The sequence below is a fragment of the Zingiber officinale genome, chromosome 8A (genome assembly GCF_018446385.1).
Source record: "Zingiber officinale cultivar Zhangliang chromosome 8A, Zo_v1.1, whole genome shotgun sequence".
NCBI lineage: Eukaryota > Viridiplantae > Streptophyta > Magnoliopsida > Zingiberales > Zingiberaceae > Zingiber > Zingiber officinale.
The window spans coordinates 16893747-17037925 of NC_056000.1; the positions used below are offsets into that span (position 1 = coordinate 16893747).

General features: G+C 40.4%; 7 protein-coding genes, 1 long non-coding RNA gene and 1 pseudogene across 17 annotated transcripts; 6 read left to right on the plus strand and 3 right to left on the minus strand.

Moving 5' to 3' along the window:
• Positions 1-24001: 24001 nt before the first annotated feature.
• On the plus strand, positions 24002-30180 carry LOC122007980. 4 transcript variants are annotated; one of them, XR_006119159.1, is made up of 5 exons: positions 24023-24364; positions 25692-25774; positions 25892-27673; positions 27840-27899; positions 29986-30180. It is a non-coding gene; the product is annotated as an uncharacterized LOC122007980 (long non-coding RNA). The 4 variants fall into 4 exon arrangements; XR_006119158.1 differs by lacking the exon at positions 29986-30180 and having other exon boundaries at positions 24002-24364; positions 25892-27349; positions 27507-28006; XR_006119156.1 differs by having other exon boundaries at positions 25892-27899.
• Positions 30181-31057: 877 nt separating this feature from the next.
• On the plus strand, positions 31058-34033 carry LOC122012797 (probable transcription factor KAN2). Of its 3 annotated transcripts, none has more exons than XM_042569435.1 (6): positions 31058-31905; positions 32064-32140; positions 32506-32551; positions 32627-32747; positions 33566-33614; positions 33677-34033. In XM_042569435.1, the coding sequence occupies exons 1-6, from the start codon at positions 31380-31382 to the stop codon at positions 33779-33781; spliced, it is 924 nt and encodes a 307-aa protein (XP_042425369.1). In that variant the 5' UTR covers positions 31058-31379; the 3' UTR covers positions 33782-34033. The 3 variants fall into 3 exon arrangements, with proteins under 3 accessions (XP_042425369.1, XP_042425370.1, XP_042425371.1); XM_042569436.1 differs by having other exon boundaries at positions 31062-31905; positions 32636-32747; XM_042569437.1 differs by having other exon boundaries at positions 31065-31905; positions 33702-34033.
• A 2631-nt stretch (positions 34034-36664) lies between these two features.
• On the plus strand, positions 36665-38527 carry LOC122012799 (UDP-glycosyltransferase 74D1-like). The gene has a single exon (XM_042569438.1). It carries the CDS (start codon positions 36768-36770, stop codon positions 38352-38354), a length of 1587 nt encoding a protein of 528 aa, XP_042425372.1. The 5' UTR covers positions 36665-36767; the 3' UTR covers positions 38355-38527.
• A 20459-nt stretch (positions 38528-58986) lies between these two features.
• Positions 58987-64046, minus strand: LOC122012800 (two-component response regulator-like PRR1). Of its 4 annotated transcripts, none has more exons than XM_042569443.1 (7): positions 63780-64046; positions 63429-63685; positions 60897-61058; positions 60691-60824; positions 60430-60594; positions 60168-60249; positions 58987-60056 (listed from the first exon to the last, which is right to left on the minus strand). In XM_042569443.1, the coding sequence occupies exons 2-7, from the start codon at positions 63613-63615 to the stop codon at positions 59167-59169; spliced, it is 1620 nt and encodes a 539-aa protein (XP_042425377.1). In that variant the 5' UTR covers positions 63616-63685; positions 63780-64046; the 3' UTR covers positions 58987-59166. The 4 variants fall into 4 exon arrangements, with proteins under 4 accessions (XP_042425377.1, XP_042425376.1, XP_042425373.1 ...); XM_042569442.1 differs by having other exon boundaries at positions 58987-60065; XM_042569439.1 differs by having other exon boundaries at positions 58987-60083.
• An 807-nt stretch (positions 64047-64853) lies between these two features.
• LOC122012801 lies at positions 64854-67160 on the minus strand. The gene is made up of 3 exons (XM_042569444.1): positions 66642-67160; positions 65376-65464; positions 64854-65139 (listed from the first exon to the last, which is right to left on the minus strand). Exons 1-2 carry the CDS (start codon positions 67096-67098, stop codon positions 65397-65399), a joined length of 525 nt encoding a protein of 174 aa, XP_042425378.1. The 5' UTR covers positions 67099-67160; the 3' UTR covers positions 64854-65139; positions 65376-65396.
• Positions 67161-75744: 8584 nt separating this feature from the next.
• On the plus strand, positions 75745-76507 carry LOC122012802 (NADPH--cytochrome P450 reductase-like). The gene is made up of 2 exons (XM_042569445.1): positions 75745-76177; positions 76270-76507. The coding sequence occupies exons 1-2, from the start codon at positions 75962-75964 to the stop codon at positions 76372-76374; spliced, it is 321 nt and encodes a 106-aa protein (XP_042425379.1). The 5' UTR covers positions 75745-75961; the 3' UTR covers positions 76375-76507.
• Positions 76455-109004, plus strand: LOC122010560 (annotated as a pseudogene).
• Positions 109005-113198: 4194 nt separating this feature from the next.
• Positions 113199-114157, plus strand: LOC122011682 (transcription factor IBH1-like 1). The gene is made up of 2 exons (XM_042568054.1): positions 113199-113886; positions 113990-114157. The coding sequence occupies exons 1-2, from the start codon at positions 113330-113332 to the stop codon at positions 114051-114053; spliced, it is 621 nt and encodes a 206-aa protein (XP_042423988.1). The 5' UTR covers positions 113199-113329; the 3' UTR covers positions 114054-114157.
• A 174-nt stretch (positions 114158-114331) lies between these two features.
• On the minus strand, positions 114332-115737 carry LOC122011594 (myosin-binding protein 2-like). 2 transcript variants are annotated; one of them, XM_042567976.1, is made up of 3 exons: positions 115673-115737; positions 114562-115567; positions 114332-114482 (listed from the first exon to the last, which is right to left on the minus strand). In XM_042567976.1, the coding sequence occupies exons 2-3, from the start codon at positions 115555-115557 to the stop codon at positions 114459-114461; spliced, it is 1020 nt and encodes a 339-aa protein (XP_042423910.1). In that variant the 5' UTR covers positions 115558-115567; positions 115673-115737; the 3' UTR covers positions 114332-114458. The 2 variants fall into 2 exon arrangements, with proteins under 2 accessions (XP_042423910.1, XP_042423909.1); XM_042567975.1 differs by lacking the exon at positions 115673-115737 and having other exon boundaries at positions 114562-115621.
• Positions 115738-144179: the final 28442 nt, after the last annotated feature.

Below are 144179 nucleotides of genomic sequence, written 5' to 3' on the forward strand. Positions count from 1 at the left end.
GACCTTGATAGCTGGCTTACAGGGTGACTATAAAATAGGAGCCTTGAGTCGACAATTCTATAGTTGACCGGTGACTATAAATCCTTGAGTCGACAATTCAACAGTCGAGTGGCGACTATAAACCCCGGATCAACAGTCAAGCAGCGACTATAACCTCTTGAGTTGATGATTCAACAGTCGAGTGACGACTATAAATCCTGGAACTAAAGTCGAGCGATGACTATAAACCCAAGAGTTTACGCCTTCGACAGTCAAGCGACGACTATAAATCCTGGAATAGAAGTTTAGCGGTAACTATAAACCCTTGAGTTAACAAATTCAACAGTCAAGCGGCGACTATAAACCCAGGATCAACAGTCAAGCGGTGACTAAAAACCCTTAAGTCGACAAGATCAATAGCCGAGTGGTGGCTATAAACCTGAGAGTCTATGCCATTAATAGTCGAACGACGACTATAAATCCTGGAACAAAAGTTGAGTGGCGGCTCTAAACTCTGGAGTCGACGAATCTGTTGGATCGAAAAGAGGACTAGAGGGGGGGGTGAATACCGATCGTTGAAAAATCGTAACCGAGTCAAAGTACGCAGCAGAAAATAATAACGAAAACAACGCTAACACACCAAGTTTTACTTGGTTCGGAGCTTTCGTCGACTCCTACTCCAAGGCCCGCACGTGAGAATGCTTTCGTTGAGCAATCCACTAAAAGTTCGCAAAAGAGTTACACAATAAGTACAAGAACTATAAAATAAATTTACTGACAACAAGGAAAATAAAAACTAAGTCACAGGTTGTCGAAGAAGCTTCACACCATCGCAGGAGCATCTTTGGAGCAGCGCGTAAGAAAGAAGTTGCAGAGAGAAGTTGTGTTGTGCTCCTGGTGCTCCTAGTGGCAGTTCGGGGCACCTGGATCCCTTATGGGAGCCTGGACCATGATGTCAGCCATCCAATCAACGCGTTCCAAGCTGGCGACGAGATTGAATTTGGGCATTCCGGGCACCCGGACCACTTTGGGCGCTCGGACCGCTTCTGGCCACCCGGACCACTCCGGGCGCCTGGATCCCTTCCAGGTGTCCGGACCAATTTTTCCAGTAGTCTTTATTTCCTACAAAATGAAGTTAGTCCGAGACAATAAAACTTTTATTACCCTGCAAAACAAGTGTTAGCACAATTATAGTCAAGAGTAGGAATTAGATTATATCTCATCGAAACCAGAATCTAGTCAGGATCTCAACTTAGATTTCTCAAATTGATCTAAGTTGGATTGACGCCTATTGTTCCCTCAAACGGGGAACGCACCCTCACTAAGTCACTCTCATCCAGTGACTTACCTTAACTTACCGCTTTGCTAGACATCCGGTCAACCCGTCGGCCTGTCTGGACTTCATGCCAACTATCCGATCGGCCCGTTGACCAAGATGGACTTCGTGCCAGATATCCGGTCAGCCCGTCAACCTATTTGGACTTCGCATCATCTATCCAGTCAGTCTGTCGACCTAGTTGGATTTTTTACCAGACATTCAGTCAGCCCGTCGATCTATCTGGACTTCTCTTACACACTTAGTTAAATCGTTAAATCACATTAAGCCTAACTTAACTTATTTTTTCATTTATCAAAACTTGAGTTAGACCGTTAATGCAACCTGCACCAACAATCTCCCCCTTTTTGATACAATAATAACCTAGATTAAGTTAGGAAAAAAGAATATGTAAAAATAAATGACATGGTTTTTAAGTTAGTATTGTTTTGATGTTATGCTTGGTATTTTGCTAGCTTAATTCACCTAACCCTCCCCTTTGATATTCATCAAAAAATATGAATAGACAATACATGGAAAAAAAAAGTAAAGTAACCAAAAAAACTTTGACAATAGAAAATTTTCAGGATTACTTGGGGGAGTTAAAAATAGCTTAGAAAATAAATTAATTAACTTGAAGAGAATCTTTAAAGACATCTTTGATAAGTGATTTTTTAAAATTAAAAATTTTATATCAGGATTTCCAAAAATAAAGTGATTTTGAAATTATTTTCCAAATCTACAAAGTTTTCAAAATATAAGATTTCCAAAAGATAAACAAAATTTGATAATTCTAAGTTTTTGTAAAAACAACTTTAAATATTAAAAAATTTGAAATTGTTTTCAAAATCTACTAATTTTTCATAAGGTTTTCAAAAGAAAAGTTTTTTTGCACAAATAACTTTAAGGTTAGAAAATTTAAAATTATTTTTCAAAATAAAAATAAGAAATATTTTGAAAATAGCTAGGTTTTTTAAGATAACTTTTGAAAACATTTGAAAAACTTTTTTTCTAAAAATATCTTTAAAATAATATTTTAAAAACTTAAATAGTGATCAAACTGATTTACAAAACTATCATTTAAAAACACTAAGGGTGATAAAATTGAAGTGTTTACAAACTTTACAGTTTTGAAAATGCTAGTAAAAAAATGAAGCAAGTTTTAAAATTTTTAAGTTATTAATCCTTCCCCTGAACCTGACATTATTTCAAAATAAACAACTAAAAAATATCCTTACCTGTCTAACCATTAGTTACTTACTAACTATCAGAAGATAGCAATTTTCACTTGGTTAATCAGGTTAAGTTAATTTATCCAGTTAGTGTTTGACTAAGCTAAAAAAACTTAACCTGATTACTGTTAGTTTGATATTTAATGCCCGGACTTGTATTGATGCACTGATATAAGCATCTTAAATTCAGACAATCTACCTATGCATCTCACCCCTTTCTAAATTTAGTAATACACAAACAAGGTAGTCCTAGTGTGTTGGTAAGATGCTCAAGTCCTAGATCTATAGGAGTATGCTTTCTAAGGATTTGATCTAGACTAATGCTAAAAGTAATTTTAAAAATTCTAAAAATAAGGGAAGTTTTGAGAAAAATAAATAAAGAATTTTACCTTAGAATTTCAAATAATAATTTTTGAAAGTAATTTTGAAATTAAGTCCTAGTCTATTAAGCACATTCTTAATTGTAACAAATAACCTAGAAAAATTGACTGTAAATAGTAAGTAAAAAATGTACAATGCATAGTAATAATAATAAAGGCAAATACAAGTAGGCAATAGTAACCTAATCTACTGTGATGATGAGGAGAGTGGTTCAGAACCCCAGAGAGCACAACATCTCTATTAGCTCGGTGTGACAAGTCCGGTCATCTTCGTGAGAGCTAGACAGGTCCCATCGAAGATCGGAGACATCCTGCCACATGTCCTGTCCAAGATCAAAAATCTCCTGCTGTATATCCCGTCAAAGATCGGTGACATCCTGCCGAAGGCTAGTCACAGCTGACTCAAGGCTGGTAACTTGGTCGGCTAGAGTGCGAGGGGGGGGGGGTGTGCTGCAGGGGGTTCGCCAAAAAGTGCAACCATGAACTCATCCACCCCTGCCTTCTCCCCCTCAGCATCTGGCTATGGCTTGACGTTCGAGTCAAGCTGGTGTTGGGTCTCCCTCCGCTAGGACAAGACACCCTTATCATCTGTATGAATACCACCTAAAGAAAAGTTCCTAGATCATACCATGTCAAACTCAGTCAGGGCTCTGAAATCACCTCTGGTAACATCAATACCTAGAGAGGCAATGTATGCAGTTAAGATGTGGTAGTAGGGCATGTGAACCCGTCTGTTGGTGATGAGTCCAACTGAGTAAAAAATAACATGAAAAATATGTAAACTAATATCTATATCTAATCTATAACAGAAGGCATATAGTAAACATTAGTGAAAGGGGCGCATCATCGCGATATCGTTAGTGGTCAATGGCAAAATGCAAGAGACCAAGACCCTATAAAGGGCATAGTCCTGAACTCTAAGGGAGACTGACCTAAATGGGATAACTATGGGTACTCGTTCTCCCCCGAAAAAATATGAATAGATCGTATCATGTGTAATGTGCGAGTACGGATCACCAAATGGTGGATCCCAAAGGGGATAGCACTGAAAAGTTCATGCAGATGGACATAATCCTAGAAAGGTCCAGATAACAATAGGGGATAGCGTGATATCAGTACTAGCTACCCTAGTGGTGTATGTAAGATCATCTATTCTAACTAGGTTGTTGTATAGTTCAACACATAAATCTATGTTAACTGAACTGGTATAGTAAACCAGCTACTGCAAACTGTAGTAGTCAATGACCTCTACAGCAGGAATACATGAACACAATAAAAATTGTCTATCTAGACACCTAGCCCATACAGACATACCTAAATTCCTCAGTAGGAAACCTAAGGTCAGTACTAGCAGTAGAGCCCCCAGCACCAAGTTTAGAACGTTTCCTAATTTATCAAAGAAAACTAAACAAAGCATAAAATACTAAAATAAAACAATTTAAAAAAATAGGAAAGGAAAGAAAATTTACCGACGCATCATTAAAAATACCAGAATTGACGATCTCGGTTGTTCTGCAATGACATAGTAACCGAAGGAAGAAAAAAAATGTAAACTTTTATTCTTGTTGAAGTTAAAGTCTGGTGAATGCCTTTACAAAAGAGAAAACTAGAGGTGTAAGGCTTTGGGGGTTCCCCTGCCACCCCTTTTATAGTGTGGTCCAGGCGTCCGGACAGGGTCTTGGCGCCTGGAGAGAGGCAGCGGGGCGGGGCGCCCAGTGCATGTTCCGGGCGCCCGAAGTCGAATACCAAGAGTGCTCGCCCCTGATTTCTGATTTTTTTTTAATTTAAGTTTAAGTTAAATTTTAAGTTAATTTGAATTTTAAATTAATTTGATTTGAATATTTAAGTTAATTTTCAGTTAAGTTTAATTTAAGTTGGAATTTAAGTTAATTTAATTAAGTTAGTTTTATATTTTAATTTAAGTTTTAGATTACATTAAGTTTTAGATTAAGTTAAGTTTAATTTAAGTTGAATTTTAAGTTTAATTTAATTAAGTTAGTTTTTAATTTTAATTTAAGTTTTAGATTAAGTTAAGTTTTAATTTAATTTTTTTTAAGTTTAAGTTTTTAAGTTTAAGTTAAGTTTAATTTTTTTTTAAGTTTAAGTTTTTAATTTAATTTTTAAGTTTAATTTAATTTTTAGGTTTAAGTTTTAATTTAATTTTTAAGTTTAAGTTAAGTTTAATTTAATTTTTAAGTTTAATTTAATTTTAAGTTCTTAGTCATTTCACCCGATCTATGTTTTCAATCAGGGAATTATATAATTTTGTGAGATGAGTTAAGTTCAATTTCAAAGTTTGGTTTAACCTTGTGTTAGATTCAGGTTTAGCTTTGGGTTCAATAAACGAGCATTTTTTAGATAATTTCTGGGCTATGGTGAGTCACCTGGACATCATTAGAGTAATCATGCCTTTGAGGTTTTTCAAATAGTCTCATCCACTGAACTTAGTATAAAATCTTGGTCTAACTAGTTAGGATTCGTAATGGGTAGCTTCAGTTAGTTCCACGAAGTCAAATGCACCAGGTCGAAGTCATATCTTTCTAGTCATGCATAGACAAAGCTTCCCTAACCTACTATCATCCAAAACTTCACCAGTACTGTAGGTCAAGTTAAATTTTTGTCCTTTGTTACTCTAATCCTAATTACCCTGCCAAGTAAGTTATTTTCGGAGGTGTCAACTAGTTTGGAGCCTCCTCCTGAATTATTGATATGGATTTCTTAACTTTTAGTTTTGAGTTTATATCAATTACTTTTGTAATTATAATAGACTTGATGACAATTTGACTTTGAGTTTGAGTTGGTTCTGTAGTTCTTTCTATGGTTTGTCTTTCGTTTAGTTGATTTAGTTTTATGTTATGGACTTTTATTAGGGTTATTTGATTTTACATAATATATTTTGTTTTTGGGTATATAGTATTGGTTAATTCCTACTTGCATGGTTAGGCACACTTTTGGAATCCAAACTTTAGTTTGTGTTTTATTTTGAGTTACGAGTGATATGAATAATTTATTTGTTAAACTGGACCTATATCCAAACCCAGATTTGTTGTATACAACTTTTTGATTTTTAAGGATTAGATCCAAGTTTTTAGATCTAGTTGTAAATTTTTCTAATAGCCCTTTAAGTTTGTTAAATTCAATTTTTAATGTTGAGTTTTCCTCCTCAAGTTTTACAACTTGATTTGGATTAGAATTTTTGATCTGTTCCTTGAGGTGTTGGTTTTCCTCAAGGAGCATTTTATTTTGATTTTAATTTTTGGTTAATTTTTTTATTTAAGCATGCAATGATTTTGAATTTTTTTTCTTAAATTAAGGTATACCTCATCGGAACCTTCGAAAACGAGTACGGACTCGTGGCTTGATTTGGGTTCGAACCCATCTTTTGATTCGCCTTTCGATTCTGATTCCCAGGCCATTAGCGCGAGGTAACTTCGGTCCTTCTGTACTTTGGCGTTTGATTCATCCGAAGATGATTCGTCCCACGTTGACTTGAGTGATTTCTTCTTAGTTTTTGGCTTGTCTTTGGAGGAACCTGCAAAGAGGGCAATTCATTTCTTGACCTGCTTTGAGTTAGTCTGTTCATGGAGTTCAAGTTCACAAAATAGTTTATCTAGCTTTAATTTGGAAAGATTCTTCGAAATCTTGTAAGCATCCACGATGGATGCCCACAGTGCATTTTGAGGAAACACGTTAAGGGCATACCTTATCAAGTCGCGGTTCTCCATCTGGTGGTCGATGTTGTGAAGCCCGTTGAGGATATCCTTTATCCGGCGTGGAGTTGACTTGCAGTTTCTCCTTCCTGCATTTTTACATTAAATAGTTTATTCAGATAGACATCTCTTTTGTTTACCTTCCCATCGCTGGTTCCCTCATATAATTCGATGAGCTTGTCCCACAGTTCCTTCGCATTTTCATGTGGGCCGACGCGGTTGAGTTATTCTTTCGTTAGCCCACATTGGAGGGTGTTGATAGCCTTGAAATCTATTTGGACTTTCTTCTTTATCTCTGGATTCCACTGTTCCAGGTCTATCGAAATTTCGACATTATCGACCGGAGGCTTGTAGCCTCTGGTGATGTTGAACCACTGGTCGAAGTAGGTCTTCAAATAGACCTCCATTCGCTTTTTCCAGTACGGGAAGTCATCGCCATTGAAGAGGGGAGGACGGATAGTGTTGTATCCCTCGTTTTGGGCCATTACTCTTGCACACAATAAAGAAATGCAGAGATGGTCCCAAGACTTTTGATCTTGGATTAGTAGTATGGGATAAAAATAAAAATATTAAGACTAAATTGGTGTTGCACTAATTCAGATTGGTTTGCTATGAGAAAATGTTTCCAAAGAGGTAATTGTACCAATTTAGATTATGTCAATTTAAAACCGAAAATAAGAAAACAAAAAATTTCACCCCCTTTGCTTGATTGGTGGTTGCACCAAATTAGAGTAGTACCTGCTATAATACCACTTGTTGGATCAAAAAGAGCGCTAGAGGGGGGAGAGGTGAATAGCAATCGTTGAAAAATTGTCATCGAGTCAAAGTTCACAGCAGAAAATAATAACGAAAACAACGCTAACACACCAAGTTTTACTTGGTTCGGAGCCTTAGCTTCATCGACTCCTACTCTAAGGCCCACACGTGAGAGTGCTTTTGTTGGGCAATCCACTAATAGTTCGTAAAAAAGTTACACAATAAGTGAAAGAACTATAAAATAAATTTACCGATAACAAGGAAAATAAAAAGTGAGTCGCAGGTTGTCGAAGAAGCTTCACAGCGTTGCTGGAGCATCTTTGGAGCAGCGCGTAAGAAAGTAGTTGTAGAGAGAAGTTGTGTTGTGCTCCTAGTGGAAGGTTGCTTATATAGGCAGCTTCGGGCGCTTGGATCCCTTCTGGGCGCCTAGACCGTGACGTCAACCATCCAATCAACACACTTCAAGCTAGCGACAAGATTGAATTTGGGCATCCCAGGCGCCCCGAAAAAACTTTTCTAGTAGCCTTTATTTCCTGCAAAATGGAGTTAGTCCAAGACAATAAAACTTATATTACCCTGCAAAATAAGTGTTAGCACAATTATAGTCAAGAGTAGAAATTAGATTATGTCTTCTTGAGACCAAAATCTAGTCAGGATCTCAACTTAGATTTTCCAAATAGATCTAAGTTGGATCAACGTCTATTGTTCCCTCAAACCGGAAGTGTGTCCTCATCAAGTCACTCTCCTCCAGTGACTTACCTTAACTTACCGCTTGCCAGACATCCGGTCAGTCCGTAGACCTGTCTGTACTTCATGCCAAATATCCGGTCGACCCGTTGACTAAGCTGGACTTCATACCAGATATTTGGTCAGTCTGTCGACCTATCTGGACTTCGTACCAGCTATCCAGTCAGCCCATTGACTTAACTGGATTTCTTGCCAAATATCTGGTCAGCCCGTCAACCTATCTAGACTTCTCCTACACACTTAGTTAAATCGTTAGATTACATTAAACCTAACTTAACTTATTTTGTCATTCATAAAAACTTGAATTAGATCGTTAATGCAACATACACCAACAAAATCAAAAGTCGAGCGACGACTATAAACCCTAGATCAAAAGTCGAGCAGCGACTATAAACTCTGGATCAAAAGTTGAGTAGTGACTATAAACGGGAGTTGATGATAGCAGCCGAGCGACGACTATAAATCTCGGAGCAATAGTCTAGCGGTGATTATAAACCCATTAGTCAACAAGAACAAAAGTCAAGCAGCGACTATAAACTCCAGAGTCGACGACCACAACCGAGTGACAGCTAAAAACTTGAGAATAAAGTTAGTGGAGAGTCAAGCAGCGACTATAAACACCGGTTCTATGACCGATTGACAGATAAGATTTTCAATTACAAAGGCAAATAAGTCATTCGGCCTATGCTGAAACGGGCGGTCGGACGTCTCATCAACTAGTTACATAGACAAGTGAAAGCGCAAGGATTCATACTTAGAAAATTTTCACAAAGTGCTATAAGATGGTTAAAACGTCGGATAGCCTCATGGGAGCCGAACGTCATTGCAGGGGAAGGACACTAGGAACATTTAACATATGCTGAAAAGCACCAAATGGGCACGCGTTCATTGACAAAATTTTACAAACTACTAAAGGGGTGCAGAAGGCGGCCTGAAAAACTAAAAAAGAAGGTTATTCGAGATAATCAAGTACATCATCTGGCAATGACTCAGTGCGAGAGGGAGATAGCCACCACCCTTCAGTTGTTGGAAGGTCCCATCAATGCCAAAGTTGAAGAGGCAAGCGGCCGATCTGTGAGCCAGTCGTTGAAGGGGTCTGAACAAAGATAATCATGTTTGAGAACCTCAAACTAGCCAAGCTCTTCCTCTTGGTACTTCTTGAAGGTCGCTCAGGACGTCTCCAATTCAGCTTTTAAAGAAGCCAGCTTGGCATCTTTGGCGTCAAGCTAAAGCTTAATAGCTACTAGCTCCTCCGATCGGCTCTCTCAGTCAATCACTAGAATAGCCTCAGCCTCCTTGAGATTTTGGGCCAAGACCCGAGATTCCTTGTTCTTTATATTCAAATCTTCGATGGCTTGGAGCTTTCTGGCATTGGCGGAGCTGATCATCACCTCAAAGGAATTAGCTTGCTTGGTGAGCTGCTCAAGTTGTGAGGCCTGCTCAGTACTCTTGTTTCTCTCCATACTGAGCTACTCGGAACTGTTGGTGCAAGGTGCACCATAATCGAACCTAAGTTTTGATGTTGTTAAAGGTTCAAGTTAAGTCTTGTTGTGATCTAATTGTTGGTTGCTACTCGGAAAACCTAGAGGTTCCACTGTACAAAAATTTTATACAAAGGTCTGAACCTTTTCCTAGCTACCATGTGTTCTTTTAAATTAAATTTTGGATCGCCTGCAGAACTTAACACGTTTGATCCAAAACTTAATCTATTCGTTCTTTTAGGTTTTGACTTGGGTCTCCTGCGGAACTTAACACGTTCGACCCAAATCACCTTAAGTTATTAATTCCATTAAATATTAATTTCCATAATTGGTTCCCAGTACTGACGTGGCGAGGCACATGGCCTTCTTGGATATGGGAGCAACCACCACCGACTAGACAAAACCTTTTATGGAAAGCTAATATTTAATTTCCTAAAATAACTTTAGGTTAACCGAAAAGAACAATCAAATCACAAGGGGAAAAAAACAAAAGAACACAACATCGAAAAACATATTCGAAATACTAGAATCGCATGCCTCTTGTATTTGGTATTATTTCAAAAAATAACTAGTATGATGCGAAAAGAAAAATTACTAGTTATACCTTTTAGAAAGACCTCTTGATCTTCTACCGTATTCCTCTTCTAACCTCGGACGTTGTGTGGGCAACGTTCTTCCGAGATGAGAAACCACCAATCACCTTCTTCTTCCTTGCAAGTTTCGGCCATCAAAACATCTTCTAGGATGAAGAGGTTCGGCCGCCACCACCATGCTCCAAGGGATGCTAGAAACGAGGCTTGCTTTCTCTCCTTCTTCTCCTTCCTTGATCCGGCCACTAACAAAAGCTCCACCAAGAGATAAGTTTCGGCCAACAAGAGGAGAGGAGAGAAATAGGGCCGGCCACACCACCAAGGAAAACAGGGAGAAAAATAGAATAGAGTCGTTAGCCTTGAAGCCTCCTCTACCCCCTCTTTTATAATCATTGATCCTAGCAAATAAGGAAAATTTAATAAAAATTTCCTTAATTCTTTTTCCATTGAAAAGGAAAAATTATTTAATTAAAATAATTTTCTTTCTCAATTTTATTTGGCCGGCCACATAAAAGCTACAAACAAGGAGAGTTTTAATTAATTAAAACTTCCTAATTTGTCTCCAGAAATTTATAAAATTTCTCCAATAATTTAATCCCTTCATGATTGGTTTATAAAAAGGAAATTTAATAAATTAAAATCTTTCTTTTAAACATGTGGATAAAAATAAAGTTATCTCTAAAAATTAAAATCTCTTTTAATCTACAAATAAGGAAAGATATAAAATATTTTCTCAATCTTTTGTAGAAACTAATAAAAGAGAATTATTAATTTTTAAACTTTCTTTTAAAACATGAACATGGTTAAAAAGGAAAGTTTTCTTAAAATTTAAAATCCTCCTTTAATCAACAAATAAGGAAAGATTTCAAATTTTAAACTTTCTTTTAAACATGAAGATGATTTACAAATAAGGAAAGTTTTTACCAAAAATTAAAACCATCCTTTTAAACTACAAATAAGGAAAGAGATTAATCTCTTCTCTTAATCTTTTGTAGAAAACTATAAAAGGAAATTTTTAATTTTTAAACTCTCTTTTAAAATCATGATATCCACATAAGAAATAATTTTAATAAAAATTCTTTTTAATATTCTAGTGGTCGGCCACCTAAGCTTGGGACCCAAGCTTTGGTCAGCCACCTACATGGCTCATCCACTTGATCTTGGTCGGCCCTAGCTTAGGTTCCAAGCTAGCTTGGCCGGCCCTATTGGATGGGTAAGAAGAAGGTGGGTATGCGGTGGGTATAAATCTCTATATACTAGAGGCTATGATAGGGACCGAGAGGAGGAATTGGTTTTGGTCTCCCGATGAAATTAAGCATCCCGTGTTCGCCCCGAACACACAACTTAATTTCATCAATAATAATTCATTCCACTAAAGAACTATTATTGAACTACCGCACCAATCCCAAATTACATTTTGGGCTCCTTTTTATTATGAGTGTGTTAGTCTCCCTGTGTTTAAGATAACAAATGTCCACTAATTAAGTAAGTTACTGACAACTCACTTAATTAATATCTAGCTCCAAGAGTAGTGTAGGATCGAAAAGAATTTAGATATCTCCACAATGACATGATATTGTCCACTTTGGGCCTAAGCCCTCATGGTTTTGCTCTTGGCCTCTACCCAAAAGGCCTCATGCCAATGGAGATATCTTTTCTCTTATAAACCCATGATCTTTCCCATGTGTTTTCAATATGGGACTATGTTTGCAACCTTGCAACTCCAACAATCCCCCCCTCAAACAAAGGACCATAGGCTCCCCACGTCCGATCCTCGACCCACCAGGTCTTCCTGCCCCTCGGTCCACCCGACCTACTAGGACTTCATTGCCTAGTCGCAACTAGGACTTCCTGCCTGGTGTCTGGTCATCTTGATCCGAACATAGGAGCCCCCACGTTCTTTGTTCGAGGTCAATATTGTGCCCACATGGCTCAATCAGACCATAGCTCTTGTGCACAGTCGGCGGTTAAACCTTCTGGCAGTCCGGGCTCTGATACCAATTGTAGGATCGAAAAGAATTTAGATATCTCCACAATAGCATGATATTGTCCACTTTGGGCCTAAGCCCTCATGGTTTTGCTCTTGGGCTCTACCCAAAAGGCCTCATGCCAATGGAGATATCTTTTCTCTTATAAACCCATGATCTTTCCCATGTGTTTTCAATATGGGACTATGTTTGCAACCTTGCAACTCCAACAAGTAGTACCACTTAACTTCATCGTCATGTCGGACTAAGTCCACCTGCAGGGTTTAACATGACAATCCTTATGAGCTCCTCTTGGGGACATTCTCAACCTAGATTACTAGGACACAGTTTCCTTCTATAATCAACAACACACACTATAAGTGATATCATTTCCCAACTTATCGGGCTTATTGATTCATCGAACTAAATATCACCCATTGATAAATTAAAGAAATAAATATCAAATATATGTGCTTGTTATTATATTAGGATTAAGAGCACACACTTCCATAATAACTGAGGTCTTTGTCCCTTTATAAAGTCAGTATAAAAGAAACGACCTCTAATGGTCCTACTCAATACACTCTTAGTGTACTAGTGTAATTATATAGTTAAGATAAACTAACACCTAATTACACTACGACCTTCCAATGGTTTGTTCCTTTCCATCATGGTCGTGAGCTACTGTTTATAATTTATAAGGTACTGATAACATGATCTTCTGTGTGTGACACCACACACCATGTTATCTACAATATAAATTAATTGAACAACTACATTTATCACAAATGTAAACATTTGACCAATGTGATTCTTATTTCTAGATAAATGTTTATACCAAAAGCTAGGCTTTTAGTATACACTCTAACACTAATAAGTTAACTGAGTGTGCAGGCTGTTTACTCAACCGAGAAAGCCCTAGTCGTGACTAGGCAATAAAGACTTAGCAGATCATGGAAGCCAGGTGGAAAGACTAAGTGAGTCGAGAAGATTCGGCACTTGGTAGGAATCCTCGATAGGTTTGAAAGACCAAAGATCGAGAGAAAGTCCTGGGTGGCCGATCCAATGCTAAGCAACAAAGTCCAAACAAGTCTAGAGGACCAAGGTTTGGCAGGTAGGTTGAGGTAAGCAACTGGAGAAGTGACAATGAGATCGTATTTCGGAAGAGAACAAACCCTAGGTCGCTGATCTAATTGAAGAAACGGGGAAGATTTTCAAGTTGAGATCAAGACAGTTCTACTGTCTAATACTACTCATGCATTATATATTATTGTGCTAACCTTTGTATTGCAGGAATATTCTGTTTAACTCTATGCTGCAGGTTCAGCTTGATCGGTCGATTGAACGTAGGAATCGGTCGACCGAACCAACTTGACTCAGACCAAAGATCAATTCAGACTAAAGCAGAGCACATTCCGATCGAAGCTTGGTCGGTCAACCAAAACAAAGGATCGGTCGACTGAACCTTGATGATGTGACACAATACAGATCGATCGGAAGCAAAGATGGAAGCTAGCTAGATCAATCGATCGAAGAAGAGGATCGGTCGATCGAACGATCATCGCATTAAAGGCTCATTAATGAAGAATCTCGATGAACGGGGAAAGCTCACCGTTTAGTCGACCGAATAATGGGATCGGTGGACCGAATCATTAAGTGTCATCAATGCTCGAAGATTGGATCTGATAGGAGCTCAACGAAGAAGGAAAGGAGCGGGTTCGGTCGACCGAGCGTTGACCATTCTTATAAAAAAGAGCTCAAGGTTCAAGGTTGGGCAACGAATTAGTTCTGAGTTCTTCCCTTGCAAAACTGTTGTTCAACTAGTGTACTACTCATCTCTGAGCAAGCGGCTACTCCATCCAAGAAGTATCGACCTAGCTTCATTCTACATCTAGTATCGGTATATTTTATTTAGCTTGATTTGTACTTAATTTCAAGTATGATAGTAGGTTATTACTATCTTACTTATTTCATTGAACGAATTGTTTTTTTCCGGAGGTTTCAGGAAAAAATGTTTTAGTGTATTGCCCAATGGTGCGGTCAAGGATCGCGAGCCTTGGAGTAGGAGTCGATCTAGGCTCTGAACTAAGTAACCAAAATGTGTTTTTACTTTCCGTTGCACTACTCGTATTTTAAACGTTCCAAAAGAAATAGTTTTTTAAAAAATGATATTCCCCCCCCCCCCCCCACCCCTCTATTGCAGTTTCTCGATCCTCCAGGAACTTCCTTCCAGGTTGGCCTTCAGTTGAGCCACTTCTATATTCAATCGTTTAAAATGAGCCCGGGAGGCATCGGAGGGGCCGCTCTGGGTGCGCAGCTATTGGACATCGTGCTCCAAAAAGGTCAACCTCTCGATCCAAAACTGTAGTAAAAATAAGCTAGTAAGTGTCGAGCAAGAAATAAGTAAGTAAATATAAGAGTAATATGTTGGGACCTTGACGTTCGCTAGAGGGGGGGTGAATAGCGTCTCACCCAAATCGTCACTTCCTACGCTTGTTAGTGCACAGCGGAAATAAAAATACTAACAAACAAAAGCAAAGCTAACCCTAGAAAACAATAAACAAGAAGCAAACCCAATGACACGTTGTTTAACGTGGTTCGGAGATGAAGCTCCTATTCCACGTCTGTCCGTAAGGTGGACGATCCCGATCCGTCGGTGGATGACTCCCCGGAAAACCTCCGGCTAGCTGGTGTAGCTCCTTGTGGGTGGAGAAACCTCGCCACAAACTCTCACCAAGGACTCTTGAGAAGTTAGGACACTGGTAGACTACTAATAGGGGTTAACTGCCTCTATTTCGTCAACTCTAACCAAGCTTCCAATGCTTGGTTATATAAGCCACGGGTTGGAAAACCCCGCCTACCAGTCGACTGACAAAACATGCAGTCGACTGCCCTTCGTGGAAATTCGACCGTTGTAGCCCAACGGCTCGATACCAACCCTCTGTTCGCTCTCAATCGACTGCATTAGTCGACTGATGAAACTACCAGTCGACTACTACAGTACTGCTACAGTAACACTACAGTACTACTACAGTAACGCTGCAGTAACCCCTAATTATAGAATTTTACCCCGAGTACATTCACTCAACACTCATTCTCGCCCGACCGACCTAGGTCTAGCCTTCTAGCCTCCTCCATCAGCTTTGCGCCCCTCGGATGCCTCCCCATCCTTCACGTCTTACCTTCTGGAGCTTCCATCGGCTTTGTCATTGTTGTCGGGTCTTCCTTTGCCAAGAGGTCGCGCCTCTGAGACTTCATCCATTGCCAAGTCACACTTAGACTTACGTTGCCAAGACTACATGCTTGGACTTACACCGCCAAGACTCATCCTTGGACTTTCCTCCTTTGCCAAGATCACACTTGAACTTTCCTTGTTGTACCTGTATCCTGCACACTCACAATGCATATCAAATACAATAATAAACCTAACTTAAACCTTTGCCCAAATATCAAAATTTAGGGTACCCAGATTGCTCCAACATAATATACATACTCTAATGGCCTCTTCTGAGTATGGTCGTCCACGAGCTCCCTTAGTGAAATGGTAGACACAAGAGCTCGAGCATCGACCCAGACTTGTACTAGGTCCTTGAATCTTGATCTGGTGTTCGGGAGAGCGGGGCTCGGTGACGTTTGGGTGGCGCTACTCATCAGTTGACAAGTCGATGATGGTCGTTATGTGTCTCTAGCTGCTCGGACCAGAAGGTATGGAGATCGCTTGGTCGGATAGTGGATACCTAGGCGGTCGGCAAGGAGGAGAGTAGAGGTATATACGCGACGAGCAACAAACATATGGTCCCCGATGGCCACCCAAACAATGAAGGTGTCTGGTCAGATGACAGGGAAGTACGAATCGTGATGATCCCCTGCTCGGGAAAGGCGGGTGATGAAGTCTCACTCTGCTCGGAAGAAAGACGCGAGCCGGTATGGGCGGGGGTTTGCAAGGTAGAGGTTGTCAAACGGGATGAAGCTTTTCCTCGGTGCCTCTTGCGGCGTTGTATTAGGGGCTCGCCTAAGGTGGTCGACTCTGAGGGCACCGCGATCGGCAACATTGAAGTTCGATTAGGAGGAAGTTCAGCTGCAGCGACCGCGACATCGCTAGTCGCTATCTGACTTGCTCCAGCCTAGCTGGTCGCCACGTGGCTCCCTAGCTCCCACTTCGCTAAGCAGATCGTCAGATTAGTCAACCGATTGTAGGCCACGACTCTACAGCTCGACAACGCCCATGACATTAATCTCTGTGTCCACGAGCTTGCTCTTGCTGCTCAGACGTGCCCTCAACATGATTTGAGCTGCAAAAAAGTAGAAAAAAATTAGTTAGATTCAAAGATTGAGAAAAGAAAGAGTATACTTAGGGTGAGAGGCAGCTACGTTCGGATTAGGTTCAACCTGAACACGTATAAGACACTCTTCAACAGCAGTCGATGTATATGATACTTCTGGCCGGTTAAGTTGGAAGCTGCTTGGAGATAGTCTGATCGGCTTCGATATTTGTTGAGCGACGAAGGTTTCATCACTTCCATCTGCCAGCTGGTCGGGAAGTCGGGCCGATCAAAAAAATGAACGAAAAATAATGTTCCCTCCAGTGCTTATTGGAGGACGACATTTTATCAAAAAATAAAGAGCTCACTCAGGCTTGGAACAAAAAGGTCTTTAACTCAGACAACTTGGGATAATAAAAATAATGGAATACCCTGTAGGACCCTTGGCGGTCGGCTAGGGGGGTGAATAACCCTGCAAAGAAAAACAACCTTCCTTAAACTTTATAGCTTAATAATTATCAACAGTTGCATAAAATAATTAAAAGACTAAAAAAGACAAAGCACGAAGAAATTACTTGGTTACAACCGGGGAGGTTGTTAATTCAAGAAAGATGTAAAGCTCACGAAAATTCTCCTCTGGACGGAGAAGCCTCTTACAGCAGTTAAATCTCACAATTAGAAAGCTAAATTGAAACTAAAATAATTACAAGTGTTATTTCTCTCTTTTTCTTGTTATATTGAACCATTGGGACCAGACTATATTTATAGCCTTGGTCGGGGTGCCTGGAAGGATTTCAGGCACCTAAGAGGGGATAAACTTTTATTCTCGTCGCAATGGAACGCGCCACATTACGTTCCGGATAATTTTCTACTCCGGGTGTCCCAGACCAGCTTGGGGCGCCCCGGACTGAAAAATAAGCTTTTGTTGATTTTTTGGTCCCGATCTTCCGCTCCGGCTCCGCTCGCATTGGTCCAGGTCTTTCGCTTCGACTTCACTCGCTTGGGTGATCTCGGTCATCCGGAATAGGGCTCACCCGAACCCAACTTCCAGTCTTCTCAAGCAATCTTCCGCTCTAGCTTCTCGTCTCTCAGAAACGCCACACGCATTCTTCTCGTCCGCCCGCATATTCTTCCGCAACACCTCATCCCTCAGACGCACCGAGCCCATCAGCTCTCTTATGTGCAATCCTTCTTGCTAGCTGCATCTTTCGCTCGACTTCCTGTGCTCCTAAGTTCCTGCACACTTAGACACTGGAGTTAAATATCAACATGACCTAACCTAACTTGGTTGATCACATCAAAACTACCTTGGGGTACTAACAATCTCCCATTTTTTGATGTGATTAAAACAAAGTTAAGTTAGGGTAAACCATAAACAAATAGTTATAATTTTTACAAAAAAAGAAATTTCAAGTACAAAAATTAAGTATAAAAATAAAAAAGATTAAAATTGTACTACCTACCCCTATACTTAATCTTTACTGCTTCCCCTTTTGATCACATTAAAAGTGGGGTACGTTAAACATATTATTTGGAAGGTCTAAAAAGTCTAAAGAGGAAAATATAAAAAATATGAAGAGTTAAGTTTCAAAAACTTTGATTAAAAAAAACTCCTTTAATAATAAAAACTTTAGCAAGGGTTGAACAGGACAAATTTCACAGAAAGTTGAATTTTTGGTAAAATTTAAAAAATTTACATTTTGATCACCAGTTCATAAAAATTTCTAACAAAAAAAATTAAAAAGATTGTTTAGATTAACTTGAACAAATTTTAATGATTAGACCTTTTTAAGTAAATTTTTCTAGTAAAAATTTAAAGTATTAGTTGAATGTTTCACAGTAAGTCTATTAAACATTCAATCAGTAATTGACTTCCAGGTTATAACGAGACACTAGGTCTTCTTGGTTATTGGAGCATCAACTACTTTTAGATAAAGACTCTTAAAGAATTTAAACATTTAACTTTCTTTCTGAAAGCCTTAAAAAAATAATTAATCTATATGATTTTGGAACCCAAAATAGGTTTTTTCCTACAGGATTAATCAAAAATTTCTAATTAGGAATGTATTTTTATGATATTCTCCCAATTTAGCCCTTATAATATTTAAAATACCAGTTTAAATTATTATATCTCTTAATATTTTTATTATTTGAGCATGCACGATTTTTAAATATTCTATTTCTATTTTCAATGTATCATTTTCTATTTTTAAATTATCAAACAAACCTAAGAGACATGTAGTGGTTGATTGTCTTTTCAAGTTTATATTTTCTTTTTCTAATTTTACTAAATCCTTGAAAAGAATCTTAATAAATTGAAATGACTTTTCAGGAGATAAGACACGTACCTAACTTACCTTATATTTTGATGCTCCCCCTTCATCATAGCTTTCCTCCGATGATCCTCCCCTTTCATCGATGCTCATCTCTGAATTGTTTTCGTCTTATTTTTGATGGTCTGCCATTAGGGCTAGTCCAGTGTAGGCTTCGATTTCATATTTGGATGACGTGTCGTCCCACATAGCCTTTAGATTATGCTTGGGCATGGTTGGCTTCTTGTTCTTCTCCTTGTCCTTGTTCTTCAATTTTGGGCAGTCATCTGTGAAGTGCCCTTCTTCATTGCAGTTGTAACATCAAGCATTCCTTTTGTTCCAATAATGATTTCTTGTCTGTGATTTAAATTTATTAGATTTAGTAAATTTATTAAATTTTCTTACTAATAGCGCTGCTTCATCTTTATCGATTGATGCTTCTGAGTCTGGATTGTCTGTTCTTGCCTTCAGGGTAATGTTCTAACTAGGCTCCCTTTTCATCTCTACACATCTAGATTCGTGAAGTTCAAAGGTGGAAAAAAGATTTTCTAATGAACTAACTTCTAGATCTTTAGATATATAAAATGAGATGACTATAGAGGTCCACTCAGGTGTCTTAGGGAATACATTTAAAGCATACCTTAATGAATCTCAGTTCGTTATCTTTTCTCCAAGATTCATGACTCCGGTGATGAGTTCTTTGATCCTTGAGTGTAGATGTGCGATTGTTTCACTTTCTTCCTTCCAGAGGTTCGTTAGTTGGTTCCGGAGCAGATCCTGCCTCGCGAGCTTTACTTTGGAAGTTCCTTCATATAGTTTAGGAATTTCTCCTAAAGTTCCTTTGCTGATTCGTAATTTTCGATCCGATTTACTTCCTCCGGTGGAAGTACGCTGAGTAGATGGAACTTGGCTCGTTTGTTTGCTACGAAGTTTGCTTGCTCCTTCTTGGTCCATTGGTATTCTTCATTTTCATTTCCTTGTTGATCTTTGGGAGATACAAAATCATATTTAATTATCAAACGAATTTCAAAATCAATTTTAAAAAAATACCTCCATGAATTTTTTCCATAACGCAAATTCTCCCTCGAACTTCGGTAGGCAGATGCTCGATCCGGCCATCGTCTCGATGCTTCAGTCGGCGGTTAGTCCTTCTGAAATATTCTGGTTCTGATACCACTTGTAGGACCCTTGGCAACCAACTAGAGGAGGAGAGGGGGGGGGGGGTAAATAGCCTTGCAAAGAAAAACAACCTTCCTCGAACTTTATACCTTAATAATTATCAACACTTGCATATAATAATTAAAAGACTAAAAAAGACGAGGCACAAAAATATTACTTGGTTACAATCAGAGAGGTTGTTAATCCAAGGAAGATGTAAAGCTCATTAAAATTCTCCTCTGGGTGGAGAAGTCTCTTACAGCAATTAAATCTCATAACTAGAAAGTTAAACTGAAACTGAAACAATTACAAGTGTTGTTTCTCTCCTTTTCTTGTTATATTGAACCATTGGGACCAGGGATGTATTTATAGCCCTGGTCAGGGCGTCTGGAAGGGTTCCAGACGCCTGAGAGAGGATAAACTTTTATCCCCGTCGCAACAGAACCCACCACGTCGCATTCCGGATAATTTTCTGCTCCGGGTGCCCGAAAGGGTTCCGAGTAGGGATGACAATTGGGTGGGACGGGGACGAGTTTGTCATCCTCATCCCCCGCCCCCATCCCCATTTTTTCGGGTTCAGGAAATTCCTGAACCCGAACCATCGGGGATCAAATCCCCATCCCCGCCTAATCCCCACTTTCATCCCTGAATTAATTTTATATTATTATTATTTTATTATTAATATTAATATTAATATCAGTAATAATAATAATTTTATTATTAATATTTTAAAATTTTTTAATATTAGTATTATTATCAATATTATTATTAATATTTTTAAAAATAATATAATAATAATAATAATAATAATAATAATATTATTATTATTATTATTATTATTATTATTATTATTATTAGGGTGGGTTCGGGAATAGTGACAATATCTCCATACCCGTCTCGAACCCGGAAAAAAAAATCCTCCAACCCGTCCCCATCCTCGAATAAATTGAGGATCCCTGTCTCCATTTTGGGTTTTCCCCGCGGGGCCTCGAACCCACGAGGAAATTTGTCATCCCTAGTTCTGGGCGCCACTGACCAGCTCGGGGTGCCCCGAATCGAAAAATTAGCTTTTGTTGAGTTTTGGGTCCCGGACTTCCGCTCCGGCTCCGGCTCCACTCTCACTGGTCCGGGTCTCCCGCTCCGGCTCCGCTCGTTTGGGTGATCTCGGTCATCCAGAATAGGGCTCGCCCGAACCCAACTTCCGGCATTCTCGAGCAATCTTTTGCTCCGGCCTCTCGTTCCTCGGAAACGTCACGCGCCTCCTTCTCATTCGCCCGCGTACTCTTCTGCAGCACCTCGTCCCTCATACGCACTGAACCTGTCGGCTCTCTTCCGTGTCGTCCTTCTCGCTAGCTACATCTTTCGCTTGACTTCCTGTGCTCCTAAGTTCCTGCACACTTAGATACAGAGGTTAAATACCAACAGGATCTAACCTGACTTGGTTGATCATATCAAAACTACTTTGGGGTACTAACATACCCGAGATACTAAAGGGATGTCGTGTAGACAAAACAACACGACTACCCTATATAATAACCTAAAGGAGTTAGACACTAATTGGTGTAGGGAGATACGAAAGTAGTATTTGCATACAACTGAGAAGAAAGGGTGGATGGGAAAATGAAAATCGGCACAGAATTTGTCCTTAAAGAAGGGCAAAAAGCCAGCAGGAGGCAAATGGGGCTGATTATAGGCTGAAGGGATTGCAATTTGATAATTGAAAGAGAAATGATACATAAGTTTCATTTGATCGATCTCATCCTTGTTGAACTTCGACACGGTAGAAGTATACTAAAGCCCGGGATGGACGCAAGAGGTTGTGGAGAAACAACCATAGAAAATTGAGAAAGAAGCGGATCGCAGACTCAACGAGAGAAAGAAAGAAAGGGCTTACTGAGAAATGTTGCCAGCGAAGATGAAGAGAAGGAGAAGCATCAAAGAACATGTGCGAGGAAGAAAACGCGAGGAAATATGAAGATGATGGCGAGTAAATAAGGGTTTACAAATCCTGCTAGTGATCACTCTGAGTCATTCGATCAAGGGTTGCAGATAACGAAGTCAAAATTTGACCGTGGAATTTGAAAAGGCACCTATCACATCATCCGCAGATATTCACTTATTACATCAAGCGTGCGGCGGCAGAGATCGGGACACGTGGCAGCTGACGACGGGAAAGCATTGATGGGGCTTAATTAAAAGGCATGAACAGCGTGCTCAGCCATAATGGACAAAGATTTGCATAGTCTTTCATAAATTGGAAGGACACTAGCAACCAATAAAGGGTGCTCGCCCGAGAAAGCGATGAGATGTGAAAATTTGCTAAGTGTTGTTGCCAACCATCCCGATCGGCACAAAGCTCTGACTAAGATATAATCGAGCGGCGATTCTAAACCCAGATGCGTCAAATGATAGCCGAGAGGCGGTTCTAAACCCAAGTTAGTAAGAAATAGCCGAACAACGACTCTAAACCCAGTCAGATGATAGCCGAGCGACGACTCTAAACCTAGGTCAGCAAGAAAGCTTCAATATTCATTGTAGCCGAATTGCGATTCTAGGCTCAAGTTAATAAGATGAGGCAGAACGATGACTATGAAGACAATGTAAGCCGATCAGCAGCCCTAGAATAGAGAACGCCCGATCAGGTGAAGGTCATCGAAGATACTACTGGTCCAGTCAGTTGGACTTATAAGTGTGGGTCAAATGTAGAGACAACAGTTAACGTGGAAGTCAAAGTCCAGGTGGTCAACGATGGTCAATGATCCCACCAAAGTTGGCCAAGCGGAAATCAACTCCAACCGCCGATCGGGCTTGAAGTGTCCGATCTGCCAAGTGGCTTGTTTGAGCAGAACTCTCGTCCAACCAGGAGCATTACGGCAAGAACATCATATGCTCATTACAGAACGGAGGAACGTTAAGATGACTTGAGCACTTGTCCAGTCGGACAGAAATAATCTACTGAACCAAGCCACTGCGGGGAAAAGCAGCAGAGGTTGATCAAGCGGAGGAGTACCGGCCGAGCGGCTACCCTGCTCAGTCAAACAGTAGGACCATTCCCGTATATCTTAATATTCCTTTGGAAGATAATGCCGCTGACAGCAGGGCATGGTCAACAAGCGGATCGTACGACGGAAGCTTCTACTATCTCATTAGAAATTTGCATGCCTTGTTAAGGTATGGTATCAGAGACACTTTTCTGACATATCCTTTCATAGGACAGTTGGGGAAGCGTGCTCGTGCCTTGAGGAGCGTGCATATCGACCACTGGAGTACTATATAAAGGGGGTCCATGTACCGGCGGAGGTATGTGTTATTCTCTATTCACACTTGTGCTTTCACTATTACTTCACTTTCTTTTACTGTTCCGATGATTGATTTGAGCATCGGAGGGCTAACGTCGAGGACCCATTTCCTGATCCGACACTGACATTTCTTGTGTTGCAGCGGAGCGGAGTCTATACGCAGTCAACCGAGAAGCCACATCCCCAACTAGCATTTTTCATGATTTTCACACAGGATCATTAATCAATCAGGGATCTAGAGTTTGAGACTCAGCTGCGACATATTATTGAGAATTTTTCTCATTGATCAATTAGAAATCTAGAGTTCTCTTTAGTCCTACATCTTATAATTAGTAATACTATGAGCAGAGAAATTTTTATAAATACCTTGAACCGGCGATGTAAAAAAATATATTTTTCTTGACTTTTTGGATACGATCAAGTATAATATTAAATTAATTTTTTTTAATAAGGGGATATAACGGAAAATGATAAAATACAACACTAAACAATTAAAATCATAACGTAAACATAATTTCCAGTATTACACACACTGATCCAATATTACACACGCAATCAGTAGCTCCCTTTGGGCCTAGTTGTCCCACCTTAGTAAAATCATAAAAAAATAAATAAATATATTTTTATCGAATAATAATAAAAAAATCATTTTAATAAATCATAATAAATTTTTAGAGTGGGTAAAAAAGAGTAGACGGCGACCCTTTCATAATAATTTAGCATACGGATGTTCCTAATTGATTTTAAAAATAGAGGGCCTTATTTTATTTTATTATTAGAGAAAATTTTATTAATTTTTGAAGTGCAAAGTAGTTATTTTCCTTGTTTATTTGATTAATTAATTAATTAATTTTACTACGGTCCAGCCCTTTCTGACACTGCCGCCTCTTCCATCCTCTCCACCGATCGATGCTCGCCGCTGGAAATCGTCGCTCATTCGCTGGAACATTTCCGACGTATTTCGAAGTCTCCGACGGTAGTCGGCTTCCTTGAGTGTCGCGTCTTTGTTCGCTTGATGCCTGATTTCGGATGGCACTTCCCTTTCGACCAAGTTTAGATCTAGGTCATTTCTAGTGGTTTGCGGGGTTCTGTTCGAACCAATGTTCAAGCGGCTGATCTCGATGGGATTCGCAGTAAGAAGCACTTTTCGGGTGGAAAGCCTATCCTAATGAGCTGGTAAGCAGTCATACTCACAGTTGATTCTAATGAAATCTTAGCCTTACTCCGTTATTCTGTGTTAATTTTACTTTCTTGTGGATCAAATTATTGATGCTTTTCCTGGACTCTAGTGGAAAGTTGTATCTTTTTTTCTCTTTGCAAGTTCCCAATTTTTTGGTTGTATTGTTTTCTACCAGTAAGTCGGATCAATATGCTACTCTTTGGCGCTTTTAACATTTAGCTGACAACAACTATTGACTCATGGAGCTATCGGTATAACTCTTTGGGTGACACCCTAAGCTGACATAACTTAGAAAAAGAGCCCAGTGCACAAAACTGTGGGGTCCCGGAGAAGGGTAGAATTACATTAGCTCTATTGTATACCGTCTTACCTACATTTTACAAGATGTTGTTCAAGGTCATGTGGTGACATGGTGACAACTTTACCGGTACATCAATCCTCTCCCTTTGACATAACTTCGAAAGAAAAAGAAAAATTCTTTTTACCTTCTAGTTTACTTACCTCGTTATTTTACTTCTCATAGTTTACATTTTACAAGATTCTAAAATTCGCTAGGTGCGCCTAACGCCTAGACCACCCAGGCAGGGACTAGGCGGATTCCACGGTATCAACATAAATTATATAATAAATTACATAATAATTAAAATAAATTATCTTTCAATCTGCAAGTATCAAAATGAAAACAAATTACCTTTCGACTTTAATGAATATTGTGAGTGTTTGATGAAATGACGTTTTCAAAGGATGAGGTTTTTGACCAACTTTCAATTCAATCCCTTTCAAGTCGTTCAGTAGAGGAAAAGTCAGATAACAAATTTTTCTACAAATCGATTTCTCCCGCCTTTTAACTCTTATTTCTCCAAAATGTGAGCTTCTTCATTCGCTCTGAAGATGAAGTTTGGTGCTAACCGCTAGGGCAAGCCAACAAATCAATTTTCTTATTGGACCAAAGTTTAGGACTTATAAAACTTAAGCCTAACACACAAAAAAGGTTACATTTCAGTTTTTTTAATTGGGCTTTAAATTTAAAAGCCCAAACTAAAAAAAAAATCATGAAAACTTTGCACTATTTCCATGATGCCTACAGAATTCAACTGATTAGTCGGCGCCTAGGGCTGCCTAATTTAGCCTAGGCGCTAAGGTCGTCTAGGCTGGCCGACTAGCATGTTTTCGGTGCAACTGGCTAGCACCTAGCGCCTAGGCGGCCACCTAGGCCGATTTTTAGAACACTGATATTTTTTCATGTAAACTTTGCAAAATAAAAACAGAATATCCCTTTTCTATCAATGCTACACTGTTAATATACGCCATGCATGTGACAAGGTTGGACTGAAGTTTCAAAGGACAAATTGTTCAGTGTACTTCCAAAGCCGTTCTACTCTTCAATCTTTCTTCTAAGTGACAAGGTTGGACATGAGTTCAAAAAGACAAAGTTACTATTTTACCTTATATTTGCCTATTGAATTGTTCAGTGCACTTCCTAAGTCTTTCTACTCTTCAATTTTTTTCTCAATTTTTTTTAGGATTCATCACGATCTCTTCTTGGACGAGCTCAAGTTTAACAAAAAACTGCATCCCTCATGTATCGGTATGTTTGGTGTAGGTGTGTCTGAAAGGTTCTCTTAGCTCCCCCTTTTTCTTTCTATTGGTTGCCTCATTTTTTGTTTATGTTCTATTGACTATAGTTGTAAGCACCTCACCTCCTTGTTATGTGCCTTCCTTGTAATATATGACAATGCAATGCATATGACAGAGAAATCACTATTTGTAGATGACATTAAATTCAGGGTATTTTATTTTTATTTTACAAATTATGAGGGTAAAATATAGTATTCTAAACTATAGAGGAAATGAAATATTCTCAAGAAATATTTATTTTGGGTGTTGCTACTATTTAATTTCGTGGTCTAATTGGATTAGAGTGTCAACGAATCATATGCTTGGGCGTGGCACCGGTCTTATCAACCTGAAACTTTGTTAGAAATGAATTGAAAGAAGCTTTGACTCTGCTAAATTATCAAGAATAAAATTTCACATCACTTATTTCCATCAAGAGATGATAAATCAATCAATAAATAATACTAATAAGAAAAATTAAAGAAAATGAAACGACATGATGGCTGAGGCTCACAAATCTAATGCAAAGATTTGTCCTTTCTGTTTGGGTTGATTCCAATCTTATACTGTAAGGATTCAATCGGTGTTATGCCGATTGTTGGCACGACAGTGTGGAAAGTTTGTTGTAGATTCTTTCAATATTTGACCAACCTAATAAATGTATTATTGAGAATATTAAAGCAGAAGAATTGTGGAAGAAAGATGTTAGAAACACCTCCACTTCAATCTAATACGACTTGCTCTTAGCGTGCTTGGCCCAACAAGTAGGCCAAGCATAGATTGTACTGTTTTTGACACATAAGCTGGGGTCTTGAGGCTTGACACGAACCCACAATTGGATCAACGTGGATCATGGGCCCAGAACACCACATTTTGTGAGTCGTAACGGGCTGTGTAATGTGTCACCCTCTCACCTGACAATTCTAGGTTAGCAGTTGTCATTGAGCTCCATAAAAGAAATTCATTGCCAGGAATTGTTTGGCGTTAAACCAGGCACTCAATTTTAAGGGGCCTGCTGACAACATCCTAAGCAATGTAGTGCTGAAGTGCTTGTGCCAAAAAAAGAAATAATACAAAACCAACATGAGTGAAACTTGAAGCACTTGCAGGATTTCAAGAATAGTGTAATAAAAGAAGAGGTAATGACTTATCCAATGGCCACCATTGGGTGGAGCATCCGTCTTCTTTTGATCAAAATGGGAACTACATTTAACTGTCTGTTTATGTATCTCAGTCAGATTTATATGGAAAGTACATTTCACATTTGAAGGAACTCAAATTTGCTCTTTGAACAACTAAATAGTCTACAGTCTCGACACCAAAATAGTTGGCTTTTCTGCGGATTGCATTATGGATTATTTCATGTAAGTCTTTCTCATTTAAGGAAACATAACGTGTTCTCATATTGGTTCTGATTCTCATGTATCTTATGAGCATGTTCTGTAACTCGTTGCTTCTGATAAGGAAATGAAACCAAATGTTAGGTTTGCTCATGTTGCTATTGGCTACAAATAACTACAGTGTCAGGTGCTTCATTAAGCAATCAAAGAAGCTTTATTACCAAGCAGGAGACCTTCAGATTTCCATCAAATGAATGGTGTTAAATGATTAACTGGAAGCTCAAAAGCTCTTCGATTAGCTTGGAAGATTCAAATGGCAATACCCGGCATGAATGTTCCACAATTAAAGTTCGGTATCACAACTCAGAAGGCAGTTTGTTGCAAGCAAGCAAGCAACCAACATTAATACAATTTGATTTCTTCCATCACAGTCATAACTACACCCATGCCTTTGTTCATTAATTGCTCTTCTATAGTTCTGACGTTTTGTTTTTTCACTCCTCATGTTGACCAGGAAGATCAGAATGATCAGATAGAAGATCTTCCAAAAGGATGACAACTTTTAGAAATTCAGGTAACAGCCTCAGGAAATATCATGATAAAATTTTATTTGAATTTAAGTGAAGCATCACTGGACTATCAAGATTGTGATGCTACCAAATTTTTTAATCAATCAAATTATTTCACTAATCAACTTGATGAACAATCTTTTGATACTAAATTTATCAAGATGATCTCAATATAAGTGTGATATTGAGATTGTTTGATAGATATTGAATTTTAAGTGTGATATTTCTGCACACAGTATTGTTTGGATATCTTCTGATAGGGAGTTTGAACTATGAATTACTAATTGGCAACGATCAACTAAATATTTGTTCTTTCCTATTTCAAATAGGAAGGATTTATGTTGAAAAATAAAACATCAAATTATACTGAACTAGTTGGTTTAACTGGTTGAGTCATAAATTACTATTCACTGTGGTTTCATTTAGGATGAAAACAACGTTTTTTAAACAAAATATAGAGTTGATACAAAGTTGGTGGTACTGGAATCTACCATCCGAAATAAGGACAACAATAACAAGTTTTTTTTCCAGAAAAAAAGAGAGAAACAACATAGAAGTAGGCATCCAGGGATTCAATTGGCTGACAATAGAATACGTACCACCCTAATGGAGATGGGCCATCGACATTGAATGCCCTTTTGTCCACATCGTAAACATATAATAAGTGAAGGCGATAGTAAACAACAATTTGTAGATTTTCATCAAATCAATCCATGTTTCTTACCTCCCTGTATTGATGTGCCAATAGCAATTGAATTAGATCAGGTGGTGGTCAGCTCAATGTCCTGGCAATGTCGTCCCAGCTTTGCACTTGGTGTTTATTTTAAGTCAGATTTAAGTATTCATTTATACAAAATGACATAGATTCGAGTTTATGTTCTATCCAACTTGTTTACATTGGATCAGATTTTCGAAAGCTTCCACTGTTTTCTCTGATTGTTTAGTCCAACGAATCCCAAAAATGATGCAAGTGTAGTCGCTAAAGCTGAAGTGTTTCCACATAATTCTTGCCTTTAGTTCCGATGAAAATTTAATTTCTCTGGACCAAAGTGCTTCCTCTGTGCTCAGACTTTATATCCTTTGAACCAGAGCTCATGTCAACCCCTAGCTTGGCGATCGAAGCTGACCTAGTATGATAGATAAAAGGAAGAACTATTAAGGAGTCCTTTATTTTCTTAATTCATTGTTTGTGTTGATTAAGGAGCCCTAGTTCTTTAGAACTTATCTTTGTTGGATCAACACAAGGGCGGGCATTTTCTCCCCCAGGTGAACCTTTAAATTCTTCTTTCGCTCTTCTTGTTTGTGATCTCTCAGAATCAGGGACTTGCTTGCAATATTAAATCCACAAAAGCTTGAGTAATTATTCCTTGCAATAACATAAGCATAGCGTGTGGGTTCTCTTCTGTCCTTTCATAACTACAGTCAGCCCCATGTTTCCCTCGTTGGTTTATGATTGTAAGTTGTGCAGAGTTGGCAATTTTTCATCCTCACAAAAGGATATTCCATGTGTATTATCAATCAAGAAAAATAGTCCCACTGTCAAGGAACAATTAATATTGTTACTATTCATAAAGTATGATAGCTACATGGAATTATTATTGTCTCAAGAAGAATATTAATGCCTCGAAATAAAAGTAATATATAAATGCTACCAATTTAAAGAGCTAGCTGCCTGGAGAACACGGTAGAATTAGGGGATGATGATTGAAATCGATGAGCAAATTAAAAAGACTGACAGTTTTCTTTTTGTCAATTGGTTCCTTGTTTACTTTTGCACATGTTAATTTGTAAATATAAGCTTGTGATTTACTCCTAAAACACTCGTTCATATTGTTTTCTCCCCATTTATAAGGTTCTCAATTAGACACATCACGATTCTAAAAATGATACTAATAATATTTAATGAATATAAGTGTTGGCGAGAATTAAATGATCCAAGACTTTAATATGATACAGATGATGAAAGGGTATTGCAGCTAACGGTCTTGTTATGCAACCTCTATTATTAATTAGTTCGGTACAATATCTACGATTACTTACATTTGTTTGTGTCTAGCTAGGAAATTAAACAATGTTGTTTTCCTTAACCAGGCACCACCTTTGATAAGTCCTTCGCCTGAATTATCAGGCGCGACCTCTTGCTCGAGCAACAACTACATATTCCTATCGTCCCATGATGATCGTCTACTACGAGGAGAGGTTCTCCATGGAATCCCTTGAACTCGGACTCACAATGACTTCCAAGTTTTTAGGTCACATTTTTTATGAAAGAAAGCAAGTGTAAAAATGAGAAGAAGTCCACTCATTCCTTTAAAATTAATTTTTGTCCCACCTCAAACAAAAATTATATAAATCCCACACACACACACACAAAAATAAAATTAAAAATCTACTTTTCTTATTAACTTTGATGGCCTAGACTTTCCCCTCTTAATTTATAGGAAACACGTACAATTTCTTTTAGAAACACTTGGATGAGAAACTGGATAGATAGAAGATGATCTTTTTCTAGCTACGCTTGAACTCAGTTTGGATGGCTCATGTCTCTGTCAAGATACATGATCACCACGAATATATGAACCCTATACGAAAAGTCCATGTTTGTTTCTCTTTCATAATCAATCAATGTACTGTCAGATACACGGCGACTAATGAGGATTAGCATCTCTCATTTTCATCCATCCAAACAATATGTGGGTAGGGATACCAAGATACGATGCAAGCCATGGCAATCAAATTAATTGCTACCCTAAACCTAGCTACACCTTGGGTTGGTTTGTTGCATGTTCTACAAGCTGTGATTCAACATCCATATATTCCTAAAATTAAGCTGGTAATTGAACCAAGGCCAAATATTAAAACTTTTGGGAATCCAAGGCCAAATTGGTCTACTTCCATTAGTGGAGGGCACCTGGTTGAACCAATGAAGTGTGACAATCAATGAGCCTTCGATTCTCTATCTAGTCTGGTGTTTGTTTTTTAGAAAGAAAAAAATAAATAAAACAAAACAAAACAAAGGACCACTCGAAGAAGAAGAAGAGGAGGAGGAAAAGAAAAGAAAGAAAGAAAATGCATTTATATAAATAAACGAGTGAAATCCTTCAAGCCTATATCACTGCTAATAGCGACACTCCCTGAATTGTCATTTTCTGGGGCATGTTGAGTTGCCGAAAGAAAGCAAAGAAAATAGGACCTTTCTCTCTCGCTCCAACCCTCCCCCCTACTTCCTTCTTTACCCTTCTCCTCTTTTACCCCTTCCATGCTACCACCCCTCATGTGCCTTGTGCATGCACCATAAACTTTGTCACTGTAACATCACTCAGTCTTGGACAAATTCCTAGCTCCACATCTTCGATTCTCGCCCATATCAATATTCCACACACACACACACTTCAATAAGAAGAAGAAGAAGAGGAGGAAGAGGAAGAGGAAGAGGAAGAGGAAGAAGAAAGAAGTTGTTGTTATTGTTGTTGTTGTTGTTGTTGATGGAGTTCTTCTCAGCACAGCCAGATTTGTCACTGAGAATCAGCCCGCCGAGTGCCACTTCCACGGATGAGAGTATTGAGCTAGGGTTTTGGAGGAAGCCGTCGGTCAGTACCGCCTCCAGTAGTCCTTTCGCGGCGGCGGCGGCGGCGGCGAAAGCGGGCGTCGGCGAGGCCACAAGTACTGACTTCACCCTGAAAACAAGCCCGACGTGTCCCTACTTCCTCCATTTCGACCAGCACCACCACCAGGACCCCCTCAGTTTGATGAAGCCCATAAGGGGGATCCCCGTCTACGACCGGCGGCTGCCCTTGCCGTTCACTCTGTGCGACTCCTCTTCCTCCTCGAGCAACTCTCTCTTCGCCCCGGCTCAATTAGGGTTGTCGAGGATGTCGTCGCCGAGGTACTACTTGCCGCCGCAGCGGCTCTTCGCGGGGAAACGGGGGGCGAGGGCACCGAGAATGCGATGGACCGCGACGCTCCACGCCCGGTTCGTCCATGCGGTCGAGCTGCTCGGCGGCCATGAGAGTAAGAATCGACCGACTTAATTCCCGATTGATCTAATTGCCCGCCCCCTACGATCTAAATCCATGAGAAAGAAACTAACAACGAAGAAAGAACCCTTTTTTTTTCCCCCCTTCCCTTCATTTTCGTTGACGGTTTTTGCTTTTGCTTAACATAATCAGGAGCCACTCCCAAGTCAGTTCTTGAGCTCATGGATGTGAAAGATCTCACCTTGGCCCATGTCAAATCTCACTTGCAGGTAAAATCTGATTCGACAATCTCAAAACAAACAAACACAAAAGCTTCTTCTTCTTCTTCTTCTCAGATTTCAAGAAATTAAGCTACAAGAAATCTCATCCTTTTTTTTTCTTCTATGATCTCTACCTCTTTCTGATGCTGTATATTAATTAATCGTATAGAATCTTATGTAAATTAAACAAGATTTGGTTTCAGTATGCACTGTGGAACATCTCAGAAACCATTCCCTTACTTTGATTGTTCATTTCTTATATAATTCCTTTTTCATATTTCTACTCTCTCTCTGCCTTTTCTTCTGCAGCAGCTTTTTGTGCTACCATAAATTATCAATTAATGACGAAATTTTTGCATGAATTGTTATTGCAGATGTATAGGACCGTGAAGAACACAGATCACAGGACATCAGCTTCAGGTATATATAATTAGTAAATATCTTACTTACAATTTCAGCGATAATATATTCCTACTGATAATTATTAAATGGGAGATCTTAAAGATAATTTCGAAGGGTATGATCAGAATGGATTGAGTAGAGAATTAGTCTCTGACGATAACTCATCAGAGGGTCCAAATTTGCTCACATTGGGATCGACCATGCATCAGGGAAGGTGAGATCAATAAGACATGCACCACTATTTATTTTTTCTCAGTAATATTATTATATTAATCGATCATTTTCATTCCATGTACAGAAATATGTTTCCAATATTTACAGACAAAATCACTTGCTAGCCTCAATATCTTTTATGATGGAAGATAATTTATGTTATTTTTAAGTAAAACTGAGGCGTGCATGGAAAAATTAGATAAGTTTTTTTTAAAAAAATATATGTCAATTCACATCATATTATGTCAATATTGTCATTATTATAAATATATAGTAACATAGAGTTCATTAGGATTAACTAAATCTTCTAACAAGTTGTTTAATATTAAAAAAAACCATGTTACCTTTTATCCACTCTTTCATTACTTTTTACCCTTTTTTCCCCCTTTTATTGCCTCTTACTCCAAAGAAATATAGCCTTGAAGATTTACCAAGGTAATTAATACTGCTATTTATATTTCAGGAACAAATATTTTTAAAAAGTGGTGGCATATTTATCAAACTATGGTATTATTTCATTAAACTAGTCATTGAATAGGTTCCTCTTTGTAGCTAGTGCCAATCTTTTGCTCCTTTATATTAACTTTCTACTTATACTTATCTCTACACAAAGGTTTAAAGACACCACTTCTAAAACCCTCATCTTAATGATAATAACGACGATATATGTTGCTTCTCTTATTCCAAGACAAACAGTAAAATAAAAATAAAAGCTGGCCCAAAAGAGACAAACAAACTGTTGTTATTTGTAGCTTTTGTTTTTTTTTGTTTTACTGGTCTTGCGACTCTTACCATGTTGTGTTAATTATGTCTACTCAGGGAAAGCTACCTCAATGGTGAACTGAGGAATACTGCTAAATCACTTAAGGTACCAAATTTTAACAAGTTCAGTTAAATATTGAAGAAAGCATTTGGCTAATTTGTATGTAGTCTTCTTTTCTTTTTTTTGGTGCAGAAGGACATGGAAACAAGAAACATGGAAGTGTTTTCAGAATTGAGCCCGAGCAAACTCAATCTAGACTTCACATTGGGTAGGCCACAATGAGTTAGATTAGACAGAGAAGTAAGGATGTATCCATTGGCAAAATAAAGGATTTCCAAAGACAAAAAGTGTTTTAGAAAAAAGTGAAAGAGACCACAAGAAGATTGAGGCAAAGGAGTGGAGAGGGAGGGGGGAAACAAAATGTGCATGCCTCTGAGAGAGTTTAATTAATTAATTAATGAATCAATCAACAGATGTGTTGTACAAATTAATTAACTAAATTGATGGTTCTAAATGCATGTCAAGATTGTCTTTGCTAGGGCTCTTTAAGTTACTTTCGTAAAGGTGAAAATTTGATATCAAGCGTTGCTCAATTGCTTTTCCATGTGATGTGTGCTTTTCTTTACATTCTCCCCCCAAAAGCCAAAAGGCAGACAATTAATATGCTTTCATATCATCTCTTCTTATGTCCTTTTAGGCCAATTAAAAATGAATTTTGGGATAATAAAAGGATATAATGAAAGGATATATAACAAATATCTAACCTTTCAATTGTATATGTGTGTGTGTCTCACTTTTCAAACCTGAAAAAAAAACTCTCAGATTACCTTCAACCTCCTCAAGTTATTCTGAAACTGGTTCTTCATTTGAAGATTGAAAATAAATAAATAAATAAAAGTGAAAGTATTAGAAGCAAGCAAGAAAGGACATATGAGAGCAGGTAGGGGAAATGAAAGCAGCAGAAGGAAAGCTGCAAAGTTTGCATGGATAGCAAGCAAAATAAAAGCAGTGTAATATGTATTATGATCAGCTGGATGATAAAGGATATCTTTTCAGAGATCATGGTACATCACCATCTGTACCCTTTTCAAACACTTATAAAAAGACCAGTAAGTTTAGAGCTCAAATAATAGCAGAATGATTACCCTATGATGAATAATATATTCAAGTCTTTGTTGAATTTTTATTTGAATTTCTTTCTTTCTTTCTCCCCCTCTGAATTCGCTGGCACAGTACAACAGTTAGGGACAGAAGAGCAGTGAGTAGTCCCCTCTCTCTCTCTTTATCTCTCTCTCTCTGAAGGGGGTAGGGCTTGTTGTGACTTGTGAGGTGATGTCCCTTTTATTTATTTGGTGCCTTGTTTTCATGCAATGCTTGTGCATCTTCCCCATGGCTTCATGGTTTAGGGCACTGTGTTTGATTGCCTCTTTTAACTTGGTAGGAATTTGTTTGTCTTGCTTCCTATGGGCAAATTTTATTTTTATTCATTTTTACTGAATCACACTTCAATTATGAGAATTTATTAAAACATGCCTCTCATACCTTTTTCACCCATTTATTCTAGTTCATGTATTAGGATACAAAAGACTTCGAATTAAAAATTACAAGATGGTAACTTGCTAAAATAAAATAGATAGTTTTCTAATCATTAATAGAGTATGAAGTCTTAGGGTGAAATGCCTTTTTTTTTTAAAAAAAAAAAAGTAAATAAAAATAATATGAGAGGTCAGGTGAAAATTTTATAATTTAATGGGTGTGAAAGTGAAAAAAAATTCTCTAGATTTGCGGTCAATCTTGCAGGTCAAAGTAGGGTAGGGTTGTAGGAACGGTACTAGTGTTTCGGTCAACACTCAACCGAGGTAGGGTTTGCTGTGGGCAGTAGGTTAGGCATGGAGCTTGTCAAAGTGATGACAAGGAACTGTGTAGGTCTTGGGGAATGTAAATTCATGGGAAACAAATATTCCAAATTTCAAATCGATTATTTAAAGATTTTTTTGATACCATAATTTAACAAAAATGAAATACATTTTTATGCTTAGAGAATGCTATTTTTATTATTATTGTTTACTTAAAAAGAGAGGGGAAAAAATTTATTAATTTTTTATTATTTTTTCTATCACTTTTCTCTTTTTTTCATAAGGTTCTTTTGTGTCTCAACCTTTCAATAGAAAAAAAAGTTGCAAATTGCTCCCTCTCTCACTCTTTTTGTCTCTCCTTTATGTCCCTGGATGTAATACAGACGATGATGAACATATAAAATCTCTAATATAATTATCAAGGATCGAGTTCTAGGAACTCACGACTTGGTATTAATTCTACCTTGCATGAGTCTCTTGTCTATATATTTATATTTATTTTTCTCTATATTCATGGAATCTATTCTAGGGGCATGCTTTGTAAGGATGGTAAACTATATAGTGTTATTTTAAAAAAAAAACAAATAAAGAAAATAACATAGATAAGATTTAATCAGTGCAAATGAATTATTTCCGTATGTTTTGGGGATGAAAAGAAAATTAGAATAGTAGCGGACCAAGCCACAATTTGCAACTCCGAGTACATCAGTGTAGAGCAAATATGGCCCGGGACAAAAGAAGGCAAAGGAAGAGAAGATAAAGGAGCTAAAGGGCGAGATCAGTCAGTAAAGGTCGAAGAGGAAAGAGGAGAGAAGAAGGGAAAGAGACGTATGGTAATGCATCAGTACAGAAAGAGTTATAATGAGAGAGAAAATTAATGATAAAGAGCACAGCAATCAAAGAAAGAATTGAAATTGAATGATATGGCACTCGATTGCTTTATGATTGGTAAACTGCATGCATGCATGCACATGCATGGGCTCGACTTTTCATGCATGACGTGGCAACGCATGTTTACATGCGAAGAAAATAAACAATGTGATGCACGTAGGGACGGACCCAGTGCTTTTATGCATACTCACATTCCTGAGTTTTTTTTTTTTATTCTAAAATTTTATATCTTTTATTTGTTCCACACTCGCAATATAAAAATTATTTAAAACATTTATTTCAAACAATTTTGTTTTAAACCAGAAATCAGCCCGTAAAGGAAACCCTCAGGCCCAAGTGGTCGTGAGAGCATTGCCTAATTGGCCCATTGGGCCTTGAATTGATGATAGGGTGCTTCTCCATGTGCCTCTTCTACCAGTCAAAACCACCGCCCTGCTTGACTGCAAAGTATTTCTCCAGCTTCCGATAAGTAAATGGACCTCTCACCAGCAGGTCACTGACTGGAGCAGGGATGGCCAACGGGGAGATCATCATCCTCCCCTTCCACGATTCCGGTCACGTCTTTCCCGCCACCGAGCTCGCCTCCCGCCTCGCCGCCCGGAACTACTGCGTCACCCTTCTCCTCCCTTCGGCTCCCTCCACCAACTCCTTCCGTCTCAGTCCCCTCATCCAAATTGTGGAGCATCCCAGGGTTCATCCTCCATCAGCTCCGCCGGCGTCGTCCTCTCCTCCATCAGCTCCGCCGGCGTCGTCCTCTCCTCCTCCCGCTCCGCCCTTTCAGGAGGATTTGTCGCTCTTTCGAGACCTCCTGCACGAGAGGATGGGCGGGGAGGATCGATCCGCTCGCCCGGTGTGCGCCATCGTGGACGTGATGATGGGCCAGGCGCTCGATGTGTGCCGCGAGTTCGGCCTGCCCGCGGCTATCTTCTTCACTTCCAGCGCTTGCTCGGCCGCGATGGATTACGCTGCGGCGAAGATAAGATCTGGAGAATCCGACGCGCTTCGAGGTTTGCCGGAGGAGATGGCTCTGCCGACCGTAGACCTGATGCGGGCCGGTCCGCCTCCGTTACGTCCGAGCGGCGATCTTGCTCCGCCACCGCCTCCATTCGAGCATCGTCACCACGGTGGAGGGCCGATCCCTCCGCCTTTGGTCCCAGGTGGCGATCTAGCTCCGCCACCGCTTCCATTCGAACATCGGCACCAAGGTGGAGGGCCGATCCCGCCTGGTCCGCCGCCGGCCCTCGCACAAATGGACGGCGCGATCGCCCTTCTCTTCAATACGTGCGACGATCTGGAGCATCCATTCCTCGAATACCTAGCGAGCAAAGCGAAAAAGCCGATTTGGGGCATTGGCCCTCTCCTCCCGTCTCAATTTTGGTCCGCTGCGGGCTCCGTCCTTCGCGACGGTGCAATCAGGTCCACGACCGGAAAAGGTAACCCCGGCGCCATCTCAGAATCCGACGTCATCGAGTTCCTCGATTCAAAGCCCCATGGTTCCGTGCTCTATGTCTCCTTCGGGTCGATCGTCATCCCCAGCGACGAGGAGCTCCAGGAGCTGACGGAAGCTCTCAAGGAGTCGAGCCGCCCGTTCATCTGGGCCTTGCAACGACACACACGGCGACCCGGCGCGCCCAAGGTCTATTTCCCAGAGGGGCTGGCGGAGGAGGCCAAGGGAAGGGGGATGGTGATCCACGGCTGGGCGCCGCAGCTGTTGATACTGAGCCACCCGGCCGTAGGGGGGTTTGTGACGCACTGCGGGTGGAACTCAACGGTGGAGGCGCTCGGCCTCGGCGTGCCCGTCCTCGCGTGGCCGGTGCACGGCGACCAAGTTTGGAACGCGAAGCTGGTGGTGCGGAGGCTGAGGACGGGGTTGGCCGTGAAGGGCGAGAGCGGAGGGATGGTGATGAGGAAGGAGGTGGCGGAGGGGATCGAGCGGCTAATGCGAGACGAGGAGACGAGGAAACGGGCGGCGACAGTGGCATCGGAAGTGTTTACCGGTGGGGCGATCAAGAGCTCGGAGGCTGCTTTGGGCACGTTTCTAGAGTTCATGGACAGCAAGCGTAAGGTCTCCGAGGCAAAGGAAACACGCGGACTGTGATTCGCACTGCCGACGAAGGCTGAGGAGATTACGAGCAACAAGAAAAAAAAAAATAATGATAGACTCAGATTTTGTATTGTATACGGTTATGGGGTAAATGAGCCAAATCGTTTGTAAGTTATTCGAAGTAATGAGGTTCGTTAAGATAAATAAATCAAGTTCAAGTTTTACAATATTTAGTTCATTAATTCGTGAACATGTTTGTTAAGCTCATTGATCCTATCTGAATGCTGAGTCGACGGACGTTGGGTATGTGGCGCTCTCCTCTATCTCCAACCAGCTGCACCAATCTCCGGCGAACCTGCAAGGAAGTTGGGCTGGGAAGGGGTTCCCGGCGACGACCCTCCGACGCTCAAGTCAGGCAAGAGGAAAATGCAGAGGTGGCTTCGAATATCAGAGAATGCGTACCTCCGGCGAAGTGTGAGGACCCTTATATAGAGCTGTGAAGAGGCTTGTGTACACATACCGAGGCGAGTACGTGTCCTCTTATCATACCTCAATATGGGCTTGTCAGAGGAGCTTGCCTGACACCATACTGCTATAGTCCGAGCACCTCTCTGATTGGACGGCAGAATCTTCTGTCGTAAGGTTCAGCGTATGACTTGGTCGTGGGACATGCCTGTTGTCAGAAGATGTTTCCTGATGTTTCCCTTGTCCTTTTGTCTCTTCTGTTCCCGCGCCGAGCGTCCGGCCGCTCGGCGGGCACGTCACGTCCGACCGGACATAAGTGATGGTTTGACCGGGAAGATTCCCGGTCATGTGCTCGGCTAACTGTTCATAGCATTGCCGCTCTAGGCCTCGGTCCGAGCAGGCTGCTCGCTCGGCCTGGCTACCATGTTCCCTATGAGCGTCGGAAACCTGAGTCCCCGTCGGGTTGTCTTTGATCCCGCTTAGACCCCGCTCGACCGGTCGGTCCCCCCTTTTTTGGTCGGTCGTTTGACCTTTGACCTCCACGTGGCGTTGACTCCCCTCAAAGGGGGTCCCGCGTCTATACCGCCGGATCACTTGCCTCCCCTTCAAGTCTAGTCGAAGGAGGCGATTAGTTCGACTGACTGGACCATCAGTCACGCCGAGCGGCGTCTATATGCAACTATCCTCCGCTCGGCCCCCACGGGGGTAGCTATAACGTCTGTCAACGCCAACATTCCTCGGATCTTTTCGAAGTTTTCGCCAATCTCCATCATTAAGGCCGAGCACGCGCTCATTAAATGCGCTCCAGTAGCTGAATGCCACATGGCGATGCTGTCGTCATTGTACGGCGGTGGCGTGGTGTCCGACGGGATCGAGGCGATTTGAAATGGATGACTCGATGCGTGCTTCGGTTCCCGTGACCTGCATCTAACGGTGGAGGCCGCTCAGGCCCAACCCTATAAAGCCTTCGCCTTCTCCCCCAGCCGCATCTTTGCCTTCGCGTGCTCCCCAATTTTTCTATCTAAGCTCTCCGGCGATCCTGCTCTTCTGTTTTCAGACGATCTCCGGCGTTCTTCCCTCGATCTTCTGTTTCATTGTAAGGTTCTCCTACTTTCTCTCTTTGTTAGCCTTGTGTTTCTTGTCGAGTTCTCGTCCTTTGCGCACTGTTTCATCTATCATCTTTTTCCTTCTACCATCTACTTTTCTTCGCCTTTTGTGATTTCGTCCGCTCGGACAATGGCCAGTTCCTCTCAGCCTCAAGACCAAACACTCGGCCCATGGTATACCACCATGGAGTCGCGCTTCGATCGGCGCGATGCCGATATTCTGATGGACTCTTTCGAAATTCCTTCTGATTTTGAGATTATCCTACCCTCCCCCTCCGCTTGGCCACACAAGCCGCCATGCAGAGCTTTCTGCAGTTTCCGCGACCAATTCGTAGCCGGTCTGCGCTTTCCAATCCATCCCTTCATCGTAGAAGTTTGTAACTTTTTCGGCATTCCGCTCGGAAGCCTAGTCCTCAATACTTTCCGCCTTTTATGCGGCGTTGTCGTCTTGTTCAAAATCCACAATATCCCCCTCCGACCGGAGGTTTTCTATTATTTTTATTACCCTAAACAGTCCGAGCTGGGCATATACATGTTCCAGGCTCGGCCCGGTTTAGTTTTCTTTAATAAACTGCCCTCTTCCAATAAGCATTGGAAACAATTCTACTTCTACCTTCGTATGGCCGAGCGGTCCCCCTTTCGAACCCAGTGGCAGGTCGGACCACCAATCTCACCAGAGCTCAAAAGGTTCAAGACCCGACCGGACTATCTTCACGCCGCCAACATGCTAGCCGGTCTGAAGTTTGATATCAATAAGTTCTTACCTGAAGGGGTGATGTATATATTCGGCCTGAGTCCGATCAGGACCCCCCTCCCGAGCGGCTTCGGTAAGAATCTTACTTGTACATTTGCCTTGATTGCTAACTGATTTTCTCGTTTTTTCCTTTGCAGCGAACATTGTCATGGAGTCAGTGATGGCCAGCATTTTAAAAAAGAAAGCAGCGACGCTCGAGGCCGCAGCTGCCAAAAAAATGGAGCAACTGGGCATCACCCCGATCGGCTCCAACGAAGGAGAGAGCGAGACGAATGCAGGGGAGTCGGCCGCTCAGGCTTCTCTCCCGGAGCCAGCAGCTGGTGCAACTGCTAGTCGAGAGCCTTCCGTTCGAGAGGAAGGCTTCGCTCAGGAGGAAGAGCGCCCTCTCCGACAAAAGAGGCGCCGCCTGGAGACACCACTCCGCTCGGCTACTTCCGTGGTCCAGCCGGCCAAACGGACCACCGCCGATTCTCGCGGCAAAGCCCCAGAGGTGGAGGCGATTTCGTCCGATCGGACCCCATCCCAACTGGACGCGTCCGCGGATCCTCTCAAGGCCGTTCCTGTCAGCGTCCTTCCGCCAGCTCCCCGCCAAGTCCAACGTTCAGCCATTCTGTCCCAATTTTCGGCGCCGGCCTCCGATCCTTCCCCGGCTTCCGCCCAGACGACTCCCGGTCGGCGCCGTACCGTCAAGGTCTCACTTCACCTCCCAACCGAAGAATTGATGCCCGAGGCCGATCGACTAACCGCGCCCGAGCACATGATCACAATGAAAGGGCCTCTAGCCGAAATGTGGGCCAACGCTCAGGCACGCGTCGCTATGATTCCTCTCAGCAATTTGGCCAATAGCCACATGCAGCAGGCCACTGGGGTAAGTGTGTTTTCTTCCGAAGTTTTTTATGCATTCTTTCCGATCAGCCATTAACAATTCTTACTTACACCAGAGATGGGTGGAGGAGATCGTCGTCTGCAACCGTCTGGCCATGGTGGACGAAGAATTAAAGAGGCTGAAGGCTCCGGGCGGCCCTTCCGGCTCACAAGGTCCATCATATGCCGAGCTACAGAAAGAGCTCAAAAAGACCCAAGATCTGCTGGCGGCTGAGCAAAGGAAGACGGCCGATCAGGCCCATACTTTGGCCGAGCTCAATCGACAGGTCAAGACATTCGACCAAAAAATAAGCCTAGCCACCACTCAGAAAAACACGGCTATAGCCGATCTGGAGAAGAAGAATGTCGAGGCGCGGGGCCTGGAGTAATGGGTCAAGGAGCTGATAGATCAGCTGGACGGTGAGAAAGTGAGCCGCTCGGCCGAGGCGACTAAACATAAGGACAAGCTGAAGAACTTGCATGAAGCCCTTGAAGCTTTACAAGCTACCTTCAAAGAATACCAGGAAGCAGAGCCCAGCCGAGTCGCAGCCCTGAGGCAGAAGCACATCCGCTAGACCAAGTTTTCAGAAAAAGTGTGCGAGCGGATGTATAATGCCTTCGAGCTTGCCATCACCGCCACAACGGATTACTTGAAGTCCAAGGCTCAACTTCCCGACTCCGCTAGCATCCCGACCCAAGACTATGCGGCTCTCCTCAGCACCATCCCCAAGGATCTTTACGTTTTTCTGGAGTAAAGTTTTTATGTAATTCGGCCGTTCGGCCAAAAACTATCCTTTTTGTAATTCGGCCGCTCGGCCTTAATTTTTCTAATGCTACCCATTTGTTTGTTTTTTCTTTTGCTAATCAATACGAGTGATGTCCGCTTGGCTCGCCAACTACCGTCTTTCATGTTCCTTCACTTCTCCTCGTTATTCGCCTCTCATCACCCCTTTCTTGCGTTGGAAAGGGGTTTTTTACGAAGTATTTTGCATAGCTAGTCTGCTCGGCTGAATATATCCTGTTTCGCAAATGAGATTTTCGCCAGATGTTCACGAAGTATTTTTGGTTACTTGGTCGATCGGCCAAATGACTTAAAAGTCGACCTCTTTATTGTCTTCTTCCGGCGCGACTCTCGATTTTTAACGTCGGAGCTCGACGGTCTTCCGACCGGAGGGTTTATAGTCGCCGGCGCGACTCTCGATTTTTAACGTCGGAGCTCGACGGTCTTCCGGGCAGAGGGTTTATAGTCACCGGCGCGACTCTCGATTTTTAACGTCGGAGCTCGACGGTCTTCCGGGCGGAGGGTTTATAGTCACCGGCGCGACTCTCGATTTTTAACGTCGGAGCTCGACGGTCTTCCGGCCAGAGGGTTTATAGTCGCCGGCGTGACTCTCGATTTTTAACGTCGAAGCTCGACGGTCTTCCGGCCGGAGGGTTTATAGTCGCCGGCGCGACTCTCGATTTTTAACGTCGGAGCTCGACAGTCTTCCGGCCGGAGGGTTTATAGTCGCCGGCACAACTCTCGATTTTTAACGTCGGAGCTCGACGGTCTTGCGGGCCGAGGGTTTATAGTTGCCGGCGCGACTCTCAATTTTTAACGTCGGAGCTCGACAGTCTTCCGGCCGGAGGGTTTATAGTCGTCGGCGCGACTCTCGAGTTTTAACGTCGGAGCTCGACGGTCTTCCGATTCGGTTGATGATGCCCTATACTTGTGCTAATTTTTTGACTTTTTACTCCTGCATGTCAAATATACAGCCGAACAGAAAATATACAACATATATTACATTGGCGCACCTTTCACCTTGTCCGGTAAGGCTGGAGGTGGTTCGCGCTCCATGGTCGATCAAGTTATCGTCCGTCTTCATCCTCCAGATCATAGGCACCCGAGCGGAGCTTTTCGATGTCTTTGAAGAAATCCGTCCAAGGAGCCTCCAGCTTGCCAACGTCCCCGACCGGCTTTACTTTCTTCCTCACCAGGTCGCCGACCTGGAACGCTCTAGGGATCACGCGCCGGTTGTAGTTCTGCTTCATTCTCTGCCGGTACGCCATCAGCCGGACGGATGCCTTGGCTCGCTCTTCGTCGATCAAGTCCAACTCTATGTTCCTCCGCTCGGCATTATCATCATCATAGTTCTGTATCCGGGCGGACTCTACACCGACTTCAACTGGGATAACTGCTTCGCCGCCGTACACCAAATGGAAGGGTGTGACTCCCGTTCCCTCCTTTGGGGTCGTGTGGATAGCCCATAGGACGCCCGGCAGCTCGTCCACCCAGCTTCCTCCTATGTGGTCAAGTCGAGCCCGAAGAATTCTGAGTATTTCTCTGTTGGTTACTTCCGCTTGGCCGTTACTCTGGGGATACGCCACGGAAGTGAAGTGTTGTTCAATGCCATAACTTTTGCATCATTCTTCGAGCTGCTTCCCGACAAACTGTCGTCCGTTATCAGATATGAGCCGGCGAGGAATGCCGAACCGATAGATTATATGCTGCCAGATAAACTTTTTGACCATTTGCTCAGTGATCTTCGCCAGCGGCTCGGCCTCCACCCATTTGGAAAAGTAGTCGACCGCCACCAGTAGAAACTTCCGCTGACCGGTCGCCATAGGGAACGAACCCACGATATTCATCCCCCACTGATCGAACGGACAGGATACCGTAGACGCTTTCATCTCCTCTGCCGGTCGGTGGGAGGAGTTGTGGTACTTCTAGCAGGAGAGGCACGTCGCGACGGTCCGAGCGGCGTCTTCTTGTAGTGTCGGCCAGAAGTATCCAGCCAGCAGGATCTTCCTGGCCAGCGATCGTCCGCCCAGATGTCCTCCGCACGATCCTTGGTGCACTTCCTGGAGGATGTATGCCGCGTCTTCCGAGCTAACACATTTCAAAAGTTGGCGGGAGAAAGCCTTCTTGTAGAGTTGGTCTCCAACAAGTGTGAACCGACCGGCTCTCCTTCTTAATAGATGGGCTTCCTCCCGGTCGGACGGTGTCGCACCCTATCGTAGAAACTCCATGATGGTTGTCCTCCAATCGCTTGGAAATGCGAGGCTCTCCATCCGGTCGATGTGCACCACCAAAGATACTTGCTCAATTGGCTGCTGAATGACGACCGATGATATTGAACTTGCAAGCTTGGCTAACTCGTCTGTTGCCTGGTTCTCCGCTCGGGGTATCTTCTGGATAATGACTTCTCTGAAGTGGGTCTTGAGCTTTTCAAAGGCCTCAGCGTAAAGTTTGAGCCGAGCATTGTTAATATCAAAAGTGCCCGAGAGTTGCTGGGCGGCCAGCTGAGAGTCTGAATGGAGTGTCACCCGACCGGCTCCAACATGCCGGGCGGCCTGCAAGCCGGCTAAAAGGGCCTCATACTCCGCTTCGTTATTTGTGGCTCTGTAATCCAGCCGGACGGATAGGTGCATCCTTTCTTCTTGGGGAGAGAGTAACAGCACGCCAATTCCGCTCCCAAGCCGAGTGGACGATCCATCCACAAATATTTTCCACATAGCTTCGGGCTCTGGCTTTTACACTTCGGTGACAAAATCTGTCAAGGACTGCGCCTTTATCGCTGAACGGGGTTGATACTGAATGTCAAATTCGCTCAACTCCGTTGTCCATTTGATGAGCCGTCCAGACGCTTCTGGGTTCAACAGCACTCTTCCCAATGGGATATTTGTCCGGACGATGATTGTATGTGCCAAGAAATAAGGACGAAGTCTCCGAGCGGCGAGGACCAAAGAAAAAGCCAGCTTCTCGAGCCCAGTGTAGCGAGATTCAGCGTCTTTTAAAATATGGCTTAAGAAGTACACGGGTTGTTCTTCTTCGTTCGTCTTCACTAATGCCGAGTCTACTGCCTGCTCGGTTGAAGATAAATAAATACAGAGCGGCTCACCCACAACTGGCTTGGCTAGCACGGGCAAAGAGTTCAGATATGTCTTCAGTTTTTCAAACGTCCGATCGCATTCCTCATCCCAATGAAACTTAGTAGTTTTGCGCAGGATTTTGAAAAACAAGAGGCTCCGGTCGGCAGTGTTGGACATGAATCTTGACAACGCGGTTATCCGACCGGTCAGGCGCTGCACTTCCCTCAGATTTCTTAGGGACGACATATCTTGCAAAGCTTTTACCTTGATGGGATTTGCCTCTATGCCCCGCTCGGTCACTATATAGCCCAAAAAATGCCACCCTTTTGCTCCGAACAGACATTTCTGAGGGTTGAGCTTCACTCCATATTTCCTCAGCGTTCGGAAGGTCTCCTCCATGTCCGCAAAAAGATTAGCCGCTCGGACGAACTTGATGAGTATATCATCCACGTACACTTCTAAATTGAGTCCGATCTGCTCCTTGAATACTTTGTTCATCAATCGCTGGTAAGTCGCTCCCGCGTTCTTCAGTCCGAACGGCATCACATTGTAACAGTAAGTGTCGTCGGCTGTGACGAAGCTAACCTTCTTTTGATCTTCTCGGGCGAGCGGCACCTGATGATAGCCCTGATAGGCATCTAGCAGGCATATCAACTCGCACCCGGCCGTGGAGTCCACCAGTTGATTAATCCGGGGTAGAGGGTAGAAATCCTTTGGGCATGCTTTGTTGAGATCCCGGAAATCGATGCAAACCCTCCACTTGTTGCCCGGCTTGGAGACTAGCACCACGTTCACCAGCCAGCTCGGAAACTGTACTTCACGTATGTGGCCGGCCTCCAGGAGCTTTTCGACCTCCGCTCGGATGATGGCGTTTTGTTCAGCGCTAAAGTCCCTCTTCCTTTGCTTTACATGCCGAGCGTCCGGTCGGACGTGAAGCTCATGCTGCGCTATACTTGGCAAAATTCCCGGCAGCTCATGCGTCGACCAAACGAAGACGTCGCAATTCCTCTGGAGACATTTGATCACCTCCTTTTTTTGGCTTGCCTCCAGATCGGCCGCAATGAATGTGGTGGCCTCCGATCGGGTCGGGTGGATCTGTACTTCCTCTTTTTCTTCATAAACCAAAGAGGGTGATTTTTCGGTTATGGCGTTCACCTCAATCCGTGGCGTCTTCCGAGCGGAATTAGCTTCGGCTCGGACCATCTCGACGTAGCATCGCCGAGCCGCCAGTTGGTCTCCTCGTACTTCTCCCACTTTATCTTCAACCGGGAACTTTATTTTCTGGTAGAAGGTGGAGACGGCCGCTCGGAACTCACTGAGCGCTGCTCGTCCCAAGATAACGTTGTATGCTGAGGGAGAGTCGACCACGACGAAGTTTGCCATCCGCGTCCTTCTGAGCGGCTCTTCTCCCAGCGAAATAGCTAGTCGGACTTGTCCGACCGGCAGAACTTCATTGCCCGTAAACCCGTAGAGGGGGGTTGTCATGGGCAGCAGCTCACCTCAATCAATTTGCAGTTGGTCGAAGGCCTTTTTGAATATGATGTTGACCGAGCTGCCTGTATCAATGAAAATACGGTGAATAGTAAAATTGGCTATTACCGCTTTGATGAGGAGGGCGTTGTCATGCGGCACTTCGACTCCCTCCAAGTCCCTGGGTCCGAAGCTGATTTCGGGCCCGCTCGCCCGTTCTTGACTGCAGCCGACCGCATGGATCTGGAGCTGCCTGACACTTGCCTTCCTTGCTCGGTTGGAGTCACCTCCGGTCGGCCCGCCAGCGATGATGTTGATTTCTCCGCGGGACGTGTTGCTTCTATTTTCTTCCTCCCGTGCGGACGGCCTAGGCCGTGTTGGTGCAGTTTGCACTAACGGTCTAACTCAGGTTTTGATGAATGACAAATCATGTTAAGTTAGGTTCGTTGTTATCTAACACTCTGATCGAGTGTGCATGATAAGTCCAGCTAGGTTGACGGGCTGACCGGATAGCTGGCGAGAAGTCCAAGCGGGTCGCGAGAAGTCCAGCTAGGTCGACGGGCTGACCGGATAGCTGGCGAAAAGTCCAGACAGGTTGACGGGCTGACCGAACGTCTGGCAGGTAAGTAAGGTAAGTCACTGGAGGGGAGTGACTGTGAGGACGCGTTCCCGGGAAGGGGACATTAGGCGTCGATCCGGCTTAGATCCATTTCGGATGTCTAAGTCGAGATCGTGACTAGATTCCGGTCTCGGAAAGACGGAATCTAAGTCATACTCTTTTTATCCATCTGTTGAACTTTAACTATACTAACAATCTGTTTTACAGGATGTATATTTACCTCGGACTAACTTTGTTTTGCAGGAAAAGGGAGTTTTCTGGAACAAGGTGGTCCAGGCGCCCGGAGGGGATCCGGGCGCCCGGAAGGCGAATTCTATCCAGCCGAGTCGTCGCCACGTGGAGCATCTCGGTTTGAGCAGTTACGTCACATTCCAGGCGCCCGAAAGGAATCCAGGCGCCCGGAACAGCATATAAAAGAAGCCCCAGGCAGGAGCTTCAGTATCAATCAATCAAGCTGAGAACTCGTCTACTGCTGGTCTTGCTGCTCGACGTTCAGTGCGACGCCAACAAAGCTCCGACACTACGCTCTGTTCCTTTTCCTTTTTTGTCGGTATTTGTTTTCAGTCTTCATTAGCATTCCCTGTACGGTTCTTTTGTAATCATTATTTCGAATTGCTAGTGATTGCCCAACGAAAGTGGTCAAGGACCACGGGCCTTCGAGTAGGAGTCGTCACAGGCTCCGAACGAAGTAAAACCATTGTGTCTATTTTACTTTTCCACTGCGTTTATACTCGATATTTTCGAATCGATATTCACCCCCCCTCTATCGAATCTAACGGTCTTACAAGTGGTATCAGAGCAGGTACCGCTCTGATTTGGTGCAACCACCAATCAGACAGGGGGTGAATTTTTTTCAATTAATTCTAAAACTGGTGTATCGTTAAATTAGTGCAACACGAATCTAGATTTTTTTTCTATTTTTCTCTTCCCGCACTACTAATCCAAGACCAAGTCTTGGGATATTTTTTGGTTACTTACCTGTGCACAGAATGTCCCAACAAGAAGGATTCAGCACAGTAAGACCTCCACTCTTCAACGGGGACGACTTTCCATACTGGAAGAAGCGCATGGAGGTTTACCTCAAAACAGACTTCGACCAATGGATGAGCATTACGAGACCCTACAAGATTCCGGCAGATACCTCCGGGAATATACTGGATCCTGAAGACTGGACAGCTGACTTGAAGAAGAAGGCGTCAACCGAAAATAAAGCAATCAACACTCTACAGTGCGGATTGACAAGAGAAGAACTGAACAGAGTCGGTCCACACAAGAACGCTAAAGAGCTGTGGGACAAGTTGATCGAGCTGCACGAGGGAACGAGCGACGCCAAGGTAACCAAACGAGACTTGCTTTTAAATAAAATTTTTAATATAAAAATGCAGGAAGGTGAAACGGCGAATCAGCTTCACGCGAGGATCAAGGACATCCTCAACGGGCTTCATGCGATAGGCCATCAGATGGAAAACAGAGACTTAATAAGGTACGCATTAAACGCTTTTCCACGTAATAGTTTGTGGGCATCAATAGTGGATGCCTACAAAATTTCTAAAAATCTCTCTAAGTTAAAGTTAGATGAACTTTTCTGTGAATTGGAATTACACGAACAAACTAATGCTGGAGCCGAGAAAGGTATAGCCTTATTTGCAGGTTCCTCCAAAGAAAAGAAAAGCAAGCCTGAACTTGAAGAAGACTCCGATCAAGATTCTGAAGACGAAGAACACCTGGTGAACTTGGTAAGAAAAATGTTCACCAGGAGAAAAAGGAGCTTCAGCAAAAAGGACCTTCAAAAGATCAGTTCTCCCTCAGAACAAAAGAACGTGACTTGCTACGGATGCAATAAAAAGGGACACTACAAGAACGAATGCCCAAAACTGAAGTTCGACAAACCGAAGCCAACCAAAAAGAAGGCACTCAAAGCAACGTGGGACGACTCCTCGGACGAATCGGAAGAAGAAGAGCAGAAACATCAGAGCCACCTCGCACTGATGGCCCACGAAGCTGAAACAGAAGACGAGTCAGAAGATGAAGACGGGTCTGAACCCGAAACAAGCCACGAGTCCGTACTCGTTTCCGAAGACTCGAATGAGGTATATTTTAATTTAAACAAAAAATTTTTTAGAATTATTTCCTGTTTAAATAGTAAATTAACTAAAGTAGAAAATGAAAACAAATCACTTCTTGAGGAAAATCAAAACCTCAAGGAACAAATCAAAAATTCAAATCCAACTCAAGATCTAACACTTGAGGAGGAGAATTTATCATTAAAAAATGAGATTAACAATTTAAAAGAAATGTTAGAAAAATTCACAACAAGATCAAAAAATCTAGACTTAATCCTAAATAATCAAAAAGCATGTTATAATAAAACCGGACTAGGATATAAGTCGAATTCAAATAAAACCTTCAAATCATTAATAACCCAATATAAATCAACCAATCTAGCTTGGGTTCCGAAAGCGTGTCTGACCACGCAAGTAGGACTTAATCAATATTATATACCTAAAGAAAAAATACATTATATAAAATCGAATAAACCAAACCAAAATCCAAAATACAAACCTAAATCAAATTCAAAATCTAAACATTTTAAAAATCAACAAAACTATCACCAAGTTAATCATAACTATAAAAAGAATCGACACAAACCTAAAACCAAAATCTAAATTAATGGCCAATAATTCAGGGGGAGGCTCCAGAATAGCTAGCACCTCCAAAACTAACCTACCCGACAGGGTAACCCAAAACAAACTAACTCGGCAGGGTAATCAGGATTAGTTAAAAAGAGACCAAGTTTAACTTGACTCATGGTACTGGTGAAGTTTTTGGATGATAGTACGTTAGGGAAGCTTGGGCATCGCATGTCTAGAAAGATATGGCTTCGATCTGGTGCATTTGGCCAAGTGGAACTGACCGAAGCTACCCTTAAACGAATCCTAACCAGTTAGACCAAGATTTAGTACTAAGTTCCGTGGATAGGACAATTCGGAAAACCTCGAAAGGTTGGTTACTTCTAATGATGTCCATGTGACTCACCAAGCTTAGAAGTTTATCCGAAGAATGCCTATTTGTGGAAACCAAAGCTAAGTCTGAATCTAACACAAGTTAAACCAAAACTCTGTAATCAAACCAATTTCATCTCACAAAATCATAGGATTCCCTGATTGATAATATAGATCGGGTGAGATGAATAAGGCTTAAATTTTAAAGTTAAAAATTTCAAATTTTAATTTTAAACTTAAATTTTAATTTTAAACTTAAAAATTAATTTCAAAATTTTAATTTTAAACTTAAAAATTAATTTCAAAATTTTAATTTCAAACTTAAAAATTAATTTCAAAATTTTAATTTCAAACTTAAAAATTAATTTCAAAAATTTAATTTTAAACTTAAAAATTAATTTCAAAATTTTAATTTCAAACTTAAAAATTAATTTCAAAATTTTAATTTTAAACTTAAAAAGTAATTTCAAAATTTTAATTTTAAACTTAAAAATTAATTTCAAAATTTTAATCTTAAACTTAAATTAATTTCAAAATTTTAAACTTAAATTAATTTCAAAATTTTAACTTTAATTTAATTTCAAAATTTTAAATTTTAATTTCAAAACTCTTTTTTTTAAAAAAATTCAGTTTCAAAATATTTAATTCAAAATTCCAAAACCTAAAAACTCTAACAAAAAAAAAAATGCAGTCAAAAACCAGGGGCGGGCGCCCCTGGTATTCCCCTCCGGGGCGCCCGGAAGGGATCCGGGCGCCCCGCCCTAAATCAACCCCGGGCGCCCGGAAGGGATCCGGGCGCCCGGAGTCCCCTATAAATAAGGGGCAGCAGGCGCCCCCAATCTTTGCACCACTAATTCTCACTTTTGCCAAGGTTCACTCCGAACCTCAGTGCGAAAGTACTCTAAATCAAAATTTTCCTGCGGTGAAGACGCTGTTGCGATTCAACCGAGGTCGTCAGATCTTTATTTGTCGATGGCTCCTCGGTAAAAAATTCTTCCCCTCCCTAAAATTTTTATTAGAATTTGGTCTCTTATTTTGTTTCTTAGAATGTTTTATTATATATATATACAGTAGGAAACGAACAAATACTGGTGCTGGACCCTCCAATGCTAGTACAGACCCTAGGTTCCCCACAGACGAACTTAGGATTAAGTTTGAGTCAACTATCTATATGGCCATTAGGACTGCCTGCATAGATAGATCTTTCTTTCTAGTGTCATGTCCCTCCGTTTTAGAGGTTATAGACCACTATAACTTAAAGAACCTTGTTGAATGCACGAGTCCAATAAACATAAGTCTGTGTGCCGAATTTTGCAATAACCTAGTGAAAGTAGACGATCTCACCTATACCACTAGGGCAGCAAGCACTGATATCATACTTTCCCCTACTACTATCCGAGAGTTCTTAGAGTTACGTCCATCTACTTGTTCCTTTTTGTGCTATCCTCCCAGGGATCTACCATTCGGAGATCCCTACTCACATATTACTCTCGATACGATTTATTCGTATTTTTTTGGAGGAGAGCGAGATCCCACTGTGACACAGTTTAGGTCGGTAGAACTTTGAGTCCAGGACTACGCTCTTTATAGGGTGTTAGTCCTTTGCATTTTACCACTGACTACTCGAGACATCGCTGTGATGCGCCCATTTCATTCGTTCTTACTCTATGCCCTGAGTCATAGGTTAGATATTGACATCAGCCTACATATCTTCTCCACCATTATCTACTCAGCTGGATTAGTGACTGATAGATGAGTCCACATGCCATTTTGTCACATTCTGACAGCCTATATGTCCTCGTTGCACATTGATGTCACTAGAGGAGACATTGCCCATATGACCGAGTTCGATGTTATAGCGGCTCGGAACTTCTCCCTAGCTGGTGTCCAGATAGATAGGGATGACGGGACTATGTTTTGGTGGAGGAGGGCACAGCACCAGCCAGATCCAGACGCATAGGTGGACGAGTTCATGCTCGCACTATTTCCAGAGGAAGCCGCACCGGCTCCACCACCGCCCCCAGCTCGAGCACCACGACACGCTCCCCGCACTCTAGCCGACCGTATGACTGGACTAGAGAGAGCTATGGCGACTCTCCAGCAGGAGAACTCTGATTTTCATCGGGACATACGGCGAGAGGTTGCCGAGTTACGAGCTGCCGGGGACACCCGACACACTGAGCTGATGGCACTTCTTCGATCCTTGGGATCTGGACCACCCCCTTCATCATCTCAGTAGCTTTAGTTATGACCTACTTCTGTAGATACACTACTTGTAAAATATTTTTGGATTTATCTAGTGATATTTCAGACCTACATTGATTATGTTCTATCTCGGTAGCCTAGGAATTTTAAATTTCAAAATTGTTTTCAAAAATCACTCTTTCAAATTATAAGTCAAATTTGTTTGTTTTCAAAACCTTCCATTTTTAGACTTTCAAAAATAGTTTTGGCCTTAGACTAGCTTGGAATCCATAGAAAGAATGCACCCATAGGGCTAGTTTTTGAGCATCTCACCAACACTTTAGGTTTACCTTGCGTGTGTTTGACAAACATAAAAAGGGGTGAGATGCATAGGCCAACTGTCTGGACTTAAGATGCTTATCTCAGTGCATCAGCATAAGTCTGGACGTTAAATACAAATCAGACAGTAATCAGATTAAGTTCATCAGTCAAGTCAAACACTGACTGCTTATAATCAACTTAATCTGACTAACCAAGTGAAAACTACTATTTTCTGATAGTTAGTTAGTAACTAATTGGTTAGACAGCTGTTTAAATTTTAGTATCAAGTTCAGGGGGAGAAATTAACTAAAATGTTATGTGTTTGAAAAATGCTTTTTAAACTAACTTGTGGTTGAACATCAGTTTACAAAGAGTTAAAATTTAACTAAGTATTTGAAAAACTTGGAAGTTTAATCTCACCTAATTTTCACACCTGATTTTAAAAGTTAACTATTGAAAATTAAACTTTCCAAATTTCGCTTTTATCAAATTAGCCTTAATTTTTTTTTCAAATTTAGCTTGATTAACTTTGAAAATTGTTTTCTTGAACCAAACTCAGATTTTTACAGTAACTCTACACTATGATTGGTCACCCTTGTGTTTTTTGATGAATGCCAAAGGGGGAGGGTTAGGTGGTTAAGTTAGAACGACTAAATGCCAACTTGAAAAACTTGGAAAACTAACTTAAAACCTTAAAAACCTCGAAAATCATGCTTGATTTTTGCATATATTTATCACTAACTTAACCAGGTTGTCATTCCATCAAAAAGGGGGAGATTGTTGGTGCAGTTTGCACTAACGGTCTAACTCAGGTTTTGATGAATGACAAATCAGGTTAAGTTAGGTTCGTTGTTATCTAACACTCTGATCGAGTGTGCAGGATAAGTCCAACTAGGTCGACGGGCTGACCGGATAGCTGGCGAGAAGTCCAAGCGGGTCGACGGGCTGACCGGACGCTTGGCGAGAAGTCCAGCTAGGTCGACGGGCTGACCGGATAGCTGGCGAGAAGTCCAGATGGGTCGACGGGCTGACCGGACGTCTGGCAGGTAAGTAAGGTAAGTCACTGGAGGGGAGTGACTGTGAGGACGCGTTCCCGGGAAGGGGACATTAGGCGTCGATCCGGCTTAGATCCATTTCGGATGTCTAAGTCGAGATCGTGACTAGATTCCGATCTCGAAAAGACGGAATCTAAGTCATACTCTTTTTATCCATCTGTTGAACTTTAACTGTGCTAACAATCTGTTTTACAGGATGTATATTTGCCTCGGACTAACTTTGTTTTGCAGGAAAAGGGAGTTTTCTGGAACAAGGTGATCCGGGCGCCCGGAAGGCGAATTCTATCCAGCCGAGTCGTCGCCACGTGGAGCATCTCGGTTTGAGCAGTTACGTCACATTCCAGGCGCCCGGAAGGAATCCAGGCGCCCGGAACAACATATAAAAGAAGCCCCAGGCAGGAGCTTCAGTATCAATCAATCAAGCTGAGAACTCGTCTACTGCTGGTCTTGCTGCTCGACATTCAGTGCGACGCCAACAAAGCTCCGACACTACGCTCCGTTCCTTTTCCTTTTTTGTCGGTATTTGTTTTCAGTCTTCATTAGCATTCCCTGTACGGTTCTTTTGTAATCATTATTTCGAATTGCTAGTGATTGCCCAACGAAAGTGGTCAAGGACCACGGGCCTTCGAGTAGGAGTCGTCACAGGCTCCGAACGAAGTAAAACCATTGTGTCTATTTTACTTTTCCGTTGCGTTTATACTCGATATTTTCGAATCGATATTCACCCCCCCCCTCTATCGAATCTAACGGTCTTACAGGCCGCTCCTTGGATACCCGGGGATTGTCCTCGTGCCTTTGAGGATGATACCGCTCGGGAGACGGTTGTCGATCGGCTTCACGGTATCGCTGTCGCCTGTCGGATGATGACGATCGACGGCGGTCACTCCAAGGAACGGGGTGGACGATCAGAGGAAGGCTTCGACAATCTCTTGTATTATGCGTGTCGGTCCGGTGGAACGAGCAAAACATAGGGGTCCATACCTTCTTCTTTGGTTTGGGCCGCTCGGCGGTAACCTCTTGAATGGCGTGGGACCTTGCATGGTGAGGGCGGACTGCTTCGCTCGCGGCCCTCTGGGCGGCTGGTGGCCAGTGAGCGGCTTCCGCTCGGCAGGGGCTGACTGTTCAGTTAGAGCTTCTTTTCTTCGGGCTGCCTGTGCTTCTTCCACATTAATGTACTCATTGGCCCGGTGTAACATATGATCATAGTCTCGATGCGGCTTTCGAATGAGTGCACGGAAGAAGTCACCGTCCACAAGGCCTTGCGTGAACGCATTCATCATTGTTTCTGAGGTGGCCGTTGGAATATCCATAGCCACTCGGTTGAATCATTGGATGTAAGCTCGGAGCGACTCCCCGGGCTCTTGCTTAATGGCGAATAGACTGACACTTGTTTTCTGGTAACGCCGACTGCTTGCAAAATGGTGGAGAAAGGCCGTGCAGAACTCCTTGAAGCTAGTAATGGATCCGTCTGGCAGCCTCCGAAACCACCGTTGCGTCGATCCCGAGAGGGTGGTAAGGAACACTCGGCATTTCACTCCATCTGTGTATTGATGTAGTGTAGCGGTGTTATCGAACTTACCCAGATGGTCGTCCGGGTCGGTGGTTCCGTTGTATTTCCCGATCGCCGGAGGCACATAATGCTTTGGCAGAGGGTCCCGCAGGATGTCATCTGAAAACTGCCGGTTGATCCGCTCGGGGGAGGCGTCCGTTCGGGGGGCCTTGCCTTTTCTGTTGTCTTGCATGGGTGCCTCGTCGGATGAAGATCTTCGATCACGGTTAACTGCTGCGACTTCAGGAGGCGTACGGAATAGAGCCTGATGAAATGGAACGGAGGCAGACGGTGCTTCCGCTCGGCCTCCTGATGCTGATGTCGCTTGCTGCTCCAGTCGCTCGGATTAAGCCTTTTGTTTCGGTTGCTCCATGAGCTTAGCCGCTCTTGCCTCGATTAGAGCGTCGAGCTCCTCCTGGGAGAGCATCACAGTGTAAGGTCGTCCAGCTTCGTCCATCTCTTCCGCTCGGATGCAGGTGCGTTCCCACAGACGGTGCCAATTTGATCCTGTCCGAACGCTGAGTCGACGGACGCTGGGTACGTGGCGCTCTCCTCTATCTCCAACCAGCTGCACCAATCTCCGGCGAACCTGCAAGGAAGTCGGGCCGGGAAGAGGTTCCCGGCGACGACCCTCCGACGCTCAAGTCAGGCAAGAGGAAAATGCAGAGGTGGCTTCGAATATCAGAGAATGCGTACCTCCGGCGAAGTGTGAGGACCCTTATATAGAGCTGTGAAGAGGCTTGTGCACACATACCGAGGCGAATACGTGTCCTCTTACCATACCTCAATATGGGCTTGTCAGAGGAGCTTGTCTGACACCATACTGCTACAGTCCGAGCACCTCTCTGATGGGACAGCAGAACCTTCTGTTGTAAGGTTCAGCGTATGACTTGGTCATGGGACATGCCTGTTGTCAGAAGTTGTTTCCCGATGTTTCCCTTGTCCTTTTGTCTCTTCTGTTCCCGCGCCGAGCTTCCGGCCGCTCGGCGAGCACGTCGTGCCCGACCGGACGTAGGTGATGGTTTGACCGGGAAGATTCCCGGTCATGTGCTCGGCTAACTGTTCATAGCATTGCCGCTCTAGGCCTCGGTCCGAGCAGGCTGCCCGCTCGGCCTGGCTACCCTGTTCCCTATGAGCGTCGGAAACCCGAGTCCCCGTCGGGTTGTCTTTGATCCCGCTTAGACCCCGCTCGGCTGGTCAGTCCCCCCTTTTCCGGTCGGCCGTTTGACCTTTGACCTCCACCTGGCGTTGACTCCCCTCAAAGGGGGTCCCGCGTCCGTACCGCCGAATCACTCATGAATCAAATTTTAAATAAAAAATAATAATAATTTTGATATTAAATTTATAGATTTTACACTCTACTTATAAAAAATATTTTTATAGATAAATATATTAAATTTATTTATTAGAATAAAATTATAAATTTTAACAATAATATTATAATTTTTTAAAAAATATATAATTTAGTTTTTAATGAATATTTAAATTTATAATTTATATTTATTAAGCTCGTTCAGGTTCAATAAAAGTTCATAAGCCATGAATATATTCGTTAAATAAAGCTCGAGTTCGGCTCGATTATAAACAAGTCAAACTCAAACATCCAAGAGTTCGGCTCAGCTCGACTCGATTACACCTTTATATACGGTGCGCCTATAAAAAATCTATATATTTTTTTAAAAAAAATAAAAACACAAAATGGATAAAATTTCAGTTGAAAAAGTTTGTTAAAATAGTTTTTTTTATTACTTTAAATGTCGTAAACTTATTAATCCTGTCCGAGTGATGAGTCGATGGATGCTGGGGACGTGGTGCTTCTGTTGATGGGTCGAAGACTCCAAAGATGTAGATCCCTTACCGCCGTGGACCTGCAAGCACAGTGCCGAGCCGAGGAGGGGTTCCCCAGCAATGGCCCTCCGACGCTCAAGTCAAATCTCCGGCGGAAAGAAAGAAAGAAATAAAGCAGAAGCGAGAACTGTAGCTACAGTAGAGATGTCAACATACCTCCGTCGAAGCCTGGGGGTCCTTATATAAGGCTCCCGAGAGACGCGTGTATGCTCCCCCAGACATGCACGCCTCTCGAAGCATAGCTGGAATGTGTGTGTCAGAAAAGCGTGTCTGACACCATACCTCAATAGTACGTGCATATCCCTGACGCGATAGTGGAAGCTTCCACCGTACGATTCTCTGTCTGACTCTGCTGTCGACCCTGTCGCCTGTTGGCGACGCTGCTCCCTAAGAAGATATCGCCAACTGCTCTCCTTGGCCCTTTCCGGGCTGAGCGGGGGAGCCGCTTGCTATCCTAGCTGGCAGCCTGGCCAGGCCGAGCACGATGTCCGCTCGGGCCCGATGCACATCGGGTCACCCGTATGCCCCAGCTGCATAGTCGGAGATACGCCCGCTCGGCAAATATCCTCCCTACATGCCTGAGCCTATGAGCATCGGAAGCTCGGGATTAATCCGAGCTGTAGTAGTGTCGTGTCAGGTACTCCCTCTATTCGATCGGGGAAGTAAATGACCCGTTCGACTGAGCTCCTCTGGCATTGACCGCATTGACCTTTTGACTTTCTACATGTCACTTCTCCTCCTCGGACGGAGAGTCCCTTCTTATAGCTGGATCACTTATTAATGACAAATGCCTTAGAATATTTATGTTTCACTGTGGAATAAAAGTATTTATTTTATCATTTTAAATTAGCATCAAATTAATTTAGTTAGACCATTTCTAGTCAATTAAATTATGATAAGTTAGAAGGAAGTCTTTTTAATATTTAAATAAAATTTAAGAACATTTCATCAATAACATTTTAAGTGTATTTTAAAATATTGCTAAAAATTAGGTAAAATGAAATTAAATGAGCACGTATTTTTTAAATCATGGTAAGCATATGTTTCTTCTTAACATAAAAAAAAAAAAAAAAAAAAAGCAGTTGACATTATTTTTTTTATCATGAAAAAATAAAAGGCCACCACAACTATTCTAATCAAACTTTTATAAATTTTAAAAATTATCATATAAAATATATATTTAAAATTATAAATTATTTTAAAATACTATAAAATATAATTTTTAAACCCCATTTCTACTCGGTCCGCTGTTATATGTGAACACAAAAGTCACATAAATATAAGTTTCAATAGTACCATATACAGAATTTTTTTTTAACGAATCTAAGAATGCTAATCGGTTCAATGTTATCTGACCTGAGAATGCTAAAGAAATTTTTTTAACAAATCTAAGAATGCTAATTGGCTCAGTCATCCTAAATTCAATGTTACTTGAACATTAATTTTTATTTTTATTTTTACTAAACAGCGTTATACAATTTAAAGAAAAGTTGATATTTGCACCTGAAATTATTGCTAAGGCCTAAGCATCAGGTTTCTTAATAGTAATATACATTAACAGGAATGGGCAAGTCAAAAAGATCAGAGCAACCGAGCATAACCAGCAAATGTTCGTAAGGAATTTATTGTAAATAATGTAAAATATGCATGACAACAACAGGGCCTCAACCTTCCACGTCCAACTCCTCTCCTAATCACACTTTTGCTATAAGCAACATGCTTATTGCAAAAAGTTTACAATGCTAGGGTCTATGATACAATTGCCATGTTGACACTATCAATCAGAAGCATTCTGTTCAGGAGAAGAGACAAGATCGAGATCCCTGGATGTTGGCTCACCATCTTCGTCGTCATCCTCAGAATCAACATCACCTCCACTGAACATATTTTGATTAAGATCCGCATTATTAACTTGCTTCGCGAACTGCCCTCGTACCCGTGGTCTTCTTTCAGCAAGGGACTTCCGTTTTTCATATCTAATTTTCTTATCAAAGCATCTATCCTTTCTCTTCTGCCTAAACTTCACTAATGCAGCTGCTCTTCTTTCTGTCCGACTAGATTTCACTTCCGGTGCAGAAGAGCTGGGCATGGATGACCATTGCGTTGCCGAATGACTTGATTGTGAGTTTGTACCCATTGGCAGGCACGGGAACGATTGTATCAGAGGCATATAAGGAACAACATTGTACTGATTGTACTGAGGTAGCAATGGGGGTGCAGTGTGTGCTTGCACATCATTGAAGCCACCCTGAAACATCTGACCAGGGGAAGGTATCATTGTCTGATTCACCATCCCTCGATAACAAAATGGAAAGGGGTACAAAGTTGGAATGCAGGAAGTGTCACTACCCTCATTTCTTAGCTGTGGCTCCTCAGTGGAAGAAGATTGGTTTAATAATGGTGTCTGAAAGTCAATATTGCATATCCTCCTGCTTGTTTCGACACCATTTCCAACAGTATAACCTTCTGGCACCAATTTGCTGTTGCCGTGAGTACCACCTACTTCAATAGAATGCTCTTCAGAAATCCAAGGTAGTGATGGAGCAGAGTTCATGTCAACGCCAACATTTGGGGTTCTGTTTGGTGCATTTGACTTAACATAAGACAAAAATGCAGAAGATTCACCAACTTTTAACTGGGTCTTCTTAGGTAAAGATAACAATCTCCCTGCCAACACTAGCAATGACATAGTTCCTTGAGGAAAATTGCAGAAGACATTTGAGAATGTTTAAAAAAAAAAAAAAGGCACAAAAACTGTAAGAGGACAACCATGCCTACCTGCCCGATCAGAATCAACTAAAGTACTTTGTACATCGTCCAAAGAATTTTTGCAGGTAGCCTCGATGGGAGAGAGATTGGACTAGAGTATAAGATATAAATAAATCAAACTACATTTGAAAATGCAAAGTATTCCAAATATAGAACTAAAAATGGAATATAATACAAAAAAAAAGAGTACAAGTCAAAGAACCTGCAGGCTTAGTTTCTTAATTAAATTTAAATCCAACTAAACAAGCAAGAAACTCCAAAGTAATCTTACCTCACATTCAGGATTATTTAACACCTTCGATTCTGGATTCATGACCATATATTGGTCATCTGTGTCATCTGATATAAGAATTGTACTATTTGTGTTGGCGTCACTAGGATCTGATAACAGCATCTCAAAATCATGGCTGAAGACATCCTTCTCTCTCATATTAAGCTAAGAAATGATAACCGTCCCAATTGGTGAGACAATTGTTTATCATATGTATGAAGTACGATACAAACATCAATATATGTTCAAATTGATTGGTACCATGCGCCGCCTTCTCCACATATGGGTCCAGAGGTTCAACAATTCATTCATGCGCAATGGCTTTACTAAATAATCAGCTGCTCCAAGTCGCAAACACTTTACAACCACTGAAATCTCATCTTGAGCCGACATCACTGTAGAAGTGGCCAGTATATATTAGTGGATATGTGGTGCCAAGAAAACAGCCACAATATTAATAAGCTCACTTATAATAGGAATGTGTCTCAGCTCCTTATTCCTTGCTATATATTTCATCATCTTGAATCCTTTGACCATTGGTAGGTCAACTTCTGCAAGAATGATATCAATTTCTGATCCTTGGACATTAAGGACGTCAATCACCCGTCTAGCAGATTTCACAGAAATTACTGCAATATGACAAATTTAACCAGCTGAATATTATTCACAATGCTGGCGAAACAGGTAGCCTCATCTATTGCATTAGAGTTTTAGTAAATCAAAAGGAAAACAAGACCTATTATCATACGATAGGAATGAATTGGGCATTGAGTCAAAGTAAAAAACAGGCAATATGTAAATGCACCTAAATAATCACAAACATTACAAATATACCTCTCATTTGTATTGTTTCTGTTTATTTGAGTCATGTGATAGATATTGAATTGTCATATGATCAGGTAACAAAATCCTGAGAATTGTTTCAATTCCCTAACTAAAATTTATGATTTTAGGTAGGGGTGTAAACGAGTCAAACCGCTTGCGAGCTATTTGGGTCTCGGCTTGAAAAAAAGTTCAGTCGAGTTCATTGATTAAGTTAATGAGCCGAGCTCGAGCTTGATTTCGACCTCGAAAACATTATCGATGAGCTCGAGCTTAACAATATTTGGTTTGTGAGCTCGTGAACATGTTCGTTTAGAGACTCGCAAACGTATTCGTTAAGTGATTCGTTTATCTTATTATTATTATTATTATTATTATTACACACACACACACACTAAGCTCGATAAATTTTTAAACAAGCTTTTTTTGAGCCGAGCTCGAGCTATTTAATTTTATACGAGCCGAGCTTGAGCTTAAGAACTAAAGCTCGAATCGAACTCGAGCCGAGCTTGAGATAAGGGGTAACGAACCAAGCCCAAGCTCGAGCCTCTTATTGTTCGACTCAGCTCGGCTCGTTTACAGCTCTAATTTTAGGTAAATCTGAAATTCACTGAAATTAGATCACTCCATTATTTACAACAATCTGCCAACATGTGACATGACAGCTGAGTAAGCAATGACTGGTATCACCTCCTAATCAACCCTAATCAACCCTAATCATCCAAATTAACATGAAAATGACTTTTCTAGAAATTTCATTTATGAGACAAAAATGACTACATGAGTGCATAGGTTATATATTATTTGCAATCCCATATATCAACTATGACATATAGAATAGTTGACTGCTTGACTATACTAACCATTTGAAATATGTACATATAGCTCTAAATTTAAGAACCAAAATAAAGTTCAAAACTTATTCAAAATACTTGTGTCAGTATAAGGAATAATTGAAATCATTGCTAGTGACGCAAAATAAAATAATCAATCCAAATAACAAATGGTTCAAAGGTTAAGATGATATTATTTTATTTTTGATTAAATCCAATCCACATCAGTTGAATATTAATTAGATTGGGTCTTCTGTAAAGCTTTACATAAGAGATTCCAATCTATTGCACGATAATTGGTATCATTGATAAAAGAATTCCCCCATGCTCTCCTCTCTTTTCAGGCAATGAGGTATATAATCTAGCGTTGCTCAAATGATGCCAATTGTGTGTGAACCTGCCATCCACATCATTACTGAGACTATGAGAACATTGCCTAAGGCACACAGTTTCCACTACCCAAACACAATGGCCTTCAGATTCATTGTCTAAGGTAAGAGGATAGCTAGTGGCAGAAAGGAATTTGTAGTCCCATGTTCCAAGTGCAATAACTGTAAATATGCAAATGAGTGGTTTAGGACATTCTCCCAAATAACTACCTATTGATTTTGAATTGGTGTTCCATCTGATTTACCTCAATTAAATACCAGAGTAAGTTTGAACTGTTGTTTGTGGTTGGGGAGGAGAAGGAAGTGTACCAGAGTAATTTGTCTCGTTGAACTGATTGCATTGCCTCAACATAAAATAAATGATACAGTTTAGCTGACCAATTAATGCTGTGAAATTAGTTAGATTTTGCAAAGATTCAAATTTATCAATTATAAACTTAGTTACAATATAGAAAATATTTATGTACTCAATCAAGGTGCCCAGTTGTGTCAATTTCATGTCCACATAATCACGCTGTGTCATTTGTTATGCCATCGCCTCTATATTTCATTATTCCCCACATGGCAAATTCAGGTTGTTTGATCATGTGACTGATCCTAGCTAACATTGTCATTTGTGGTCTCTATCCAAAATATGGTCCCAACAAAGATCTATGCACTATTACTTTGGTGATTTATTGAACAGAAGAATGAAAACCAACGAGTGAAAAGATAAGATAATCGGAATAACTTTCAAAAAGAAACCTTTAAAAAATAATTTCAAAGATAGTATCTTTATGATTCTTAATTGCGACCCAATAGAGGAATTGATAACAAACATGAGGCCAGGAATGTTTCCTACATGAAACAGAATTTTTTTTTATGATTCGTAATTGCTACCAAATATAGGTATTGAAAGCATAACATGAGACTAGGAATATCACCTAAATGTTCAACATGTGATGGAGAGTAATACCTTGGTAGGAGCACTTGCAGAGGAGCTGTAGAACATCTTGGGAACTCTTGGGATCATTATCACAAAGAAGAATCCTGACCTTACTTCGGTCCAAGACATGGTGGCGACCAGCATCAGCAACACCAACACCTTCTTCGAGGCCTCTCCTCCTTCCCTCTTCCTCCTCTTCGCCCCTCTCTCGTCCCATCCCCAGCACAGCCAAATTCTCTACGACCTTCGGCTACAGATTCATCCTATCGCCAAACCAAACCAAATATCTACCAAACGGATACCATATCACAGAACAATTAGATCTCTCAGAGATCTCTCAGAGACAACCTATGATCTCCAAATTCATAGCCCAAAATCTACCTATTATCGAGGTGGGAACAAGTTGGAGCTGAGAAACAGAACGACGTTGACCTCCATGGGGAGGAAGGATAAGCGGTCGAGTCTTCGAAGAGGAGGAGCAGACGCCGCTCGTATATGGTAGGGCTTCGACGAGCCGTCGAAGGTGAAGTTGTAGGAAGAGGAGGAGATGAAGGCGTCAGGGGGGCGGTGAGTAGGCCATCGGCGGTAGTGTGGAGGGAAAGGGGAAGAACGAGATCGGCGGCGTTGGCAAAAGCGGAAATGGTAGATCGAGGGTTTTTTCTGAGGCTGGGAATGTTCGGCTCGGGTCAGTGGGACCCATTGGCCATCAATGGCTTATCCATCAGCTGTGTGAACCAGGGTTTTGCTGGTCCGACCCAACTCCAGCTCCGAACGAGGGTAGTGTTTTTTTACTTTGAATATAAATTATATTAGCAGAAAATTTAAAAAGATCTCTTTTTTTAATTATATTGTAAAAGGCATTTTTTATAAATGTAATAAAATAATATTTCATCTATAATTTTCCCACTAAATACCCTTTTGTGTTCCATTTTAAAATCAAGTTAGAGCTGCTAATACAAAACAACTCTTCCTGTTTTCCTCACCGTACACAGATAACCAAATAGCTCAGCAGAGTTGCTCTCCGAACTTGCCCCTGCTGCCCAAATCACATTTAAGCAAGCAAACTTCTATTCTCGTAAGCTCAACCTTGATAAATTAATAAATAATTTTTTTTAATAGACGATTAATATAAAAAAATTAGACTAATAAGTTGCTCAATGTGAACATTTACCAATTTATCCTATGGAAAATTTTCATGCAATCGAATGGGTCACATCATAATTAAATAGCTTATGCCAACTAAACAAAAGAGGGACCAAACTTTTCCCCTCTTGGGATGGTTAACCAGACAAGCAAAAATGTTCCTTACATGGCATGTTTGCCATGTGATTGGTGAATCATTCTTTGACTAGACTTTATTGTAAGTCAACAAGGGGCCTGATGCAGCAGCCATATTGACAACAATTCAAAGTTGACTCAAACCATCTGATCAAAAAAAAAACCAACAGATCAAGATTTATGCATGAAGGCGTTGCATAACAAAGTTGAATATGGTGCACATTTTATATACATGGGATAATGGGAGATGAACAAAATAGATAATGGAAGCAATAGTTTCGACAAACACATCATTCTCAAGTTACAAAGACATTATTTTTGTCATTGTTTTGGAGGCTAAAGAGATAAGGTTTGAACAATGTTTGCTTTGATGTATCAACTGCCAATTGCCAAAAGCTTCCACCTCCTTCAAATGTGCAACCAAGTTGGGAGTATTGTTGGCATGTGTACATTGGAGCAGGGTCTGCAAGGGAGAAGAAGTTAGCTTTCCAGCCGAGAAACGAAGATAGGAATATAAGCCACGAGGCACTATGGCTTTAATATGGCCTACTAGCAAACAGATTGAATCAACACGATAATATTTATCTTGGTTGATAGCTTGACGGAGAGAGGATAATAAAACATCAATCTACAAGGCCGTGTCACTGTCACATAGTTCTTGGATCAGACTAAGCAAAAAGAGGAGGGAAAGAATCTCACCCCTTGAGTATCAGATGAGGCTCAGTTGTCTTCGTCGTCAGTTTGTGCCTTGGCCGATTTTTGTGGGCTCTTCACTTGTGGAGACGGATCTGTTATAGGTGAAAGATATTGTGACCCATCACAGACAAAAATGCATACCACTACCTCAGCAACTTGTCTTTATGTTTGGTTAATTCACTACCCAGATATTTCAAACAACATTCGATAACTAAATAGTAAATGAATCGAAGAGAGATAGCAATAGGACAGCTTCAAAGTGTTATTCATGATTCCTAGCAACAGCAGCAAAGCCACCCAACTAGCGAACTCTTTGGCACAACTGTAAACAAAATCTGAACTAGGCTCAATCACATCAGCTAGTTTATCTAAACTACTCCTGATGTTTTACATATTCTACTTTCTACTAGGAGATGATGAGACATGTAGTGAAGAAAAACTAACAAGATGGAAAGATAATTGTGATCACAAATCATATTAAAATTTACAAACATGAAAAAGAGAATACAGGAATAATCAACATTGAACCGAACATTAAGGGCAATAGCCATTAGCAAAGGAGCATAATTCACAAATCTAGTTGTATAAAGCTCAAATAATTTAATTTGCCAGTTACCAAGTAGAAACAATCTTAGATGTCAACAAAAATCAGCAAATAAATTCAATACCCAATTGTCAATACTTCAATATATCCCAAAATCATGAAGATTAAAAGAGAATTTCATATACATATTACCATGTCTCCCCCATTCCTGGTAGATCCAGACACATCAAACTCAGAGAGTAAAAAAGACTCGACCTCAGGCATCATATTCACAATAATACAGCAAGCAGGCCTCGTCCAAATGGCTCTTTTTGCAAGAAGTATATTCAAAATTTAAGAAATGATTTTGCTCTTCACTACACTGAAATGATCCACCTTTTCTCCCTTCTAACCAAGCATTGGAAGGCGATATTCTAATTGTTCATGGATGCAAATTTTGAAAAATAGAGAAGAAGTAGAATAGGCATTCCAATGTTAGGAAATCAAATAAGAAAAAAAGCAATCGTGTGAAATGTAGCAGAGCAAGGAAGAATAAATTCGCAATTTTTATGCAAATGCTTATTAAATCCGAATTTCCTAGATCTATAAAACTGGATCAATTGAGCTATGGAGAATTGGTAGGGATGCACCAATCGAGACTCCTAAGAGAATATGCAACATCGAGAGAGAGAGAAAAAAAAGTTTCTTTGCAAAGATAATTAATATTCAAGGGCCTGGTTGCTTACTCCCAAAGAAATAGGCCGAAGACGGCCAACCCCTCTCGGTGGTAAGCGACATCTTCTCCTCCTTCGAGAGCAAGTTTCTGGGCTTCGGATCCTTAAGCTTGGCGTCCGCAAGACTAGCGATGAGTTCGGTGACGCGGTAGGGTCGCTTCTGGAGGGGGACCCAATAGGATCTGCCGGGGACGAACGGGAGCCAATCGGGAGCGAAATGTCGGACTATCATGCCGTGGATAGCGTCATCAACGATGCGGCGCCTTCGTAGGGTTTCAATCTCGCTCGATCCGGGCGCGCCGTCGGCGTCGAGATCGATCTCCACGATGTTCACATCGGCAGGGATGTTGGATCGACAGCGAACTGCGAGGAGGTGGGAGGCGTCGAGGGAGGGGAGGAAGGCGGGGCAGAACGACGTGAAGGCTGCCGGCGACCGGATTAAGGATCGGGAGGAGAGATATCGAGCCATCGATGCAGATGCAGGAGGCAATATTGACGCCGTCAGAAGCGTACCGAAGCGAACAGGATCTTGTTATTAAACGAAGGGTAGACAATTGTTGAATTCAGAACCGGCCGGCCTAGTTCGTTCGGTTTGGTTCAAATAAACAAGATCAAATTATGCATTATGATAATTTTTAAAATGCCCAACATAATATTTAATAATATTTTAAAATTTTATTAATATTAAAAATTTGTTTAAGATTTTAACCATATTATTAATTTAATATTTTATTATATATATAATCTAAAAATATTAGCAATTTATATGAATAAATTAAAATCATATTAATTCAAACTCTATTTATCCTAATAAAATTTTTACTTATCCAATAAAAATTCATATATATATATTAAAGAGAATAATAAATTTCACCTACAAAACTACAGATTAGAATAATTAACGCACACAAACAACAAATAATTCTAAAAATATTATCAATTTATATGAATAAATTAAAATCATATTTGATCCTGTCTGAAAGACGATTAGATGAAAAGTTACAGATGTGATGCTCTCGTTGACCGTCTATAGACATCGCTCCGACCTGCAAAACAAATTATGTCAGTGCCAAGTCAGGGAAAGGGTCCTCGCGTTGGCCCTCCGATGCTCAAGTTAGTCACCGACGATGAAGTAGAAGTCGGATCAACAAGAATGAACAGTAGTGAAAATAGTGTCTATCACGTATTGTGTACCTCCGTCGATGCTTGGATCCCCCTTTATATAGAGCTTCTGTAGCGCACGTGCACACTTCCCAAAATTTACCACGAAGAGACTTGTCAGTAAAGTGTTTCTAACACAGTACCTTAACAGGCCAAGCAAATTTCTGAAGTGACAGTGAAAGCTTTCGACGTACGATCTTCTAATTGTTCATGCTCGGTGTTAGCGGTACTAACTCCCAAAAGGATGTCGATGGATACAAAAGAGAGTATGTTGTTAGGCCGAGCGGGTTGGTCGCTCGGCCTGAACTTCGTTATTCTTGTGTCTCGTCCGCTCGGCCGGAACTCCACTGTGTTTGTGTCGGCCGAAATTCCACTATGCTTGTGTCACGTCCACTCGGTCGAAGTTCCACTCTACCAGTCGAGTCCTACTGCCTGGTAGTCGCTCGGCCTAGCTTTTGCACATCGTCTCCTTCTCTGTCCGACGTCCAATACTCCATTGACCGTTGATCATTTGACACCTCCTCGTGTCGAAGACGGGATCGGACCGGGACCTTCTCCCCCCGATCGGGCATGCTCGGGCGACCAGCTGATGCTATCTGCGCGTTGACGCCTTGACTTTGACCTCCACCGTGGTCGCTATCCTTCGCGGGGGTGGGGCCCCTCCTTATCACTGCATCACATGTCTCCCCCTCAAGTCTAGTCAAAGGAGGCTGCAAAACCGATTGACTGGACAAAATTATCTGTGAAGTTTTCCACCCGATCGACTTCGACACTCCTTAGTTTCTAATCAGACTAACATGGCCCAACGGTCGGCTATGTGACCGCTCTCCACCGGTCGACCTATTGAAGATTGTCGTTCGACCATAGGTATGTTCCCTTAAGCCGACCGGCACAATGAACATCCATACTTGGAAATCTTTTCTTGTGCTTTCTTTGGGTGAGCGCGATCCGGGCTTACGCCAACCATATTTCTGGGAGACCATGCAAATCCCGGCTCATAATGGCTGAGTGTGATCCCACACCTCCTTAATTGCCTCCATTAAATGTCGGTCCATGGCGAGGCGCCACATGTCCCGCCCGCTTCCGCCGCACGCTTGACGTGACAGGCGGATATCCACAGGCAATGTGATGTTTGATGCTTCAAATTCAACGGCCCGATCTCTGTCTGGGTTTCTGTAACCTAAATTGGACGGCTCCAGTCGATCGGCCTCGAGGCTTATAAGCCCGTGCACGTTGCCGGCTCCTCCTTCACATCTTCATCTTCGAGCTCTTTGGCGGTAACTCAATCTGTGCTCCGGCGACATTCCTCCTTTCTTGCTCCTCCGACGACCTTTTTCCAGTAAGCTTCCTTCCAATCGCACCCGTCTTCGAGTTTTTCTGCGTTTCTTTCTGTGTTCCGACGATATTCCAGTAGTCTTCCTTCCCCTTGCATCCTTTCCCTGCCTTTGTGTTTTTTTGCGATGGCGAGTTTCTCACAGTCGTCTGTCAACGTCCCTGGGCTTTAGTACACCTCTACTGAGTCCAAGTTTGACGTCCACGACGTTGAGAGTCTGACTGCCGCGTTTGAGTTTCCTTCTGGATACAAAATTATTCTTCCTTCTCCTTCCGATTGGCCAAACTCTTCGCTGCCTGACTGTCTTACCTTCTTTAAGGATCAGTTTACCGCTGGTCTGCGGTTTCCTATTTATCCCTTCTTTCCCGCCATTTGTAAATATTTTCGCATCTCCCTTCATCAATTAGTGTCAAACTCCTTTCGGCTGTTGTGCAGGGTTGTTATTTTGTTTTGGCTGCACGACATTCCTCTCACTCATCGGATTTTTCACTATTTTTATTATCCAAAATTGTCCGAGCTGGACACTTTTTTTTCCAAGTCTGAGTGAGCTTAGTTTTCTTTGACAAAATGTCGACCTCCAACAAGCATTGGAGGGAATACTTCTTTTTTTTACGTCTTCCCGAGCAGCCAGACTTCTCGACCCACTAGTAACTCGAAGTGGTGAGTCAACCTTCCTTGAAACAGTACAAGAGTCGATCGGACTACCACAACGCAGCTTCAATGTTGGCCGGTTAGAAGTATGACATTCACAAGTTATTGTTGGAGGGTGTCCTCTACATTTTCGGCCTGAGTCCGATCCGCACCCGGCTTTCGTCCAGCCTAGGTATGCAACTTCTTCACTCTTTCCTTTGATTCTAACGAATTTTTCTTCTTCTTTTGCAACCAAAAGTCATGCTACGTGTGTGTCTGGGCGGCAACGCTAAACTTGCAGATGTCGCGATCAATGCGGCGGCTGTGGAGGAGTTGGAGAGCCGCCATCTGCAGCCGGTCGGCTCTCAAGAAGACCCACAAGATGAGAGCGAAGCGTCTCCAGTCTTGGTGAGTGGTGGAGCAACTGGCGGATCACCACTCCCCTCCGAACGACATCCGATCGATCAAGTTGAGGGGGTGTCAGGCTCAACCTCCTTAGGGGAGCCGCTGATCAGGCGTATGAGGCGCTAGGCAGAGCCTTCATCACGCTTCGCATCCTTGGTGGTGCAGTCCGCCGAACGGGTTGAAACGTTGACCCCCGCACAAGTTCAAGAGACTGCGGCTCCTTCGTCGTTTGATCGGGTGCCATCATTATCCGGTCTACCGCAAGGGACTGTCTGCGCGCCGCCAGTGGCCTTCATGCCACCACCATTGAAGGTCAAGAAATCGAGCATCCGTCTGGCGTCCTCATCTAGGTCGTTCAGACGAGCGACATCGGTCCAATAAGCCTCGAGCAACCAACGCCATATAACGGCGGTTCTCCATTTGCTGACTGAAGAATGGCGCGAGTCGGCTAGCGCTGAATCTCGAGCCCCCGAGCACCAAATAATTATCCAGGGGTTGTTCGCACAGATCTGGGTTGACGCCCGAGCCCGTACAGCGATGATGCCTCCATTGGCGCTCGCGGACAACCATACCTAGATGTTGATTGAGGTAAGTGTTGTATTTTTGTTTTTCATAATTTATCTCTGCTCGACGCTTACGTTTTCCCGATTATTCACAGTATTGGGTAGAGAGTCTAATCATGTGCCAGAGACTCACATTTTTAGAAGAGGAAGCCAAGAAGCTGAAGGCGTCAAGCGGTCAATCCTTCGCCTCTCAAGAGCACAAAATGCTGAGGTTGCGAAGCTGAAAGCCGATCTGGCAAAGAGCACCGCGTTGCTCGAGGGCGAGCGGGGAAAGAGCGCAGAGCAGGCCACTCTGCTGGCTCGGCTTAATAAGCAGGTCACCATCTTTAACGCCAAGATCGAATCAGTCAATGCGAGGAAACTCTGGGCCATTGAAGACCTGGACTTGAAGAATAAAGAGGCTCGAGCCCTCGCTAAGAAACTCAAAAAAGCCGAAGACTTCCTGGTTACCGAACAGAAGAGTCGGTCGGCTGAAGAAACTGACCTTCGAGGCCAACTCTCTGTAAAAACTAATGAGCTGGTCACCGCGAAGGATGAGTTGGAGGCCTCCCGAGCAGTCTTGAAAACTTATCAAGACATCGAGCCTAGCCGATTTGAGGCTATGAAGAGGAATTACATCTGCTCAGACGCTTTCAATGACAAGGTCAGCGATCGAGCTCTTCGCCTGTTTGATCTTGCAATTGACGGGACGCTCAACCAGCTTAGGGAAGACGGTTACCTCCCCATCGCTCTGATAAGTAAGGTCATCAGTCGGGATAAAACTGATCGAATTACTGCCCGATGATGCCTTAGATTACCTTGAGTGAGGTTGAGAGTTTCTCCTTTGTAAAATTTTAAAGGTTCAATCAATGTTGGCCCATTCGACTAAGCTTTATCTCCTTCTAGTATGTTTTTTTCAACTCATCTTTCAATCATTGCCCAAACTCGTGGTCTCGTGATTCCTCTGATCGGCAACGACTAGTCTATGTCGATCGATCTGTTTTGTTTTTAGAGTTGTTCCTTATAATTCTGCGATATTTGGTAATAGGAGTATTTTGAAGAATAGTCTCGAGTGGTCACTATATTTTGAAGACATGTAGCTTTTGAGTAGCTCGTGTTCGTGGTCGACCGTTCATCATTCTTGAGTTATAAGATCATCGCTTGACCAATCATCGAGCCAAGGGTTTAAGGTCACCCCTCCACCTTCGGCGAAGACTAGGTTTTAAGGTTACCATTCGACCGTTGGCGAAGACTAGGTTTTAAGGTTGTCGCTTGACCGTTGATGTAAACTAGGGTTTAAGGTTGTCGCTCGACCGTTGATGAAGACTAGGGTTTAAGGTCGCCGCTCGACCATTGATGAAGACTAGGGTTTAAGGTCGCCCGCTCGACCCTTGATGTAGACCAGGGTTTAAGGTCGCCGCTCGACCGTTGATGTAAACTAGGGTTTAAGGTCGTTGTTCGACCGTTGACGTACACAAGGGTTTAAGGTCGTCACTCGACCGTTGATGAAGACAAGAGTTTAAGGTTGTCGTTTAACCGTTGATGAAGACTTGGTGAAGACTAGGGTTTAAGGTCGTCGCTCGACCGTTTGCAAAGACTAGAGTTTAAGGTCGCCGCTTGACCGTTGATGCAGACAAGGGTTTAAGGTTGCCGCTCGACCGTTGATGTAGACTAGACGAAGACTTGGGTTTAAGGTCGTCGCTCAACCGTTGACGAAGACTAGGTGAAGACTTGGATTTAAAGCTGTCGCTCGACCGTTGATGAAGACGAGAGTTTAAGATCATCACTCGACAAACTCTATTTATCCTAATAAAGTTTTAGTTTCCCAATAAAAATTATAATGATTTTTTTTCTAAATAAAGGCTTCTCTTTGTTTTTATTCTTAAATATTCTTGTCAATTTACTTTTTCTGAATTCGGCCCTCCGTGAATTATTGGGTTTTCTTTTATTTTCCAAACATATAATTGCTTCAGTAATATTATAAAAGTGAATATATATATATATATATATATATATATATATATATATATATATATATATACTTTTTGATCGAGGCGTCTAAAATTTAATCCCGGCATCACAATTTTTAAAAAATAAAATTTCTTAAATGGTAAATCATAAACATCCAAAATGCATATATTATATCATGTAAACATTTACAATTTTTTTTAGTTTGAATACTATAACTCAATCCTTAAATTCTTAGGGTACATTTAGTTAGAAGTCATCCTTGATAATCTAGTTATCTGTCCAAGATTATCAACAAAAACTCTATTTAGTTTAGGTGATCAGCGATTCCCAAATAATTGTTGGTGCAATTTATCCTGAGTCAAGCTTGAGTTGGCTTAAGATTGAGTCATGATATTTGAGTTTTGATGTTTGACAATATATGGAGATTATAGGTACAATTGTCCGTTTGGGGAGATTGTTGGTGTAATTCCCCTCTGGTCGAGGTTTGACTAGTTTAATGTGAAGAAGAGTTAAGTAGGTCAAGGTTGACGGAATACTTGACCGAGAAGTCCTAATTAGAGGTTATACAAGGGTAAGTCCAACAGGAAGGTTGACAGAAGTTAAAAATCTAAGTGGATCAGTGTTGACCGAATAGTTGGTGATGAAAAGTCTTGGTGAATAAAGTAGGTGAAAAACCTTAGTGAGTTAAGCTAGGCAAATAAAAATCCTAGTAGGTGAAACTAGGTGATGAAAAGTTCTGGTGAGTGAAATCAGGTAAAAAACTCTAGTGAGTGAAGTTAGGCAGATGGAAATCCTAGTGAGTGAAGTTAGGTGATGAGAAATCCTGATGAGTGAAGTCAAGTGAAAAGCCCTAGTGAGTGAAGCTAGGCAGTGAAAAAATCTTGGTGAGTGAAGCTGGGCCGAGGGAAATCCTGGTGAATGAAGCCAAGTGGTGAAAGTCTTGGTGAGTGAAGCTAAGCATGAGGAAATCAGGTGGATCAAGGTTGGCCGAACACCTCGTACTTGGAAGTCCAAGTGAGTCATGGAGGACCGAATATTTGGCACGAGACGGTAAGTTCAAGTGGGTCAAGATTGATTGGACATTTGTGATGGGGAGAAAAGTCTAAATAGGTTAAAGGCTAACTAGACACTTAACACGAGGAGAAAAGTTCATATGGTCAAATAATTGACCGGACACTTGGTGACAAAGTCCCAACAAGTCAAGGTTGACCGGATGCTAAGTACAAAGAAATCCTAATAGGTCATGGTTGACCGGATGTTGAGTAAGGAATCTTAGGACTCGAGTTCAGGAGCTAGGGTTGTTGAATTGCTTAGGGTAAGCGATTCAGTAGGCCTTAATTAATTAGGGTGATCGTTTAAGAGCCTCTCTGTGAGGAAACACAAAGGGTTGTAATCGATTATGACATGCTTAATTAATTATGGTAATCGATTAAGCTAGTTTTCGTGAGTGCACAGAAATGTGTCTAATCAATCATGCTAATCAATTAGACATATCTTAAGTGATTGGGGCAATCGCTTAAGAAGCTTTCTGAAATAGAAGTTGCGATAAGCGATTAAGTAGAAAAACTTAATCGCTTATGACTCTCTCGTGATCGAATAGAAAAGGCCATAATTGATTACACCCTTCTTAAGCGATTAGGGTAATCACTTAAGGTTAAAAAATATAACCGTTTGAAGCAGTTTGCTAACGTGGTGATTGCAGTAATCGATTAAGGAGAGGCTTAATTGATTAAGGCGTCCGAAGAGCCCTAGAAAAGGATTGATGCATGCACTATTTCAAAAAGGTTCTTGCTCAAAGTTTCACACGACTTCACACTAGTTCTTGAAGGCTTAAAGTGAAGTATTATTGTACTTACAAGTTCATCAAAAGGTGTTTATAAACAAGAAGAAAGAAGCTAGGATTTCATTTGCTATAAATCTTATAAGATTTATTTTTCTTCTTCTCGTATTTCTGTGTGTGAGTTTGTACGAAACTTCATAGTCTTCGAATTGTTTCCGAGAATGAGTGTTTTCATAATGGATGTATGAGAGAGGGCCAAATCCTTGAATTAGTCACTTCATTTGAGGTGGATACTAGGTAAATTCATCTTATTAACATTGGAGGAGTTTGCTTCAAGTATTCCGCTACAACTCATTTTATTCCTAGCTCCGAAGTAACTCCAACAATAATGATCCATGTCCGACACATAGGCAAAAGGGCGTGCAACTCCCAATCGAAAAACATCGAAAAGTGAGGTTTTTCATATATCTATAAAGGAAAGTAAAAAAAGAAATACTAACATAGAGTTCAAAAAGAAATAATAATATGTATGATTGATTTTGTAATCGAGGGTAATACAGGAGACCATATCCTCTTGTCCATAATTCCTAATCTTTTTCTGGTCCCTTCTACAATTTGTACATTGAATCACTATCGGAATCCAACCAAAATTGTCTGCGATCTCCCTTAGGTTCACCTTCCCACTTAGGTTATAGTTTTAGGTCAAGCTAGGCGGCCGGAGGCCATTGGCGGTGGGCGGACTGTATGATGCCGAGCATGGGGCCGCCCACCCACCGCCGACGGCCTCTGGCCATCTAACTTGATTCAAAACTATAACCTAGGTGGGAAGATGAACCCAATGGATATCACAATCAATTTTAGCCGTAATCTAACGTACAAATTGTGGAAGAGACCAAGAATTACGGAATATGGATCTGAACTCATAATATAGATAAATATTAAAGTAAGTTATATATTAAAATATTTAAACAAATAAATTTTTATTATATTAGTTATATTGAATCAACTAATATTAAATTATATTTTATTCCTCTTAATTTTAATTATGTAATTATTAGATAATCACATAATATTATACATCATAATTGGAATCAAACACAATCTAAAAATAAAAATAAAAATAAAAATTATATAAAATATCTTGAACTAAAAATTTTATAAAGGAGAGATTCTGACTACCTTAAAAAATTATATAAAATAAAAAATAAAAAAATTTGATGAAAAAATAATAAACAATTAAAAAAACTAAATAAAAATACAAGTAATTCAAAAGAAAGAGGGAGAGAAGCAATTTGCTTGGACGAGTTTAACCCGTCATTGTACACTCCTTTCACTGCTGACGTGGAGGACCAGGGAGACCCGTTAAATCCCGGCCCTTTTCTCGGACTCCGTCTCAGGATTCCGTTTGCGACGAGGACACGACGACGATGGAATCGGCGCTGGCGAAGTCGTCGGGCCGCTCGATTTCTTCTCATCCTTCCTCCCCAGCCCGGATGGCTTGCGGACGGAGATGGACGTCGCCCTCGCCACTTCTGTCGCGCTCATCCTCGGCTTCGTCGTCTTCGTTTTCCTCCTGCGGCGGTCTGGTGGCGCCGAGGATGAGCCGCCTAAGCCATTACCCGTGAAATGTACAGCGATACGGACGTGGACGACGACGGGAAGAAGAAGGCCGTCTTGTTCTTCGGCACGCAGACTGGCACCGACACCGTCCGAGGGGTTCGCTAAGGTAAGGCTTGATTTTGGATCTCTGGAATCTTTGTAAATTCCACATTTCCTCTAATCCCTTTGTCTTGTTTCTTTTGTTTGTTTATGACATAGGCGTTTGCTGAGGAGGGCAAGGCGCGTTATGAGGAAGCAGCCTTTAAAGTCGTCGATTTTGTAAGCTTACCTGTGCAATGTTCTTATAACATAAGAGTTTTCTGAATCAGAAATTAAATCTAGATCATTGGATTAAGATTGACAAATCTGGATCGTCGATTTGAGAAGGCATAAGTGCTCTTTGGATGGCTCAATCTCAACCATTAATTGACATCCAAATAAAGAGACATTGTATCTCTCGGGAAGTGATGCAATTTAAACCATCCAATTCAAGTTGGATGGTTGAGATTTAATTGAACCAAGTGATTGTTATATCCTTTCATTTAGTATACATAAGACCCCTCTCTTTCTCATTTAACTTAATCAATTCATTCCAATTCAAAGCAAGCATGCATTCCATACTTGTATTTGGAGAGTTCGGGAAATTTTCTTGGTTTGGAGGTTTTGCGATTTGCAGTGCTGCTATTGCAAGATAAAGTCGTTATATCTTGGAAGACGATTACTGTGTTCCATGAGCACCGTGTGTAGGGCAAATTCGTCTTAAAGAGACAGAGACCAACTCTAGCCTCGATTTTGCCAAAGCAATGTTATATCGTTGTTCTGCCCACGCTCAGATTGCACCACCACCAAATCTCAAGAGAACCTACTGATAATGCTGCTTGCTTCTATAAATGGTTTACAGAGATTGATGCTTAATTTAAATAGAGAAAACTAATTCTTACGATGATCCTCTGGTCAATAATGTATGATACAGTGCTTGATGGTTGTCTATTGATAGAGTAAAGATAGGGGGAAGTGGCTCAATAATCTTCAGTGCGCTGTTTTTGGTTTGGGCAACAGGTACTATGAGCATTTCAATAAGGTTGCTATATATATTGTGTTCGAAAGAGCAAAGAACGCAAACCTTATTTAAACCGGTATAAACATGTTAGAAGATACAAACCAAAGAAAACCTATGCCAACAAAATAACTTGTTTTGCATGCAATGAGGAAGGACATCTATCTTTTGCATGCCCGACAAAGAAAAATATGTACAACTGAGAAGTAAAATTAGTTACCTGTACTAACTTAGACTTAGTCGAAATACAATCGGATGTTTCTGATACATCCTTTATATACTCTATAGTCTCTAGACAATTTCGAGAAGCTACCATCTCCCTCGGACTACAGACTAGTAAATTAATTCCTTTTTAGAACCAAATCAGACCATTGAACAATATCAGCACGAGTTTGAAGACTTCGAAGACCAATGGAATGGTTTGTTCCCACCACACAATATGGATATGATGTTCCAACAAAGCTTACCTTCTCCCCCTATACAATCAGAATACCTCCATGATTGAAATTTAAAAACAGGAACGAATAATGTTCCTTGCTTCTTATGTGGTTTTTATCTAGCTATAGATAAGCGAGGCACATACACACTTTATAGATGACAAATCTGCAACATATGCTTAGAACATATTTTTGTTATTACCATGCCTATAATGCCTCAAGTACGAGGCAGTACTAGGAATATCCTTCTACAAATAAGAGTATCAATCCTGGAAACGCGACTAAACCTACTTGAAACTCTGTTGGCCACCCTAAAAACCAATGCTCTACGCCTCTACATGTCCAGCTGACAAAGGCAAAGGAATAACGATCCAGGAGCCTAGTGACCATATTTTCGACACTGACATGGTTTTTATAAAAAAACCCCAGTATCTGTAATACTGGTCACTATGGATATTAGAGTCCGCTGCTTGGTTAACATCCATGGACATGAATTTATCTTACATGCTTTCCCGGATAGCGGTGCTACAAACTCCACAATAGATGAACAAACCATTCTCTTTATGTTACCTATGACCCTCATCAAAACTGTCACCCAATCTGTTAAATATTTTAAATAATTGAAAAAGGCTTGAAAGAAAAGTCACAACTTTTGGGAAAAGTCACAATCTTTGGTCATTTTCAATGTGCTTGATTCTCTATAAAAGAGGCTAAGTTGGATGGAAAATAAACACACATTCTTGCTCTCCTTTCCCTTGTTTTCTGAATTGTCTTATTTAGTCAAAGTAAAGGCAATTAGCTTCATCTAATCCTAAAGGAAATTTGGTCTTTGTGGTGCACAATTTATAGACCAAATAAAGCCTTAAGGAGAGTGTTTGAAACACAATTTGGAGTTCAAGATTGGTCTTGTCTTTGAGCAGTAGCCTCGTACTACAATGATCTCAAGGCTTTATGCTACCACCCAAAATGGCTAGTGCTGTGAAGAGAGCTGGTCCTTGTTATGTAAAGGCCCTGGGCGAAACTATTAATTATGCCCCAATTTTATCCATCCATCAATCTAAGTAATAATCTATAAAATTTTGTTTTTAGAAATGGGATAAGGAAACTAGATTTTTTTTTTTATCTTAGGATGGTTGTTCCTTTTTTATTTACGGATAAATTTCTACAATTCTAATATAAAAATAAGAATTAAGCATCAATTTCAAAACTATCTATATATTTTTTTTCCCATTCCTACACAATTAAATTATCCAAAAATAACAATTCTATTTGTAATCAATTTCATTCTGAATGCAAGAAGTGTTTACAGAGAACAGTCACTTGAATTTTTAGTAGTGAAGAAAAATGTAACACAAAATCATGACACTAAACTGGAAAATAATAAAGAAGTGTAGCCTAGTCAGCTTACCTCCATAATCCTTATTTTCAATATCAACATAGGAATAAGGGAGAACGCAGAGAACACTCGGAAGACCTGTTACAAATATATTCACTATGAGTTTGAGCAACTTAAATAATTTATTCAACAGAGTGGTTAAAAATTAAAATCTTTTTATCTAAAAAAAAGTGACATTACTTATAAGACCTTACATAGATATCCTGCAAGTTTTTAAAAAAACACAATTCAGTTGTGTAGGAGTTAGGACTTTATTCGTGTAATTAAAGACAATAGTAAAATAAGGTTCCAAAAAAAGATAGTAGTAAAATAATTGTCTCTATGTTCAAATGTCTATAACAAGGATTAAAACTCAGTTGGTAGAGCACCTCATTAATTTACATGTGCACCAATGCTTTTCAAAGGAACTAAAAATGCTTAGACAGAATATGATATGAACTCATTCGGCCTGCTTATTTTTAGTGTTGTTCTTAGTTTGATAAGATTGGATATGCGCATGCAAGCAAAGGCCTCGAACAATCTACTAGAACACAAATTTTTAAAATTTGAAAAATACTCAGATCCAAGATCAAAATAAGGAATTGGAAAGTACATTAGGACACTGTGGATTATAGTATGATATAATAAAGAGATCAAAACAATTAAATATTTGGATGTGCACCTCACGAAGTTGTAGATGTTGCTGAGTAGTGTAATGAATGCATTCACCGCTTTCAAATCTTAAAATCTCCAATCTGCCAAAACAGAATACATTTTAAGGAAGCATATAAAGCAAGCACACATCTCTTGAAGTAAAAGCAATGATGATTTAATTCATGGAAAACCAAAATTACAGTTGCCAAATTTATATAGCATAATAATCATTTAACTCCAATTAGTTCAACAGAAATATGGATAATCTCGGTGGCAAACTAACAGTAGACGCAAGAATCTTCCATAAGCATGTCACAATGAGTTAATTATCAGCAAACAAACTACATATGCAGTTAGCCAAAAAGGAATAGATCAAACAATCAATATCATGCCTCGTGCTGGGAAAAAAACAGAACTTACAGTAGGCCTTAATATTAGGTTAATAAACTAGTTAGATATGAGGCCCTTAATGAGAAAGATGTGGTTGTGATCAAAACAGAAAAGTTCAAACAGAAGAGCAAAGATGATGACCTTTTAGGGTTTGGAGAAGCAAAAGTAACGAGTCAATCTAGCCGCACGTACAGAGGGCTAGTCATCACAGCGAGGGAGGGAAGGCACGGCGAGGAGAATCGCGAGGACACTTCGGCCAGGGAGGGAAGGCACGGTGAGGAGGGATTTGGCGAGGAGAATCGCGAGGGCACTTCGGCTAGGGAGGGAAGGCACGGTGAGGAGGGCTTTGGCGAGGAGAATCGCGAGGGCACTTCGGCAAGGGAGGGAAGGCATTGCGAGGACTTCTGCGAAGGCTTCAACGAGGGCTTCTGCAAAAAGAAAAAGTTAATTTTAGGGGGAAAACATTTATATATATATATATACTGTTCTAAAATGGGCCCCTGAGTATTTATAGGCCCTGGGCAGAGCCTTGGTAGTCCTGGCCCAGGGCCGACTTTGGCTGTGAAAGAACTAACATCCAGTATAGTAAAACTTGATAGGTTTGAAGGCGACAACTTCATCCGTGGGAAGAAGAGGGTTCATTTCTTCTTGATAGCCCTAAATGTGGTTTATGTGCTCAACACCCCAAAGCCAACACATGAAGGAGAGGAGGAGGAGACATTGGACGAATTCCGTGCAAAACAGAAGTGGGAGACGGATGACGAAATTTGTAGAGGTCACATCCTCAACGCCATGGGGGACAACCTGCTTGACATCTACCATAAGGTAGGAACCGCTAAGGAGCTGTGGAAAAAACTAGAGGTAAGGTACATGAGAGAAGACTCCACAAGTAAGAAATTTCTGGTCTCAACATTCTTCAATTATAAAATGATGGGTACTAGGCCCATCATGCAACAATTCACAGAATTAGAAAGAATGTTAAATCATTTTTCTCAACACAATTTGGTTATGGATAGTGCTTTGATTGATAAACTCCCCCTCCCCCCCTCGAAACCCCTCAATCAAAGGAGGATGATAAAGGCAAGGAGCCAACCACCAAGGTGAATGTCATAGAAGAAAGCCAAAACAGTAAATTCAAGAAGAAGACTTTCTATGGCAAGGACAATGGCAAAATCAAGAAAATGAAAGGTAAGTGTTATCATTGCAAGGAGGGACACTACAAGTATGAGTGCCGTCTTCTCAAGAAGAATAGAAATGCTTCAAACTTCCACAACAAAGGCAATGATGAGAAGACACTTGTAGCCATGATCACTATGGTTGATGAAGAATTCACCTGGTGGGTTGACTCGAGAGTCACTTGACACATATGCAAGAATAAGGGCTTCTTTAGGTCCTTGAAGGAAATTGATAATCCAAACTTTGTTGGCTACATGGGGAATTCCTCAACGGTACCCATCAAGGGCATAGGGGAAATAGATCTAAAATTTACTTTGGGAAAAGTTGTAACTTTAACCAATGTGTTGTTTGTTCCCAAAGTTAGGAAAAATCTTGTATCGGGTAGTCTTTTGAACAAGTTTGGGTTTAAACTAGTTTTTGAGGCGGATAATTTTGTGCTTCCGTAGGGTGGGATGTTTGTTGGGAAGAGTTATCTCTGTAATGACATGTTTAACCTAAATGTTATGCCTATCAATAAGAATGCATCCTTTGTTTACTTGATTGAGTCTTCAACTGTTTTATGACATTCTAGATTAGCCATGTTCATTACAAAAGAATCTATGACATGAGTAAATTAGATCTTTTGCCTAAATGTGCACAAAATGATTATGAAAAATGCAACACTTGTATGATTAATAAAATAATCAAAAGCCTTTTCCACAAATTGAAAGGAAAACCAATAAGTTGGAATTAATGCATAGTGATTTATGTGATTTGCATGCAACTCCAAGTTTAGGAGGAAACAAATATTTTGTGGCATTTATAGATGATTGCACAGTATTTTGTTATGTTTATTTATTGCATTTTAAAGATCAAGCCTTGCAAATGTTCACGTCTTATAAACAAAAAGTTGAATTTGCAAGTGACATCTCTATAAAAAGTCTAAGGACTGATAGAGGTGACGAATATTATGATAAATATTTCTTTGAGTCAACCGGTATCAAACATGAGTTAACTGCACCTTATACACCACAACAAAATGGTGTGGCCGAAAGGAAAAATAAGATGTTAATGGAAATGGTAATGCAAGACTTAGTCAAGGATTTTGGGGTGAAGATGTACTTATAGCTTATTATACACTGAATAGATACCAAATAAAAGAAGTTCAATAACCCTTATGAACTTTTATTGAACTTTGGCACAAAAGGAAGCCTAACCTCAAACACTTAAGAGTATGGGGTTGTAGAGCCATTGTAAGGCTTCCTAAACCCAAAAAGAGAAAATTAGGAAAAAGATGTGTAGAGTGCATCTTTATAGCATCTTTATAGCAACGCCTATAGGTTCATGGTAATTGAACACAATGATTCTATAGGAATCAACACGATCGTAAAATCAAGAGATGCAATTATTGATGAATCTAGTTCCATTTCCAAGAACATAAACAATGACTTGAGAAATGATGATGTTGCTAACTCAAATGACTAAAATGAGATCATTGAGATAAGAAGAAGCAAAAGGCAAAGAAGGCCAAATCATTTGGTTCAAATTTTGTTACTTATCTTGTTAAAGGTACAAGAAATGAACTAAGTAATCAAATAACTTTTTATTTTAATACAGAAGATAATCCTAGAACATATGATGAAGCAATGAAATCACAAGATGCATCATTTTGGGAAGAGGCAATCAATGATGAAATATACTCAATATTGTCAAACAATACTTGAGTTCTAGTGAATTTGCCTTCCGGTTCCAAGCCCGTGGCTTGTAAATGGATATTCAAAAAGAAATTGAAAGTCGACGGAACTGTAGACAAATACAAGGCTAGATTAGTAGCCAAAGGCTATACCCAAAAACAAGGTCTTGATTATTTGATCAATACTCACCAGTTGCAAGAATAACTACCATAAGGGTGTTGGTGCAACACCCCTCAGGTCAAGGTTGACCTAGTTGACCAAGCTTGAGTCTTGGTTTGGGTTTCGATGTTTGACAATGCAAGGTTGATTGAAGAAGAGTCAAGTAGGTCAAGGATGACCGGATACTTGACTGGGAAGTCCTAACTGGGATGTTAGGCAGGAGAAAAATCCTGGTGAGTGAAGCCAGGTGAAAGACCTAGTGAGTGAAGCTAGGCAATTGGGAAGTCCTAGTGAGTGAAGCTAGGCAGGAGAAAAATCCTGGTGAGTGAAGCCAGGTGAAAGACCTAGTGAGTGAAGCTAGGCAATTGGGAAAGTCCTGGTGAGTGAAGCCAGGCAAGAGAAATCCAGAAGGGTCAAGGTTGACCAGACATCTGGTGAGAGTCCAAGTAGGTCAAAGGATCGCGGATACTTGCACGAGAAAGAAAAGTCCAAGTAGGTCGAGGGACCGACCGGATACTTGGCAAGAAGAGAAAGTCCAAGTGGGTCGAAAGGATTGACCGGACACTTGGTGAGAGAGTCTAGCCGGTCGGGGTGACCGGATGCTAGGTCTTATGTACCAACAAGTCGTGGTTGACTAGATGTTGGTTTAGGGGGCTTTGGACTTGGTTTTGGGCAAAAACCAAGGTTTGGATTGATCCGTGGATTGATCCAGCAGGTTTGGATCGATCCGTGGATCGATCCAGCAGATCTCGATCGATCAGTGGATCGATCCAGAAGATTTGGATCGATCCCGATCGTCCCAATCGATCAGTGGATCGATTGGGACGCGGCTGCTGCGCGCGATAAGCGCTGGATCGATCCGTGGATCGATCCGCCGATTAGCACGAGGCGCTCCGGATCGATCCGTGGATCGATCCAAAGCCTCACAGATCGATTGGGAGCAATCCAATCGATTGGGATTCGACCGTTGGCGTCGTTTATAGCTGTTGGCGTGCGATTCCTTCGATAGAACTTCACCGATTCATTCCAGATTCAACACAGCTCCTCCCCAGCACTCTCTAAGCTCCTCACCGCCAGTTCTTGAAGGTTCTTGGAGGTTCATCCAAGTCAAGAGGCGAGTTGCAACGAGAAGAAGAAGCTAGGGTTTTTACTGCATTTCTTGTAAGCTTTTGCTTATTCTTTACTACCCTTTCTTCTTCTTGTACTGAGAGTCTTGTAGGGCTTCTCCGCCCTCGGTAGTTACCGAAAAGGAGTGTTTTCATAGTGGAGGTGCGTGCGTGGTGTGGATCCTTGGATTAGTCATCTCCGTTGGAGGTGGATACCAAGTAAACTCCTAGTGTTAGCGTGTTTGTGTTTGTTTATGTATTTTCGCTGCGCATTCTTGAAGAAACAAGCAACACCGAGCAACGAGCACGCGACGAGCTATTCACCCCCTCTAGCTACTTTTGGTCCTAACAAGTGGTATCAGAGCAAGGCCGCTCTTCACCGAATCATCGCGGAAGGGTCAAGCATATCAAGAAAAGCTAGAGGGTGAAGAAGTTGGAGCAAATTCTTCAAGTTCAAGACTTTATCAAGCTCAACTTCAAGATGCAATTCCAAGATGGGCTTGGATTTGACACAAGGTGGCTCCACCATACACTTTTACGAGTTTCGATTCTTGGAAATCAAGAATCGAAAATTTTCTTACGATGGAGATAGAGCAATGGTTTGCTCTAATGGAAGGCTTCAAGGCTCCAAGAAATTCAAAGGGCAATTCTAAAGAAAAGCAAATGGAGCCCTGAGCAAGTCCAAAGGTGCGAGGCCAATGACAGTGACCAAGCTTTTGGTCAATTTATCAAGCACCATCCTTCGCAAAATTGGAGAGTTTGAAGATCCAAAGGAGCTATGCAGCAAATTGGCAAGCTTCATGAAGAGATCCCTCCACTGTACAAGATCGAAGAATCCAGAGGGTGACTCTTTGGAGCAAGACCAAGAGGAGGACTCCGAGGTCGAGAGATCACCTCCGAAGAAGAGGAAATCCAAGAAGCTTCATCCTCAAGGGAATGCGATGAAGGGAACAAGGAGGAGCATACTCCTTGTTTCATGTTCAAGATGATGAAGCCTCCACCCCTAGGATTGAGGGGGATCCTTGGTGACGCCGGATCAAGAAGAAGGAGAAGGTTCTACATCCGGGAAGTGAAGAAGAAGAAGATGGTGCCACCTCCGAAATTCAAGAAATAGCAATGGAGGAGCAAGTGCCATCCCTACACAAGGTATAAATGTTTCAATTAAAATAAAAATCATATAATATGTTTTGAGTGTAGGGAAAGTGGGCACTACAAGAGCAAGTATCCCAACTTGGCGAAGAAGAAGGGTCAAGTGAAAAGGGCAAGGAGAAGCCCGAGGAGACCATTCCCGAACAAAAGAGCAAGGAGCATATCATATGCTTCTCTTGCAATCAAAAGGGGCGGAGTCAATGCCTCAAGGGGAAGAAGATGGTCAAGGCTCAAGGAGGCATTAGTCAAGGGGAGCCTCCAAGGTAAAGAAGAAGGTAACATTTATCGAGTCTACTCCTTTACATTATGGTAAAAAGCATGATAGTTCTAATTTTTATCATTTTAATGCGATTTACCATAAGAATAGGAAGCATGAGGGCTTTAAGGAAAAGCATGTGGCCCTACATGCCAAAACTACTACACCTAAGGCTAGGAATGTAGGTAAAAGTCTAGGCAAGAACTCTAAGGATTGTAGCTACAAGCCTAGAAACAAAAATGCTCATGGACTTAATGGAAAACCAAAAACTAAGGACTTAGTGATGGAAAATCAAGTCTTGAGGTCAAGACTTGATAAAATGGAAAAGACCCTAAGAAGGATGGAAAATATCCTATTAGGCCAAAATGAGCATAGCTTAGGTCTAGGAGCACAAAGGTCATCCAATGGTCATAGAGGTTTGGGATACAAACCCAAAGCTAAAAAGGATGTGCCTAGTTATCATAGGGTTTCATATAGCTATGGAACAAACCCTAAGTCTAGAGGTCAAGTCCAAGATACAAGGGAAGATATCCCTAGAAGTATCTTTGCAACCAAAGTGACTAAGACTTCTAAGAAGTCTAAGAAAGTCACTAACAAGGTCACAAGAGAGGCTATCCCTAGAGTTGACCTAGAAAATGTGACCAAGGCTTCTAAGAAGCTCAACAAGGTCACTAGGAAGTTATCCCTAGTGAGTACCTAGAGCATCCAAGGAGCACCAATAGGTGTTGGGTTCCTAGGAGCATCTTCTCTACCCCATAGATGGGTTAGAGAGTGTCAACTCCGATTAGAAGGGTAGTTAACCCAACTTTGAGGAAATTGACACTCAAGGAGCATTTTCAAGGTTTTTGTTAACCTTTGAAAATGAAATGGAATTATTATTTACTCCTTGAAAGAGTAAAATGTGCCTAATTGTGGAAAATTGATTTTATCTTAAAAAGGCATAAATTGGGAAAACCTAGAGAAATACCAAGTTGGGATTTTGGTATTCTCTTAGAAATTTTAAGGCACTCCGGGCCTTGATTTATGTGATTACTCTTGAGGAAAAATGGAATATGCCAACATTTGAGGATAAGCTTAATTTCAATTGACATAAATTAATCAAGAGAATTAGAAATGCCCATTTAGGTTTTGGCACTCTCTTGAAGCACTTTGGGCAATCTAGGGTTTAAGTTTTAGGATTAGCTAAGATTAACGATACTTAGATAGGTAATCTAGGTATATTTTATTTATGCTAAACCTTGCCATGATTGTTTGCTCATAATATGCCATGACATCATATTTTATCTTATTTGTATTTTGCATTCATGACTTATCATGAAAAATACAAAAATACCATGTCATGCCATACATACATCATGTAGTTATAGGATATTTTCTTTTGAAAATTATTTTATTTTGATGTATGCCATAGCATAATCATGCATTAAGTTTCATTTCTTGTACTTAAGGACAAATGACATTTAACAACAAATTTTTAACAAGTGACATCCTAGGTGGATGTCTAATATCTCTAAAATGCCTAGATAGATATGCATGATCCCTAGGTTAGGGCAAAACCAAAATCTACATCTCACAAAGACCTATAAGATGACTTGGATGTAATTTTAGTACACATTAGATACAAGTGAGATGTTAGGATGATGAACAAAACTCAACATGTTGATTTAGTGCATTCTTTCGAGTTTTAGGTTCATCAAAACACATAGTTATGTGTATTCCCATCATTGGGAAAGCTAATGTACAAGTCATGTGCATTAAGCCCAAGGAACATGGTGGGATATTGGTTTTGAAAATGTTTTAAAATGATTTTGGAAAACCTTGGTGAAGGCTATCTTTTGATAGTAATCACCATTGAATAGTTAGACACAAACTTGAAGAAAACACTAAAGTTTTTGCAAGTTCTCAAGTTTGTGTCAATCTTTGAAAATATGATGTATTTTCATAGAAAACTATTTTTCCATGATAAATTATACCCTAAATAATGTCTACACAAATTTTTACGATTTTTGGAATTTTGTAGAATTTTCTAGGGGTTTCAAATTGGCTGAAATTGAATTTCAGCAACTTTCAGACTCCAATCGATCGCTGGATCGATTGAGGCCCTCAATCGATCACCGATCGATTGAGAAGGCTTCTCGCAGCAGAAGCCTCTGGATCGATCGACCGATCGATCCAGACCGAATCGATCGGTGGATCGATTCAGCAGGTTCAATCGATTGGAACCCAACTCCAATCGATCGAAGATGCTGATTTTGGCTGGGAAAGCTTATTTTCAGCATTTTGAACCTATTTTAGTCTAGGTAACCATTCCAAACCCCTCAAAATACATTTGTATACATAAAAAGGGTGTTTTCGTGTGGAAAACAAGGATGGATTGGTTAAGGAAGGCTAAGTTGAAGTTTAGGTTGAGGTTTGTTTCAAATTTTGAATATTTGAACCTCAAAACTTCTAAAATTGGGTTTCCTAAAGTTTTGGGGATTCCAAGTCATTGTTGGTGCAATGACAGAAGTTACCACCATGTCTTTAGGGGGAGGGACTCTTTAAAGACATGAAAATTATTTTTCATGAACCTTGGAAGGTGGTCAACCTTCCGTTAAGAATATGCTCAAGGTTGAGCGTTTGAACTTTAATGGGGAGTGGATATCCTCATTGTTCAAGTGGCTTCAAGTGGATAATGCTCAAGGATGGGCATTTGCCTACATTGGGGGAGAATGTAGGGTTAAGGTTAATGAAGGGTATGGGACCTTCATTATCGTGTTGGTCACAACGAGTGAAGTTGTGAACAACGATGAGCAACTCTTCAGGGGGAGAGTTTTCAACAATGGGAATTTGTTGAAGAGTGCCCAAAATTGAGGCACGGGTTGATGTGTGCTCAAAGATGGTTTGATGTGTGCCAATAGGGGAGAATGAAAGGGAGTAAGTTAGGCTTTCATTACCTAGAGGGAGTTGGCCCCTTGGGAGAGAATGAAGGGCTTAACATGATTCATTACCTAGTGGCATAAAGAAGGTTTAGGCTATGGGATTAGCCTAACTTATACGTGGTATTGTAAGTGATAGTGTTGGTATTGTCAAACATCAAAAGGGAGAGATTGTTGGTGCACCCCTCGGTCAAGGTTGACCTAGTTGACCAAGCTTGAGTCTTGGTTTGGGTTTCGATGTTCGACAACGCAAGGTTGATTGAAGAAGAGTCAGTAGGTCGAGGATGACCGGATACTTGACTGGAAGTCCTAACTGGATGTTAGGCGGGAGAAAAATCCCTGGTGAGTGAAGCCGGTGAAAGACCTAGAGATGGGAAGTCTAGTGAGTGAAGCTAGGCGGGAGAAAAATCTCGTGAGTGAAGCCGGTGAAAGACTAGTGAGTGAAGCTAGGCAATTGGGAAAGTCCCGGTGAGTGAAGCGGGGCAAGAGAAATCCGGAAGGGTCAAGGTTGACCGGACATCCGGTGAGAGTCCAAGTAGGTCAAAGGTTGATCGGATACTGCACGAGAAAGAAAAGTCCAAGTAGGTCGGAGGGACTGGCAGGGCAAGAAGAGAAAGTCCAAGTGGGTCAAGGATTGACCGGACACTGGTGAGAGAGTCCTAGCCGGTCGAGGGTGACCGGATGCTAGTCTTATGTAACAAGTCATGGTTGACTAGATGTTGGTTTGGGGCTTTGGACTTGGTTTTGGGCAAAACCAAGGTTTGGATCGATCCGTGGATTGATCCAGCAGGTTCGATTGATCCGTGGATTGATCCAGGTGGATCGATCGGTGGATCGATCCAGATCTGATCGATCCGGATCGATCCAGGATCTGGATCGATCGGTGGATCGATCCAGAAGATTGGATCGATCCGCCGATCGATCCGGTGAGTCCTCGCAATCCCTCCGGATCGATCCGTGGATCGATCAGAGGTCCCAATCGATCGCTGGATCGATTGGGACGCCGTCCGCGATAAGCGCCGGATCGATCCGTGGATCGATCCGCATGTCGAGAGCAGACGCTCGGATCGATCCGTGGATCGATCCAAAGCCTCCCGATCGATCGGGAGCAATCCAATCGATTGAGATTCGACCGTTGGCGTCGTTTATAGCTGGCGTGCGATTCCTTCGATAGAACTTCACCGATTCATTCCAGATTCAACACGGCTCCTCCAAAGCTCTCTAAGCTCCTCACCGCCAGTTCTTGAAGGTTCTTGGAGGTTCATCCAAGTCAAGAGGCGAGTTGCAACGAGAAGAAGAAGAAGCTAGGGTTTTTACTGCATTTCTTGTAAGCTTTTGCTTATTCTTTACTACCCTTTCTTCTTCTTGTACTGAGAGTCTTGTAGGGCTTCTCCGCCCTCGGTAGTTACCGAAAAGGAGTGTTTTCATAGTGGAGGGTGCGTGCGTGGTGTGGATCCTTGGATTAGTCATCTCCGTTGGAGGTGGATACCAAGTAAACTCCTAGTGTTAGCGTGTTTGTGTTTGTTTATGTATTTTCCGCTGCGCATTCTTGAAGAAACAAGCAACACCGAGCAACGAGCACGCGACGAGCTATTCACCCCCCCCCCCTCTAGCTACTTTTGGTCCTAACAAAGGGTACTACTTGCAATTGCATCAATCTAAAAATGGGTAATCCACTAAATGGATGTTAAAACTGCATTTTTTGAATCGTGAGTTAGATGAAGAGGTGTATATGAAACAACTCAAAGGGTTTGTGGCACCTGGACAGGAGCATAAAGTGTGTAAACTTGTGAAGCCATTGTATGGACTAAAACAAACTCCAAAACAATGATATTAAAAATTTGATCAAGTAATACTTGTTAGTGGATTCAAAATTAATGAATCAGATAAATGTATATACAACAAATATTCAAATGGTAAAGGTGTCATAGTATGTTTGTATGTGGATGACATGTTGATCTTTGATTCGGACTTAGAACAAGTCTTAGAAACCAAAAAGTTGCTATCAAACAAGTTTGATATGAAAGATATGGGAGAAGCCGATGTCATCCTAGGCATAAAGATCAAAGAGAACGAGGATCAATCCTACTCTCGTAGTTTCATTATATTGAGAAGGTTCTCAAAAGGTTCAATCACTATGATTGTAAACCGGCTTTAACTCTCTTGGACCCTAAAATTGACCATGTCAAGAATGAGGGTTCAACAATATTTGGAATATTCACAAGTGATAGGAAGTTTGATGTATGCCATAACTTGTACACATTCGAATAATGCTTATGCAGTAGGGGTGTTAAGTAGGTATACAAGTAACCCCCCACAAACAACATTGGTTGGGTGTTATAAGAATTTTGAGATATCTCAAGAACACAATAAGTTATAGTTTGAGCTATAAGGGAGATCCTTCAATATTTGAAGGATACTCAGATGCTAGTTGGATAACGAATAAAGATGATCACTCTTCAACAAGTGGTTGGATTTTTACTCTAGGTAGTAGAACTGTTTCCTGGGCATCCAAGAAACAAACATGCATAACCGACTCCACCATGGCAGGTGAGTTTGTAGCTTTAGCTGCAGTTAGCAAGGAAGTCGAATGATTAAGAAACTTGTTGTATGAGATACCAATGTGGCTAAAGTCCATCTCTCCTATAACTATACATTGTGATAGCACAAGTATGATTGCCAAGGCTTATAGTGAGGTCTATAATGGCAAGTCAAGATATATTGGACTGAGACATAGCATGGTTAAAGATTTGATAAAAAGTGGAGTTATGATCATAGACTATGTTAAATCTAAAGAAAACTTAGCTGATCCTTTAACAAAAGGATTAACTAGAGATATAATTGAAAGAACCTCCATTGTGATGGGGTTGAAGTCCGTGATATAAACCTTCAACAATGGAAGCCTCAATCCAACGGTACCACATTACGTAGTCTTAGATTCAATATAGTGAAAAGTGCATTGGACAAAGGTTGAAACACTATATCAAAGATAAGTATTTAAATTCCAACTAGTAAAGTGGGGATGAACTTAATGATTCTTAACAAGTCAAAATGCCACAAATGGCGGGGGCATTTGAGAACTTGCTTATATAAATGTAGGATTTAATTATCCATGAAAGTTTTGGACTTAAACTTTGATACATTCATGAAAGGATTGTAGCATTACACAAAGTGTATGCTGTTTATAACAATTGGAAAAAGGTGAATCTGTGTGTGATGGTTCATGTGGTTTGTTACATAAACCTTTGGTTCAAAGCTTAGCTACCAAAATGGTTTACAAACTTCTAAGAAACTATCACTAAGATAGTGGTTCAATCGAAAGAAACCATTATTGATGCGCAAATTATCAAAATGTGTTTTGTAATGCATGAATAAAGTATTTTTTCAATTATTAAAAATGGTGAGGGATTGTTGGATATTTTAAATAATTGAAAAAGGCTTGAAAGATAAATCACAATTTTTGAGAAAAGTCACAATTTTTGGGAAAAGTTACAACCTTTGGCCATTTTCAATGTGCTTGGTTCTCTATAAAAGAGGCTAAGTTGGATGGAAAATAAACACACATTCTTGCTCTCCTTTCCCTTGTTGTTTGAATTGTCTTACTTAGTGCAAAGTAAAGGCAATTCGCTTCATCTAATCCTAAAGGATATTTGGTCTTTGTAGTGCACAATTTATAAACCAAATAAAGCCTTAAGGAGAGTGTTTGAAACATGATTTGGAGTTCAAGATTGCTCTTGTCTTTGAGCACTAGCCTCATACTACACCAACACAATCTGCTAGCCAGTACCCAATTTGATTTCAGCATATATTGCCAATCAGTAATAATAATATATTGCCAACTGGTATATATATATCTCAATTACTGCAAAGATGTTTGATTTCAGTATAATGATTCTTAACTGACGCTCCCCCTTTTATTTTTGTCGTAATGTGCGGCAAAAAGGTTGCAATGGTTGTGGATGAGATACTTGTTGATCAGGGTATTTCTCTCATCTGATCTTTCCATCTTGCTACCTGCTTTTCTTATTTTGTTATCTATTTTTTCTGTAATGTTTTCTCTGATGCCTGTGGTTCTTCATATGTAACACACTACACTATCCATTTTGCATGGGCTCAGATTAGGAAGTGTATGATGCCAAAATTATGTCCATATTGTTTGTGGTACCACTGGTAGGTGTATTCTGGTTGTCATTGCTCCAACTTTCTAATTTCTGGTCCTCAAACCATATGACTTAGTAGTGGCTTTAAGGCAAGTATGAATGCCTTGCAGTATAATTTCTAAGGGTCCTCTGATGGCAATCACTGTATAATTCTTATACCTGGCTCTAGCATCACATGATTCTAGAGCTGTTTGTTATGCTAGACAACAATTTGTCGCCAGTGGGTTTGTGACTTTATTATGTTTTCTCTGTATTTTTCTTGCTAAATGGTTGATATCTTTTTTGTATTTAAAGCTGTTGTACTAATAACAATATTTTTCTTCTTCTAAATGATAGTAGATGGATTAATAAATCCTATCTACTTGATGGCTGGTAGATTTTGTTTTTTCTTGGCCTATTTAGCGTTGACTGCTACACGCCAATTATTTTGACAAGCCATGACTCTTGAATGATACATGTTATTTGTTGGTTTATGCATCAATTGCTGGAACTTAATATCTTCTTTACAGTGGATTATTTTGACATCTGCTTTGTTCATGTTAGTAATATGACTAGTTTGAAACAAGCAAAAGCAAATTTATCTTTCCACTTTTTTGCCTTGTATGTAGCCAATCCCATGTAGTTGCGCTTTCTGAATTTTTCGTAGATTAAATAGAATGTGTTGTAAACTTGCTCATGCTCATATAACCAGGTGCAAAGCGTCTTATTTCTGTGGGTCTTGGAGATGACAATCAATCTATTGAAGATCACTTTAGTTCATGGTACATAGTACCAAGTACATCTCTAGATTCATGATCATTATTTTCTGCTCTAAATATTCCCTTCGCTGATGGATTCATGGCTTGGGGTGTCTTCTTGTTCATGATAATGTCTTAACTTTAGAAAAGAGCTAATATGGCCAGAGCTAGATCAGTTGCTTCAAGGTGATGATGATGCTTTTGGTGCATCTACTCCCTATGGGAACTAATTTGAATGGGCACTCTGTCGACCCGATTCTTTCCATCCGAGTAAAGAGCTGATCAGATTCAAGCACAGAACAGAGGCTGGGGAATGGGCATGTCATTCTCCTTCCTCCTGGTGTAGGAGCCCTGCACCCAGGCTCAAGTCTAAGAGGAAGGAAGATGCTCCATGGTCTTTTTTCTCCTCCTGAGAGAGACATTCGACTTCGCTTATTGGATTAGAACTTGAGACATTTGCTATTATTCCAGAATACCGGGTCGTTTTTATCAACCATTAAGATGCTGCACACCTGGAGAAGAGTTGGAATCTTGCAAATGGTTATGCAGTTCATGATATTCAACATCCATGCAGGTAACTCTCACCTTTTTAGCTTGCTGTTTCTACCTTAAATTGTGATTGAAAAAACAAAACTGACTTGTCTTTTTTCATTTTTTAAGAACTAATGTAGCTGTTCACCAAAAACTTAATACACCAGCTTCAGATCGGTCTTGCATTCACATTGAGTTTGAAATTTTTGGCACCAGTCTTACGTATGTCTTTATCTTTAGTTTTGATGGTATAGTGTGCTTGATGTCAGTTACATACATTACCTTTTGAGCAAGCCCTCATTCGACAGGTTTCAACTTTGGTTTCTCTAATCATGGACGCATCTTGGTGCTATGTGATATGCAGCGAGCAGATTTGGACGTCATCTGAACCGAGGACGGTTCGGTGACGTCATCCGAACTCATACACTGTCAAGTGCACTTCAGGACATCTGGACAGCGTGTGTTGATTTCCTTCGTCTATGGGCTGCACAGCATCGTACACCGACGACCACTTTGGCAATCTCTCACGGATCTAGGAGATAGCATAGCCTTGGTTGATACTAGGTAACTTCAACGCCCCATTGACAGTCCAAGATAAAGTGGGAGGAATGCCGGTTACACACTATGAACTGCGAGATCTTGAGGCGATAGTTCAGAGCTGCAATCTAGTTGATTTACAATCAACCGGCTGCCAATTAACGTGGACAAACGTCTTGGTCTCTTGCAAATTGGACCGTGCTTTGGTCAACAACCAATGGCTACTTGAAGAGTACCGAAGCTTTGCTGAATTCCTGGCTCCCAGATGTCCATCTGACCACTCACTGTGTGGTATCACTACTTCCTGGCAAACATTGTGAACAACGACCTTTTAAGTTGCACAGCATGTGGGCACTCCATGAAGACTTCCAAGGGTTGGTTGCTGAATCTTGGGCCAAGCCGATCACTGGGACTGCACAATTTAGACTTAAACAAAAGCTATCTCGACTCAAGCAGCAGCTGCGAGCCTTGAACAGGTTACATTTCCAGCATATCTCGCAGAAAACTCTACGAGCAAATGAGGAACTAGAAAGCATGCAACAACGGATACTATATGGGGAGATCAAGCCATACAATTATGCGTACATACAACGCACCACAACCAGATTGGCGGAAGCAAAGCAATCATTCTGTCAGCAGCGTGCTAAATGTACATATTTGAAGCAAAGCAACCGGTACACCAAATTCTGTCACGATCTGGTTAAAAGGAACAACAAGCGGAATACCGTTGTGGCTATCACCAAAGAATCTGGGGAGCAAACCACGAGCATGCAAGAAATTGTTGTTGAGTTCGTATCTCATTTCCAACGACTGATGGGCACGGCAAGAGACTGCACAAATCTGGACAGTAGCACACTTGCCGATGGGCCCGTCCTCACCGGCTCCCAACAGCGAGCTTTGACAACTCCGATCGCTACCGAGGACATACGGAAAGCGCTGACGGATATAGGCAATGATCGAGCCCCGGGGCCGGACGGATATGGGTCAAAATTCTTTAAATCCACGTGGCTAACAGAGGTAGAGATCTGAAACATGTTGTCCAGGAATTTTTCACCTCCGGTCGTCTCCTCAAACAATGGAATTATACATTTGATAGTGTTGGTACCGAAGTCCGATCAAGGAACTTTAAATCCACGGACTATCGGCCAATCTCATGTTGTTCAGTCGTTTACAAACTTATCTCCAAGATCTTGGTGACATGAATGCAAGCAGTTATCAGCAGCCTCCTTGATCCAACCCAGGCGACATTTGTTCACGATCGCTCCATTATCAAGAACACTGACCTAGCCCAACAGCTCTTGAGGTTCTCCCCAAGATGTGTCCTCAAAGTTGACCTCTAGAAAGCATTTGAAACAGTGGACTAGAGTTTCTTGATGACCGCCCTTCGTGGATTTGGATTCCTGCAGGAGTACATCGGTTGGATTTCAGAGTGCGTCACCATGGTTTCCTATTCGGTGGGGATCAATGGAGCCATGTACGATTTCTTAAAAGGGGCACAGGGTCTCCACCAGGGTGACCCGCTCTCACCATTCCTCTTTTGGCTATGCTTGGAGGTCTTCTCATGGTCGCTCAAATCAGCCTCCATGAAGCCTGCATTCCACTTCCATCGGATGTGTGCCATCACCAGAATCAACCATTTGGTGTATACGTATGAGCTGCTCCATTTTGCACGAGCTGATGAGTCCACCATTGCCTTGATCGCGGATTATATTGCGGACTTTGGAGACATGGCAGGGTTGCAACATTATCTTACGCCGGTAAACTTGAATTGGTAACCGTCTTGCAAAATGTGGAATGCTTTTGGCTTTCGATCTTACCGATCCCTTGCGCCATGATAGACAAGCTATATGTGATATGTAGATTGTTCGTGTGATCCTCTAAGCATCCACTAATCTCTTGGGCCACCATATGTTTAGCTAAAGAGGAAGCTGGATATGGGCTCCACTATCTACGCTCATGGAATTCAGTCCTACTCAGGAAAGCATTGTGGAATGTTCACCGGAAAAAAAACTTCCTTTGGGTGAAGTGGGTCCATCATTGATGCCTAAGGCATCAGATTCACCCCTCATCAGGAGACTACTACAGATCAGGGACCTTATTGAAGCCAAAACCAGATCCAAACAGCAAGGGGCATCCACACTAAGCAGCCGGTTCGAATCTGGACAGCAGGGCGGTTTGGTGGCGGCCTATGTATTTTTTAGGCATAGGAGCGAGATTAAGGCATGGTCAACTGTTGTATGAAAGTCATATCTTATGCCGAAGCAGCAATTCACATTATGGCTTCTTGCGAATAGGCAGCTACACACCAAAGACAGATTATCATATGTAGATAACAAAATCTGTCCTCTTTGTCAACAGGCAAATGAATCTCTGGACCATACCTTCTTCGGATGTATCATAAGCAAGGATCTTTGGGACAACGAGTCTGGCTATACATCAAGCAAGATTTAGGCACGTCCAAGCAGATGTTGAAGGTTTTCCATCAAAGATTCAAGACGATTGCACCTTGACCAAAGCTCGGTATTTAGGCATGTCTTGTATGATTTACTTAATAGATGTCTCTATGAGGGTGATGTCCCCAACATAGAGAGGATGTTTCGAAAGATACAAACATATTTTTCCACTTTTTAGGCGTCTAACATATACACCCTTCCATAATTTATAATACAATTTACCTTCATCCAAAAAAAAGATATATAATGTTTGAAATTTTTAGTTTCAAAAGCGACACCAAGTTCCATTATATAATATTACTTGTATAAATGTGTAATCATCTATTCTGTGTAGAGAACTCTACTATTAAGTTAGTGTTTTCAGCAAAAGACTACCCTACCTTGAGAGTTCATGCTCATGGAAAAATTTACTTTGTGAATAAAAAGAAAATTGTCTTATATTTTTCTTTTCACTTGTGTCCTGTGACTTAATGTAAAGGAAAGTGCTAGGCTGTTTCAAATTTCGAGTTGCCTCCTTGTTTACTGCCTCTATTGCAAAAAGAAGAGATTGGACTAATTATATTAATCATTTAAATTTTGGCAGTGTCTATTTCTTTAACATCTTATTTTTAATTTCATGTAGAGGTTAGTCTTGCTCTAAAGAGACTAAAATCTTAGCTATCTATAAAGTAAAGTTACTTTATTTAACTACTATTGCGCTAGCATTCAACTTTCGAAATCCAACATTATGGTAGCTTGTATATGTTCTACATTTCATTAAATTTACTTCTTTTTTCTTAGTGGATTGTATTACTCACAAGGAATCAAAATGTTAAATGTTGGGCCTTGTATGTGTGTCACAAAATTATATTGGTTATCTTGATTTCATATATATTTTGGAGACATCCCGGCCAAGTACATTTCTCTTCTAATCATCATATTTATGCTGTTGGAGCAGGTATGAAACTGGAGATCATGTAGGTGTATTTTCAGAACATTCCATGGAGATTGTGGAAGCAGCACAAAGACTGTTAATTCATTAGATACTTATTTCTCCATCCATGCTGACAGAGGATGGTACATCAATTAGTGGTGCCTCTTTGCCAGCTCCTTTTCTATCTCCATGCACCTCGCAAACTGCACTTACTCCGAGTGCCTTGCATAAGCCAAATATGCATCGGACCCTGCTGGAAAGGTTTGCTTTTTCCTGGGAAGAAAATGTACCAAAGGCTTTTCAAGTTTTAAAACTCGAGTTCTTAAACATAAAATCATCCCAATTGGATAATACTGCTTTGAACTAATTCCTATCTTCACCTAGTCTTTCTTAGAGATGAATTTCTTACAGGATTTCACAATTTTTCTTGTCTTGGAAATATGGTTCTATTAAGAATATAAAAGCATTGATAAACCCCTTTCCTGCATGCTTAGCTTTTGGAATAGCTGATTGATTGATGCGATTTCGTGAAAGGGTGATTAAGAGAAGGCTAAGGGAGAACAAAAATTTATAAAAATTAATTTGGCTTTATATTCAGAATTAACTATATTATTTGTTTAATATGATAACTAATAAAGAAATATAGATATATTTAGATTAATAAATGGTTTTCTTATAACAGTGGATTTGCACAAGGGCCATGTAAAGATTTCACAAATATTAGATGAACTTAATTGTTGATGTTCAAGATAACTCTCTTTGGTGAATGTTATTTGTTTATTTTTTTAACGCTGAAGTGTAAATGGAATAAACTTGAAACTTTAATTGGTGAGTGAAATTCTAGCTAATGTTTTGAGTGGAACTACAACTGAATATATGAAATTTTATTTGGACAATATGAAAAGATGGAGAAAATTGTTGAGATGGAAAATATTAGAACTAGGAGTTTATCTTATCTCCGATCTATTATTTGACAAGGAGATATTGATGAAAATACCATCAATAGCATAATTCAAGTTTAAAAAAAAATAAATATATGAAATGTAGTTTCAATAATTTGCATAAAAGCAAGAAAACAATTAAGATGTATAAAAATAATTATGTGGATAAGACTTTAGTATATCGTCCATCTGTTATTCAAACATGAGGAGATCATTGATGAAGAATTATTAATAGGATAAAGCGCAAATGGTTGACATAAAGAGGAATTTATAGGTCTTGTGTGACAATTGTGCCTCGTAGACTAAAGTATTGTTTTAATGACTGGTATGACTAGCTACACTTTGAGTCAAGAGGGTTAGGTAGCTACAGAACAACACATAAAAAAGAGAAGGGATGAGAATGCTAATGTTGATTTGTGCAGTTGCTAAAAAAGATAAATAACGGTGTTTACTAAAATCAATTACCTGTTACTCCAATATATTGGCAAATGGTTGAATATAGGTTATCATGGTAGTATAGACATCTTCACTTAGGCCAATTATACAAGTTGAATCTACTAAGAGTTAGAGAGAGAGAGAGATCAAAAACAAATTATATTTAACAAAATTAAAATTTGATTTAATCGGTATAGTTGATCCTCAATTGTTGAGATTCACTGCTTATCGTTGTTGTTGGTCAATTGATGACCGTCAATATTGTGTGCTACTGTGTTTTTAATATTTTATAATGCATAGTTAAGATGATCTACTGATCTTGTTTTACTTGGACAGTGCACCCACTCACATGTATTTTTTTACATTATAAAAAGATGAATGAAGTCCTTTCTTAACTACCTTGTTTACTTGACTGGACTTTGCCCTTGCAATTAATTCAAGCATGTGTGGTTGGTTACCATGTCTTGTTATGCACTAACAGATTAACATCACCTTCAATAAGGCACATGGATGGAAGCTAAGCTAGAATTTGGTTCAAACATTGGTTGGATGAATTTACTGCAGGGAGCCCTTTTGAAAAACATAACAATAATTATGAGGAACCAATTAAAACAACAACAATAACAACCAAATCTTATTTCATTAGGTGGAGTTGGCTATATGAATCTTTCTACTCCATTGGGCTATATCCCTTACTATATAATTATCTATACTTAAATAAATTTTATTCTGTTTTATTATTGCTAACCAACTCTTGTTTGGTCTTCCTCGTTTGATGTGCGTATTTGTTATAGTTTCACATCGCCTAACTGGAGCATTTATTGGTCGTCTAAGTACATGTTCATACCATTTTAAACATGTCTGACGTAGTTTTTTCTTAATAGATGCAACTTTCTCTTTAATGCTCTCATTTCTTATTATGTTCATCCTCATATGTTCACACATCCACCTTAACATCCTCATCTCTGTAACTCTAATATTCTGCTCATGTACTCGAGTCATAACTCAACATTCAGTGTCATATAACATAGCAAGTATAACCGCCGTTTTATAGAATTTCCCTTTAAGTTTTATAGGTACTTTATGATCACATAAAACCCCCGATGCTCTCTTCCATTTTAACTGTTTGAAATCTCGATAAGTGTAACGCTCCTAGTTTTTTTATATAATATATAAATTGCGAACGCCACATACTCATACTTCCATAGTGGTTCTTGGTTCAAATAAAATTACATCACGACTTGAAGAAAATAAACATAGCTAAATGCGGAATTAATCTGGAGGGTCTTTGGGTTATACTGCCATTGTTCCAAGATGGCCCACTGGTCATCACCTCCTGCCTCGTTGGTTTCGTTGTCTGAAAAAAAAAGAATCAAGGTCTGTGAGACTTAGCATGTTCAAAACAGTGTTATGCATTAATTAGCAACTATAATCTATTGTACTAAGGGAAACCACATACAAGATAACTTGAGATCTCCCTACTAGCATATTATGAACGTAAGCATAGATATCGACATAAGCATGAGAGCATAACCATGGTAAATGATCTAGTCATAATGATAGACTTAATCATGAGCATGTACATAAGTATAACATAAGCATACTTGCATGGTATAAACATACACATAAAAATAGACTTTATCATGAGCATATACATGGACATACATGAGCATGGACATAGCATATCATGAACTTAACATATTTATAGCATATCATGAACCTAATATATTCATAGCATATCATGGACTTAACGTATTCATAACATAACAAGAACTTATACTTAGCATATCATGAAATTAACATATTTGTAGCATGACATGGACTTATACATAGCATATCATGAACTTAACATATTTATAGCATAACATGAATTCGAATTTAGCATATCATGAACCTAACTTATTTATACTCAACATGGAAATCGATATTGGGCTCCCTCTGGGCCTTGTCCCTCACAGTATGTTGGTGCAGCGGAGGCCGGCAAGAGGGGGGTGAATTGCTGTAAACAAAAAATATCTATACCCTCCTCGTTCTTTCAACTCAATTAGTGCAATAGTGATAAAATAGTAAAGCAATAGTAAAATTAAAACAAGCAAAGAAATAGAAATTAAGTAGGAGACAGGATTTAATCTGGTTACAACCAAGGAAGTTGTTAATCCAGGGCAGTAAGAAAAAGCTCAGTAGAAAAATCTCCTTTGCTGAAGGCGGAGAAGTCTTTTACACTTTGAAAGCTTAGAACTATTGCTAGGAATGGCTACACAATGATTGCTTGAGTTGTTATTTAATTCCTAGCTCCAGGGGCCTTTAAATAGCCTCTGGAAATTCTATCCCGAGGGTCCAAGGCGCCTCCAACAAGGTCCAAGGCGCCTCCAGCTCGGTGAGTGGATAGAATTCTATCCGGTGCTCGAACGGTCATTCTGACATGGCTCAAGGCGCCTTCAACAAGCAATGAAGGCGCCTTCAATGTTCAAGGCGCCTTCAATGCTTGTTTAAGGCGCCTTCAAGCTACAGTAACTTCTGCTACAGTAACTTCCTGCTACAGTAATTTCCAGCCTCTTTTGACTCATTTTCTTCTTCGCTTTGGATTCCGAAGCTCCGTTCTTTTGGGTGATTGCGGCCAACCGGAATAGGGCTCACCCGAACCCAATTCCCGGCCTTCTCCTCGAGCAGGCTTCCGTCCGGCTTCTCGTCCCTCGAACGCCGCGCACGTTCTTCTCGCTCCACCAGAGTACTCTTCCGCAGCTCTCTTGTCCTTCGGACGCACCGAGCCCGTTGGCTCTCTCCCCGTGCCGTCCTTCTCGCTAGCTGCGTCTTCCGCTCGACTTCCTGTGCTCCTAAGCTCCTGCACACTCAGACACAGGGAATAAACACAACGCAGGACCTAACCAACTTGGTTGATCACATCAAAACTACCACGGGGTCTAACACAGTATTCCCATCAAATTCTCATCATTTTGTCACAATCGACTTACCCGATATTGGGCTCCCTCTAGGGTCTTTTCCTGTAAACGGGCTCCCTCTGGGGCATTTTCTCTCACGGTATCTTCATCTTTATCATTATCGTTATTACATTGTTACAGTCAACTTACTCGATATTGGGCTCCCTTTGGGGCATTTTCCCATAAACGGGCTCCCTCTGGGGTTTTTTCCTGTAAACGGACTTCCTCTGAGGCCTTTTCCCTCACGGTATCTTCATTATCATTTTCAGGAACATGTTTAGGGTTATTGCTTATCGAATTTACTAAGTAGAATAATTAACATCAATTACTAATTAATTAGACTGATTAATTATTTCTTTAGACAGATCCACAACCTTAATTATCGATCATTACTCATTAAATCAATTAAATGTAATTATTACCTATCAACTTATTAATCAATCGATTACTTCAATCAAATAACCAAATAAATCTAATTAACTACTTGGTAATTAATACGTAAATACTATTTTACAAAAACTGGGATTAAAGTTCAGATTATCAATTAATCAGTTACAAAATTACTTAACCAATTCCATCAACTAAATCCTAGATTAATTAACTAACCTTAATTAATTACTTAATTAATCTCTCAATCATTCTTATTAATTGATTTATCTATTAAACTAATTTAATCAATTAAGCTAATTAAATTACTCAACCAATTATTTAATTAATAATCTTAATTATGCAGACCCCCTCTAATTAATTTCCTGATTATATTTAATTAATCGACCATTGCTCCAATAATCAAACTACATTAATATTACTTGATCGACCCATTAAATCTGTATTCAATCAGATTAATCGTTAATGTAGTTAATCATATACTAATCAATCTCAATCAATTAATGGGTACCTATTAGATCACCAACCATTTCATCAATCTATGAATAATAAATTATAAATAATTTAATTCATTAAATCTCTAATCAAGATTAGATTATCATACCATAAATAAATTACATAGTCGACCTATTCATCTATTCGTTAATATATTAAACTTAACTAACACTTAGATTCAAATAAATAGAATAAACCTTACGTGTTAATTAAAGAAATAAATCTTAATTTTAATTAATTAAACAACATGGTACCTACCGAAAAGTCATTAGAACTTCGTCCAATCATCGCATGAACAAGAAAAGAAAAGCATATTCGTTACCAATAAAACATGAGTTGAATTTGTAGCATACAAAAGCATAGAACCAAAACTAACATAACATACTAAACCTAACAAACTATAAAATCTGAAACTTTAAAGAATTATAGAAACTAATTAAGAGCATTAACATAATAGGAACATGCACCATTCATTGAAACCGAAACATGATATCATAATAAGGAAACAAACCTAATCTTACAAGCTACCCAATCCGAAACTTTAAAGAATTATAGAAACTAATAAAAAGCATTAACATAATAGAAACATGCACCCTTCATTGAAACCGAAACATGATATCATAAAAAGGAAAAACCCAAAACTACACAAGACTATAGAGGCTAATTAAAACAATAACATGGTTGAGAACATGCCTTAAGTACTTAACTATTGCTCCTTGTCTTCCCTTGAAACTCTAGCATCGGTGGAGAAACAAAGGGTGGGGAAATCTCCTTAGGGCAGGCGGCAAGAAGAAGAACAAGTGGTGTTCTAGGTGAGGGTTTTATATAAGGTGGAGGCTTTAGGACTTGGTCTAGATTTTTATCTACTAAACCTTTATCCCTATCCTTTATCCATATTCATAATTATCTGAATTTTATATATACATATTTGTATGTGATAATAGTGTAGTTCTTAGTTATTAACTACAACATATGCATTTTATAGATTATGTATATACACGTGAGTCACATATAAGTTCGTATACTTTTATTTAATACTAGATAGATTTTATAAATGCTAAGTCCCATATATTATTTATAAAACTTAATGCTAAGTCTAAATAGAAACTTATTTCCATGGTTTATATAATTCCATATATAGTTTTACCTATTTAATTCTATTTATTCTTTGTAATTACACCTTATTTTATTTCCATATTAATTAGATATCCATCTATACATCGTACATACATAGTAATATTTAATTCACATATTATAATTTATGATACTACGATACTATAATTTTACATATGATACTATAATTTGCACATTATATATTTTATATCATACAAAATATTTTATTTCTATATCGATTAGATAAATAGTCTTTAAAAATTTCTACATACTAAATTTTATCCCTAAATGCTAAGTCCTTTAATTCCTATATATATATATTTTATAAAACCTCATACTAAGTTTTATCTCTATCCTTTATCTATATCATAATTATCTGAATTTTATATATACATATATAATTTGTATGTGATAATATTGTAGTTTCTTAGTTATTATATATATTTTATATGTTACACGTTATGTATATAATATATTAATCTTACATTTTTTTTTATTATTTTTATTTAATTAATATTATTTTGTATGACTATAAAAATACATATTTGGGTATAAAATTAATATTTATATCCAACAATTTCCTTAATAAAATTGATCCAATTAAATTCCATAAATGTAAGCTAACTAATTAACTAAATCTAGCTAAATCTATATATTTAAGTTAATAAATTTCTTAATTAAATCTGAATTCTAATTAAATATAATTAATCCAATAAATAACCTTAATTAAATAAATTCAAAATCTAATTAAATTGTAATTAATCCAATAGATCCTCTTAATTAAATAAATCTGAATTCTAATTAAATTATAATTTAATCCAATAAATATCCTTAATGAAATAAGCGGTTTCGGACACTACAATAAGACATCTCTCTTAATCCCTCCATCGTTTTAAAAAAATGATCTTAAATACTTAAAGCTCTTAATTCCAGACAACTTGTCATCTCCTATTTTAACAACTGTCTCATTACGTCTAATATTATTAAATTTAAATTTTATATATTCTATTTTTACTCAACTAAGCTTAAAACCTTTCACTTCTAATGTTTTTCACCAAGATTCTAGTTTAACATTTATTCTTTCACATATCTCATCTATCAAAATAATATTATTGCAAACAGTATGCACTAAGGTACTGTGTTTTGAATGTGTAGTTCATCCATAATTAGTGTAAAAAGATAGAGAGTTAAAATTGATCTTTGATATGACTCTATATTTATTGAAAATGCTTCAATTAATCCGTCTGAAGTTCTCACTCTTGTCATTACATTCTCGTACATATCCTTAATTAGTTTAATATATGCTACGTTAACACCTCTCTTTTCTAGATTTTTTTTTTATATAATTTCTCTTAAACTTTATCATAAGCTCTTTCTAAATCAATGAATATCATATATAGATTTTACTTTTGCTCCGATATTTTTCAATTAGTTGTCTAAGAAGATACATAACTTCTATTGTCCACCTTTCAGGCATATACCTAAATTGATTTTCGATCACCGTGGTCTCTTTCCTTTATCTTTTTTTATTACTCTTTTCCAAAGTTTCATGGTATAATTCATTAGTTTAATATCCCTATAGTTTATACAATTTTGTACATCTCCTTTGTTCTTATATAAGGGAACTAGAGTACTTACCCTATCAAATATTTTCATTTTCAATATCATGTTAAATAATTTTGTAAGTCATTCAATACTTTATTTTTTTAGACACTTCCCATACTTCTATCGGAATATCTCCATTTTGTATCCCATTTAAAACTTATTCTACTTCTAAAGTTTAAATTCTACGATAAAAATTTAAATTTTTATATATCTACTTAAATTACTTAAGTTAAGTTGGCCACCTAAACCTTCATTAAAAAGTTGATGAAAATACCACATCTATAGCTCTTTTATTTCTCCATCATTTACTAGTGCTCTATTGCATACATCTTTAATATATCTTATTTGGATAAAATCTCTTGTCTCTCTCACTTTAGTTATTCTATAAATCTCTTCCCCTTCTTTTGTATCTAATTTTTGATATAACAATTTAAAAATTTCATTCTTTGGTTTATTCATTACTTTCTTAGTCTCTTTCTTAGCTATTGTATATCTTTTTAAATTTTGCTCGTTCTTACAAATATATAATTTCTTATATGCTATGCGTTTTTATTTACTTTCTCCTATACTTTCTCAATATACCATCAAAATTTCTTACTTAGTGGTGCATTCCCTTTTGACTCACCGAGTATATTCTTGGCTACTATTTTCAACTTTGATACATCTTATCCATGTCCTATTAGAGTCACCGTATATTTCATCTAATGCTTGTAACATTCTTCTTAAATATATTTTGCTTCCCATCCTTAAACTTCTACCACTTAATTCTAGCGGTGTATATTTTCCTTCTATTGATAATTGAGGTGTATATCCAACACTACTAATCTATGTTGGGTAGTTAAACTTTCTTTATGGATGACCTTGCAATCTTTACAAATATTTCTATCCCTCTTCCTAACCATAAGAAAGTCAATTTGCGATTTATTATTCCACTTTTGAATGTGACCAAGTGTTCATCTCTTTTATTAAAAAAGATATTAGTTAGTATAAAGTTATATGCTATCGCAAAATCTAATATAGTTTTTCCTTCTTCATTTCTTGCTCCAAACTCATAACCCCATGCACCCTCTCATATTTCTTATTTTTTACTTAGACATGCCCATTTAGATCGTCTTCTATTAAAATCATTTTATTTGGCGAAATATTTTATAATACTTTATCTAGGTCGTCCCAAAATCTTGATTTGATATCTTTATCTAATCTTACTTAAGGTGCATATATATTAATTACGTTCATAGTTTTTTTCGTTATTACTATCTTGAGAGTTATAATTATATCCCCTTTCTAACTACTCATGCAATTTTCTCCTTTAACGAACTATCTACAACCATACTCACTCCATTTCTTATTTTACTCTTTCTATATACCATAACTTAAAATTCGAGTTTTTTTATCATCTTTGCTTTCTCGTTTATCCATTTTGTCTCTTGTACATACAAAATACTAATTCTTCTCGTAATTATCGTACCTATTACCTTCATTGCTTTATAGTGAGGGTTCCTATGTTCCATGTTCCAAATATTGTACTATTAGTTTTCCTATAATATTTGTTCTTATTCAACTAATGGCGTGAGAACTCTTGTTTATTTAACACTACACTCGAGTTCTCATGGAGATGTAGCGGTTCTTGCCGATACGTTACATTTGGACCTTGCAACACGAACTCTTGCATATTTAACACTACACCAAGTTCTGGAGATGTAGTGGTCCTTGCTGAGATGCTACAATTAGAAAAATTAATGAGTATTTGTGTAGTTTAACCCTTTTGAGCTTTTATTTGAGATTCGTGCTTCTCATTGTCCAGGATGAATATTCTCAATGGATTGTGGTTAGTCAAAGGAGTCTTATCGAACTTATGACAGAGTTCCCTTCAACAAAGCCTCCATTAGGAGTTTTCTTCACTGCAATAGCACGTGCTTACAACCAAAGGAGTCCTATCGTATACTGGATCAGTTTCCTCGTTAGAAGTTTTAACTTATCACTATTTTGGATCTTTCTAGGATAGCACCAACTAGTATTCATGTGACATGCGCAGTAGAATGTCAGAAAACACCGACAGGAAGGATTCATAAGGGAGTCTAGCTGTTCAACTTGGATGAAGGTACTTTTCCTACATTGCCTAGTATCTTTCAACCTCCCTTAATGAGTTAGCAGTGCTGCAATCTAGATTAAGAAAACAAGCAGGTTTGAACTTGTAATCTAGGTAAATGGGTACTTTCATTAAATTACTGTTACAATTTCCTTACCATATCGATCTTGTGTTACAATCATTATGATTGGCCCTGGGACAGGGTTAGCACCATTCAGGGGTTCTTACACGTCTCCCTCCCCAATTTTGCTTTTTTTTTCCCTGTTTTGCGAGATTAAACACATTCAGGTAGTTGTAATTTTGAAAAAAAAAATTATATTTTGTTCACTTTCAAGAAAGGCTGGCCTTCAAGGAGGCTGGAACTCGGCTTGTTTATTCTGTTCTCTTCTTTAGATGCAGGAATCGTAAGATGGTAAACTAGTATACCATCCATCAAGTGAATCAAACACCTGTAGACATTAGTCTATATTGATTCATTCTTACATGATTGAGAATCTGCTTTTTTCAGGATTATATCTATGAGGATGAGCTAAAAAACTTTGTTAAAACTGAAGCACTTTCTGAACTTATTGTTGCATTCTCCCGTGAGGGTCCAACAAAGGAATATGTCCAGCATAAAATGGATGAAAAGGTTGACAGTTTATGCTGCTCTTTTTTTGATTTGTTGGATTTCTACGGCCTCTTGCATTTTTCTGTATCTGCGGGTAACCATTAATTTCATTTTTTTCAGGCTTCAGACATCTGGAAAATCAACACGCAAGGTGGCTATATTTATTTCATAGCATTGTCCAGGAACAGGTAACAACTGCTTTCATAGCCTCACTATTGCAGGATTCTTGTCTAAAAGTCACAGAGCCATTCCGTGCTATTTTAGCATTGTTAGAGATGCTAGAGATTTCAGAAATTGTGAAGAAATCTATAGGTAGCCTTGTCCAAGCTAAGTAATGACCTATGAAACCAACCTCTATGTTTTTGGATCAATTTAACTCTTTTTTTTTGGTTGGGGTTCACTAATATTTACCTTAGCAAGACACTTCTACACTCTAAAGCATTCTAATTCTGGTCTATAACTTTTCGCTAACATTGTGCAATTCCTTTGTATATTTTGCTCAGGGATCTCTTGATAGTTCAGAGACGGTATTTAAGGATACGGTATTTAAGGGACGTCTGGTGAAACTACTTGTCAGTTTGTTTTTCTTTTTCGTTCCATTTGACATAGTCCTCATGCAAACAGTTCCAGTTTTGTACCCCTCAGCCTGCATTCTTTAACCACTCAGCATTAAACTTGTGTTTCATGTTAGATATGCCCTCAATAATCTCTTAAACATTTTGAATTTGAGAGAAGTATTATTCAAGATACCCATCTCCAATTCACCATCAACGTTTTCTGTGTTAAAAATTTTCATAGTTTGAATATCCTGTAAAGGATGATCAACATGGCTGGTAATTTTTAGAAGGCTGTGCTTTCTAATTTTGAATGGAATTAAGGTTCTTCAAAAGTTGGGTTTTCTCCTCTGAATTTAATCCATTAATAGTGCATTGAAATAGCTTGTAAGTAGACAATTGGACAGTTAACCTAAACCACTGAGCAGGGACCATATATTGCACCTTAATGACTAACAATCATGCTAAAGAGAGAAATCAATAAGACTTCTATATGGAAAGATGCTAAAAACTCTACTTTTATAGGAGTTCAATTTGTTAGGAATATAATTTAAATCTTCTATTGAAAAGATATGAAAAATATCATGAATTTTAAAAGATGAAAATATGGAATAAGACATTTTGAGTAGAGTTTAAAAATAAATAGGACTTAAATCCAAAATAGATAATATATATGAATTCTTTTGATCTTAATAAATGATATCATATAAGAGTCAAGACCTAAATCAGATGTCATATGAAGTAGCATTGAACGAAATTAAGGGGAAGCTTGAAATTGGTAGCTCGACCGAACCACATAGTTAGGCCAACTTGAACTAAGTTTAGTGTAAATGTGAATGTGTTTTTAAGTAGTGGATTTGAATTTTATTTTATGTTGTCGATAATACTATATATTAATGTCATTTATCAAAACTGAGAAAATCATAGGAATTTAATGTATCTAGGTGTTTTATTTATGGCAAAATAAGTTATACTAATGCATCTCATAAATTGTACGCTAAAGAACCTTTATAATATTCCAATCTTGCAATCAAATCCAAGTCATGAAAGATATCATGATCTCTACATTTTGCTTGTTTAATCCTCCGAAAGGATATCCACACAAAGAACTGGCCAACTGGGGCCAATGCACTCCACCCACACATAATAAATAAATAAAATAAATCAAAGGAGAAAAATAAAATAAAATAAAATAAAAATAAAAATGAGCAATTTATCAGAAAGTGTCCATTAACCTATAGCTCTGAACATAGGAATTGAAAGAATCTCACATGACCTAAAATTTGTTAAACTTTTATAATGCAGAAAGTCATGTTGTATAGACTACAATATTCTAACATTACCAAGCCAATTGAAAGTATGAGAGATGAAACCATTAAAATTCTAATATAATTAAACATATAAAACAAAAACAAAAAAAATACTCAAACACATGTAGGCCAGGCACATTAAAATGATGGTGCCCTTGGCCTTCAATGACCCTAAAGGAGGGATTTGGAGACAAGATCGAAGCCCAGCCATGTGAAAGAATGATGGAGTTAGAGGGAACTCTATGCCCTGAGACTGGGGACTTGATATGTGGTCCTTATTTTTAAGGCATAGACCCGATCACTCCGGGTCAAGTAGGGCGGCCAAACATTGAATCATATATGAACATGGACAGTATTTAAATAAGACAAAATAAGATTAATAAGAATACTATATATTGACATTTATAACTCGAGAAGTTACTTCTTTTAATGATTTTGGAAGATAAAAAGAATTGATTTTTTTATAACTATCTAAACTTAATTGTATATCAAACAATTATTTGACAAAAGAATCAACAAATGTAGTTTTTCAATGTTGATTAACTATTAGTAAAATGAAAAAGTAATATCTAATCACAAAGATTGATGGAGTAAAAAAGTTTGTAATAGCAAAATAAACAAAGTTATTGTATGCCAATTGTCCATATATATCCTCAAACAATTAGTAAAATGGCTGTGTTTTTTTTTTAAAAAAAAAAAAAGGAGAAAGATAAAGGACATGTACACCTTGTGGATGAAGTTTCATTTGCTTTTTCGAAGCTAAGCAACAAAAAGGCTTTATTGCTCTCATCGTGATTCATGGATCGGCATATTTCATGGACCATGCTATGCAATTTTTGTACTAATTAACCAATTAAAATGTGGAAATATATATTACATATAACATTTTTTTTAGTTATTTCTTGTGGATTAACCCCTTGGAACTAAAATTTTAAAAGAAAATCAAAGTTTAGAGTATCTTTCTTCTATTTTTTTAGCAAATGATCAAGGGTTTTGAATTGACATAGGGATTGTGTTGTGAACTTTTGTGATGGATATTCATCAAAGACTCAATTGATAACAAAAAATATTACTCAATTCTAAAATCTAGATTGACTAAAAGAATTGAGAATTAGACCGTTTTTTATACTACTGTTTTATAGGACAATGATTCTTTCTAGTGGAGTTTTAGATGACTACCAAACAAAAGATCAATCAAAGTGGCCCATATTTATATATATGTGTGCTTTGATTCTTGAGTAACAATTGCAATAATTTATGGGACCTTGGATAATTAATGCCACTTTTTTGGATTTACAAAAGCACAAAATCAACATGCTAGTTTAGAGGAGGACCGAGCTAATCAATTTGTCTCAATTTTTTAATTAGTCAAGAATTTCTAATGTAATCTTCATGTCTTATTCATACATTCTTCTTAGAATATTTCTGTTAGTTCGTTAAATCAATAAATATATGATTCTTGCAATTTTCACAATCAATTAACACTAAAGTTTGTAATTATTTTATTCAAGTTTGATAACCATATATATGTGGTTTACTTAAAAACCTACATAATTTTTAATTTTTAGACAACTTTGAAAATATTTTCTTGATTGTTTATTTTCTACTAATATGCTAATATTATAACTACATTATTTGATTAACTTTAGTACTCATAGGCGTCATGTAACTATATAGAAAGATTCATCATTTTTTTCTTCTTTACAATACTAAGATTGATACAAACAAAACCAAAAACAAATGAATTGTTTCTCTTTCAAATACAAAGCTATAATATATAGAGATTATCTATTGCATGGACCTTGGTCATCATATGCATGCATGTGGTGTGTCATTTTATCTGAGGGCTAACGATTCAATGAAAGGACGTCAAATTATCATCTAGTATCCATAACTCAATCATCAATATAATGTATTCGTAGAGATTTTTCTTTTTTCAAATGGGGCATATAACCATAGGATACTAGATTTCTAGATCATCTCTCACGAACGCTTTTCAATTTATCTTAACGATCAGTAGAAAACTTCTAGGACACCAAATTCTTTTTTCTCAAGATTTCATTTCACCCCTAAAAATTATTTATTTTACCTCTTAAAGTTTTAAAATTATTAAAATTCCTTTAGAATTTTTAAAACTCATGTCATTATTACATAAATTTTAAGTGTAGTGACACTATTTATACTAGGCCTATATATATATATACAAAAAAAAATTGATAATATTGAAAATTTAAAGAATATTTTATAAAAGTATATTCTTAAATTTCATAATATGTGGTGGTAAATGTGAAATCCTAATCTTAGCGACCTTTCTAAAAAGGTCGTAAATCACAGAACTTATTTAGTAAATTTTCATAATACTCAATTCTATCTAGGGATATTAATTTGGATAGATAGAATAGAATGTTGAATTTTCTTTAAAAAAAAAATCCCAACTTAAATTTGATCTGAACAATCTAAAACCTTTAAACCCAAACATAAATCCGACCAATTCAAATTTGACCCAAATAATCGGAATAATTTTTTTTCCTATAATTTTTTATTTTTATCTTAATACTTTATTATTGTCATATTAACAGTAATATTAATATACATAGAAATATTTTAATTTTTAAAATAAAATTTAATTTAACCTTAAAAATATATTAAGATCTAAATTTGAGTTAACACGAATCTGATCCAAAAATTTTTAACTCAAAAACTTTTCAACTCGAATCTGACTTAGAATTTGAAAATCATCCATCCGAGTTTAATTTTTTTTTCGCACTGACTCAGATCATATCGTCGGATGATCGGATCGGATCGGATGGAATTGATTTTTGACACCCCTGATCCTATTCCTTTTACGCATCACAATCAAGTGAGTAAACTTGAGTTCAGCAAACATTCAATGGAAGGTATAGGAGTGAGCCACATATCTACATTGGAGCATTAAAGAAGAACCCTAACAATAAACTTCCCCCTCTCTTCAAATCTATATATTCCCATCTTTCGTGAGCAGTGGTGCAGCCTCTTCCATGCTTCCCTCGATCCTCTCCCCATTACTAAATTCGACCTTTTTTAGTTTGAGTTTGAGCAGCACTTTCCCAAATTATCTCCTTCCAAATCCAATCTCAAGCCATGCAACTCGCCGCCGCCGACACCGCCGCCAAAGCGTTCAAGCAAGTCTTCCTCAAGAAAATGTTGCTCGGCCTACGCCACGCGTCCCCCATCGCGAGCCTGCAAGGCCGGAAGGCCGCCATCCATCTCTCCTCTAACGCGGCCTTAGCGGTCGCTCGAGGCGACCGCCGAAGGTGGACTCGCGGCCTCCTCTCGCGTCTCGCCCGGCAGGAAGAGCGAGGCGCGGGGCCCTTCCTCAAGCTCCTACTCGGAGACGACCGGTACCGGAAGCTCGTCCCTCAAAACAGAAAGATCATCACGAAGCGGAGCCTCAAGCTGATCCGTTCGAGAAAGACGACGGCGAAGAAGAAAACGAGTAGTGCTGAAAATGGCAGCCGGGGTCTGGCGAGGTGCTTTTTGGCCAAGAGAATGCGGTTGCTCAAGAGCCTCGTGCCCGGAGGCAACTCTTTGGGTGGCTCCACCTTGATGGAGGAAACCTTGGACTATGTCGTTTTTCTCCAATGTCAAGTTGATCTCATGCGAGGCCTTGTAGAAACCTTCCAATTCTCCAACCCAAGGTAATTCATTTATGAACATAGTAACTTGAAAATCATTTTACTACTATTTCTTACTTAATTTGAATAATCATTGTTTGATTGATTGATTTTTCTCTCCTCGTAGAGCTCAGAATAAATGCACATTGGAAGAGAGAAAAGAAGCAGGAGGAGAGCAAATTGAGCACTAATATGGTAGCATATGAAGAAGAATATTATTTATGTACATTCTAGCTACTTTTCTTCTTCTTTTTTTTTTTTTAAAACAAGTTTGATTGAGATTGTGTGAGGAAACTTGTGATGTAAAATATTGAAGAAAAAATTTACATCTACTACTCTCCATAATTAAGCTAATTAAGTTTCTCTTGAGAAAGAACACTCTCCATTGTTCTAAACACATCATTTAAAAATTTTGTAGTTTATGTAAAAAAGAAAGAAAATTGTTCACAATGTACAGATGATTATGTAACAGTTTCACAGTATCTCAACCTTAGCAAACAAAAAGGGGGCAACAAAAAGAGAGTCAGAATCCTTGATCTGATCAAATGTTCAAAGAACATTGGCACACTGTCTGTCAAATTTCCAGTTTGACAGTATTAAATCCAGAAAGACAGCATTGCCTGCATAAGAACACAATGTCAAGATCTAAAAGAACAGGAAGTTGCATTAATATATAGCAGCGACAGTTCTTGAACATACCTCTTGAAGGCAGGTCAGTGCGCAATAATCATCTTCTCGATGACACTCAGAATTTGCGTCTGCTTTGGTAACCTGGGTTTTTATATCATCAAGCTGCTCAGTGAGTCTCCCTAGCACATGCATCAGTTCTCTTCCTTTATCAACATTCCCATGCCTCATTTCCGTCATGTCCTTTTCGAGTTTCTGCATCTGCTTTTTGAGCTGCTCGACATCAGTTTGAGACGTAGAAGATCCATCCCCAGAGTTCCCAAACGATTTCTTTTCACGCTGATCCTCGTGGAGATTGTTAGCTAAACGAAACTCCTGTAAACGAGCCTCGTGGAGATGGCTACAATTTTGATTCTCCTGAACATGATCCCAGTTCCCGAAATGGACCAGTTTCACAGGATCGATCGCAGGTCTCCTCCTGTTCGCATCGACTGTTTCTGGTCTATTAAGCTCGGCGTTCATCGATCTGGTCGCATCGGACTCTCGAATCGAAGACTGCTCGTCGATCAGCAAGCCACAAAACTGATCTCTGATGTGAAGTTCAGACGAGAGCTCCTCGAGTTGAGTCGCAGGCAAAGAGATGTTCCTGGCCAAGCTCCCCTTCCTCAAAAGGGTACGTGCGCCGCCGCCCATGAACCACTGCTGATGCTCCGTCCTCATTCTATCGATATTATTAATCCAACCTGCACCGCCCACCATGTGTCTGTAGTCCTGCACGAGGAATCTGAGGGCCGCAATCTCCATCTCTTTCTGCAGTATGACCTCTCTCAGTATCAACAGAGACTCGTCGGCGTGCCGCAGCTTCTCCTCTGCGATCCTCCTGTACTGGCAGGCCTCCATCTTCGCCGCTGCCTTCTCTTCCTGAAGGCGCACGATCATCGACAGCGCTTCCTCTGCGCCGGACGCTGCGGCCTGTCGCTCCTCCTCTAGCTCCGCAAAGAGTTTCCACAGAGCTGCTGATTGAGTCCGCAGAGCCTCTCTCAGATCAACAACCTCTGCTTCTGCCATCACCGGAAATCTAAAATTCATGCCAACCACAACATTACACACCTAAATCAGATTTAATGTCAAAGAATATACATAATTATCGTCATGAAACAGGCACAAAAGGAAGAAATGTAACCTTGGAAGATGATGACGACGATGATTCTGGACCAACTCTCAATCTCTTTTCATCTAATAAATGTTAGGGAATAAAAAAAAATATATTAATTCTAAGGAATTAGTAACGCGTACAGTTCGTCGTCGGTGGAATTTATTTATTTATTCCATGTGTTTATTGATCATAATATTTAAACGACGGTTACAAGGTCGTCGGTGGTTTGATTCCGTGCGATGCACCGGCCGCCCCATGCGGCTATTCCTGATGATAAATATTAATTAATTAATTAATTAATTAATTAATTACTTGTTTATATATATACACAGATATAATCTTGCTGTGTAAGGAAAGAAAGTTTCCTTTTATTTTGTTTATGAAAAACTTGGAAACTAATTAAATTTATTTACATCAATAAGAGGAAGGAATCAATTTCGTTCATTTATGTTTTCTATTTTATTCTAGTCAAATAAGCAAAAATAAATGAAAATTGAAACTTACTGATTCGGTGCATAAAAGTGGGGTTCGATGATGTCAGATAATCAGAAGTCAAGAGCACGTGACAGTCATAAGTCAAGGGGGCGTGATAGTTAGAAGTCGAGGGGGTGTGACAGTCAGGGACAATAAGAAGTCAAGAGAATATGACAATCAGCAGATAGGAGGGGAAAGAAGGTGTTAGACCGTATGACATCATCAATTGCATAATTCTCAGTCGGGTACCGATAAATCAGGGTCGTCCCAAATCTGAGGCACAATATGTAGCCTGAGTAGTGTCTGACTTGCCCCGACTGATAGGGTTTCCTCAGCCCTGGCTGTATAGCAAGGCCTAGTACTTTCAGTGAGACAACTCCTGATCGGCCTTTTGGTGATCCAAGCATGAAAGGTGGGACTCTCGCCACAGCTCGTTTCCCTCATCTAGACTCGAGTCAGGTGTTACACCCGAATGGTCATCCCGAGCTGCCCGTAGTCAAACCCGGGGGGGACAGAAAGTACTAGGCAACAACGATGTCAGGGAATCGTAATCTCTTGTCAGGGAATAACTATCATACGTCAGGGAATATTCCAATGGTCTGTTATCATCTGCGAATGAAACCTTCTTTCAACCAATGAGAGGGTACCACGTGTCCTCCATCACCCGACATTCTCTGACATCGGTCAGACTCCAGAGGTACACATTGTCATATAAAAAGGGAGGTCATTTCCCTTAGCTAAGTACATGAGCAGATTCGCGCTCGTCTTTTATAGTTCTTTTTATCTTCGTACATTGTTCTTCTAGGGAAAAAGTACTTGACTTGAGCGTCGGAGGACCTGCGCCGGAGACTTTTTCCTTGGTTTCTCGTCTCTAACATTCCATGTGTTTGTCTTAGTGTGCACATAGCCTAAGTACCACCGGTCTCATCACCATTGTCCTTGATCTCCACGTGGAGGTCCGTCTTTCTGGTGCACATACGTCGGGTGTGTCCAAGTCGCCTATCCGTCAACACTAACACCATCTCAGCCGACCTTCGTCTGACTTAGATTCCAGACATAATCAATTTGGCGTCGTCTGTGGGAATTTCCTTCACCTGTTCTGGAGCGTGAAGATGGAGGATACCAGAAGGATCAACGTCACCATGACAGCAAGAGAGTACGAACTATTCAAGGAGGTCAAGAGGCAAACGTCTTCCGAAAAACACACCGTTGCTTTACATCCACACAAGATGTCGGCAGCTTCAAACGACCAGACCCACGTTTCTGACAGGGGGTCTAAGAGGAAACAGTCCGAGGATTTCCCTTAAGCCTTCTATCACGAGCCTTGCCTGGACTATTATAATAAGAAAGAGCAACTGCAAGCCTCCATGGCCGAGAGTTCCCCGCCTAGAGATTCAAAGAAGGGGAAAGTCATAGTCCTCCGGGAGGAGCCGAGGGAGGTGCCTGAGGAGTAAGTGCCCTTCTCTCTAAGAGTACTCGAGGAAAAGCTACCAAAGTAAGCCCCCAGCTATTGGAGAATATGATGGTAGCAAGGACCCGGAGGATCATCTCCGAAAATTTCAGAACGCTGCGTTGCTGCATCAATACAGCGACGCCATCAAGTGTCGAGTGTTCTTAAATACTCTGTTCGGCTTGGCGCAAAAAATGATTCGATGGATTGCCAAACGAGTTCATCATCTGCTTTAAAGACTTCAAGACCATTTTCCTGCGTCATTTCGCCAGTAGCAGAAAGTATCAGAAGACAGACCACTGTCTCTTTGTCCGCAAGTAAGGGTTTACGGAACCCTTGAGAAGCTATATCAAACGCTTCAACCAGGTAGCCCAGGGTGTCCCGTCCGCTATTTCAGAGATATTGATGAGCGTCTTCTCCCATGATCTGGTGGAGGGGGAGTTCTTTCAGGCCCTCATTTGGGAGCCAGTAAAGAATTTTGATGAGATGTCAAGGAAGATAGCCAGCTACATCAATGTAGAAGAAGTCCAAGTGGCTCAGTGAAAAGCAGACAAGGCACCTGCTCCTACCAACAAATCAGAGAAAAGGCCGCCCTAACCTCCAGCTCGATCCTTTCCTCACACCAAGGATGCCCAACCAGGATTTATGCCCGGTCAGGATTCCAAGGTGGCGCAATGGGTAAGAGCTGTCCAAGCCCCCAAACCCGATCAGTAGGGGCCCAGTTATTGCACCTACTACAGGTCTCACACTCATTCGATTGGAGAGTACGTCCAGTTTGCCCGAGATTCTCGGAGGGCGGCTGAACTGGGCATACCCCACCTAAAATTACGCCCCAGCTTCAGAAGCTGCTAGCCAACTCGCCTGCTGCCATAGGGCAATCAGGTAAACCCTCGCCCGATAATGCAGGTCAGGGAACTCAGCAGCCAGGTCGGGGCAAGGAGTCGATGGAATCCCCTGAGGAGGAGAACAGGAGAAATATTGTCATCTGGGAGATCGACATGATCTCTGGAGAGCCCACGGATAGAGATTCCGCTAGGGCTCGAAAATCTCATAAATGCCGCTTGGAGATACATGCGGTAGGATGCAGTCTAGAACAAGCTCCAAGGCCCGTAATCACCTTCTGGCCACAAGACTTGGAGGGATTGGAACTCTCTCATGATGATGTCCTCATAATTAAGGCTGTCATCACCAACAACCACATGACCAGAGTTTTCATGGACACCGGAAGCTCTGTCAACGTGCTGTTCAAGAATGTCTTCGAAGACATATAGATCGACGCTAGCAAGCTCCAACTAGTGGCTACTTCCCTATATGGGTTCACTGGCAATGAGGTGAGACTAATGGGCTAAATTAAGCTAGCCATATCTTTGGTTAGCGAACAATTGGTGAGGATCCGGAGGAGTACTTTCATCGTAGTGGACTCTCTATCCTTTTACAACGTTATCCTGGGAAGACCCGCACTACACGAGTTTCGAGCGACCGTCTCCACCTTCTATAAGAACATGAAATTTCCTGTGAGTGTCCCCAGGGCGTAGCACAGATGGGGAGTGCATGGTTCTGTGGCTGAAAGGTCCAGGGGTCGATCCCCGGGGTGTCACTGCCTGGGGTTAACGTCTCCGCCATGCACTTTCCACCTGTGTACCTGCATTTACCTCCCTCCATATCCGTGGGACCTGCTCTAGGGGGGCCGCTGATGTGGCGGTTCCACATGAAATTTCCTGTGAGTGACCAAGTCAGGGAAGTCAAGGGCGAGCAATTGGTCTCCCATAGATGTTACGTCGACATGGTGAAAGTGGGGGCAGTGTTGGTTAAAGAGCAAGATGATATACAACGGCCAGTGTACTTCTTTAGCCATCTATTGAAAGGGGTCGAGTCTCGATACACGACCCTAGAAAAGTTAGTTTACGGATTGATTCTCATGGCTTGTCGATTAAGACCGTACTTCCTGGCACACCCAATTACTGTCCTTACCAATAGCACCATGGGGAAGACCCTTACCAACATGGAGATAGCATGCCGCTTCATTAAATGGACAACCGAGTTGGGAGAATATAATATATAGTATCAGCCCTGAACAGTCATCAAAGCGCAAGCCCTGGCCGACTTCCTAACAGAAATCCATCAAGATAAGGCTTAGGAAACATGGAAAATATATGTTGATGGGTCGTTCACTCATCAAGGTATCAGAGTAGGGATACTCCTTATATCCCCTCAAGAAGATATCATGCAACTAGCTGTCCGGTTAAACTTCAGAGCTACCAACAATGAAGCGGAGTATGAGGCACTATTGGCAGGATTACATGCAGCCCGACATGTAGGGACAACTCAGGTATCATTTATTCAAATTCTCAGCTGGTGGCTCAGCAAGTGGCCGGTAACTTTGAAGTCAACAATGAGAAGTTGCAGCTATACAGAGAAGCATGTAAGAAAATGAAGGAGGGATTCAAGAAAGTTACAGTGACCAAGATTCCCTGAGCCGATAACCAAAGAGCAGATGAATTAGCCAGAATGGCCAGCTCTTTGACTACTTGGATGTTGGATAAGTCGATAACTTAGAGCTTCTTGATAGCTCAGATTGACTTGCAAAACAATTTGGAGGAACCAATCAACTGAAGAGTGTCAATAATTATTTATCTTCAACAAGGAATCTTACTTGTCGATGCCAAAGAGGCTAGATCAATCAGGAAGAGATCTTATGCTTATGCATTGATCGGTGATCAATTATACAAGCGGATATTCTCTCGACCACTGCTCAAATGCCTAGGTTTGGACGAAGCGGAGTATGTCTGTAAGAAGTTCACCAGGGATGTTGCAGCAGCCATGTTGGAGGAAGGATGCTAGCCTAGAAAGTAATCCTGGCCGAGTATTTTTGGCCTACTTTGCAAAGAGATGCTTAACGATTGGTGGGCGCTTGCCTCTCTTGCCAAAAGCATCAAAACCTAACCCATCAGCCGATCGAGATTTTGAAAACCTCAATAGTCTCCTGTCCCTTTGACCAATGAGATATGGACATTATGGGACCTTCCCCCATGGCTCTCGGGCAGAGGCGCTTCTTACTTGTAGCGGTGGATTACTTCTCTAAGTCAGTAGAGACAGAACCGCCGGCTAGGATAACGGAAGGAGCTGTCATTCAATTCCTGTGGAAGAACATCTTATGTCGATTTGGAATCTCTCACAAGTTAGTCTTAAACAATGGTGGGCAATTCCAGGGGCATAGGAACCAAGAATGGTGTCGAGGGTTTGGCATCACCCAGGCCTTCACTTCGATGGCGTATCCACAGAGCAATGGATAGGTCGAAGTCACTAACAGGGAGATAGTGCACAGGTTGAGGGTCAAGCTGGACCATGTGGGCGGCGATTGGGTGGAAGAGCTCTCCAGCATCCTGTGGGCATATCGAACGACTCCTCGAGAAAGTACAGGGTCACTCCTTTTCATCTCGTCTACGACAACGAGGTAGTTGTGCCGGTCGACGTGGGGATTCCATCGACATGGGGATTCCATCCATCCGACGTTTACTATATGATCTTGAGAATGTTGAGCGACGATTTCTAGAGCTAGATCTTATCAGTGAAACTCATGAAAGGACGACCGCCTGGTTGACTGCTTACCAACAAAGGATGCGACAAAATAATGATAAAAGGGTGGTCCCTCACTTCTTCGGAGAAGAGGACCTAGTTTGGAAAAGGATCGGACTAGTAGACGAGGTAACTAAGTTAGCACCTCAGTGGGATAACCCCTATAAGGTCATCAAGAAACTAGCGTCTGGTGCCTACTACCTGCAAGACGTCCAGGCTAGAAAATTGGATCATCCCTAGAGTGATAATTACCTCTAGCCTTATCGGGGTATGAGGGTGTTATTCTTTGTAACAGTAGTTGTTTGAGAGAAAGATCTAAGGCCAAGGAATGAGCACTACAAGCATATGCACAAAAACCCGGTCAAGTAATCCTGACCCGGATTTAGCTTAATTCTTTTAACGAGGCACTTCAGAAGTCCTTAGGTCATAGACGCGGGACTTAGTTAAGTCCTCTTACACTCCTTGTGCAAGCCTTGAACCGTGCTCTTCCAGTTCTCGGCTGGTTGTCCCAGCCAGGATAAGCAAAAATCTAAAAGATCTCTTATAATAAATTCTTTTAGCTCTAAACCTAACGAGCTTTGCCTCGCTTACATGCATGAATCCAACTTAAGGAAAGTGGGAAAATCCCAATGGAGAGCGAGGACTAAGAAGCTAGAAGCAAGCTCTTATAAACAAGGGAGGTAACAGAAAAATGAAGCAGTACATGAGCTGAGTGAAAGGAACTAGAGTGCTAAACATGCTTATGCACAGCGGAAACCATCTAGTTCCTCTAGGAGATCCATGTGAAGGGAAAGAAGAATATACTAAGTTTTCTATAAGAGCATGAAAGGTTATACCTTTGGTGCATACACATGTGTTGGTTGCTACTCGGAAAACCTAGAGGTTCCACTGTACAAAAATTTTGTACAAAGGTCTGAACCTTTTTCCTAGCTACCATGTGTTCTTTTAAATTAAATTTTGGATCGCCTGCGGAACTTAACACGTTTGATCCAAAACTTAATCTATTTGTTCTTTTAGGTTTTAACTTGGATCTCCTGCGGAACTTAACACGTTCGACCCAAATCTCCTTAAGTTATTAATTCCATTAAATACTAATTTCCATAAAAGGTTCCCAGTACTGACGTGGCGAGGCACATGGCCTTCTTGGATATGGGAGCAACCACCACCGACTAGACAAAACCTTTAATAGAAAGCTAATATTTAATTTTCTAAAATAACTTTAGGTTAACCAAAGAGAACAATCAAATCACAAGGAAAAGAAAGAAAACAAAAGAACACAACATCGAAAAACATATTCGAAATACTAGATCATAAGCCTCTTGTATTTGGTATTATTTCCATAAATAACTAGCATGATGCGGAAATAAAAATTACTAATTATACCTTGTAGAAAAACCTCTTGATCTTCTACCGTATTCCTCTTCTAACCTCGGACGTTGTGTGGGCAACGATCTACCAAGATGAGAAACCACCAACCACCTTCTTCTCCTCCAAGCAAGGTTCGGCCACAAAGGAAGAACTTTACCAAAGAAGAAAATCAAAATACTAACCAAGCTCCAAGAGATGCTAACTTTCTCTCCTTCTTCTTCTTCTTCTCCAAGTAGTATCCGGCCACCACAAGAACTCCAAGAAAGATGAAGTATTCGGCCACCACAAGAGGAAGAGAGGGAGAGGGTAATGGCCGGCCACAACACCAAGGAAAAAGGGAGAGAAAACAATAGAGGTTGTGTCCCATGAAGGCACCCTCACCCCTTCTTTTATATTCCTTGGCCTAGGCAAATTAGGAAATTTAATTACAATAAATTTTCCTTAATTTCCTTGACTTGATTTAATTGAGAGAAATAAAATAAAATTTTCCAAATCAATTTCAAGTGGCCGGCCACATCATTGGAAAACAAAAGAGGACAAGTTTTAATCAACAATTAAAACTTCCTAATTTGTTTCCGGAAATTTTAAAAAATAAAATTTCTCTTTAAAATCTCTTCATGGTTAATAAAAGGAAATATCTATAATTTTAATTTTATTAACATGTGAATAATTTTAAAGAGAAAATAAAACATCTCTCCAATCTACAAATAAGGAAAGAGATCTAATCTCTTTCTTTAATCTTTTGTAAATCTTTTACAAGAGAGATATTTTAATTCTAATTCTCTTTAAATTATATCTTCCACATTATAATAAAAATTAAAATTAAATTTCTTTTTTAATTTATTTTGGCCGGCCCTACTAGCTTGGGTTCAAGCTAGGGCCGGCCACCCAATAATATACCTAGGCCGGCCCTAGCTTGGTTCCCAAGCTAGCTTGGCCGGCCCCTTATTGGTGGGTATAGAAGGTGGGTATAGGTGGGTATAGAACTCTATAAATAAGAGGCTACGATAGGGACCGAGAGGAGGAATTGGTTTTGGTCTCCCGATAAAATTAAGCATCCCGTGTTCGCCCCGAACACACAACTTAATTTTATCAATGATAATTCATTCCACTAGAGAACTATCATTGAACTACCGCACCAATCCCAAATTACATTTTGGGCTCCTTCTTATTATGAGTGTGTTAGTCTCCCTGTGTTTAAGATATCGAATGTCCACTAATTAAGTGAGTTACTGACAACTCATTTAATTAATATCTAAGTCCAAGAGTAGTACCACTCAACCTTATTGTCATGTTGGACTAAGTCCACCTGCAGGGTTTAACATGACAATCTTTATGAGCTCCTCTTGAGGACATTATCAACCTAGTATCTCTAGGACACAGTTTCCTTCTATAATCAACAACACACACTATAAGTGATATCATTTCCCAACTTATCGGGTTTATTGATTCAACGAACTAAATCTCACCCATTGATAAATTAAAGAAATAAATATCAAATATATGTGCTTGTTATTATATTAGGATTAAGAGCACACACTTCCATAATAACTGAGGTCTTTGTTCCTTTATAAAGTCAGTATAAAAGAAACGACCTCAAATGGTCCTACTCAATACACTCTGAGTGTACTAGTGTAATTATATAGTCAAGATAAACTAATACCTAATTACACTACGACCTTCTAATGGTTTGTTCCTTTTCCATTTTGGTCGTGAGCTACTGTTTATAATTTATAAGGTACTGATAACATCATCTTCTGTATGTGACACCACATACTATGTTATCTACAATATAAATTAAATGAACAACTACAAACAAATGTAGACAATTAGACCAAATGTGATTCTTTATTCATAATAAATGTTTACAAAGCTTAGGCTTTCAGTATACATTCCAACAACATGGACTCCAGACAGCTTGGATCACAACACGATCATACGTTCGCACCTCTATGGTATCCACACGAACAAACCTTGCCTTCATTTGTCTCACAAAGTCACAATTGGAGAAGGAAACCACCTAAGGTTATGCTAGCAACCTAGAGAAGGGGTTTCATCTAAGAGGAGAAGAGAGGGAGGAGAGAATGAAGATCTCCAAGAAATGAAGAGAAAAATGCTTAAGTATTTTCATCCAATGAAAACACTTAATGAGCATTAATTCAATTAATGAGCCTTAATGAGTATTTACACTCCATTAAGGACAACACTTGAAACTCCTCATTTCAAATTCAAATTCGAAAATTGAATGAAATGATTCATTGAATTTCGAAATTGAATGAAATGATTCATTGAATTTCAAAATTCAATGAATATCTCCATTAATCCTCACTTGAGTCTAACTCAAGTCTAATTCACTTGAGTCTAACTCAAGTCTAATTCACTTGAGTCTAAATCAAGTTTAGTTTAGTTCAATCGAGTCTTACTCAATTAATCTCATACAATTTCAAATTCGATGAATCACATTTCATTAATTTGAATTGACTCCTTGAGTCTAGTTTGAATTAGGGGTGAGCACTAAACCCGCCAAACCGACCAACCCACTTATACCGACCCGAACCGAATCGAAAAAAAAATCCGCCGGATATAGGGCCGGATGTAGGGTCCTGATATTACATTATCCGATCTAGTAGGGTCGGATAATTTTTTATCCCAATAATCGAACCAACCCGATCCGCGATCACCCCTACTTGTAGCAACTACTGTCGATAAGTTGCTACATGTTATAGTAGCTATTGCAGATAAGCTGTTACACGTTGTAGTAGTTACTGCAGATAAGTTGCTACACGTTATAGAAGCTATTGACGATTAGCAACTACAACGTGTAATGAGTAATGCCTATTATCATTTTAAAATATTTTATTTTTTATTGTTTTATATTTATATTTTATATTTCATTGGATATAAGGTCGGATATCCAAATAACTGACAATCCGTCGGATATCTGATACATAATAACCGCCGGATATAAGGACGGATGTAGGTCCTGATATTGTATTATCTGATCTAGTAGGGCCGGATAATTTTTTATCCTAATAACCGAACCAACCCGATCCGCGATCACCCCTAGTTTGAATTGAACTTGATATAATAATTAGATTTAATTGAGCCTAACTCAATAAGTCTAATTCGGATTAGATTTAGTCCAATGATTCATCATATGAGCCCATCTCCAAATCTACTTGTTCTTTGTGTGTGACCCAATAGGTTCTCGTAACACTAAGTAATGAGTGACATCTAGCAAGACATCATTACTACCTAAGTGACGAGCAAGTCGAGATCTGACCTAACTTATCCGTGGCTATTATCTTGTATAACTTGGTCCCTCTATCCTTGATATCTAGATTGATCAATGAGGCATAGACCGTGTCATCCTCTTATCAACCTTTGTGTTTCTTGATCTCTAAGTAGACACACTCAATCAAATAAGCTCAATATCTCATATTGACTTATTTGAGCATGGTCATGCTTGTTGGTGCGGGAAGCATCCGACGATCGAACTTGTGTTTTGATAACGGCAAAGAATTCAAAGTTAAGATGTTTTTTAGTCTAACAAGTCTACTTGAGGGTTTCAGGAAAGTCCTAGCTGCGGTTAGGCAAAGGGAAAACCCTAGGGGGCGGTAACCCTAGGTCATAGGGGGTGGTAACCCTATGAGTAAAGTCTTGGCAGGTTGATGGCTTCAGGCAAAAGTCCTAGGGGGTGGTAACCCTAGGTGAAAAGTCCTGGTGTCGCGAACCAGGTGAAAGACTGGACTAGCCGGGGAAGCGGATGTCCAGCAGAAAGTCCGGAAGCATCGAGTGCTGAGCAAAAGTCCAGTCGATCTGGAGGATCGACTGGCAACAGGTAAATCTCCTGAGTGGAGTAGGTGAGGACGCGTTCCCCGAAGAGGGAACAGTAGGCGTCGGGTCGACCTAGGGCTTCCGGCTGGAAATCCAAAGTCAGACTCGGACAGTCCGAAGACTGTCAATTATTACTTACTGTGTTTTATCAGATTCTAACATTGTCTTGCAGGGTATTTTGCTCGGACTAACCTTTGTTTGCAGGTGAGGAACCTGCTGGAAAAAGGCTGTCCGGGCGCCCGGGATGGATCCGGGCGCCCGGAGGTCCGGGCGCCCGGAACAGGTCCGGGCGCCCGGGACCTAATTTTATCCCCTGCGCGACTTCGCCACGTGGAGCATCCTGGTTGGTTGGCCACGTCACACTCCAGGCGCCCGGAAGGGATCCAGGCGCCCGGAACCGCATATAAAAGGAGGGTTGAGGTGCAGCTTCAAGAGATAACGAATTCTAAGTGATCCTTCATCAACACGCTGCTCTAAAAGACGCTCCGAAGTTCTACTACAAGTGCCCGACGACCTGAAGTTTCAGAATTAGCATTTCTTGTTGTCGGTATAATTTTTGATAGCTTTTATCTGTACTCATTATTGTAATCTTTTAACTAGCTTATAGTTGTTGCCCACCGAAAGCGATCAAGGATCGCGGGCCTTCGAGTAGGAGTCGATCAAGGCTCCGAACGAAGTAAAAATCCACCTGTCTCTTTGTGTTGTCTCTTTATTTTATTTCTGCTTATTCCGCTGCACGTTTTTACTCCGATAATTTTCCGATAATCGAACGAAATAGCCACGAGCGCTATTCACCCCCCCCCCCTCTAGCGCTTCTCGATCCAACAATTGGTATCAGAGCGGAGTCGTCTTGAATCAGTGCAACCACTATTCGAGACAATTTTTTTTGTGGTTTTGTTCGGAGTCAATTAGAATTTAGCCTCATAGCTATATTCTAATTTCTTTTTACGAATCAATTTTCTGCTCAAAGCTGGTCAATACCACTTGAGCCTGTTATTTTTTTCCTACCTCCCACACTACTAATCCAAGACTTAGTCTTGGAATAGATCTTGTTGTTTCTATTTTTTTTGTAGATCTAAATGGCCCAACAAGAAGGATTTAGCACCGTTCGTCCCCCATTATTTTTCGGAGAAGACTTCGGATATTGGAAGGGGCGAATGGAAATTTATCTAAAGATCCAGTTCGACACCTGGATGATCGTCAAAACAGGACTACAACTACCAACTGGTACAGACGGTAAGCCTTCATCCTGTGAGGACTGGGAGCCAGCATTTATCAAAAAGGTGGAAGCCGACGCCAAAGCCACCTGCACAATCCAGTGCGGTCTTACCAAAGAAGAGCTCAACAGAGTCGGTCCATTCTCCTCCGCAAAGGAACTATGGGAGAAACTGATTGAACTTCACGAAGGCACTGCGGAAACCAAGGTAAGTAAGCGTGATTTGTTACTAAATAAACTATACAATTTGAAAATGCAGGAAGGTGAGACGGCAAGCTCTTTGCACGCCCGAATTCAAGATATCCTGAATTCTCTACATGGAATCGGGCAGAAGGTAGAAAACAGAGATATAATAAGGTATGCACTTAACTCATTTCCTAGGAGTTCATTGTGGGCATCAATGGTAGATGCCTACAAAGTCTCTAAGGATTTGTCGTCCTTAAAATTAGACGAGTTATTTAGCGAATTTGAACTCCATGAACAAACTAATACACTGCCATCCGAGAAAGGTATTGCTTTGATTGCAGGAACGAGTCGAACACGGGAATCAAGAGGACGGCGAAAAGTTGAATCAGAATCAGAAGACGAACCCAATTCAGAAGATTCAGAAGATGAACTGGCCAGCGAGTTTGTGAATCTTGTAAAGAAGCTCTACAAGAAGAAGAAGGGCTTCAACAAGAAAGATCTAAAGAAGGTAGTTCAATCAAAGGAGGCTCAACAGAACTCAAAGGCAAAGTACGAAGTCACTTGCTACGGGTATAACCAGAAGGGGCATATAAAAGCCAACTGCCCCAATCAAAAGGAAGCTAAGAAGCAAAGAAGAAAGAAGGCACTAAAGGCAACCTGGGATGAATCTTCTTCGGAGGACGAAGACGACGAACTCGACCAAACGAGTTTACTCGCATTGATGGCCCGGGACCAGATCATCGAATCCGAGAGCGAGTCAGAAGCCGACTCCGAGCAAAGCCACGGATCCGCATCCGTTTCCGAAGGGCCAAACTCCGCTGTAAGTATTCCTAGACTTAATAATTTAGTCAATTATTTACTTCGCAAATTAGCCAAGTCAAATTTGAAAATTAAGTCACTTTTAAAAGAAGTAACCACTCTTAAAGAAATAACTAACTCAAAATCTTTACCTGATCAAGTTCAAATTGAAGACTCAACTCAAGTACAACAACTTGAGAAAGAAAATTCATATCTGAAAAATCAGTCAAAAGATTTAAAAATTACTTTAGAAAAGTTCTCTCTGGGCTCCAAGAATTTGGATCTAATTCTTGGGACATAAAGAGCCGTCTACAACAAAACTGGACTGGGATATAAAAGTAAAAAGAAATATAGGTCTTATTTATCATTAATAAAACAAAATAGCAAATCAGTCCAAGCATGGGTCCCCAAGTCCAAATTGATCAATCAAGTTGGGCTTGGCCAATACTGGGTTCCGAAGGATCAAATATACTACCTCGACAGACCGTATCGAGGCCGTGATCCAGGGAAACCTAATATGAAAACGATCTACAAAATCTAAATTCTAAATTCGAATTTAAATTAAGAATTCAAAATTGAATTACAAATTCAAAACTTAAATTACAAAATCTAAATTCTAAATTCGAATTTAAATTAATTAAATTACAAATTCAAAACTTAAATTACAAAATCTAAATTCTAAATTCGAATTTAAATTAAAAATTCAAAATTAAATTACAAATTCAAAACTTAAATTACAAAATCTAAATTCTAAATTCGAATTTAAATTAATTAAATTATAAATTCAAAACTTAAATTACAAAATCTAAATTCTAAATTCGAATTTAAATTAAAAATACAAAATTAAATTGAAAACTAGATGGAGGATCCAAACTAGCTGGCACCTCCAACTGAACTACCCGATAGGGTAACTGAACCTAATCTACCCAGAATGGGTAAAACAAGAGTAGACTACCCGGTAGGGTAATTAAGGATAGATTAAAAAGGATAAGTTTAACTTGAACCACAGTACTGGTGAAATTTTTAGATGATAGTACGTTAGGGAAACTTGGGCATCGCATGTCTAGGAAGATATGGCTTCGACCTGTTGCATTTGGCCAAGTGAAACTGACCGAAGCTACCCTTAAATGGATCCTAACTAGTTAGACCAAGGATTAGTATTAAATTCAATGGGTAGGACTATTTGGAAGACCTCGAAGGCATGGTTACTTTAATGAGTTCCTTGTGACTCACCATAGCCCAGAAGTTTATCCAAAGAATGCTTACTTGTTGAATCCAAAGCTAAACCTGAATCTAACACAAAGTTAAACCAGACCCTTGAATTCAACAATAAATCATCTCACATCAATTATAGGATTCCCTGATTGACAATTTAGATCAGGTGAGATGACTAAGAAATAAAATTCTTTTCAAAATTATTTAAAAATCTTTTCAAAATTAACTTCAAAATTATTTAAAAATCTTTTAAAATCAATTTCAAAATTATTTAAAAATCTTTTCAAAATCAATTTCAAAATTATTTAAAAAATCTTTTCAAAATCAACTTCAAAATTATTTAAAAATCTTTTCAAAATTAACTTCAAAATTATTTAAAAAATCTTTTTAAAATTAACTTCAAAATTATTTAAAAATCTTTTCAAAATTAACTTCAAAATTTTTTAAAAATCTTTTCAAAATCAATTTCAAAATTATTTAAAAAATCTTTTCAAAATTAACTTCAAAATTATTTAAAAATCTTTTCAAAATCAATTTCAAAATTATTTAAAAAATCTTTTTAAAATCAAGTTCAAAATTATTTAAAAATCTTTTTAAAATCAATTTCAAAATTATTTAAAAATCTTTTTAAAATCAATTTCAAAATTATTTAAAAAAAATCTTTTCAAAATCAATTTCAAAATTATTTAAAAAATCTTTTCAAAATCAATTTCAAAATTATTTAAAAAAAATCTTTTCAAAATTATTTAAAAAATCTTTTTAAAATCAATTTCAAAATTATTTAAAAATCTTTTTAAAATCAATTTCAAAATTATTTTAAAAATCTTTTCAAAATCAATTTCAAAATTATTTAAAAATCTTTTTAAAATCAATTTCAAAATTATTTAAAAAATCTTTTCAAAATCAATTTCAAAATTATTTAAAAAATCTTTTTAAAATCAATTTCAAAATTATTTAAAAATCTTTTCAAAATCAATTTCAAAATTATTTTAAAAAAAAAAACTTTTCAAAATCAATTTCAAAATTATTTAAAAAACTTTTCAAAATCAATTTCAAAAATTTCAAAATTATTTAAAAAATCTTTTCAAAATCAATTTCAAAATTATTTAAAAAATCTTTTCAAAATCAATTTCAAAATTATTTAAAAAAAAAAACTTTTTCCAATTTCAAAATTTGAATTAATTCTCAATTAAAGATGGTTAAGAATCAAGTTTATTTAAGCATCCTTAATTATACTTGCATTAAGAATAATAATATACCAAAGTCAAAAACCGGGGGCGGGCGCCCCCGGTATTCAGACCCCGGGCGCCCCGCCTCACAAGACCCCGGGCGCCCGGACTCCCTTATATATAGGAATTAAAATTTTTCCGTGGTTGATACGAAGCCGTGACTCAACCGAGGTCGTCAGTTCTAAAATTTCTAACAATGGCTCCTCGGTAAAATTTCTATCCCTTCCTAAAATTCATTTTTATAATTTCTTCTGTCTCTTTTCCTGAGTATAATATTAATTTCAAATTTAGGAAGCGTACTAAATCTGGTGCTGGGCCCTCTACCCCTAGCATTGACCCTAGGTTTCCCACCGACGAACTTAGGATTAAGTTTATGTCAACAAATTACATGGCCATTAGAACCAAATGTATAGACAGATCGTTCTTTTTACGCTCCTGTATTCCAGTCTCCGAGACTATAAACCACTATAGGCTGCGAAACCTAGTTGAGTGCACCAGCGCAGTAAACATAAGTTTATGTGCCGAATTTTACAACAACCTAGTGAAAGTAGACGACTACTCTTATACCACTAGGGCAGCTGGCACGGATATCACATTATCTCCCACCACCATTCGTGAGTTTCTAGGATTACGAGAGTCACCATGCACCTTTTTATGCTATCCTCCTAGGGAGCTACCTTTTGGAGATCCCTACTCACATATTACCCTCGACACGATCTATTCGTTCTTCTTTGAGGACCAGCGTGATCCCACTGAGACCCAGTTTAGGTCACTTAACCTTAGAATTCAGGACTACACCCTTTATAGGGTGATAGTACTTTGTATTCTACCGCTAACCACTCATGACATTACGGTGATGCGTCCATTTCACTCCTTCCTGCTATATGCCCTATGTCAGAGGTTAGACATAGACATCAGTCTTCACATCTTTTCCACTATTATTTATGCAGCTGGATTCGTGACCAGCAGACGAGTACATATGCCTTATTGTCATATTCTGACAGCTTACATACATTGATGTCACCAGAGGTGACATCCGCTACATGACCGAGTTTGACATCATAGGAGCTAGGAACTTTTCCCTAGCAAATATCCATATCGACGATGAGGGTACCATGTCCTGGCGTAGGGGGGCACAGCACCAGCAGGCGGAGGAGGCAGAGCATGATGAGTTCATGTTGGCACTATTTCCTGAGGAGGCTGCTCCTGTCCCACCACCACCTCGAGCACCACATCCAGTTCCCCGCACTCTCGCTGATCGAGTTTCCGGACTTGAGAGGGCTATGTCGAGTCTCCAGCACGAGAACTCCGAGTTTCATCAGTCCATGCGACGAGAGGTCTCCGATCTTCGACGAGAGGTTCGACAGGAGGTCTCCGACTTACGACGAGACGTACGACAGGAGCTCTCCGACTTACGCCGAGATCTACGAGAGGACGATCGGGCTCGTCACACTGAGATCCTGACACTACTCCGGACGCTGGGTTCCGGACCACCTCCCTCATCATCTCAGTAGCTCCTACTGTTGCTCTATTATGACTCTAGTACAGCTTGTAGCAGCTCTATTATGACTCTTTCATCTATGTCGAATTTTTAGTCTAATGGACGGTTTCACTTCAGGCTTGATTGACTATACCTTAATCTAATAAATTAGTCTTTTTAGTCACATTTTCTTTATAACTTCTAGGAAAAACAGTTTTCAAACCTCCAATATTACTAGACTTTCAAAAGTTGGGTTTAGTATAGGATTTCCCCCCTAGATATCATGTTCCCCTAGAATTAAGCCAGAGCATCTCACAAAACACCTAGGTTTACCTTGATTGTGATTGAAAAACATAGAATGACGTGAGATGCATAGGGTATAGCCTGGACTCAAGAATGCTTATATCTGTGCATCAATATGAGTCTGGGCGTTAAATATGCAATAAACATTAATCAAGTTAAAGTTCTCCAGCTCTAGTCAAGTCTATCTAGACCTAAATAACTTAACTTGACTAATCTAGTAAAAGCTATTGTCCTATAGACAATCAGCAAGTAACTAAAGGTTAGACAGTTGGCAAAAGATACTCAATTTCTTTTTTTAAGAATGTTTTGTTCACTATGGCTCTGATACCTAATACATAAACATGACTTGTGCTTGGACTTAAGGATCAGCTGAACTTAAATGAATAATCTGGTCCTAAAAACTTAACTTCCAATTGACCTTAACTTCCAAACTCTGTTGAATATTGCTAACTTTAATCATGTACAACTCTTTATACATTGCCTATTTTTTGAGTTATGGCAAAGGGGGAGAGTAGCAAAAATGTAAACATAAAATTCAAGAAGTTAAAAATTAAGGGGGAGCAAAAGTTAAGGGGGAGCCAAAGTTAAGGGGGAATATATAGGGCAAAATTTACTTTAGTTACATTGTTAAGCTATACTTAGCAAATTTTTCCTGTGTTTAAAACGACTATCTATTCGCTTGTTTACTTAACTTCGAATTCGTGTTGCCATAATCAAAAAGGGGGAGATTGTTGGTGCGGGAAGCATCCGACGATCGAACTCATGTTTTGATAACGGCAAAGAATTCAAAGTTAAGATGTTTTTTAGTCTAACAAGTCTACTTGAGGGTTTCAGGAAAGTCCTAGTTGCGGTTAGGCAAAGGGAAAACCCTAGGGGGCGGTAACCCTAGGTCATAGGGGGTGGTAACCCTATGAGTAAAGTCTTGGCAGGTTGATGGCTTCAGGCAAAAGTCCTAGGGGGTGGTAACCCTAGGTGAAAAGTCCTGGTGTCGCGAACCAGGTGAAAGACTGGACTAGCCGGGGAAGCGGATGTCCAGCAGAAAGTTCGGAAGCATCGAGTGCTGAGCAAAAGTCCAGTCGATCTGAAGGATCGACTGGCAACAGGTAAATCTCCTGAGTGGAGTAGGTGAGGACGCGTTCCCCGAAGAGGGAACAGTATACGTCGGGTCGACCTAGGGCTTCCGGCTGGAAATCCAAAGTCAGACTCGGACAGTCCGAAGACTGTCAATTATTACTTACTGTGTTTTATCAGATTCTAACATTGTCTTGCAGGGTATTTTGCTCGGACTAACCTTTGTTTGCAGGTGAGGAACCTGCTGGAAAAAGGCTGTCCAGGCGCCCGGAACAGGTCCGGGCGCCCGGGACCTAATTTTATCCCCTGCGCGACTTCGCCACGTGGAGCATCCTGGTTGGTTGGCCACGTCACACTCCAGGCGCCCGGAAGGGATCCAGGCGCCCGGAACCGCATATAAAAGGAGGGTTGAGGTGCAGCTTCAAGAGATAACGAATTCTAAGTGATCCTTCATCAACACGCTGCTCCAAAAGACGCTCCGAAGTTCTACTACAAGTGCCCGACGACCTGAAGCTTCAGAATTAGCATTTCTTGTTGTCGGTATAATTTTTGATAGCTTTTATCTGTACTCATTATTGTAATCTTTTAACTAGCTTATAGTTGTTGCCCACCGGAAGCGATCAAGGATCGCGGGCCTTCGAGTAGGAGTCGATCAAGGCTCCGAACGAAGTAAAAATCCACCTGTCTCTTTGTGTTGTCTCTTTATTTTATTTCCGCTTATTCCGCTTCACGTTTTTACTCCGATAATCGAACGAAATAGCCACGAGCGCTATTCACCCCCCCCTCTAGCGCTTCTCGATCCAACAATGCTTTCTTGTGTCCTATTAATCAAGGGGCCTACAGATATTGCTTTCGTCATATGGAAGAGATATATCTCATCTACATCACTCACATTCCTCCGCATAATTCATTGCATACCGAGTGATTGAATTTATTGTCCACCTTGTTACAAGTGACGTTTACCGATACCAAAGTACACAACTCCTTATGTAGGAAACCGTAGTGACTTCAGGTCTAAGGACTATTCATACCAATAGTCACATGAAAATATTTATGGCACTCATATAACGATCCATGAAACATTCTCATAGAGGGTCATTCAGTATATATTCTCTAATATATACCCATATGTCAACCTGATATCTCATATCTATGACTTGTGAGATTAAGTCATCAGTTGACCTACATGCTAGTCTCAACGCATTAATATTGTCCTTGTATATTAATGTTTAACTAAGAATAGTTAAGAGTAGTGTTTTATGTATATCTACAATATCTCACTATCAATTTAACTAATTGATATGTTGCAGATAAGAACCTACTATCTAAGGATATTATTATAGTTATTTAATCATCACTAAATTGAAACAAATATAATAACCAACTTTATCTTTTATTAATAATGAAATATGATACAAAATTGAGTCTTTTACAATCATCTCATAATTGGTACTAAAGCTAATACTAACACTGAGTCATTTAAACTCTAGGAAAACATCATCGGACATTTCTTTAATGATCCAATGATGATCTAGGAAATCTTCAGGAGGGTCAGACGACAAGTAGTCTCCCTTTTGGAGTTGTTGGACTGCTCCTACTGCTCTATAGGCCAACGATCGAACGAATCGATCTCCTACCTGAGAGCCAAACTCCGGAGAGCACAGATACTCTGCCTGATCGGTCAAGTGGCGCTTGTTCTCTATCGCCTTATAAGTTTCCAAGGCCTAAGCTGACTGGGACAACGCCGATCAGGCTTGAGACAGCTTTGCCCGCAAAGAGTCCAACTCTGTAGCCTGAGATTCCAGATCCCTTCTATGGTCTATGAGGAGCACCTCCTTTGCATTAAGTTCCTTGGTTAAGTGGTCCATCTCTTGCTTATGCATGAGCTTGAAGTTTTGACTGGGCCTTTTCCTTGAGGGTCAGCTCCTCATGATATTTAGCATCAGCTGATTTATGGAGGGCCTCAAGCTTTTTCTTGTCGTCCCGTAACTATTGGGCTTCCAATAAGGCCTCACTGAGAAGCTACTCCTGGGAAGCATTCAACTTTTCTAAGGATGCCACCTCCGCCTTTAGTTGACGTAGCTCTGGAGGAGGGTCAGAAGGAGGAGACTCCAGGTCTTTAATGCGCTCTTTCAAGATCTTATTTTGCTAATATAGGTCCACGACTGTCTAGCTCATGTGCACCATCGCGACATAAAGCTAGACATAGAAAAGGACAATCAGAATTAGAAGAGGAGAACAATAAAAGAAGTCAAGGACTGACCATAGTAGCATCCTCAACGAACAAGTCCACCCGACCGAGAACGGGGAGAGAGTCTGCCTGATCCATAGCATCTTTCCAGGACGTTGTCAGTTTCCCCCAAAGCAGGACGGTACTAGTACAAGAAGAAGGGTTATGGCGTATCCCCCTCTTGGAAGGTATATTGGTGTGAAAGCGGAACACCCAGGATCTGGAGGATCTGGGAGCGTTCTCGCTGGGAGGAGGACGAGTGGAGGTAGATGGCCGAGGAGGGGAAGGCTCGGCCATTGCAACTGGTATGGAGCTCCCCTCTGGATCAATCTCTTCTTTAACGACAGGGGTTTTTCCTTGGTCAAGCCCCGATCGAGCATCCGAAGGAATGGAAGGGTCGCCCTGAAATGGTGGTTCTGGAACAGAAGCTACCACTGACTGGGGCACCCGTGTCGTAGGGGAGGCCCTAGCTCCATGCCCAGCCTCAGCAGGCCCGCGCCTCGGTCGAAGCAAAAGTGGCTAGTCTTCTAAGTCAGGACCCCTCTTCCGAAGGAAGATGGCGACGAGCGAGAGGAACACGAGGATTTTCCTGAGCGGGTTGGGGAATAGAGCTACTAGGATGTGTCACGGGACAGGAGAGGCAGTACTATCCGCAGACGTCCCATGAGTGGCTGGATTCGAAGTCGAAGAGCGTCGTCTGCTTAGGATTGTGCACCCTTGACGATTTATTTCCATATCGCTCAATGGAAGAGGTATGATCAGAGACGCCTTGGTAATAGTGTCCAATGAAAAAACTCTCGGTGGGGCGTTGAGGGGAAAAGAAGTAGTTGAACAAGCATGGGGTCCAATAGAGATCACATAACTCACAAACAAGAACGAAGCAACACAGAATCCGGATGGAATTAGGAGTAAGTTGATAAAGGAGAATGCGAAAAAAGCGACTCACATTACAGAGGAAAAGGTGAATAGGAAAGCAAAACTCAGCTACAATTTGTTCTTTGAAGAATGTTACATAACCCTAAGGAGGCCGGGCGAGTTGATGAACCTCGGAGGGTATGATGATGTGCATGGTCGTGGACACTTTGTAGTTGAAGCGAAGATCGTCCAGATCTACGCCGCTGAAGGTTGGCCCACCAGGAGCAGGGCTAGGTGTTGAAGGATCCATGGAGAGCAAAAAGAAAGCGAGAAATGAAGAACGCGGAAGGAAGAAGAAAAGGGAGGAGGGCTCAAGATAGCAATGAGAATTCCAAAGGAGATGGGAAGTGGATTATTTATAGCTGTCAGGAGGGACGCTAGATGGAACGCCTCAATATCAGCGCAAATCATACGATCTGTAAACGATGTATGCGACGTCAGGAGTAGGCACATAAGTGATGTGGGCTATTGGATTGCCTTGGAAAATCGTGCAGAAGGATCTTGTTAGAAAAAGCTAGGTCGAGGGACACGTGGTAAAAAGAGGTTGGGAGCCTTTATGACATCAGAGATAGGCGATGCTACAGTAATTCCCACTCAGGCCAGTAAGAGGACCATGGAGACACCGTGGCTTGTGACCAATCGAGTAGTTAGATCACGTAACTCGTTCAGGCAGATGAAGCGACCAGTAAATACTGACACTCGATTAGGTGAAATAACCCTTGCTGATGCCTGCCCGGGTACTAAGCCGACCAGACATTCACGAAGGGGGCAAACACTTAACATGTTACTTAAGCATACAAGATAAAATGTCTAAGGGTCGTAGACGAGCCTAATGGACATTTAAGCACCACATTGCACACTGATAACATGTCCATTTAAGCAACAGTTACACAACATCTTAAAGAAATTTCAAGTTCACAGTTATAGAAAGGTGGAAAACTTTACATTGCCATTCAAAACAAAGGCAATTACAAGGGGACAGAGACTATTCAAAGGTAGGGAAGGCTTCGTTAGGGAGCTCGTTGAGAAGATGGGTTCGGTCCAAGAAGTCTTCAGGGGGAGTCTGTTGGTGCAACCTTAGGTCAAGGTTGACCTGGTTGACCTGACTCGAGTTGTATTTTGATGTTTGACTTAGGAAGATTGATGGTGCAACCTTAGGTCAAGGTTGACCTAGTTGAGTTGTATTTTGATGTTTGACACTCGTGGAAGAGTTGTATTCTTGATATGGGACAAATGTTTGGGAGATTATTGGTGCAACGTAGGTCAAGGTTGACCTGGTTGACCTGATTCGGGAAAGAGTCCAAGTATGGAGACTTGGCAACGGAAAAAGTCCAAGCAGGGAACTTGGCACTGGAAAAGTCCAAGCAGGGAGCTTGGCACGCGAAAAGTCCAAGTGTGGAGACTTGGCACGGGAAAAGTCCAATGAGGAGACTTGATTCGGGAAAAGTCCAAGTATGGAGACTTGGCACGGAGAAGTCCAAGCAGGGAGCTTGGCACGAGGGAAAGTCCTAACTGGGATGTTAGGCAGGTGGAAAGTCCTGGTGAGTGAAGCCAGGCAGTGGGAAAGTCCTAACTGGGATGTTAGGCAGTGTGGAAAGTCCTGGTGAGTGAAGCCAGGCAGTGGGAAAGTCCTAACTGGGATGTTAGGCAGTTGGAAAGTCCTGGTGAGTGAAGCCAGGCAGTGAGAAAGTCCTAACTGGGATGTTAGGCAGTGTGGAAATCCTGGTGAGTGAAGCTAGGTGAAAGTCCTGGTGAGTGAAGCCAGGTAAGGGAAAATCCAGATGGATCAAGGGTGATCGGACATCTGGTGTTGGGAAGTCCAAGTAGATCAAGGGAGTGATCGGATACTTGACACGAAGAGGAAAGTCCAAGTGGGTCAAAGGGATTGACCGGACACTTGGTGGGAAGTTTTAGCAGGTCAAGGGAGTGACCGGATGCTAAGCATGATGTACCAATAGGTCAAGGCTGACCGGATATTGGTTTGGATTTGGTTTGGGCAAAAGCCAAGACCTGGATCGGTCTGGTGACCGATCCAGTGATACTGTGGTTTCCTGACCGGTCTGGAGACCGATCAGAAAGCGATCAGTATGCCTCTGTGAGCTTACTGATCGGTCTGGGGACCGATCAGAAGGAATCCTGATCGGTCCCCGGGACCGATCAGGGTACGCACAGAGAGTTGGCAACTCTCTGTGAAAGCGCTCTGATCGGTCTGGGGACCGATCAGCATAGAGCCTGATCGGTCCCCATGACCGATCAAATCAGCCCCAGACCGATCAGGGTGATGCCTGATCGGTCTGGCACTAGCCGTTGGCTCACAACGGCTAGTCTTCTCTTCTTCGCAGGTGAATGCAGGTATAAGGGTTGAGTGCTTCTACAGTGGAGAGACTCTTACTTCTTCTTCTTCCTTCCTGTTGCGAAGTGCTGTTGTGCTTGAGCTTTGTTGAGCTCCTCCTTGTCGAAGCTTCGCGTGAGCTTCATTCCACGATTGGATCAGCTGCTGCTGAGTTGCTTGTTGCATCTGTCCGTGAAGTTGCTACTTCATCCGGGACCCCAGTCGACGAGAAGGCAAGCTACTGTGTTTACATTCCCGTTGTATTTTGTTCTTGCTATTCTCTTGTACTCTTAGCTTGCTGTTGCAAGTGATTGTGGCTAGGTTTCTCCACCCATAAGGAGTTTGATTTAGCCGGTTTTCCGGGGACTCATCCACCGACGGATTGATAGGCTTCGTCCACCTTACGGACACGCCAGGAGTAGGAGTTTCATCTCCGAACCTCGTTACATCCTTGCGTAGAGGTTTGATTTCTTCTCCTGTTTTCTTTCTGCATTTAGTTTCCGCTGTGCTAACCCTAGTTTGTAGAAAGAAACGCGAGTAATTGGGGTCGGCTATTCACACCCCCCCCTCTCTAGCCGTACGAAGAGATCCTAACAAGTGGTATCAGAGCAAGGCCGCTCTTCGACGGATTCACACCCGTGGGAGCACAAGCTTGAGATGGATCAATTTGGAGAAGATGTCACCATTCCACCCTTCTACGAATGCGGTGACTTCGCGTATTGGAAGGTAAGGATGAAGTATTTTCTTATGACTAACATAATGAATTGGTTTTGTGTACAAGAAGGTTTTATTCCTCCGGTGGATAAGGAAGGAAAACCACTTGAGAAGAAGGAGTGGACAAGAGAACAAATTCACAAATCCGAAATCAACGAAGAGGTAACGAGAATAATTGAATTTTCATTGCCTACTAACATCTTGTGTAAGATAGGTTACAACAATGCCAAGGAATTATGGGATAACTTGGCCAAGTACCATGAGGAGAGCTCCACTTCAAATCATGAAGAGGAGACAAGTGAGTCATCAAGTAGCTCACATCATGGAGGAGAGGAATTAGAAGTTGAGGGTTACTCAACATCTAAGGACGAAGAGGAGGAGAGTTCTTCTTCAAGTTCGGAGCAAGAAGAAGAAGCTTCTACCTCCGAAAGGGATGAAGAAGAGAGCTCGCATCCACCCTCAACCCTAGGTAACTCAAGCAATTTAAGTTCAATTAAATTACACATTATGTGCTTTGAGTGTAGGGAACATGGACATTACAAGAGTAAGTGTCCAAAGAGGGTAAGAAAGACTCCACCGGCGCCAAAGGTCAAGGAAGCCGGAGTCCCGAAACGCAAGGGCAAGGAGCACATCGTGTGCTTCCAATGCAAGCAAAGGGGACACTATAGGAGCCATTGTTCGAGGGGGAGGTAACCTCACAAGGGCAAGAGACGGGGCACATCGATAGGGGGAGCTAAGGCAAACCCTAAGGTAACCTCTAAGGTTCATTTTTGCAATTCTAATAAAATACATGCTAGTAATTTTATTGCATTAGTCAATAATGATAAGCATGTTAACACTAGAAATCAATACATGTGCTTAGGTGCTAAACATGTCAACCTAGATAGGGATACTACTAGGAATGCTAACCCTAGGATTAACACTTCTAAGGTTAAGGAAAACCTAGGTAGAAACCCCAAATCAACTAGACACATGCCTAGGAATGCCTCAAAGAACAATGACAAATTAAAACTTGAGGTATTAGAGAAGGAGAATCAAGTCTTGAGGTCAAGACTTGATACTTTGGAAAAGGCTCTTAAGAACTTGGAGAAGTCATCTCTAGGGTTTAAGGGTCAAAAACCAATGTCCAAGGACAAGAAAGGTTTGGGTCACAAACCTAAGTCCCAAGTGGTCAAGCCCACTTATCATAATGTTCCATTCGATTATGGAACAAAATCTAGGACTAGGAAGACCATCACCAAGGTCACAAGGGGAGTCACCCCTAGAGTTGATCTTGATGAGTCCCAAATGACCAAGGCTTTAAAGCCTAAGAGGGTCATTAGGAGGGTTGCTAGGGAAGTTATCCTTAGTGAATATTTAGTGAACCCAATGAGCTCTAATAGGTATTGGGTTCCTAGGAGCATCTTCTCTACCCCATAGATGGGTTAGAGAGTGTCAACTCCGATTAGAAGGGTAGTTAACCCAACTTTGAGGAAATTGACACTCAAGGAGCATTTTCAAGGTTTTGAGAACTTTTGAAAATGAAATGGAATTATCATTTACTCCTTTGAAGAGTTAAATGTGCCTAAAGATTGGAAATTTCATTTTTAATCTTAATTGACACAATTTGGGAAAATCTAGAGTTCAAGAAGTGTCAAAATTAGGATTTTGGCATTTTGGGGCAATCTAGGATTAAATTTGAAGTTAGCCAAGTGGTTAAGGATACTTAGATAGGTAATCTAGGTATATTTATTTATGTTAAATCTTGCCATGATTGTTTGCCCTCACATGTCATGACATCATGTTTAGTTTTATTATCATTTGAAATGTCATGATAATGCTTAGGCTAGTTTATATGTCATACTTTATTTAAGTTTTCAAACTTTATGCCATGACATCATGACATTGGCACATGTTTTTACTTATGATACCATTATATGTCATGTCATCATCTCTTGCATTATAATCAATGAAATTGATTTAAGGACAAACATATAATTTGATATTGAGATCAAATTGGTGTTTAGAAAATGCATGAGAACTTAGCCTAAGTTGACCTTAATCCATATCTCACATCAAATTGACTTGAATGTGGTTTGATACACCTTAGATGTGTGTGAGATATTAGGATCATGAGTTAGGATCAAGGTGCATAGTCCTTGTACCTAGATGACCCTAATTCAAGAAATGGAGGATCATAGGGAAAGCTTGTGTACAAGTCATGTACATTTAGCCCTAAGATTATGGTCCAAAATTAAAAGGTTTAAAATCATTTTGAAATTGATTTGGAAAACCTTGATGAAGCCATCTTAGTGATTGCATTCATCATTGAACTTTGTGATACAAAGTTGAGTTAAACTTGAACTATTTCAAAGTTTTTGAACTTTGTATCAAGATTTGAAAATGGAAGTTATTTTCATCGAAAATTATTTTTCCATGATAGTGTATGTTATGAGGAATGTATCCTCAAAATTTTACAATTTTTAGAATTTTCTGTGATTTTCCAGAGGTTTCTGAATTTCGGGAAAAGAAATCAGAAATCAGAAATCAGAGTTGTGGACCGATCAGAGGGGATTCTGATCGGTCCAGGGGAGCCTGGATCGGTCACCGTGACCGATCCAGGGAATCCCTGATCAGTCTGGTGACCGATCAGGGCGTGCCAACCTGCTGAATTTCGACTGTTTGTCTGAAATTGCAGCTGTGGAAGTGGTGTTTTAGAGTTCTAAAGGTTTGAAACTCTCCAAGACACTGTTGGTGCAATGGTCAAGGGGGAGTTGACTTTTAGGAAGAGTTTTACCTATTAGTCAAGGGGAAGTTGACTTTTAGGGGGAGTTTTTACTCCTAAAGACTTGAGTGATATGTGATTATCACTAAGTTGAGTGTTGACCTTAGTATCAAGGGGGAAATTAAGAGTTTCAATGAAAGGTATGAGACTTTCATTAGGAAGAAACTCTTGACCTTGATTCACTCTTTTTGATGTGTGTCAAAAAGGGGGAGAATGTAGGTTTGGGGAGAATGTTCAAGGAAGAACATTGAAGAACATTGGGAAACCTAAGTTAGGTTATCGGATTAACCTAACTTGATTATGGTTTTGTCAAACATCAAAAAGGGGGAGATTGTTGGTGCAACCTTAGGTCAAGGTTGACCTAGTTGACCTGACTCGAGTTGACCTGACTCGAGTTGTATTTTGATGTTTGACTTAGGAAGATTGATGGTGCAACCTTAGGTCAAGGTTGACCTAGTTGAGTTGTATTTTGATGTTTGACACTCGTGGAAGAGTTGTATTCTTGATATGGGACAAATGTTTGGGAGATTATTGGTGCAACGTAGGTCAAGGTTGACCTGGTTGACCTGATTCGGGAAAGAGTCCAAGTATGGAGACTTGGCAACGAAAAAAGTCCAAGCAGGGAACTTGGCACTGGAAAAGTCCAAGCAGGGAGCTTGGCACGCGAAAAGTCCAAGTATGGAGACTTGGCACTGGAAAAGTCCAAGTATGGAGACTTGGCACGGAGAAGTCCAAGCAGGGAGCTTGGCACGAGGGAAAGTCCTAACTGGATGTTAGGCAGTTGGAAAGTCCTGGTGAGTGAAACCAGGCAGTGAGAAAGTCCTAACTGGGATGTTAGGCAGTGTGGAAAGTCCTGGTGAGTGAAGCCGGGCAAATTGGAAATAAGTCCTGGTGAGTGAAGCCAGGCAGTGAGAAAGTCCTAACTGGGATGTTAGGCAGTGTGGAAATCCTGATGAGTGAAGCTAGGTGAAAGTCCTGGTGAGTGAAGCCAGGTAAGGGAAAATCCAGATGGATCAAGGGTGATCGGACATCTGGTGTTGGGAAGTCCAAGTAGATCAAGGGAGTGATCGGATACTTGACACGAAGAGGAAAGTCCAAGTGGGTCAAAGGGATTGACCGGACACTTGGTGGGAAGTTTTAGCAGGTCAAGGGAGTGACCGGATGCTAAGCATGATGTACCAATAGGTCAAGGCTGACCGGATATTGGTTTGGATTTGGTTTGGGCAAAAGCCAAGACCTGGATCGGTCTGGTGACCGATCCAGTGATACTGTGGTTTCCTGACCGGTCTGGAGACCGATCAGAAAGCGATCAGTATGCCTCTGTGAGCTTACTGATCGGTCTGGGGACCGATCAGAAGGAATCCTGATCGGTCCCC

Coding starts and splice junctions, on each gene's coding strand:
- LOC122012800 (XM_042569439.1), bottom strand. CDS start 63,615: ATGGGACGAGAGAGGGGCGAAGAGGAGGAAGAGGGAAGGAGGAGAGGC. Junction 60,595..60,690: donor TGTGGAGAAGGCGGCGCATG/GTACCAATCAAT, acceptor ATCATTTCTTAG/CTTAATATGAGAGAGAAGGA. Junction 60,084..60,167: donor AGTTGATTCTGATCGGGCAG/GTAGGCATGGTT, acceptor ATTTTCCTCAAG/GAACTATGTCATTGCTAGTG.
- LOC122011594 (XM_042567975.1), bottom strand. CDS start 115,578: ATGAATTTTAGATTTCCGGTGATGGCAGAAGCAGAGGTTGTTGATCTG. Junction 114,483..114,561: donor CACTGACCTGCCTTCAAGAG/GTATGTTCAAGA, acceptor GTTCTTATGCAG/GCAATGCTGTCTTTCTGGAT.
- LOC122011682 (XM_042568054.1), top strand. CDS start 113,330: ATGCAACTCGCCGCCGCCGACACCGCCGCCAAAGCGTTCAAGCAAGTC. Junction 113,887..113,989: donor TTCCAATTCTCCAACCCAAG/GTAATTCATTTA, acceptor CTCTCCTCGTAG/AGCTCAGAATAAATGCACAT.
- LOC122012797 (XM_042569435.1), top strand. CDS start 31,380: ATGGAGTTCTTCTCAGCACAGCCAGATTTGTCACTGAGAATCAGCCCG. Junction 31,906..32,063: donor GCTGCTCGGCGGCCATGAGA/GTAAGAATCGAC, acceptor TAACATAATCAG/GAGCCACTCCCAAGTCAGTT. Junction 32,552..32,626: donor TCACAGGACATCAGCTTCAG/GTATATATAATT, acceptor ATTAAATGGGAG/ATCTTAAAGATAATTTCGAA.
- LOC122012802 (XM_042569445.1), top strand. CDS start 75,962: ATGGACGTCGCCCTCGCCACTTCTGTCGCGCTCATCCTCGGCTTCGTC. Junction 76,178..76,269: donor CGTCCGAGGGGTTCGCTAAG/GTAAGGCTTGAT, acceptor TTTATGACATAG/GCGTTTGCTGAGGAGGGCAA.
- LOC122012801 (XM_042569444.1), bottom strand. CDS start 67,098: ATGGCTCGATATCTCTCCTCCCGATCCTTAATCCGGTCGCCGGCAGCC. Junction 65,465..66,641: donor TTCGGCCTATTTCTTTGGGA/GTAAGCAACCAG, acceptor CACCTATAACAG/ATCCGTCTCCACAAGTGAAG.
- LOC122012799 (XM_042569438.1), top strand. CDS start 36,768: ATGGCCAACGGGGAGATCATCATCCTCCCCTTCCACGATTCCGGTCAC.